General features: G+C 43.7%; 1 long non-coding RNA gene across 1 annotated transcript; it reads left to right on the top strand.

The window, feature by feature from the left end:
• The first annotated feature begins 81,486 nt into the window (after nucleotides 1-81,486).
• On the top strand, nucleotides 81,487-137,375 carry LOC311245877. The gene is made up of 4 exons (XR_014620766.1): nucleotides 81,487-81,639; nucleotides 86,028-86,125; nucleotides 86,304-86,390; nucleotides 134,359-137,375. It is a non-coding gene; the product is annotated as an uncharacterized lncRNA (long non-coding RNA).
• The last annotated feature ends 6,804 nt before the right edge of the window (nucleotides 137,376-144,179 follow it).

Below are 144,179 nucleotides of genomic sequence, written 5' to 3'. Positions count from 1 at the left end.
CTAAAAAATTTAAATGTCAAATGATATTTACGTTTTCCTTTTTTTAGTTGATCTAAATGTGACTGATTGTGTTAAATGGGCACATAATATCACCTCATATCGATCGCAGGCACCTGAATAGAATCGTATCGTATCGTGGCAGACTTTGTGATATCGGCAAATATTGCATCGTTGTCCAAAGAATCTATATCGTATCGTATCGTGATGAAACTGGTGATTCCCACCCCTATTAACTACCAGCTAGCGGTTAAAGCGGCGAGAATCACATATTTTTCTGATCTCATCAACAACTCCCACAACCCCAGGACCCTGTTCACTACCATCAACTCTCTCACCTAACCTTGACCCCACCCAGCACAGTAATTACAGGCCCATTTCCAAGCTTCCTTTTCTGTCAAAGATACTCGAAAAGGTCGTTCTGTGCCAATTGTCTCCCTACTTGCACCAGAACAGCATCCTGGAGACATTTCAGTCAGGGTTTAGGACTGGCCATAGCACAGAATCAGCCCTCCTTAAATTACCTACTCCTCGCCGCTGACAACTGTGACTGCTCTCTTTTAATGCTGCTTGACCTCAGTGCAGCTTTCGACACTGTTGATTACACCATTCTATTAGATTGTCTCCAACATGGGGTTGGTGTCAGTGGCACTGCACTAGCATGGTTCTCCTCCTATCTCACAAATAGAAGCTTTGCTGTCAATATCGCCAACTGCTCCTCCCCCTCAACCTCCCTCTCCTGTGGGGTCCCGCAAGGGTCCATCCTTGGCCCGATCCTGTTCTCTCTTTACATGCTACCCCTTGGTCCAATCATTCAGAAGCACATCTCTTTTCACTGTTATGCTGATTACACACAGCTTTACGTTTCCCTGAAACCTAACAACCAGTCTCTACTTAAGTCTCATGTCCTGCCTGGATGACGTTAAATGTTGGATGGCACAAAACATTCTACAACTAAATCAAAACAAATGCGAAATAATCCTCTTTGGTCCCCCAGACGCTGTCACCACCCTTACCAACAGGCTTGGCAACCTGTCCTCCCTGGTCAAGCCTTATGTCAAGAACCTAGGTGTAATTTTTTATCCACAATTTTAATTCGACAGACAAGTGAACTCCAACTACGCACCATTGCCAAACTCAAAGCCCTTCTCTCCCCTGCAGACCTTCAGAGAGTCATCTACGCCTTCATTTAATCTAGATTAGACTACTACAACTCCCTCATTAACCAGTCTTCCCTGTCCCGCTTACAACTGGTACAAAATGCAGCTGCCAGACTGTTGACCGGAACCCGCAAGAGAGACCACATCACCCTGTCCATGCCTCCCTTCATTGGCTTCTAGTACGCTACACTACAGCATAGATTTTAAGGTTCTCCTATTTGTTTTTAAAGCCCTTAATGGTCACCCCCCCCCCCCCCCCCCCCCTCCTACATCTCAGACCTCCTATCCCCCTATTCCAACACCAGGTCCCTCAGGTCAGCCGATCAGAGGCTCCTGACAGTCCGGAGGTCTAACCTCAAGCTCAGGGGGGGCCGTGCCTTTGCTGTCGCAGCCCCTGAACTGTGGAACAGCATCCCCACCCCTCGATGGATGCCTTCAAATCTAGGCTCAAAACCCACTTCTACCTACTAGCCTTTCCCGTTCACTGACTCATGCCCTGTTTTCCTGTGTGTTTGCCTGTGTGCCCTCCCATAAAACGGAGTGTGATTGTTGTCAATATGTTTCTATGTGTATCTACCCTCTGTACAGCACTTTGGTTGACACGTGTCATGTTAAATGTGCTATATAAATAAATCTGATTGATTGATTGAATGAAATGTTACCGTAGCTAGAAGAGGATAAAATGGGAGTCTGAGGCGGGGTGTCGAAAGACAATGACGTTTATTCAACATCCAAGAAGGCTAACATTGTGTTTACTAATTCCAACCGGGACTATTGCCGCTTTCCCACTGCATGGTATCAACTCGACTCCACTCAACTTCCACTGTAGGTAGAGTCGAGAACGAAGGTACCACACGCTAAATGTCCGTGCGGACCCCAAACCCATAGACTGTTCTGTGTGTGAATTACGTTAACCCACCACCGTTTCACAATTACTGTGTTACACTCAATATTTTAATAATGTTAGTCTAAATGTAGACAGACAATGTACGTATTTTAAAAATAGAATGAGTAGTGTTGTTTTGAAACAGTAGACCTACAGTGTGTGTGTGTTAGTTTGCTTTATGCTGCATTCTATATTGATGGCCTTCTAATTAGTTTGTTTATTTATTTTAAATAACACAGTGACACTTTTCCTTTTGATAAGAAATCCAGCCATATTCCTTTCATTGTATTTCAAATACTGCACTAATTTCAAGCGGAAAACTAATCTTTCCATTAAGAACTGACAATTATTTTGTTTGTTTGCACTAAGTTAATACTTTGACAAATGTAGCCTATATTTTTCAGTCGGTTCGGTCTTTGTGTGCCAAACATTATTTAAGGCAAACCGCTGTACATTTTTTTTTTTTCAAATAAATGAGAAGCATGTTTACATTTTTGGAGTGTTAAATAAAAATAAAAAACAATGTATATCGAACCGAACCGAAAACCGTCACCACAAAACCGTGATACGAACCGAACCGTGTATTTTGTGAACCGTTCCACCCCTAACTATTACTACCACTACTACTAATACTACCACCACCACTAATACTACTATTACTACTACTGCTAGTACTACTATTACTATTATTACTATACTACTATAACAGCTGCCAGGGTAGTAAAATAGAACAAATGTAATAGAACAATATAACCTTAATTAATGCACACCTTTCATGGATGACAGTTGTAAACCTTCTCTTATTTTTCAGAAATGAAACCTATATTTCCAGCTGATCAATTAGATTATATTGAAAACAGTCACTCATTTCAATTTCTTTAAAAACCCTCCTCTTCCTTTCTAGACTCCCTTGCCTTTTTGTAGCTGTAGTTGTGTGTACATGTACAGTCATGGAGGTGTACTTGTACACTTGTTACTTTATAGTCTTATGTAATAAGAATTCCAATATTTTCCAATATCTCAAGTGGAATCAGATTAATTCTGGAGGGAAAGCTGGGAACATGTTCCTTCTTCTCAACCATGCGTTGCTCTGATGGTAGTGGAGGAGGACGCTTTATGACTTGGTAATCTGACCACCTGTAGTTGATATGATCCATCAAATGTAGTTAGCGATAGTGGGTATAGGATCTGTGAATCCCTATATGGTTCAACATGTTACTTTCCTAGTAAGAGTGTAGTATGAAATAGTGATCTGCCCCTTTGTTACTTTCAAAAGCAATGGTTATAACAAATGACATTATGTTATGCCTTCTTTCTAGACTCCCTTGCTTTACAGTTGCTTATCTGTGAAGAGGAGGTTCCCGCTGAGCAGCAGGAGAGGAGCCCCAGTCTGGGCCAGGAGGAGCCAGAGCCCCTACAGATGAAAGAGGAACAGGAGGAACTCTGGAGCAGTCAGGAGGGAGAGCAGCTTCAAGGTCTGGAGGAGGCTGATATCATAAAGTTCACATTCAACCCTGTCCCTGTGAAGAGTGAACATGATGAAGAGAAACCGCAGTCCTCATGGTTTAACCAAACCCATGACCCAGAGTCCCTACAGATGAAAGAGGAACAGGAGGAACCATTTCAAGATCTAGAGGCGGCTGATGTCATAAAGTCCACATTCAACCCTGTCCCTGTGAAGAGTGAACATGATGAAGAGAAACCTCAGTCCTCATGGTTTAACCAAACCCAGGACCCAGAGTCCCTACAGATGAAAGAGGAACAGGAGGAACCATTTCAATATCTAGAGGAGGCTGATGTCATAAAGTTCACATTCAATCCTGTCCCTGTGAAGAGTGAACATGAAGAGAAACCTCAGTCCTCGTGGTTTAACCAAACCCAGGACCCAGAGTCCCTACATATTAAAGAGGAACAGGAGGAACCATTTCAAGATCTAGAGGAGGCCGATATAATAAAGTTGACATATAGTCCTGTCCCTGTGAAGAGTGAACATGATGAAGAGAAACCTCAGTCCTCGTGGTTTAACCAAACCCAGGACCCAGAGTCCCTACAGATGAAAGAGGAACAGGAGGAACCATTTCAAGATCTAGAGGCAGATGGCTCCAAAATGACCTCACACCCTGTGAAATATGGTGAAAATTCTCTGTTCTCACAGCTCAGCCAAACCGGAGAGAAAACATTTAGTTGTTCAGTTTGTGGGAAAGGGTTCAGTCTGAAAGCAAATCTGAACACACACACAAGAACTCATACAGGGGAGAAACCATTTAGTTGTTCAGTTTGTGGTAAAGGGTTCAGTCAGAATGGAAGTCTGAATACACACACAAGAACTCATACAGGGGAGAAACCATTTAGTTGTTCAATTTGTGGTAAAGGGTTCAGTCAGAATCGATGTCTGAAGACACACACAATAACTCATACAGGAGAGAATCCATTTAGTTGTTCAGTATGTGGAAAAGGGTTCACTACGGAGGCACTTCTGAATATACACACAAGAACTCATACAGGAGAGAAACCATTTAGTTGTTCAGTTTGTGGTAAAGGGTTCAGTCAGAATGGAAGTCTGAAGGCACACACAAGAATTCACACAGGAGAGAAACCATTTAGTTGTTTAGTTTGTGGGAAAGGGTTCCGTCATAAAATGAATCTGAAGGCACACACAGGAACTCACACAGGAGAGAAAACATTTAGTTGTTCAGTTTGTGGAAAAGGGTTCACTACGGAGGCACATCTGAATACACACACAAGAACTCATACAGGAGAGAAACCATTTAGTTGTTCAGTTTGTGGGAAAGGGTTCAGTCAGAATGGAAGTCTGAAGACGCACACAAGAATTCATACTGGAGAGAAACCATTTAGTTGTTCAGTTTGTGGGAAAGGGTTCAGTCTGAACGATAGTTTGAAGAGGCACACAAGAACTCATACAGGAGAGAAAACATCTAGTTGTTCAGTTTGTGGTAAAGGTTACAGTCAAAAGGCAGATCTGAAGACACACATGATAACTCATACAGGAGAGAAACCATTTAGTTGTTCAGTTTGTGGGAAAGGGTTCAGTCATAAAAGAAATCTGAAGGCACACACAAGAACTCATACAGGAGAGAAAACATATAGTTGTTCAGTTTGTGGTAAAGGGTTCAGTCAAAAAGGAGATCTGAAGACACACATGAGAACTCATACAGGAGAGAAACCATTTAGTTGTTCAGTTTGTGGTAAAGGGTTCAGTCAGAAATCTAGTTTGAAGAATCACACAAGCACACATACAGGAGAGAAACCATTTAGTTGTTCAGTTTGTGGTAAAGGTTTCATTAGGGAGTCATATCTGAATACACACACAAGAATGCATACAGGAGAGAAACATTAAGTTGTTCCGTTTGCGGTATAGGGTTTGGTCACACATCTAGTTTGAAGAGTCACACAAGCACACATACAGGAGAGCAACCATTTAGTTGTTAAATCTTTGGGAAAGGATTCAGTTACGATGGAAGTTTGAAGAGACATGAGAATTCATACAGGACAGCAACCCTATTCGTTTGGTAAGTCGTGACGTATAGACCTTCCAATAAACAGTTTCCGGGGACAAGCTTCCTGCGTCGGCTGAGGCTCTGGTCTTTTCAACACGCCTCGGCGCTGAGTCCCTTGTTCTTTTAATAGATCTGAGTCATAATAAACTGGGGTATGTGCTCCTAGTATCTCCCACTGTCTGAGGCTGAGCGTTTGGCCCCAGACATGAATATACATGGCACCAGACTTAACAACCAAATAGTTATGTTTGTGGGAAAAGGTTCAGTGATGAAGGAAATCTGAACACAGGAAAACTCATACAGGAGAGGAACCATGTAGTTGTTCAGTTCAGAGAGTGGGCTTGAAAAGAAGTGAGAACGGGTCCTAAAATACAGTTTGCCGTATATTTAATAGTAACCCCATGTACTTATACTAAGCAGTATACTCAACAGGAACCCCATGGACTTATACTAAGCAGTATGATTACCAGTACCAGCATCATTATGAGATAGCTATCACCCTCTCCTGGTACTTGTGGCATCAAAACAAAGGATTTATGAACATGGGGCCCAAAGCCCAATGAGAGAATAGTTTATACTGATTATCCTGATCATAGGTTTCACCTTCTACTGTTATCTCAGCTACAGAATCCGGGACTAGATCACATCCAACTACAAAAGTCTTCAGAGATGGGTGGACCCAGACACAAACTCTAATCAAATTGGGGTCCAAAGCCTAATTTCTATCAGTTTGGGGGTCCTTGACATAAAAAAGGTCTAAGCCATTGTTTCCTATTTGAGGTTTGCCTGGTTTAATTGTGTAATAATCAGTGATTATGCTGCTGGTCTTGGGTTGCCTGACAAGGTTGCACCTTTATTATCATGCTTTGTGTATGTGCCAATACCATTCTACATAACAAAAGAATTTAAATAAATAATAATGTAAATATATATATATTCAATTATTTGTACACATGAACTGTAAAAGAAAACATATAATTACATGGTACAAATGGAATAACAACTATATATCCATGTTATATATCATGCTACAAAAATATCCAAATGAGTCTGTGAGCCAGGACTCAAAAGAGGGTCACCAGTACCATCTGGGGGGAATCATTCTCAGTGATTTCTGGGAAGGTATAACCTCCTAGTGCTAGAAGATGTGTGATAGCCTTGCAGTGGTGGTAGCTGTCTGTGTTATCGTCCATGTACTGTATAACTCCAGGCCAAAACACACTTTTCAACAGAATAAAGAGAACAAATGCCGGGTCATCAAAATTTGGACCACAGACATTTATGAACGTGACGGGCAGCTGAGTGTCCCTGATACAATTATAAATCTGCTGTTTGGATCCCAGATTGTACACCCAGGGGCGGAGCTTCCTACAGGCATAGAACATTGTTACTCAGCTGTATAAGAGTTGTACCCTTCCTGCTGACTTGTCGTACAGAACTTGTAAGTCTTTTTGGAAAAATGTGTCTGCTAAATGACTAAATGTAAATAGGTGACATAGGCGGTTGCCTAGAGCGCCACCCACAGAGGGTCGCTAAAAACTACCCATCAAAAATAAATAAATATCCTGTGGAAGTGGATCAATGAGACGAGCAGACGGAGTATCGAGTCTCTGAACTTTACTTCCAAACAAATCCAACAGAACCAAGGTACAGCCACACCCTTAAGTCAACTCCCTCCTGTCACTCAATCAGTGTCCATTCTGAAGTGAGACACCTCCCTCTAGTGTCCACCACACAGGCCCCCCCCGAACATTCAGAATTGACATTCAGTGCAACACCAAACAAACGGAACTGAACACAACAAACCCCCAAAAACAGTGCACCCAGTGTCTTCAGTCTCTTTTAGGAGGTCTGACCACGCGGCCATAACGACTGTATTTAACAGTCACAGGGAACGTGGAAGGGGAAAGGGTAAGGGTAGGGGCAGGGGGCCGTCCCCGCCGCCGCCGAGGCCTCGCCGGTGGAAAGGTAGGGGTAACAACGGCCGGAGGGCATGGGACAGGGGAAGACTTGGGTGGCCGGCCCCGGCGCCGGGGCTGAGCCAGCTCCACCGGCCCATTTGGGACCACATGAGCAGGCTTAAGACGATCGACTGAGATCTGCTCCTTATTCCCCCCCATGTCCACCACAAAGTACTTGGGGCCCGGCTCGAGGACGCGGAAGGGCCCGTCATAGGGAGCCTGCAGTGGAGAACGGTGGGCATCATGACGGATGAACACATACCTCGCAGTCATCAGGTCCTTAGGAATGTAGGACTGGGGAAGGCAGTGATGTGTGGGAACTGGGGCAAACACCCTCGCTGCGTCCTGGAAGGCAGATCGGTGAGCTGTAGTGGACCAAGGGGCAGAGGAACCAGGAAGGAACTCCCCTGGGACCCTCAGCGGTTGACCAAAAACCAATTCGGCTGAAGAGGCCTGCAGGTCTTCTTTAGGGGCAGTACGCAGGCCCAACATGACCCACGGAAGACGGTCGACCCAGTTGCCATCTGTGAGCGTGGCCCGGAGAGCGGCCTTCATGGATCTGTGAAAACGCTCACACATGCCGTTGGCCTTTGGGTTGTATGCTGTGGTACGATGGAGTTTCACCCCAAGTCTCTCAGCCACGGTGCTCCACAGCTCAGAAGTGAACTGGGATCCCCTGTCCGAAGTCAAGTCCAATGGCGTGCCAAACCGAGTGACCCAGCCGAAGATAAACGCCCGAGCCACCTCCGCAGCCGTTGTTGATGACAGGGGAACAACCTCCGGCCACCTGGTGGTCCTGTCCACCATAGTGAGGAGGTGTGTGAAACCCTGAGACGGGGGAAGTGGGCCCACCAGGTCCACGTGGACATGGTCAAACCGCCTCTCTGGAATGAGAAACGGCTCCAGGGGGGCCTTAGTGTGACGATGTACCTTGGCACGCTGGCACGCCACACAGGAGGCCGCCCATACTTTGACGTCCTTCCTAAGGCCCGGCCAGACGAACTTGGCCGCTACCAGCTTGACCGACGCCTTTACCCCAGGGTGTGAAAGGGCATGAATGGTGTCAAATACCCGGTGGCGCCAGTCAGTTGGAACCATGGGGCGGGGCTGGCCAGTGGAGACGTCACAGAGGAGCGTGGCGCCGCAGTCGTGAAACACCACATCCTCAAGTCGAAGTCCTGTCACAGCCGTCCTGAACGCCTGAAGGTCTGAGTCGGTGAGCTGGTCAGCAGCCATGGCAACATAGTCGATGCCCAGGTGCACAGGACTGACGCGCGCCCGGGAGAGGCAGTCCGCCACCTGGTTGTCTTTACCGGCTACATGCTGGATGTCGGTAGTGAACTCCGATATGGCAGAAAGTTGGCGCTGCTGCCGCCCCGACCATGGCTCCGTGGTCTTGGCCATGGCGAACGTTAGGGGCTTGTGGTCGACAAAAACTGTGAACTTGCGGCTCTCCAGCAAGAACCTGAAGTGACGTATGGCGAGGAAGAGGGCCAGGAGCTCCCTGTCGAATGTACTATACTTCCTCTCGTTGTCGCGCAGCTTCCTACTGAAGAAGGCCAGAGGCTGCCAGGCGCCAGCCACCCACTGCTCGCACACCGCACCTACTGCATAATCGGAGGCATCGGTGGTGAGGGCTATAGGAGCAGCAGGAGATGGGTGTGCCAGCATGGCAGCGTTGGCAAGGGCAGCCTTAGAGCCCTCAAATGCCTGGACCCGCTCCGGGGACCAGCCCACGTCATCGTTGGCTCTCTTCCCCTTCAACGCCTCGTACAGAGGTCTCATCAGGTGAGCCGCATGGGCTATAAACCTATTGTAAAAATTAACCATCCCCAGGAACTCCTGGAGAGGTTTGATGGTGAGGGGGCGGGGGAAAGCAGCAATTGCCTCCACCTTGGCGGGTAGAGGAACAGCCCCCTGGGAAGAGACATGGTGGCCCAGGAAATCCATGGCCGGCAGGCCAAACTGACATTTGGCCGGGTTCACGATCAGCCCATGCTCGTTGAGCCGCTCGAACAGTTGACGGAGATGTCCCCGATGCTCCTCCACCGATGCACTGGCTACCAGGATGTCGTCCAGATAAATAAACAAAAATGACAGGCCTCGCAGCACAGAGTCCATCAGCCGCTGGAATGTTTGCGCTGCCCCTTTAAGGCCGAATGGCATGCGCAGGAATTCAAACAGTCCAAACGGGGTGATAATGGCAGTCTTGGGCACGTCGAGCGGATGGACCGGTACCTGGTGGTAGCCACGCACCAAATCTATTTTAGAAAAAATGGTGGCGCCCGCCAGGTGGGCAGAGAAATCCTGGATATGTGGCACTGGGTACCGGTCATGAGTGGTGATGTTATTTAGGCGACGGAAATCACCACACGGACGCCACTTCCCGTCCGCCTTGGGGACCATGTGTAGTGGGGAAGCCCAAGGACTGTTGGACCGGCGCACAATGCCGAGCCGTTCCATTGTGGCAAACTCCTCCCTGGCTATTGCCAGTTTAGCAGCATCCAGGCGGCGCGCCCGTGCATAAACTGGCGGGCCCACCGTTGGGATGTAATGTTCCACCCCATGCTTGGCGACAGAGGCAGAGAAAGTGGGGACAGTCAGAGCAGGAAACTCAGCGAGGAGGCGCTGGTACATATCGCCTGTGGCGAGCATATTGGCCAGGGCAGGCGGCCCCGGCCCCCCTAGTGTGCAGGGGTATGTGTCAAAGGACACAGAGCCAATCAGCCTACGGTTCGCAACGTCCACTAACAGTCTGTGAGCACACAAAAAATCCGCGCCCAGTATAGGCACCGACACTGAAGCAATAATAAATTCCCAGCTAAACTGCTGTCCATGTAAACACATAGTCACGTACCTGGTACCAAACGTACGGATGGAAGTCCCATTAGCCGCGTCCAGGGGTGGTCCATGACCGTTTCCCAAGGCGTCCGTGGCCGACGCAGGCAGGATGCTCCTCTGGGCGCCAGAATCCACCAACAGACGCCTTCCAGACAACGTGTCCTCGATAAACAACAGCTCGTTGATATTGACGCCAGCGCTCATAGCCGCTAACGAGCGCCGGCTCTCGCGTTTCCCTGGTTACCAAAGGTGCATGGTGGAACACAGCTCTTCGCTTTGTTGCCAAAACGGCGATGATAATAACAAAGCCCTCTATCATCCCTCTGTGTCTGATCCCTGCGATCAGCCACCCGATCAGACACAGCAGCCACACAGTACTGACGGGAGGCCAGTAGTATTCTATCCGCCTCCTCTGCCAATCCCCGGTAATCCTTGGTGCGCACGAGAGGCGAGCTGGCCAGAGCCGTGCGCACCGGAGTCGGGAGTTGACGCAGGAACAGCTGCACAAAAATAAACGTAGCGTCACCTGAACCAAGCAGTGCTAGCATGTTCTCCATCAGTTCTGTTGGTTTACTGTCCCCCAATCCGTTGAGGGACAATAGGCGCTCCGCGCGCTCTGCATCTGACAGCTGGAAAATGCGCAACAGCTGTTCTCTGAGCGCGTCGTATTTGCCGGCTGCTGGCGGCTCTCTCAGGCATCCCATCAGCCGGCGTGTAGTGGAGGAATCCAATGCCGCCACAACATGGTAATATTTCGTCTCATCCGACGTTATTCCGCGGAGGTGAAATTGTGCCTCGATGTGCTGAAACCACGGGTCCGGGACTGCGGTCAAGTGAGCCGTCTTTTGCTTTTGCGTGGTCAAGTGAGCCGCTCTTGTTTTTCGAGTGCGCGATTAGTTCCAGGTTTACGGTAATGCATTAAAACAAGCCTGGGACGCTGTTGTAATGAACCGACGTGACTTTTGAACACAGTCTCACAAGTAGATCTTACAGAAATACTTAATATGACATTGAATGCGCATCGAATCAATAGGACGTTTAGTCTAATCAATAGGACGTTTCGTATGTGCAGTATTATTGAACATCGAATCAATAGGACGCGCAGTATATTCGATCACTAAACTAAAGCTACAGACAATTCCACAGAGGAACACTTCCGGTGAGGATTTCAAAGTAAAGGATGGCATGTGGTTCATTTCTATTATTTCATAAGTAGTTTATTACACTGCCATGTTTGTACTTAATACTTCTCAAGACTACTTGCACAAATAATATTAACTACTTTTACTGTGTACTTTGAGTAATTTGAGTTTCAAAGTCCTTTTTATAGAACAATGAGTATTTTCGACTAACTTTGATGTGGGATAAAAAAAGATTTTCCCATAAGCACTTTATGAAACTGCCATGGTTGTACTTAGTACCTCTTAGACTACTTGTACAAATTATATGAAATATTTTTACTGTGTACTTTTTGAGTAATTTGAGTTTCAAAGTCCTCAGAATCAGCATTTTCGACTAACTTTGATGTGGTATAAAAAAAGATTTTCCCATAAGCACTTTATGAAACTTCCATGGTTGTACTTAGTACCTCTTAGACTACTTGTACAAATTATATGAAATATTTTTACTGTGTACTTTTTGAGTAATTTCAGTTTTAAAGTCCTCAGAATCAGCATTTTCGACTAACTTTGATGTTGGATAAAAACAATTCTTCCCATAAGCACTTTATGAAACTGCCATGGTTGTACTTAGTACCTCTTAGACTACCTGTACAAATTATATGAAATATTTTTACTGTGTACTTTTTGAGTAATTTCAGTTTTAAAGTCCCCAGAATCAGCATTTTCGACTAACTTTGATGTGGGATAAAAAAAGATTTTCCCATAAGCACCTTATGAAACTGCCATGGTTGTACTTAGTACCTCTTAGACTACCTGTACAAATTATATTAAATATTTTTACTGTGTACTTTTTGAGTAATTTCAGTTTCAAAGTCCCCAGAATCAGCATTTTCGACTAACTTTGATGTGGGATAAAAAAAGATTTTCCCATAAGCACCTTATGAAACTGCCATGGTTGTACTTAGTACCTCTTAGACTACGTGTACAAATTATATGAAATATTTTTACTGTGTACTTTTTTAGTAATTTGAGTTTCAAAGTCCCCAGAATCAGCATTTTCGACTAACTTTGATGTGGGATAAAAAAAGATTTTCCCATAAGCACCTTATGAAACTGCCATGGTTGTACTTAGTACCTCTTAGACTACCTGTACAAATTATATGAAATATTTTTACTGTGTACTTTTTGAGTAATTTCAGTTTCAAAGTCCCCAGAATCAGCATTTTCGACTAACTTTGATGTGGGATAAAAAAAGATTTTCCCATAAGCACCTTATGAAACTGCCATGGTTGTACTTAGTACCTCTTAGACTACCTGTACAAATTATATGAAATATTTTTACTGTGTACTTTTTGAGTAATTTCAGTTTCAAAGTCCCCAGAATCAGCATTTTCGACTAACTTTGATGTGGGATAAAAAAAGATTTTCCCATAAGCACCTTATGAAACTGCCATGGTTGTACTTAGTACCTCTTAGACTACCTGTACAAATTATATGAAATATTTTTACTGTGTACTTTTTGAGTAATTTCAGTTTCAAAGTCCCCAGAATCAGCATTTTCGACTAACTTTGATGTGGGATAAAAAAAGATTTTCCCATAAGCACCTTATGAAACTGCCATGGTTGTACTTAGTACCTCTTAGACTACGTGTACAAATTATATGAAATATTTTTACTGTGTACTTTTTGAGTAATTTGAGTTTCAAAGTCCCCAGAATCAGCATTTTCGACTAACTTTGATGTGGGATAAAAAAAGATTTTCCCATAAGCACCTTATGAAACTGCCATGGTTGTACTTAGTACCTCTTAGACTACCTGTACAAATTATATGAAATATTTTTACTGTGTACTTTTTGAGTAATTTGAGTTTCAAAGTCCTCAGAATCAGCATTTTCGACTAACTTTGATGTTGGATAAAAACAATTCTTCCCATAAGCACTTTATGAAACTGCCATGGTTGTACTTAGTACCTCTTAGACTACCTGTACAAATTATATGAAATATTTTTACTGTGTACTTTTTGAGTAATTTCAGTTTCAAAGTCCCCAGAATCAGCATTTTCGACTAACTTTGATGTGGGATAAAAAAAGATTTTCCCATAAGCACTTGATGAAACTGCCATGGTTGTACTTAGTACCTCTTAGACTACCTGTACAAATTATATGAAATATTTTTACTGTGTACTTTTTGAGTAATTTCAGTTTCAAAGTCCACAGAATCAGCATTTTCGACTAACTTTGATGTGGGATAAAAAAAGATTTTCCCATAAGCACCTTATGAAACTGCCATGGTTGTACTTAGTACCTCTTAGACTACGTGTACAAATTATATGAAATATTTTTACTGTGTACTTTTTGAGTAATTTGAGTTTCAAAGTCCCCAGAATCAGCATTTTCGACTAACTTTGATGTGGGATAAAAAAAGATTTTCCCATAAGCACCTTATGAAACTGCCATGGTTGTACTTAGTACCTCTTAGACTACCTGTACAAATTATATGAAATATTTTTACTGTGTACTTTTTGAGTAATTTCAGTTTCAAAGTCCCCAGAATCAGCATTTTCGACTAACTTTGATGTGGGATAAAAAAAGATTTTCCCATAAGCACCTTATGAAACTGCCATGGTTGTACTTAGTACCTCTTAGACTACTTGTACAAATTATATGAAATATTTTTACTGTGTACTTTTTGAGTAATTTCAGTTTTAAAGTCCCCAGAATCAGCATTTTCGACTAACTTTGATGTGGGATAAAAAAAGATTTTCCCATAAGCACCTTATGAACCTGCCATGGTTGTACTTAGTACCTCTTAGACTACTTGTACAAATTATATGAAATATTTTTACTGTGTACTTTTTGAGTAATTTCAGTTTTAAAGTCCCCAGAATCAGCATTTTCGACTAACTTTGATGTGGGATAAAAAAAGATTTTCCCATAAGCACTTGATGAAACTGCCATGGTTGTACTTAGTACCTCTTAGACTACCTGTACAAATTATATGAAATATTTTTACTGTGTACTTTTTGAGTAATTTGAGTTTCAAAGTCCCCAGAATCAGCATTTTCGACTAACTTTGATGTGGGATAAAAAAAGATTTTCCCATAAGCACCTTATGAAACTGCCATGGTTGTACTTAGTACCTCTTAGACTACCTGTACAAATTATATGAAATATTTTTACTGTGTACTTTTTGAGTAATTTCAGTTTCAAAGTCCCCAGAATCAGCATTTTCGACTAACTTTGATGTGGGATAAAAAAAGATTTTCCCATAAGCACCTTATGAAACTGCCATGGTTGTACTTAGTACCTCTTAGACTACCTGTACAAATTATATGAAATATTTTTACTGTGTACTTTTTGAGTAATTTCAGTTTCAAAGTCCCCAGAATCAGCATTTTCGACTAACTTTGATGTGGGATAAAAAAAGATTTTCCCATAAGCACCTTATGAAACTGCCATGGTTGTACTTAGTACCTCTTAGACTACGTGTACAAATTATATGAAATATTTTTACTGTGTACTTTTTGAGTAATTTGAGTTTCAAAGTCCCCAGAATCAGCATTTTCGACTAACTTTGATGTGGGATAAAAAAAGATTTTCCCATAAGCACCTTATGAAACTGCCATGGTTGTACTTAGTACCTCTTAGACTACCTGTACAAATTATATGAAATATTTTTACTGTGTACTTTTTGAGTAATTTGAGTTTCAAAGTCCTCAGAATCAGCATTTTCGACTAACTTTGATGTTGGATAAAAACAATTCTTCCCATAAGCACTTTATGAAACTGCCATGGTTGTACTTAGTACCTCTTAGACTACCTGTACAAATTATATGAAATATTTTTACTGTGTACTTTTTGAGTAATTTCAGTTTCAAAGTCCCCAGAATCAGCATTTTCGACTAACTTTGATGTGGGATAAAAAAAGATTTTCCCATAAGCACCTTATGAAACTGCCATGGTTGTACTTAGTACCTCTTAGACTACCTGTACAAATTATATGAAATATTTTTACTGTGTACTTTTTGAGTAATTTGAGATTCAAAGTCCCCAGAATCAGCATTTTCGACTAACTTTGATGTGGGATAAAAAAAGATTTTCACATAAGCACCTTATGAAACTGCCATGGTTGTACTTAGTACCTCTTAGACTACGTGTACAAATTATATGAAATATTTTTACTGTGTACTTTTTGAGTAATTTGAGTTTCAAAGTCCCCAGAATCAGCATTTTCGACTAACTTTGATGTGGGATAAAAAAAGATTTTCCCATAAGCACCTTATGAAACTGCCATGGTTGTACTTAGTACCTCTAGTACCTGATTCTGGGGACTTTGAAACTCAAATTACTCAAAAAGTACACAGTAAAAATATTTCATATAATTTGTACACGTAGTCTAAGAGGTACTAAGTACAACCATGGCAGTTTCATAAGGTGCTTATGGGAAAATCTTTTTTTATCCCACATCAAAGTTAGTCGAAAATGCTGATTCTGGGGACTTTGAAACTGAAATTACTCAAAAAGTACACAGTAAAAATATTTCATATAATTTGTACAGGTAGTCTAAGAGGTACTAAGTACAACCATGGCAGTTTCATAAGGTGCTTATGGGAAAATCTTTTTTTTATCCCACATCAAAGTTAGTCGAAAATGCTGATTCTGGGGACTTTGAAACTGAAATTACTCAAAAAGTACACAGTAAAAATATTTCATATAATTTGTACAGGTAGTCTAAGAGGTACTAAGTACAACCATGGCAGTTTCATAAAGTGCTTATGGGAAGAATTGTTTTTATCCAACATCAAAGTTAGTCGAAAATGCTGATTCTGAGGACTTTGAAACTCAAATTACTCAAAAAGTACACAGTAAAAATATTTCATATAATTTGTACAGGTAGTCTAAGAGGTACTAAGTACAACCATGGCAGTTTCATAAGGTGCTTATGGGAAAATCTTTTTTTATCCCACATCAAAGTTAGTCGAAAATGCTGATTCTGGGGACTTTGAAACTGAAATTACTCAAAAAGTACACAGTAAAAATATTTCATATAATTTGTACAGGTAGTCTAAGAGGTACTAAGTACAACCATGGCAGTTTCATAAGGTGCTTATGGGGAAATCTTTTTTTATCCCACATCAAAGTTAGTCGAAAATGCTGATTCTGGGGACTTTGAAACTCAAATTACTCAAAAAGTACACAGTAAAAATATTTCATATAATTTGTACACGTAGTCTAAGAGGTACTAAGTACAACCATGGCAGTTTCATAAGGTGCTTATGGGAAAATCTTTTTTTATCCCACATCAAAGTTAGTCGAAAATGCTGATTCTGGGGACTTTGAAACTGAAATTACTCAAAAAGTACACAGTAAAAATATTTCATATAATTTGTACAGGTAGTCTAAGAGGTACTAAGTACAACCATGGCAGTTTCATAAGGTGCTTATGGGAAAATCTTTTTTTTATCCCACATCAAAGTTAGTCGAAAATGCTGATTCTGGGGACTTTGAAACTGAAATTACTCAAAAAGTACACAGTAAAAATATTTCATATAATTTGTACAGGTAGTCTAAGAGGTACTAAGTACAACCATGGCAGTTTCATAAAGTGCTTATGGGAAGAATTGTTTTTATCCAACATCAAAGTTAGTCGAAAATGCTGATTCTGAGGACTTTGAAACTCAAATTACTCAAAAAGTACACAGTAAAAATATTTCATATAATTTGTACAGGTAGTCTAAGAGGTACTAAGTACAACCATGGCAGTTTCATAAGGTGCTTATGGGAAATTCTTTTTTTATCCCACATCAAAGTTAGTCGAAAATGCTGATTCTGGGGACTTTGAAACTGAAATTACTCAAAAAGTACACAGTAAAAATATTTCATATAATTTGTACAGGTAGTCTAAGAGGTACTAAGTACAACCATGGCAGTTTCATAAGGTGCTTATGGGGAAATCTTTTTTTATCCCACATCAAAGTTAGTCGAAAATGCTGATTCTGGGGACTTTGAAACTGAAATTACTCAAAAAGTACACAGTAAAAATATTTCATATAATTTGTACAGGTAGTCTAAGAGGTACTAAGTACAACCATGGCAGTTTCATAAGGTGCTTATGGGAAAATCTTTTTTTATCCCACATCAAAGTTAGTCGAAAATGCTGATTCTGGGGACTTTGAAACTCAAATTACTCAAAAAGTACACAGTAAAAATATTTCATATAATTTGTACACGTAGTCTAAGAGGTACTAAGTACAACCATGGCAGTTTCATAAGGTGCTTATGGGAAAATCTTTTTTTATCCCACATCAAAGTTAGTCGAAAATGCTGATTCTGGGGACTTTGAAACTGAAATTACTCAAAAAGTACACAGTAAAAATATTTCATATAATTTGTACAGGTAGTCTAAGAGGTACTAAGTACAACCATGGCAGTTTCATAAGGTGCTTATGGGGAAATCTTTTTTTATCCCACATCAAAGTTAGTCGAAAATGCTGATTCTGGGGACTTTGAAACTGAAATTACTCAAAAAGTACACAGTAAAAATATTTCATATAATTTGTACAGGTAGTCTAAGAGGTACTAAGTACAACCATGGCAGTTTCATAAGGTGCTTATGGGGAAATCTTTTTTTATCCCACATCAAAGTTAGTCGAAAATGCTGATTCTGGGGACTTTGAAACTGAAATTACTCAAAAAGTACACAGTAAAAATATTTCATATAATTTGTACAAGTAGTCTAAGAGGTACTAAGTACAACCATGGCAGTTTCATAAAGTGCTTATGGGAAGAATTGTTTTTATCCAACATCAAAGTTAGTCGAAAATGCTGATTCTGAGGACTTTGAAACTCAAATTACTCAAAAAGTACACAGTAAAAATATTTCATATAATTTGTACAGGTAGTCTAAGAGGTACTAAGTACAACCATGGCAGTTTCATAGGGTGCTTATGGGGAAATCTTTTTTTATCCCACATCAAAGTTAGTCGAAAATGCTGATTCTGGGGACTTTGAAACTCAAATTACTCAAAAAGTACACAGTAAAAATATTTCATATAATTTGTACAAGTAGTCTAAGAGGTACTAAGTACAACCATGGCAGTTTCATAAGGTGCTTATGGGAAAATCTTTTTTTATCCCACATCAAAGTTAGTCGAAAATGCTGATTCTGGGGACTTTAAAACTGAAATTACTCAAAAAGTACACAGTAAAAATATTTCATATAATTTGTACAAGTAGTCTAAGAGGTACTAAGTACAACCATGGCAGTTTCATAAGGTGCTTATGGGAAAATCTTTTTTTATCCCACATCAAAGTTAGTCGAAAATGCTGATTCTGGGGACTTTAAAACTGAAATTACTCAAAAAGTACACAGTAAAAATATTTCATATAATTTGTACAAGTAGTCTAAGAGGTACTAAGTACAACCATGGCAGTTTCATAAGGTGCTTATGGGAAAATCTTTTTTTATCCCACATCAAAGTTAGTCGAAAATGCTGATTCTGGGGACTTTAAAACTGAAATTACTCAAAAAGTACACAGTAAAAATATTTCATATAATTTGTACAAGTAGTCTAAGAGGTACTAAGTACAACCATGGCAGTTTCATAAGGTGCTTATGGGAAAATCTTTTTTTATCCCACATCAAAGTTAGTCGAAAATGCTGATTCTGGGGACTTTGAAACTGAAATTACTCAAAAAGTACACAGTAAAAATATTTCATATAATTTGTACAGGTAGTCTAAGAGGTACTAAGTACAACCATGGCAGTTTCATAAGGTGCTTATGGGAAAATCTTTTTTTATCCCACATCAAAGTTAGTCGAAAATGCTGATTCTGGGGACTTTGAAACTCAAATTACTCAAAAAGTACACAGTAAAAATATTTCATATAATTTGTACACGTAGTCTAAGAGGTACTAAGTACAACCATGGCAGTTTCATAAGGTGCTTATGGGAAAATCTTTTTTTTATCCCACATCAAAGTTAGTCGAAAATGCTGATTCTGGGGACTTTGAAACTGAAATTACTCAAAAAGTACACAGTAAAAATATTTCATATAATTTGTACAGGTAGTCTAAGAGGTACTAAGTACAACCATGGCAGTTTCATAGGGTGCTTATGGGGAAATCTTTTTTTATCCCACATCAAAGTTAGTCGAAAATGCTGATTCTGGGGACTTTGAAACTCAAATTACTCAAAAAGTACACAGTAAAAATATTTCATATAATTTGTACAAGTAGTCTAAGAGGTACTAAGTACAACCATGGCAGTTTCATAAGGTGCTTATGGGAAAATCTTTTTTTATCCCACATCAAAGTTAGTCGAAAATGCTGATTCTGGGGACTTTAAAACTGAAATTACTCAAAAAGTACACAGTAAAAATATTTCATATAATTTGTACAAGTAGTCTAAGAGGTACTAAGTACAACCATGGCAGTTTCATAAGGTGCTTATGGGAAAATCTTTTTTTATCCCACATCAAAGTTAGTCGAAAATGCTGATTCTGGGGACTTTAAAACTGAAATTACTCAAAAAGTACACAGTAAAAATATTTCATATAATTTGTACAAGTAGTCTAAGAGGTACTAAGTACAACCATGGCAGTTTCATAAGGTGCTTATGGGAAAATCTTTTTTTATCCCACATCAAAGTTAGTCGAAAATGCTGATTCTGGGGACTTTAAAACTGAAATTACTCAAAAAGTACACAGTAAAAATATTTCATATAATTTGTACAAGTAGTCTAAGAGGTACTAAGTACAACCATGGCAGTTTCATAAGGTGCTTATGGGAAAATCTTTTTTTATCCCACATCAAAGTTAGTCGAAAATGCTGATTCTGGGGACTTTGAAACTGAAATTACTCAAAAAGTACACAGTAAAAATATTTCATATAATTTGTACAGGTAGTCTAAGAGGTACTAAGTACAACCATGGCAGTTTCATAAGGTGCTTATGGGAAAATCTTTTTTTATCCCACATCAAAGTTAGTCGAAAATGCTGATTCTGGGGACTTTGAAACTCAAATTACTCAAAAAGTACACAGTAAAAATATTTCATATAATTTGTACACGTAGTCTAAGAGGTACTAAGTACAACCATGGCAGTTTCATAAGGTGCTTATGGGAAAATCTTTTTTTATCCCACATCAAAGTTAGTCGAAAATGCTGATTCTGTGGACTTTGAAACTGAAATTACTCAAAAAGTACACAGTAAAAATATTTCATATAATTTGTACAGGTAGTCTAAGAGGTACTAAGTACAACCATGGCAGTTTCATCAAGTGCTTATGGGAAAATCTTTTTTTATCCCACATCAAAGTTAGTCGAAAATGCTGATTCTGGGGACTTTGAAACTGAAATTACTCAAAAAGTACACAGTAAAAATATTTCATATAATTTGTACAGGTAGTCTAAGAGGTACTAAGTACAACCATGGCAGTTTCATAAAGTGCTTATGGGAAGAATTGTTTTTATCCAACATCAAAGTTAGTCGAAAATGCTGATTCTGAGGACTTTGAAACTCAAATTACTCAAAAAGTACACAGTAAAAATATTTCATATAATTTGTACAGGTAGTCTAAGAGGTACTAAGTACAACCATGGCAGTTTCATAAGGTGCTTATGGGAAAATCTTTTTTTATCCCACATCAAAGTTAGTCGAAAATGCTGATTCTGGGGACTTTGAAACTCAAATTACTCAAAAAGTACACAGTAAAAATATTTCATATAATTTGTACACGTAGTCTAAGAGGTACTAAGTACAACCATGGCAGTTTCATAAGGTACTTATGGGAAAATCTTTTTTTATCCCACATCAAAGTTAGTCGAAAATGCTGATTCTGGGGACTTTGAAACTGAAATTACTCAAAAAGTACACAGTAAAAATATTTCATATAATTTGTACACGTAGTCTAAGCGGTACTAAGTACAACCATGGCAGTTTCATAAGGTGCTTATGGGAAAATCTTTTTTTATCCCACATCAAAGTTAGTCGAAAATGCTGATTCTGGGGACTTTGAAACTGAAATTACTCAAAAAGTACACAGTAAAAATATTTCATATAATTTGTACAGGTAGTCTAAGAGGTACTAAGTACAACCATGGCAGTTTCATCAAGTGCTTATGGGAAAATCTTTTTTTATCCCACATCAAAGTTAGTCGAAAATGCTGATTCTGGGGACTTTAAAACTGAAATTACTCAAAAAGTACACAGTAAAAATATTTCATATAATTTGTACAAGTAGTCTAAGAGGTACTAAGTACAACCATGGCAGTTTCATAAGGTGCTTATGGGAAAATCTTTTTTTATCCCACATCAAAGTTAGTCGAAAATGCTGATTCTGAGGACTTTGAAACTCAAATTACTCAAAAAGTACACAGTAAAAATATTTCATATAATTTGTACAGGTAGTCTAAGAGGTACTAAGTACAACCATGGCAGTTTCATAAGGTGCTTATGGGAAAATCTTTTTTTATCCCACATCAAAGTTAGTCGAAAATGCTGATTCTGGGGACTTTGAAACTGAAATTACTCAAAAAGTACACAGTAAAAATATTTCATATAATTTGTACAGGTAGTCTAAGAGGTACTAAGTACAACCATGGCAGTTTCATAAGGTGCTTATGGGAAAATCTTTTTTTATCCCACATCAAAGTTAGTCGAAAATGCTGATTCTGGGGACTTTGAAACTGAAATTACTCAAAAAGTACACAGTAAAAATATTTCATATAATTTGTACACGTATTCTAAGAGGTACTAAGTACAACCATGGCAGTTTCATAAGGTGCTTATGGGAAAATCTTTTTTTATCCCACATCAAAGTTAGTCGAAAATGCTGATTCTGGGGACTTTGAAACTGAAATTACTCAAAAAGTACACAGTAAAAATATTTCATATAATTTGTACAGGTAGTCTAAGAGGTACTAAGTACAACCATGGCAGTTTCATCAAGTGCTTATGGGAAAATCTTTTTTTATCCCACATCAAAGTTAGTCGAAAATGCTGATTCTGGGGACTTTAAAACTGAAATTACTCAAAAAGTACACAGTAAAAATATTTCATATAATTTGTACAAGTAGTCTAAGAGGTACTAAGTACAACCATGGCAGTTTCATAAGGTGCTTATGGGAAAATCTTTTTTTATCCCACATCAAAGTTAGTCGAAAATGCTGATTCTGAGGACTTTGAAACTCAAATTACTCAAAAAGTACACAGTAAAAATATTTCATATAATTTGTACACGTATTCTAAGAGGTACTAAGTACAACCATGGCAGTTTCATAAGGTGCTTATGGGAAAATCTTTTTTTATCCCACATCAAAGTTAGTCGAAAATGCTGATTCTGGGGACTTTGAAACTGAAATTACTCAAAAAGTACACAGTAAAAATATTTCATATAATTTGTACAGGTAGTCTAAGAGGTACTAAGTACAACCATGGCAGTTTCATAAGGTGCTTATGGGAAAATCTTTTTTTATCCCACATCAAAGTTAGTTGAAAATGCTGATTCTGAGGACTTTAAAACTGAAATTACTCAAAAAGTACACAGTAAAAATATTTCATATAATTTGTACAAGTAGTCTAAGGGGTACTAAGTACAACCATGGCAGTTTCATAAAGTGCTTATGGGAAAATCTTTTTTTTTATCCCACATCAAAGTTAGTCGAAAATACTCATTGTTCTATAAAAAGGACTTTGAAACTCAAATTACTCAAAGTACACAGTAAAAGTAGTTAATATTATTTGTGCAAGTAGTCTTGAGAAGTATTAAGTACAAACATGGCAGTGTAATAAACTACTTATGAAATAATAGAAATGAACCACATGCCATCCTTTACTTTGAAATCCTCACCGGAAGTGTTCCTCTGTGGAATTGTCTGTAGCTTTAGTTTAGTGATCGAATATACTGCGCGTCCTATTGATTCGATGTTCAATAATACTGCACATACGAAACGTCCTATTGATTAGACTAAACGTCCTATTGATTCGATGCGCATTCAATGTCATATTAAGTATTTCTGTAAGATCTACTTGCGAGACTGTGTTCAAAAGTCACGTCGGTTCATTACAACAGCCTCCCAGGGTTGTTTGAATGCATTACCGTAAACCTGGAACTAATCGCGCACTCGAAAAACAAGAGCGGCTCACTTGACCACGCAAAAGCAAAAGACGGCTCACTTGACCGCAGTGGGCCGGGTCATGCTGCCAAAACTCTGGCAACTTGACTGTAGCTGCATACACTGCGGGAACCACAGCCGGTGGATTCTCGTTATTGCTCATATTTCACACGTTTAGGGTCACCACTGTGGAAGTGGATCAATGAGACGAGCAGACGGAGTATCGAGTCTCTGAACTTTACTTCCAAACAAATCCAACAGAACCAAGGTACAGCCACACCCTTAAGTCAACTCCCTCCTGTCACTCAATCAGTGTCCATTCTGAAGTGAGACACCTCCCTCTAGTGTCCACCACAATCCTTCTATATCTGCAACTAATATTTTGACATTTCAAAATAAATAAATCTAACAAGGGCAAGATGCACCATTATTTACTTTGGGGGGGGGGGGGGTGAAGCTTGCCTAGGGCACCGCATGTGCTAGGTCCGGCCTTGTGTCACCTATGATCAAATGAAACATTTCTCTTAATAATGATGGCTCTGGCGCCAAAGTTCTACTGATATATTTGTGATCCTCATCCCATACGTAGTTTGTCTCTAGCTGTGTTCTTAATGTGTGTCTCCTGGAGTTATATCACTTCTGCTTTCAGGCTTTTCAAATGTGCCATTATCTTCTCCCTTTTAACTGGGTGAGTTAATCGTAAATGGTGCATTTATATAGTTATTTTATCCAAAGCGCTTTACAATTTGTTCCTCACATTTTACACATTCACTCACACATTCACACACTGACGGTGGAGGCAACCATGCAAGGTGTCAACCTGCTCATCGGGAGCAGTTGGGGGTTACATGTAAGTGTTTTGCTCATGGACACTTCGACACGCTGCCCGGGAGGAGCAGGGACTCTAACCGGGAACCCCCGGATTACCAGACAACTGCTCTACCTCCTGAGCCACCGTCGCCCCCAGGTCCTAACAGTGTTAAAGTGATTTTTCCCTTCAGTAGTAGAACATGTCAAGTTTCAGCAGTCTTACCTCTATCTGAAGTAATCTACTACCAGTTGTCTGCTGTCAACACCACCATTCCTCCCAGGTGACAGGCTCCTCATTCACTTCCATTCATTTTTGGGAGCTAGTCTAAATATCATACTTCTGAAGTCAAAGAAAGATACGTTGGGGAGTGGGTACCATGGTTACCTGCTGCCTTGATGGAAGAAAGATTCTAAACATTCTGTGAAAAGTTGACAGATGGTCAAACTACACTGTGATGGACCAAGCAGCCAGAAGACGAGGACACAGTGGTGCAGGCAAAAATAAGAGTTTTTATTTACCCAAACAAAGGGTTGACAAATACATAATTTTAAAACAGAATATAAATGGGCCGAAAAAATAGAAGGCAGAACAAAACAGACCTGAACTGAAAGGAAGCCAACTCACAAATGTTAACTCAAGCTATAGGTCCTGGCCTGGCACATTAACATGAAGGGTAATTAAGGCAAGACACCCCAGGTGAATAGGCAAATATAATTGTTTTGGTTGATTTTGAGATTTTGTTATATTTTGCTTCCTAAACATGTCTTCTATGAAACTAGTGACAATAAAACGTCAATAACACACATTTAGTTGTTTATTTTACTTCATTTTGCCTGATTGCATCCATAAATGTGCACATTTAATGGGGAAGTGCCTCATTTGCATATATAAACATACAATTCAGAAAACTTGCAATATATTTTTTCTTAGTTTATATGTACATAACAAACTGGGAAAGTTTCATAGTGATATCTATTCAAATATTTGTTTAGCCTATTAGGGGGTACTACACTGTGTAGTTCTGTTCAGTTCAATAACATCATTATTATTATTCAGTTATCAGGCATGTGTTTAGGTTGTCTATTACTAATGGTTTGATTAGGTATTGTGTTTATAAATGATTAAAAAAGATTTATGGCATTTTTCAATACAGAACTTTGAAGGCGTTTTCCCAAAAAGGAGTTTTTATGCGTTTTTCTTACACGTTTGGGTATAAATCTACCATAGCACCTACACACACCATTGTTTCCACATTTCTTCCTATATATACCCTCCATCTTTCTCCAGAGGGGTTTGTTGATATATCATTCATAGCCTGATTTATAGTACATTTAGACAAAAAAAAAGCGAAAATAGATTTTCTTATGACCGTAGACAGCATTTCCTGATTTATGGGGTGATAAAAAGACATGTCCACAATCCCCCTTGGACTAAGTTCACTGTGTTATGTGTCAACATAATGAAATTTTTTTTTGATCTGGCATCATCCAATGTTGGTATTTATACCCAAACGTCATATGCAAATTAGTGCATATTTAATTAGGTAACACCTATTTTGCATATATAAACATAAGATCTCAGAAAACTTGCAATACATTTTTTCTTAGTTGTTATGTACATAACAAACTGGGAAAGTTTCATAGTAATATCTATTCAAATATTCTTTTTGCCTATTCACCTGGGGTGTCTCACCTTAATACAATTCATATTTTACTAAATAATATCTTAAATTCAGATTAATCTAATAAACAATAAACATACAACATCTCTACTAAACTGAACAACCAATAATCTTAAGTAATAAAGAAATACATACAGTATAACAAACTAAATCACAAGACAATGAACCCCCCCCTGACATCTCCTGCGACTTGGTTCAATCCACCACCCCCATCCGGCTATTTAGGATGGACCGGTTGCAGCTGCTCTGTTTGCCCGGAGGACGGAGTGGCTGCAGACTCGAAGAAACAAACAAATAATTCATGTGAGAACTAAAGCAAACAATAAGGGTGAGGGAACAACTTAACTATGTGAGGCGCGCAGACGCAGCCATCACATACACCTAGTAAAAAATATTAGCTTAGAAAAACAAGTACCTTTGAGTCAGAAAAATATATTACACGGAATAATGTATAGTTGTTTATATTTCAGAAGTATTATAATATAATATTTGAACTTGGTCCTCAAAATGAATGGAAGTGAATGAGGAGCCTGACACCTGGGAGAAATGGTGGTGTTGACAGCAGATGACAGGGACAGCAGTGGTCACTAGTAGATAACTATAGACAGAGGTAAGACTGCTGATTTCTACTAAAGTGAAATATCCCTTTGAAACTGTTCCCAGGTCAGTGGGTCATTGTAAGTGACCGTATCGTGATTACAGTAATGACCATACTCTCACATGCAAACTGATTAAATAATCTGGTGTAATCAAAAATAACACGAGGCCTTTAAAAAAGGTCCAAGTAGTTCTCAAGAATGTATGTGAATATACTACCAAAATAACACAGATTATTTTGGTAGTATATTCACATACATTCTTCAGAACTACTTGGACCTTTTTTAAAGGCCTCGTGTTATTTACCAAAATAACACAGATTAGATTCCCTATATGGGAAGAGCAAGGCATACACTCATTAGGGGATGTTTTTAACAAACAGGGTTTTTGTAGTTTTACATACAGTTACGGCTATGTTTGAAGTCTCACGGTGTTCCATTAGACATACCAATTGAACACCACAGATACCACAAATTCTTCTATGAAAGAGAGACATCGAGAGGTTTTGTTTCAGATTTTTATCATCAATTACTAACGTCCTCGTATGAAACCCTCCAACTAGACTCTGTCTGGAGGAGGGATATACCAGACCTGGAAAGTGACTTTGATTGGCAAGAAGCCTGGGCAAATGTCCGACTTACATCAAGGAACCCGGACCATCAACAAATCAATCTTAACTATATTCACAGGACATACTTGACTCCTATAAGACTGAACAGAATGGGTCTTAAACAAGACTCCAAATGCTCCCAATGTACAAATGGGGATGAAGGGACATTTATGCACATGTACTGGGACTGCCCACCAGTTAAGATATTCTGGAAAGATGTGACCCAACAATTATCAAAACTCGTATCTTGGAATATACCTGTACACTCCTCTGTATTACTATTGAATGATGTTTTTGAGTTTGCAGTACATCCACAGCTAAAGAGATTGGTTTTATCAGGTATCACAGTAGCTAAAAAGCTGATCGCATCACGCTGGTTTCAACCGGAAAAAATGTGCCGGAAAGTTTGGTTTCTTACATATCTCGATGTGATTTATCAAGAAATATCTACAGCAAGAATTCTGGGTCTCAATGAATCCAAAATGACAATGTGGTTAGAAGTGGTGGAGAGAATAAAAGCTAGCTTATAATGGTAGTGTCTGGTTAGGAGCGAGGGATAATGGAGGTACTATCCAAAGAGGGGTCCGGGAGGGGGGGGGTTCGAGCTGGAGCATATGTGTGTAGGTTTTTAGATAACAGGTATTAGGGGTATATCCTGTATAAGACATTGGTATAAATGGTAATTTCGTTGGATATACACTGTGTATTAATGCTTGTGTATCTTATCATGTGTTGTCATGTTTGTTTATATGTGTGTTTAAAAAATAATAAAAAAATAAAATACAAAATAACACAGATTAGCCTTTAAACTCTAAAGATCTAATTTAACAACACCCAAAAACCAGAGCACAGCAGCAGTAGGCTAGGTGTGATGGATAAGGAGGAGGAAGGAGTCTTGTTGGAGACATTGTGAGGCAGAAATACATCATACTCCGTCCAGGACTGGTTATAATCTTCACCATACTGTATCAGGTCATAATAATACATTTTATTTGGTGGCACCTGTTGTGTTCTCTCACATTACACGTTGAAGATGTACTCCCAAGAGTCTCCACTATGGGGCGCAGTTAATACAATGCCCTGTTATGCCTACAGCTGAAGTGTGCAGAAGAAGAGTACACGCAGAATCATAATAGAACAGAATGTACCCTGCTGTAACCTACCATGCTAACCTGCTTAACTAAAAGGCTAAAGAGTAATCCTGTATCCTGAGTCTTATTACTACACCTCTACATACATAATAAATACTACGGACGTACAACATAACAGCGCCTTTCACGACACCCAAGGTCACCTTACAGATCATAAAAACAAAGCAATTAAGGCAGGTAAAAGTCGAGGTTAAAAACAAAACAAACAACAGGAAGTATAAAACAGGTGAAGTTAAAATAACAAAACAAACAAACAGCAGAGGGTATAGAACAGTGACACACGCTATAGTGAATATGCAAGTTTAAACAGATGGGTTTTCAGTTGTGATTTAAATGATGATAGGGAGTCGGACATGTGGGGGCAGGGAGTTCCAGAGTCTGGGAGCCGAGCAGCTGAAAGCTTGGGCACCCATGGTGCTGAGGCGTGAGCTGGGGATGGATAGGAGTCCAGTAGAGGATGAGCGGAGGGTGCACCCATGGTGCTGAAGCGTGAGCTGGGGATGGATAGGAGTCCAGTAGAGGATGAGCGGAGGGTGCACCCATGGTGCTGAGGCGTGAGCTGAGGATGGATAGGAGTCCAGTAGAGGATGAGCGGAGGGTGTGGGAGGCGGTGTATTCCTGGAGGAGGTCAGTGATGTAGATGGCGGCTAGATTGTGGAGGGCTTTGAAGGTGAGTAGGAGGTTTTTGAAGTCGATCCGGTAGTGCAGTGGTTCTCAAACGGTGGTACGCGTACCACTAGTGGTACTTGGTGGTACTTGAAAACATTTCCAAAAAAGCACAAAAAAAAACAGGCCAGTGTTTCTGGTTGCGGCGGCGCGATAGTTAGATAACCTAAGTGGGGAACAACCAGGAGATCACTGTGACAGAGAGTAATGCAGTCTAAACAGTCATACATCTTTAATTCAACTTCAGCCCTGATCATAACCATTTATTTTTAGATTTTTTGTAATGTCAGATAAAAAATGAAGTACTCCCACTTTTCTGAAAAGAGTTGGTGTTAAATCTGACATTACAAAAAATCCATCAAAATCTGTGTTGCTGCTAATCATTGACACATGCCTAGCCTGTAATAATCCCCCCCAGAAAAATGTACTTTGCATTTGATATATTGAAAATATTTTACTTTTTTGTGTTTTTTTAACAATAATTTGTGATGCCATCACTGGCATTTAAAGGGTAAACATTCAAAAATGTATTGAATATGTGTTTTCTTTTCTTTTTTACAATAATTTGTGATGCCCATCACAAACACTGGCAGTTAAAGGGTAAAAATTCAAAAATTCCTGCACCAGAATGCAGGAAATAAAGTTTTTGTAACAAAATAAATAATGTGTGTGTGTGTGTGTGTGTGTGTGTGTGTGTGTGTGTGTGTGTGTGTGTGTGTGTGTGTGTGTGTGTGTGTGTGTGTGTGTGTGTGTGTGTGTGTGTGTGTGTGTGTGTGTGTGTGTGTGTGTGTGTGTGTGTGTGTGTGTGTGTGTGTGTGTGTGTGTGTGTGTGTGTGTGTGTGTGTGTGTGTGTGTGTGTGTGTGTGTGTGTGTGTGTGTGTGTGTGTGTGTGTGTGTGTGTGTGTGTGTGTGTGTGTGTGTGTGTGTGTGTGTGAGAATGACGGACAATTGCTTGCTGTGTGTGAGAGAGAGAGAGAGATAGAGATAGAGAGAGGATTAAGTACATTTGCTGAAATACAGTTGTTCTTAATTTTTTTATTATGTTCTCAATGCCCCTTGCATTGTATGAGTTGTGTGGAAGCGTTTGCTAGTTCTAGTGCTATCCCTTTGTACATTGTGGCTGTGTCTGACAAAAGTTACCAATAAATAATGGTATTAGGAATACATTTGCCTCCTGCGTGAACTGTGCATAGCTGAATAGACTGTATTTTAACGCCGGTCATATGGTGGTACCTGGAGAGCCAGCTACGTTCTCAGGTGGTACTTGGTGTAAAAAGTTTGAGAACCACTGCGGTAGTGCACAGGAAGCCAGTGTAATTGAATGAGGATGGGGTGATGTGGTCGGATGAGTCTGTGCCGGTGATGATCCTGGCAGCAGAGTTTTGGATAATTTGGAGTCTGTTGAGGAGTTTGGTGGGAAGGCCGGTGAGGAGAGCGTTGCAGTAGTTGATCCGGGATGTGACGAATGAGTGGACCAGGGTTTCAGTGTTTGATTGGGACAGAGGTGAGTCTGGAGATATTACGGAGGTGAAAGAAAGCAGACCGGGTGATGTTTTTGATGTGTGGTGCAAAGGAGAGGGAGCCGTCCAGAATGACACTGAGGGCGGAATCCACAAAGAATGGATTGCGCGAAGCTAATTGCATCCGCGGAGTCTGCTCTGTGTTTGGGAGCTATCCATGAAAGCACATTGCGCAATGAGATACGAGCGCAGACACGCCCAATATGTGTGGCTCGCGAGCAGTCTGCACTCTGCACCCCTGACAGCGCTCTTGGCAGAAATGTGTGTGTCAAAATGTAGAGCGCTGTCAAGTTTAGCGCGCTGTCCAAAAAAAGAAAAGAAACATTACAAGCAAACTAGAAATCAAGATGGAAAGCAGTAAAAAGAAACCTGCAGTTAAAACCAAGAACGGCAAACGACACATGCCGTTCCTTCTCAAACCCCAAAATGATAGCCAGACGGACAAAGCCACTGCCGCTAAGATAACAAGCGTAACACGCTGGCTGCCAGTGCCAAGACGAATGTGGAGAGATCTAATTCTGTATTTTAATCTGTATTTAATCTTTATATGAAGACCAGTTATTCTAATTAAATAATTTACATTATCTATCTGTCCCACTTTGTCCCACCAAGATCTTACTGTTGCCCCCCCCCCCTCCATCCATTAACTCAACTGGACTGTCACTGTACTATTTATTTGCACTAGCACTATTGCACTATTGCACTTGGGAAATTGATATTATTATAATTTTTTTTTTATTCTCTTTTTCCTCCTTCTTTTTTCCGTTTTTCTCCCATCCCAATGTTAGTCGTTATGCCAATTCCCAATCCCCTTCCTGGTCGTTGCGCACTCTACCCCCTACCGTCGGTCCGGGAGGGCGGAGACTATCACATGCTTCCTCCGACACATGTGTACCCACTACCCAGCCCACCACTTCTTTTCACCTGGCAGCGCGGACTCTCACTGGGAGAGTGTAACGTGTGGAAGGTCACACTACCTCTCTTAGATCCTTCCCTTGCTGTGCAGGCGCCCCGACCGAACTGTAGGAGTCGCTGTTTACAACGACCAGGATCCACCCTCGCCGAGTTTCCCACCCTCTAACACTGCCAATTGTGTTAGTAATAATAATAATAATAATGGATTGGATTTATATAGCGCTCTTCTCTGACTCAGAGCGCTTCACAGAGTCCATTATTCGTTCATACACAGTCATACCGGTGGTGGTAAGCTACAATTGCAGCCAGAGCTGCCCTGAGGCAGACTCACGGAAGCGTGGCGAATAATCATCGCCTACGGCCCCTCCGACCACCACCAACATTCATTCACATGCATACACATTCATACGAGGCAAGTAGGTTAAGTGTCTTGCCCAAGGACACAACGGCAATGGGATGGAAATGGGCTTGAGCGGGATTCGAACCACCAACCCTTCGATCATTGGACGCCCCGCTCTACCCCTGAGCCATAGCCGCCCTATGGACGGTCTGCCAACCTGGAAGCACCACAGCTGGATTTGATCCCACTGTCTCTGTGGTGGTGGGCAGACGCTTAGTCCGCTGCGCCACCTGGCCGATATTATTATTTTGTACATGCTATATTCAGTATGTTTGTATGCCAGTGGTGATGCTCTAAACTTAATTCTGTTCTACCAACAATGACAATAAAGATTATATTCTTTTGCACTCCTCTATACATTACAAAGTAAACGAAATACAATACAAAATGAACGGAATACTAAAGAAAATAGATCTTATGAGTTATGAACAGTATCTAACTTGTTCGAGAACGCAACGCGTGATTTAGAAAAAGCCAGCACTGACATTCCAAATGCTTGGTTCTGAGATGATCAATACAGTAAACATTTATTTCTGATATAGGTGCTGATCAGCAGTAATGCAATGTCATGATTATTATTATTCTGACGTTATTATTATTATTATTAAATTTAAAATGTATTAATAATTAATTAATAAGAACTCCTCTCCTTCACTATAATCTAATTATGAAATCAGATATAGGCCAGGGCTTTACACCTTAATAAAGAGATTGAATATATATTAAATGGGATAGAAACCAAATAAAATGTATACCATATACAATAGAATATAGTGCTATAATTATATTGTGCTATATTTAATTTAGTTTATATCCCATTTAATTGTTAAAAAGGGGAACAGATAAAAATAACAGACACAACTTTCAAACTTAAGTAACAGATTAGATCTATTTTCTGGTGTTCCACAAAATGTCAATGAACGAAATCCGTCCATAGATTCTGGCTGTGGGGGTGCCATCATGCCACTATAGCGATATATGGCATGTGGCTTTATATTTGTCGAACAAATTAGATTCTGTTTATATACGAGCATAACGCCAAGGCCCACAACGTTATATAACGATATTTAAATAATAAGTACGATTGCATGGGATCGCTGCTCAATATCCTTGATTTGATAATGTCCTTCGAGATATTCTTTTTTTTTGTCTACTTTTTCTCCCCATTTTTCAATTTTTCTCCCGTCCCCAATTTCGTATTGTCCAACTTCTACCCTCCCCTGTCTCGAACGCTGTTAGGCCATGCCTCCCACAAGCCGGCTGCAATGTGGACGAAGCCTTGCATCACGTGTCGATACTCGAGGAGGCAGCCGTCGCATCTTTTCACCTGCACAGCGTGATCTCTCAGTGGCGAGGGTCTGCGTGGAAGGGACACGCCGCCCTCGTCGCTTCCTGATTCTACTGCGCAGGCGCACCAACCAACCTGTAGGAGTCGCTGTCCACAACGTCCGATCCCCACCCACCAGCTTCCCACCCCCTAATACTGCCAATTGTATTAGTATGAACGTAGGCGGCGGGTAATGAAGGCTAGGCTAGGCCTACCCAAATCAAATATTATGCTGGGAATTTTGAAATGTATATATAATATATGTGCGCAGGCTGCAGCGCAGCATTATATAGGCTACTATATTGTGTGTGTCTTGTGCTGCAGCCCGCTGGCCGGCCAATGTGTCAACGGCGAAGGTGTCAATCGGCTAGGTGGCGGCGTTTAACATTCCAAGTACAGGCAGTAACCAATCACGCGTAGGGTTAAATAATGTAGCCAATCACATGATCAGCCTGATCCCGCAGGCCGCAGCAAAGCAAACATCTGCGTTCCGAATTTCCGCCCGCCAATCGCTTTGTAGCGAACACCAGCGCGCTAATTTGAGTAAAATTTCAAAAAGCAAAATGGATATACGGTATTTTTCATATAAACAAAGTAATTTAGAAGCTGCACCGGGCTGCCCCTGGGCATAACTACGGATCACCTGAGGGTGAGGCTGTATGTTGCTTTATCTTGGCATACAAGGGCTTGCTCTAAGAGGACATGATGAGAGTCAGAGTTCATAAAATCGTGGAAACTTTTTAGAGCTACTGTATGTAAAAAAATTTCAAAGCATGAGATCCAAATGACAAAAAAATTTCCCTTCATTGCTGTCAGCACCGCAACTTGTGATTCAAGTTGTGAACAGTCTTTCTCAGCAATGAGGCACATCACATCCGAAACTGGCTAAGAACAACAATGCGCCAGGAGAGACCGACAAAGCAGAAAAGATCATTGATGCCAAGACGAAACGTCGCATTTTGCTGCATTAAGGTAAGACAATGGTTAATCTATTATTGGATGCCTTCATTTGAACACTTAATTTGCACTATATATTAAATGAGTGGGGCTCGCCTCGCATAGCCTAGTGGGTGTGTGTATTGACAAAAAAGGAAAAAATTTGCACGCAATATAGCCTCCGCTAATGTTCGGCTTGCGTGCCGCCTATTGGGGGAGAAGGGTACAGGCCGTCGATGGTGATGTTCGGAACTGGGGTGTTTTGTGATTTGGTGGGGGTGAATTTGGAGCCGATGAGCAGGGCCTCAATTTTGCTGGCATTTAACTTCAAGAAGTTTCTGCTCATCCAGCTCCTGATGTCCTCAAGGCAGGTGGTGAGGGAGGTGGGGGGAAGGGGCAGTGGTGGGTTTGGAGGAGATGTAGACCTGTGTATCGTCTGCATAGCAGTGGAAATGGACCCCATGGTGAAGGAGGATTGTGCCCAGGGGAAGGAGATAGATGGTGAATAGGAGGGGACCCAATATTGACCCCTGGGGGACACCCAGTGAAACAGCTGAACACCCTGACTTGTGAGTCCTGAGTTGTACAAACTGTTGTCTGTCATAGCCCTTTCACACGCCAGGGTTCCGGTTCAAGCTCCAGCTCCGTTCTGGAGCCTCTGAACCTTGGTGCTCTCTGGCGAACCAGCCCGCGTTTACGCAAGCGCACACACAAAAGCACACACACACACACACACGCACTGTATACGTTGTACGTAAATTAATCGTTCCAGCAAAGTAGGCTTCTATTATTCGAATTACTTGTTTTAATGGGTATCATAGTAGTAACTCCTACTGTAGAACATGACATATTAGCATGACATCTGATTTATTAATGCCAATACTGGACAACAAGTGCAATTGCCAAGTGTAAATTATGGATTAGTCAGTAACAGTTCACATCGGACTGATTAGCTCATCCTGTCGTCCCAGGTTAAAATCTCTCGGTTACATTTTCTTTTTTTTTGTAACGTTAATTCATTTATCCATTCAATACATTTTAATCTGATCTCGTTTTGAGATCAGTCACAAATCGCTTCCTGTTGAATGGATCGACAATGCAATGCCGACTTTCTACTTTCCCCCGTTCTCGTCTTCACAGCCTAGAATATGACACGCCCACTGATGATGTCACGGTTTGCGAGGAGGAACCAGCTATTTTTCTGTGCCAGTTGAGCACTGATTTGTCACGTTCTCAACCAATTAATCTCGGTGTGAACGCGCCGGCCGGTGCGAGATTACGTTCGGGAACCGGCTCCAGCATGGAGCCTGGCCAGTGTGAAAGCCCTATCAGTAAGGAAAGATGTGAACCAGGAGAGTGTGACACCAGTGATCCCAATGCCAGCCAGGCGGTCCAGGAGTAGTGGCTGGGAGATGGTGTCAAATGCCGCGCTGAGGTCAAGGAGGATGAGGATGGTAAGAAGCCCATAGTCAGCTGCACAGAGGAGGTTGTTGGTTATTTTGACAAGGGCTGTTTCGGTACTGTGTTGTGGGCGGAAACCGGATTGAAAGCGTTCATGGAGGTTGTTTGTGTCGAGGTGGGATTGAAGCTGTGCAGCAACCACCCTCTCAAGGGTTTCTGATATGAAGGGAAGGTTGGAGATGGGCCTATAGTGGTTAAGTCAGCTGGGTCAGCACCAGGTTTTTTGTATGGGAGTGATTGCAGCCAGTTTGAGAGTGGGGGGTACAGTTTCAGAGGCGAGGGAGGAATTAATTATGTCCGTGATCATGGGTGAAATTGATGGCAGACAGGAGTGAGAGAGAATAGGATTAAGGCATGGAGAGAGAGATTCTCCATTTAAAAATGCAATTTAGTCCAGGACTAGGCTGTGAGATAGCCTCCTATGGCTGTTTTCATGGACACAATTAAGACCCTGTCCACACGAACGCGGGGTGTTATATAACCGAGCCTTAACTCTTCTAAAGCACCCAACGCGGTACCGTCCAATGGCGCACTGTCTTTTCTTTTCGGCACTATTTTCTAATTTTTTGGCGGAGGGACACCATTTTTTGTGGCCATATTACGAACACCGGCCCCCACACACACAGCAAGTATCACTCCGCAGATCTCACCAGAAGTCTATAAAAAAAAAACGTCAACCGCAGCTCCCGTTTTCCAGACTTTCCCCCAGAGCGAGCGGTCGCACAATGAATTTTCTCCGGGGAATCCGCGCCTGCCTGTACATTTCGAAACGACCGTGTAAGTACTGTGTTTACTAATCTGTTGGACTTCTTATAGCATTCGTTAACTTTTATGACCGTCTATAGTGTTTGTGAGATGTTTTTACAGAGATTCTGGTCATATTTTCCATCAAAAATCTTGTTTTGAAATCTACCGTGTGCGACTAGCAATTTCCCCCCAGGGAGAGTTACCTGTGAGTTGGCTAACATTCAGCGCTAGTTGCAGGATAGCTGCAGGCTAACGGCAACACAGTTGTCGTATTTATTTCGCAAATGCAGTGTTTTCAAATAAGCCACATTGCTGTATTTAGTGTATTCATTAGTGGGTCATATTCCTATATGTAACATATCTCATTTTATCAACTTAGAATTGACGGCAGTGTCTAGATGCTGGAACTAGCTCCCATGCTAACAGCACCGGCTGAGATCCAGGAACAGCGCCGTCATTCCCCTACCCAGGACAAAACGTTCAAGAAGGGCGAGGTTCTAGAAGGAAGACAAGGCTCTATGAAGATAATGGGGTAAGTTTGAAGAAAAATTTTAACACACACATGAACGTTTTATAATTATCATCACAATATGTAAATAAAAAAAATATATAATTTTTTTTATCAAATCTAGTTTCATTAATTAATTAATAACTTTTGAACAATAGATGCTATTTCTAATCTGTCAGCTGTTCTATATTGCCAACAAGATTGTCTACATTCCATTCAATATACATAAATCTGATTTAAGCAAGGAAAGTGTAATTTAATACATTTCTATCTTCCAAGTTTAATTTCAACAAGTTCAAGTGCAACTACATATGATATGAACCATAATAATAAAAATTATGATGATAATCATACACTTATTTTATATCATTGGAAAGCCCTAGTTGTTAGCTTTAAAATGGCACCAAATATGAGGTACTTTGAAATACCCAGTAACTAATAATCTATCACAAACCAATGCAATATCATGTTCAGGGATTTCCTAAATACAAGAAAGCCCTGGAAGAGTTTGTGCGCGGTTGCACTGTTCGTCCACACGCAACCGGGTTTTTGGAACACTGCAACCGTGTTCTTTTACAACCGGAGTACAGGGTGAAGTTTTGCGCGCATCCCGGTTGCAGTGGTTGCGTGTGGACATAGTAACCGAGATTATTTCCTGTGTTTTTTGGTCTGTGTGATATATGGTACTCGGGTTCGATTAAGAGTACTGTGTTGAAGAGTGTTGTGATTGACTGATGATGTCTGTTGTCGCATTCCTGACCTGATGTTCAGAGTAAACCTGAAGCTGCGGCTACCAACTAAGCTCATGTGTGTTGTCAAGTTATTGTTATAAGGAACTCAGTCCAAACTACAACAGTCTGCATCCCCTTAACAATTGTTTGTATTGAGCCGTATTGTATTGTACCCATTCTGCAATCTGTTAAATAACGTTTTCATCCATTTATTCTACTAGCGTTAACGTTACTACGTTAATGCGCTAGTCTCAATGCTAACTATATAAATGTAAAATGCCAATCACATTAGCATGTAGCTAACGACATCAGAGATCTTTTTGTGAGACTAAACTCTCCGCTCTTGGTGGTAAATTGTGTTGATGTTGGTTTTGTTTCATCAACAAATGAGGCAGAACACACAGGGAATGTATCCTTTTTTGTTTATTGCACTTTTATTGCAAGTGGAGTGACTCGTTCAACCCTTCTGATTGGTTGAAAATGGCCTTCCTGTTTGAGCTACATCGCCACCTACTGCTTTGGCATTGTACTACATGTATATACATCACTCGGTGGGGAGTTTAAACCAGTCATGTAGACAGATTTTTTTTTTATAATAAAAAAAATAACCAGTGTCAAAAATACCCATGATCGTGTGGACTGGGCCTAAGTCTATTGACTTTGAATGGAGAATCGCCATCCCTGTCTATGAGACCGGCCCCTAGCGCTGTATTCAGTTCGGTTTTTTTTCTCCCTGCAACAATGAGGACTCCATTTAATGAATCTTGCATTTGACACTTTTACCTGCACTTTACATTTCTGATGTTGGAATGTTACACACCATGTTGATTCAATTGTGTCAAACCCACAGGATTGTCCAGAATGTTGTCCCTAAAAGTACCTGTGCACTAGATTTTACACTGTTAGGGAAAACCATCATTCCACCACGAATTTCTTGAAATCTTCCATGGGAAGTTAAGCTTGGGAATTTTGAATTTTTTTACAATAAAGAACTTTACTTATAATTTTTTTTGGGTGAAATACACTACACATAATAAGACAATATTAGGTTTTGTTTTAGTTAAAATATTCCCATTTAATGGAAATTCAGTTGAATTGCAATTCACCTCAAGTCCTGTGTGTTATGGTTTGACACCGACCCCAAACGCACGACACAAGAGAGTAGGAATTCAGAGTTGCCAAATACAAGGGCTTGTTTATTTGAATACTAAATATAAAGAGTACAGGATAGGCAAGTCAACAAGACAGGTACATAGGCCAGGGGGCAAAAGTTCTGCTGCTCTGCAGCTTCTCCCGTGGTGGTAGTTTGGGAATAGCAGATGTTGACGTCAGAACCGCTCTGCAGAATTATCTCGGCAGAATCTCCGATGTGTTGCGAGACCGAGAGAGGGAGAGAGGGAACGAGTCAACAACAGTGCAGGTTGAACGAGCAGGAGAACAGGGTGAACTAATCTTCGTGTAATTAAACACAGTGAGCACAATTCCAAAACAAATCCCAAGTGAATCTCTTCGTGTAATACACACAGTGAGCAAAATTCCAAACACAGTCCCAAGTGAATATCTTCGTGTAATATACACACAGTAGTGAAGTCCAAAAACAATCCAAATGTGAAATAATATCTTCGGTGTGAGCAACACACAGAGGGAGATGAAAAGTCCCAAAAATATTATCCCAGAGGGAACAAACAAAAGGGAACGCTGGGTGAGTGACTGTCTGACAAAAAGGTGGTAATCTTCAGTGTAATAGTAACACACGAAAAACGGAATAGATCAAGACAGTCAATAAAAACTCACCCAGACGTAATGCGTAAAGGTGCTGGAACAACAGCGGAGCGAGCGCGCGCCACGGGAACAGGTGTCCAAGAGGAAGGCTTTTTGGAAAATCCTGGAGATAGCACAGAGAGCAAAAGCAGCAGCAGAAGCAAAACGGAGAATGCAACCAGAGAAAAATCAAGACGATCCAACAAACTTAGAGTGGAGAAACGGGGTATAAATAATAAGGGATTGATTGATTGACAAGCAGTGACAGCTGGGGAATGTGATTGAAAAGCGTGCGGACCTGAGAGAACCAATCAGCGACGTCTCTGATGACGTCACTGGGGAGAAGCGTGTGAATGAGGGAAATGAAATAATTAACAGAAAAAACAAATGAAAACAGAGCGAGGTGGTTAAAGGAACAGAACGAGTGAGAGAGCAAGGACAGAAACCTCACAGTACCCCCCCCTCCACGGGAGCCACCCGGCGACCAGGCCGACCCGGCTCGTCAGGATGGGCTCGATGGAAGTCGGTGATCAAGCCGGGATCCACGATGAGCTGCCGGGAGACCCAGCTACGCTCCTCAGGGCCGTAACCCTCCCAGTCCACCAGGTATTGGAACCCCCGGCCCCGCCGACGAACGCCCATCAACCGGCAGACCTGCCACTGGGGGTGACCATCCACCAACACGGGAGGCGGCGGATCAGGAGCTGGAGGCATAAGGGGACTGAGGGAGACGGGCTTAACCCGGGAGACATGGAACACGGGGTGGATGTGCATGGATGCAGGAAGCTTCAGGCGCAGGGCCGCCGGACTGAGTACCTTCAAGACCTCGAAAGGCCCGACGAAACGGGGGTTGAGCTTCTTGGCCGAGGACCGTAGCGGGAGGTCCTTCGCGGAGAGCCACACCCTCTGCCCAGGGCGGTAAGTCGGCGCAGGAACCCGGCGCCGGTCGGCACCACGACAGGCGCGCTCAGATGTCCGGAGCAGCGCGGTCCTGGTGATCTCCCAAACTCGTCGGCAGCGGTCGAGGTGGACCTGCACGGAGGGAACTGCCACTTCCGTCTCCTGTGCGGGGAAAAGAGGGGGCTGGTAGCCCAGGGAGACCTCAAAAGGGGAGAGGCTGGTGGCGGAACTGACCATTGAATTGATGGAGTATTCAACCCAGGGAAGGAAACGGCTCCAGGATGCTGGTCTCTCGGCTGCCACACACCGAAGAGCAGACTCTACGCTCTGGTTCATCCTCTCCGTCTGCCCGTTAGTCTGGGGATGATAACCAGAGGAGAGACTGACCGTTGCCCCCAATCCCTTGCAAAAGGCCCGCCATACCTGGGAGGTGAACTGGGGCCCCCGGTCAGAGACGATATCCTGGGGAAAGCCATGAAGGCGGAACACGTGGTGCGTCAGGAGGTCCGCCGTCTCGGCCGCCGAGGGAAGCTTGGAGAGGGCCACGAGGTGGACCCCCTTGCTGAATCGATCCACCACGGTCAGAAGGCAGGTGTTCCCCTGGGAGGAGGGCAGACCAGTGACGAAGTCGAGCGCCACATGTGACCACGGACGGCTCGGAATGGGAAGTGGCTGCAAGAGCCCGGAGGGTGCCTGGTGAGAGGCCTTGCTGCGGGCACAGACCGCGCAGGCCAATACGAACTCCTTGACGTCGTTCCGCATGGTGGGCCACCAGAAACGACGAGCCAGGAAGGAGAACGTGCGATGGACGCCAGGGTGGCAGGCGAACCGGCTGGTATGGCCCCACAGCAGTACCTGGGACCGGACAGAGTCGGGGACGAAGAGACGACTCCTAGGGACGTTGCTTGGAGCACGTTGGAAGCGTAGGGCACGCCTCACCACACCCTCGATGCCCAAGGTGATGGCTCCAACCACTCGGGCCTCCGGGAGGATGGGAGAAGGGTCCTCAGAGGGTGGAGCCCCCTTGGAGTGCATCCGGGACAGGGAGTCGGCCTTCGTGTTGCGGGAACCGGGGCGGAAGGTCAGCGAGAAGTCGAACCGGCTGAGGAAACTGGCCCATCTCGCCTGCCGACCGTTGAGGCGCCTGGAAGCGCGGATGAACGTCAGGTTCTTGTGGTCCGTCCAGATGGTAAAAGGCTCCTCGGCACCCTCTAGCCAATGACGCCACTCTTCCAGCGCAGCCACGACCGCCAGCAGCTCCCGATTGCCGGTGTCGTAGTTCCTCTCGGCGGGGAGAAAGCGACGCGAGTAGAAGGCGCAAGGATGCACCTTCTGGTCTGAAAGAGATCGCTGGGATAGGACAGCGCCCAGGCCAGAATCCGAGGCGTCCACCTCCACGATGAACTGTCTCTTGGGGTCAGGGTGGAGCAGGATAGGGGCAGAAGTGAACCTTCTCTTAAGGGAGCGGAACGCAGCGCATGCCGCTGGGGACCAGTCGAACGGCAGAGCGGGGGAGGTTAGCTTGGTAAGTGGCTCCGCCACTTGACTGTAGTTCCGGATGAACCTTCGGTAGAAGTTGGCGAACCCGAGGAAACTCTGTAACTCCTTCCGAGTGGTGGGTTCTGGCCAATCCTCCACAGCCTGGATCTTGCGAGGATCCGCTCGGGTCAAGCCCTTCTCAACGATGAAGCCCAGGTAGTCGACGGAGTTGGAGTGAAAACGGCACTTCTCCGCCTTGACGAAGAGCCGATTGTGGAGGAGGCGCTCCAGCACACGGCGGACATGCAGGATGTGTTCCTCGAGGGTCCTGGAAAAGATGAGAATGTCGTCCAGGTACACCACCACGAACACCTCCAGCATGTCACGAAGGACGTCGTTCATGAGTGCCTGGAATACCGCCGGGGCGTTGGTGAGGCCGAACGGCATTACAAGGTACTCGTAGTGGCCCCTGGGGGTCTTGAAGGCGGTCTTCCATTCATCGCCCTCACGGATACGGACAAGATGGTAGGCACTTCGGAGGTCCAGCTTGGTGAAGAACGAGGCCTGGGTCAGTGGCTCGAAGGTGGAGCTCATGAGAGGTAGGGGGTATTTGTTCTTGATGGTGATCTCGTTGAGCTGACGATAGTCGATGCAGGGTCGCAGGTCCCCATCCTTCTTACCAACAAAGAAGAACCCGGCCGCCACCGGGGAGGAGGAAGGCCGAATGAGTCCTGCTTCCAATGACTCAGAGATGTAGAGATCCATCGCCTTCTTCTCCGGGACAGTCAGACTGTAGAGGCGGCTGCCGGGAAGGGGAGCCCCTTGATGGAGGTCGATGGCGCAGTCATAGGGGCGGTGAGGTGGAAGGGCCTGAGCCCTGGTCTTACTGAATACCTCCATGAGGTCGTGGTACTCGGGAGGTATGGACGAGGGGTCCGGGGGCAACTCACCAGCGGGCCTCCGGGGCGGGGGACAGGACGCCGCCTGCAGACAGCGGGCGTGACAGGAGGAGCTCCAGCCCCTGATGGTACCGGAGGACCAGGCGATGTGGGGCTCGTGCAGCGCGAGCCAGGGCCTACCCAGGACCACCGGGACAAGGGGGGATTGGGTAATGAGTAGGGATGGGTATCGTTAGGATTTTATCGATACTACTACTCTTATCGATACTGCTTAACGGTTCGGTACTTTATCGATACTCTTATCGGTTCTTTTTGGTTCTTTTTTTGCAAGAAAAAAAGACAATTAATTAAGAACAGAATCAACATTGCTTTATTATTTATAAATACAACTTTATAAATAAGTATTATAAATAAATATAATTTCTTCAGCAACAGCAGCAGCAATGTTCTTTTATATAACTTTATAAATAAATATAATAAATTAATATAATTTCTTCAGCAACAGCAGCAACAATGTTTTAAATGTGTCTGACTCTGAATTATAGACTTTTTATAATAAACAACAAATGCAAAAGGCTAACAGAACTGTGACACTCGTTCACCCTATCCTCTGTCATCCTTCCTCTAGCTGCTAGGGAGAAAGGACTTTGGGTGGTGGAGGGAGGTAGAGGGAGGATGGGCTCACTGGGCTGGGACATAGTGGCTGACGCCTCAGCTAGACGATCTATAAAAAGTTTAGATTGTAGTATTTGTAGCTAAACAATTGTTTTGTTTATTAGCCTATTTGTAATAATTCGTTATTAGCCTAGGCAACTCCGTATCTTGGCTTACGGTTACGGCTGCAGTGGATGCAGATGGAACACTGCGCGCAAGGCAGTCGAATACGCGCATTTCTGCACACTAATATCATGTTTTGCCAACAGATGTTTTGATAAATTGATTTGCTCGTATTGCCACCCTTACTGGCAAATGTTTTGTTGCACTTGTGGCAACGTGCATTGTCGGCATTGACCCTTGTAAAGTATATCCATACTTTAGAACGCTTCGCTCTATCCGCCATGATCACGACTCAGTGCATGCAGAGCTGCTGTCTGTGTGCAGAGCGCTATAGCACGGGGCGTCGGACAGAACTTTCATTAAGGAGTACCCGTATGTAGTACCCGGATGTCTATGTGTAGCACTAGCGAGCGACTCGCGAGGAGTGTGTGTAATAATTGACTCGCTGGCTGCGGCTCGCTTCTCGTGCAGAGACAGAGAGGATCGTTCGCAACTTTTAAATAATAATAATAATAATAATAATTTCTCTAGAGTATCGATAGCAGTACCGAGGACGTCAGAGCTTATAAATACTCCGGTATTTTCTAATATAGTACCGGTTCCCGTTTAAAACCGGGGTCCGGGGGGCATCCCTAGTAATGAGGAACTGGATTCTCTCGACGTGGTTCCCAGCGATGGTCAGCACGACTGGGCCGGTGCGTTGAGAGATGTCGGCCAGGCGGTGTTGGTCCAACGAAAAGATCTCCAAGGGCCTCACAAGGTCCTCAAGAGGTATGTTGGCTCGGGTGGCAAACTCGAAGTCGAGGAAGTTCTCGTCTGCCCCAGAGTCGATGAGGGCCTCCACCGTGGCACGTTGGTCCCCCCAGGCCAGGGTGACGCTCATCAGATGGTCAGGTGGTGCGCGGCGCTGGGAATGGGAAAAACGGCTCACCAGGATCTCCCGGGGTCTCGGTGAGCCTGATCTTTTGGCCGGGTGGGGCAGTCGGCGATACGGTGTCCCGCACCTCCGCAGTAGAGGCAGAGACCGGACCTGAGCCTTGCCTCACGCTCCGCCTGGCTCAGATGAGAGCGTCCCAGCTGCATGGGTTCCTCCTCGCGAACCGAACGGGGAGGCCTGTTACCACCAGTAGTGTTGGGGACGGGGCGTCCAGGAGTCCGGGGTGCTTCAGGAGGTAACAGTCGGGTCCTCTTGCGCCTTCTCTCCAGGAGGCGTCCGTCAATACGGATGACGAGGCTAAACAGATCCTCGAGGGAGTCGGGCAACTCCCGGGTAGCGAGCTGGTCCCGGACTGCGTCACTGAGCCCCCTTAAGAAGTTTAGGCGAAGAGCAGGTTCGTTCCATCCACTCTCCACCGCCGCCAGTCGAAACTCCATGACATAGTCCGTCACCCTGCCGCTCCCCTGTCGGAAGGTCCCCAACCGGGCTCCAGGGTCCAGACCTCGGGCTGGATGGTGGAACACTCTGCGGAGCTCCGCCACGAAGTCTGGATAGGAAAACAAAAAATCTGCTTCCATTGCCCAGGAGGAAGTGACCCACTGGGCAGCATGGCCTGAAAGTAAGTTCGTTATATAAGCCACTTGGGACCCACGAGCAGAAAAACGGCTTGGTTGATGACGGAAAACCAACTCACATTGCATGATGAATGTGGCACATTCCTCGGGATTACCGTCGAACAGCCGTGGGACGGAGAGACGGGGTTCCCGAGATGCGAGATCTGCTGGGGCTGCGGGGAATGCTCCTGAAGGGTGTGAGAGATGAAAGGTATTAACGGTGTCGCCCAGCGAGTGAAGCTGAGCGAGAATGTCGGACTGTTGTCCCGCCATAGCGGCCATTGAACCCTGCATAGGCAGGACCTGATCCCTGAGATTCTGCAGCGCAGCCGCAGCCCGCTCTAATTGGAGACTGTGATCCCTGGTCAACTCGACTTGATTTGCAAGTGCGGTTCTGACCCTCTCTGTGTCGGCTGGGGTCGTCATTTTGGTTGGATCGTAATGTTATGGTTTGACACCGACCCCAAACGCACGACACAAGAGAGTAGGAATTCAGAGTTGCCAAATACAAGGGCTTGTTTATTTGAATACTAAATATAAAGAGTACAGGATAGGCAAGTCAACAAGACAGGTACATAGGCCAGGGGGCAAAAGTTCTGCTGCTCTGCAGCTTCTCCCGTGGTGGTAGTTTGGGAATAGCAGATGTTGACGTCAGAACCGCTCTGCAGAATTCTCTCGGCAGAATCTCCGATGTGTTGCGAGACCGAGAGAGGGAGAGAGGGAACGAGTCAACAACAGTGCAGGTTGAACGAGCAGGAGAACAGGGTGAACTAATCTTTGTGTAATTAAACACAGTGAGCACAATTCCAAAACAAATCCCAAGTGAATCTCTTCGTGTAATACACACAGTGAGCAAAATTCCAAACACAGTCCCAAGTGAATATCTTCGTGTAATATACACACAGTAGTGAAGTCCAAAAACAATCCAAATGTGAAATAATATCTTCGGTGTGAGCAACACACAGAGGGAGATGAAAAGTCCCAAAAATATTATCCCAGAGGGAACAAACAAAAGGGAACGCTGGGTGAGTGACTGTCTGACAAAAAGGTGGTAATCTTCAGTGTAATAGTAACACACGAAAAACGGAATAGATCAAGACAGTCAATAAAAACTCACCCAGACGTAATGCGTAAAGGTGCTGGAACAACAGCGGAGCGAGCGCGCGCTAAGGGAACAGGTGTCCAAGAGGAAGGCTTCTTGGAAAATCCTGGAGATAGCACAGAGAGCAAAAGCAGCAGCAGAAGCAAAACGGAGAATGCAACCAGAGAAAAATCAAGACGATCCAACAAACTTAGAGTGGAGAAACAGGGTATAAATAATAAGGGATTGATTGATTGACAAGCAGTGACAGCTGGGGAATGTGATTGAAAAGCGTGCGGACCTGAGAGAACCAATCAGCGACGTCTCTGATGACGTCACTGGGGAGAAGCGTGTGAATGAGGGAAATGAAATAATTAACAGAAAAAACAAATGAAAACAGAGCGAGGTGGTTAAAGGAACAGAACGAGTGAGAGAGCAAGGACAGAAACCTCACACTGTGCTTAGTGTAACTGAGGGGTACAATTCCCTGACTGTATTACTAGATATGATACTTACTACCACTACCTTTGTACTTAATATTCGGCCACCCAGTACACGGCATAAATATATTATCATAAACACTCTCACGTAGATGAAACGGATCCAACACAAATGTACGAAGTCGAAGTATGCGTTTATTACTACACAGCAATGGTGTGTAGAGCAAGCACTTAATCACTTAATTACATTTATGAATTGAAATAGTATGCACTTTTATGGCAAAGAGTATTCGTCGGTATATCAATAGAGAATGTCCAATCTCTGATGGCGCAGGTGGTAAATATACGACCTGGAATAGTTAAGGAATAACAGCAATGATACTTTAATGACTATAAGACTGGATACACTAAGGGGGGGGTTAATCCGGTCGCTTGTAAGCCGACAGGAGTAGGAGGGGGGGGGGGTAGAATCCGGCTGCCTCGTCCGGCCAAGGGTATCCCAGGTGAACCCACTGTAGTGCCGTTCAATGCGCCGGCGATCCTTGGACCACAGATGAAAGCAGGTGGACTCTTTGTGGGCCGGCTCTCTCCGGTCCACGGGGGAGAGACGTGAAGCGACCTCGTCTTGCAGAGCGTCTCCTCACCTTGCGTCCTCTCCAGGGGGGGGGGTTCCAACACACGGCAGTGTCGGGGGTCTTTATCCATGGAATAATCAAAGTATACAAAGCATAATCCGTGCCTGGGAAGGCGGGCTGTCGTCGGTAGAATAATCCGGTATACAGGTCCACTCGCTCGTCGGCTCTGGGGCTCCTCGGATGCAGCTTCACATGGGGTCAACCACCCTGGGTAAGCAGCCAGTTCTCTGCCCGAAACGATGGGGTACTGACTACGGTAGTATTCTCACCGCACGAAGCACTATATATTAACAGACTATTATTAGCTTAATAGACTACGTCCAACTCGACGATATAGTGCCAAATATGACTATTCAAATATTAATATACACGATGTCTCAATACCGATGGTAGGCGAACTTGGCCTTACTCCCACACGTGGCGTTGCGGGGAGGCTTTACGTCTGTGACTCTATTGGAGGGTAAGAAACTGGACTGAAAAGGAAGTCCTACTTTAGTAGCGCAGTATATATACGCACTATGAACAAATAGTCCCATTAGTGGTGCGGTAGCCAGATTCCTACGCGGAACTAGGACTTGTTCGTACATGTGGAGCGGTACGTTTGAACTGGGTCTGAGGGGTATGGCAGCCTGGCACCAAGGTCTCGACCAATAGTAGAATGGAGACTATTATGGGATGTTCAGTAGGCTAGAATGGATATTCAATGCATATTGTACAAGGAATATACAAGGGATATCAGGGAATATTAGAGAATATACAAATACAATTAAATATATATATATAAATAAATATATATATTCGGTTTAATCTGGCCCTTCACAACAGCCACCCCCTGAATAGGTCCCAGACCTAATCAGTTAAACAGAGACAGATTAATCGCGTTGTCTATTTACACATAAGGGTTTGCTGTAGGGGTCAGTCAACTTCACAAAGTCATAGGGTTGTAGGGTCATGGTCATCATCGATTGTGTCTGGGAGTCGAGGCAGTTCTATGAGCCTCGCCACGGGACGGGTGTAAGTGCGACCCTGGACGAGCACTTCAGCTGCTCGGACCTTGCCGTCGGCACCGGTGATCACTTTGCTTACGCGGCCGGCCGGCCACATAGCTCTGGGCAGTGATTGATCAATAATCATGACGACTGTTCCTTCTGTCAAATTGTCTCTCTCCTTTACCCACTTCTGGCGGGTCTGTAGAGACGGTAGGTAGTGCAGTAGGAAACTGTTCCAAAACTTGTCGGCTAATACTTGGCTGTACCTCCACATTCGTCGGCCGTTCGCTTCTTCAGGCCGGTACATTGTCTGGGGTAATGCAGGATCTAGCCGCCCCATCAGGAGTGTGTTGGGGGTAACCGGGTCGATATCCGCCACATCACTGGAGACATATCCGAGGGGCTTCGAGTTAAGTACTCCCTCAATCTCCGTGAGGACTGTCATTAGGACTTCTTCCGCCACAGTCTGGGCCCCAAGTACTGCGTACAGGGCTGTCTTTATGGAGCGCACTTCTCGTTCCCAAGTGCCACCGAAGTGGGGTGCGTTTGGGGGGTTGAATTGGAAATCAACCTGTGCTGGAGCGAGGTGGGTCTTAAGTTCTGGGCCCATAGCTTGGAAGCTCTCTCTCAGCTCTCTTTCGCCGCCTTTGAAGTTTGTCCCATGATCGGACAATAGGGTAGACGGTCTTCCTTTCCGTGATGTGAATCTACGGAAGGCCATAAGGAATGAGTCTGTGCTCATGGTCGGGAGAAGCTCGATGTGTATCGCTCTGGTGGTCATGCATTTGAATACAATACCCCACCGCTTCTCGGTTCCTCTTCCTTTCTTTATGTGCAGCGGGCCAAAGCAGTCCATACCCGTTGAGTGGAATGGCTTGTCACCGATTCGGAGGCGACATGGAGGAAGGTCAGCCATCCTTGGTATGCTGGGCTGCGCGCGCCACTTGCGGCAGTCTAGACATGTTCGCTGGAAGCGTCGTACCGCCTCTCTTCCTTGTAGGATCCAGTAACGACGTCTGATTTCCGCGAAGACTCTTTCTGCTCCTGCGTGATGTACATCCTCATCGTATTTCTTTATAATCAGCTCTGTGACCTTGTGTCGGCTGTTCAATACGATCGGGTATTTAATGTCATCCGGTAGATTGGGGGCTCTGCGTAGGCGACCACCCACTCTGATGAGGGTATGAGCGTCGCTCTCGGGGGCCAGATGAATTAATCTGCTGTCGGATGGGACGGGCTTTCCTCCCTGTAGACAGGCCAATTCATCGGGGAACGAGTCTCTCTGGGCTCGCTGCAGTAGAAGCAATTCTGCTTCCTCGTAGTTAGCTGCTGACATATCAGCGGGGGACTTGCACTCCGGGTGGTACCGCAGGAATGTTCTTTGTTGTGCACTCTCTATGGACGTGCAATCGTCTATGTTAGGGTCGGTGGAGGCTACGGTGCTCAATCCACAGAACACAGACTTCTTATTTTCCACCTCCTCTGGACTTGCTTCCCTCGGGATAGGCATGGGCCACTGTCCTTCCGGGAGTCTTAGGAATGCGGGGCCGTCACTGTAGACATTGCGACGGGTGAGGTCATCCAGGGGCATCCCCCGGGTGATGACGTCAGCTGGGTTCTGTTTTGTATCAACGTAGCGCCACTCTGTTTCTCCGGTTAACTCTTCGGTTAAGTCTTGAATCTCGGTGACTCTGACTCCCACGAAGACTTTGTACTTGCATGAGTCCGATTTGATCCAGGCGAGTACCGTCGTGGAATCTGACCACAGGATTGTTCTAGACACCGGTATGGTGAGCTCACGTTGGATGAGCGTGGCTAGGTGCGCTCCGGCTAGGGCTGCGCAGAGCTCTAGACGTGGGATAGATTGTTGCTTGCGTGGGGCTATTCTCGAGCGGGCGAGGACAAATGCTGTGTAGATCTCTCCCCCCTTCTCTTGGGCCCGTAAGTAGGCTACTGATCCGTATGCGACCTCTGAGGCGTCACTGAAGACGTGTAAGTCTATTTTACATGTCTCTGGCCTCACCGTGGGTGGGAAGTAGCTTCGGCGCATATTAACGCCTGGGAGTGAGTGGAGCTCCATCTCCCACTCTCTCCAGGTGGATGCAAGGTGTGCGGGAATGGGGTCGTCCCAGCCCTGGTCCTTGTCCCACAATGCTCGTACAATCATTTTTGCCCTGGTGGTGTACGGTAGAATACATCCTAGCGGGTCATATTGTCGGGCGAGTGTTGTGTACACACTCCGTCTGGTGGTCGGCGCCGCCGCCGGCCTTCCCTGCTCCGTAGTCAGGGGCTTGTGTCTGTAGTGAAGCGAATCTGTTTTGAATCGCCACACCAATCCCAGGGTCATCTCCTGGGCTTCTCCCGGGATTGTAGCCATCCAGGTCTCGCTGCTGGCTGCCTTGTCCTCGGAGGAGAGGCTGCGCAGTACTTGCGGATCGCTGCTGGCCCACTGCCTGAGATCAAAGCCGCCTTTGATCAATGAGGCGCGGAGTTTAATCAGGAGAGCCTCGGCTTCTTCCTGGGTTGAAAGGCTTTGTAGACAGTTGTCTACGTAGAAGCTGTTCTTTACGCTGTGTCGGACCTCTTCGTCCGCTGCTGGGTCCTCTGCTACATGTTTCTGTAGTGCAAATGTAGCACAGCAGGGGCTGCACGTCGTTCCGAAGGGGAGGACTTCCCATTGGTAGATGGCTGGGTGCTCATCTCCTGGCTTCTCTCTCCATAGGAACCGTAACAGGGGCTTGTCCGCCTCTACTAATCTCACCTGCAGGAACATTCCTTTAATGTCCCCGCTGATGGCCACCTTTTCCTGACGGAAGCGGAGTAGAACGCCGAGTAGGGAGGGGCCGAGTGTGGGACCGGGCAGTAACTCTTTATTTAGATTTTGGGATCCGATCTGGTAGCTGCAGTTAAATACTATGCGGTCTTTACCGTTGTGATGGACCTTGTGGTGGGGCACGTACCACGATTCAGTGGTCTGGTCAGCCTCTTTAATGTCCATCTTTGTGACGTGTCCCGCTGTGATGAGCTTCTCAATCTCAGCGCGGTATACACTCTCTTGGGCGGGGTTCTTGGCTAAGCGCCGCTCCGTGTTCAGCAGGTACCGTTCTGTGGCGTCTGTCTTGGCGTGGAAAGTAGGCATTCCTTCTCGCCGCAGGAGTGGCGTGGCGTATCTCAACACGCCGTTGACCGGGACTCTCTTGGTCCCTGTCTCGAGGAGGTGAATGGCGTAAATGTCATCTTTAGAGCGAATGTCTTTCTTTCCGTTCTTAAAGGGCATTTGTTCCAAGGTCCATAGCCGCTCTACGTGTTGCAGGAGTGCGGTTTCTCCCTCTGTGACTCGGGAGTGGAGACATCTAGTGGCTGTACTTCGGTTGAGAGATTTGGCGAGCGGGCCTTGGAGAGTCCATCCCAAACGGGTCTCGACTGCTGCAGGACAGCCTCGGGGTCCGGTATGAACCCGGTCTATCGGGACAATGAGGTCTGCATGGTCGGAGCCTATCAACAGGGTCGGCATAGCATTGTCTATGAGCGGGATCGGTAACTTGCGCAGATGTGCATATTTCTCCATCAGCTTGGCGACGGGGTATGTGTACCGCGACAGTCCTATTTCTTGGCTGGTGAAAGCGTCTGTAATCTGGTACCGTCGCTCAGGCTGGCCGCTTGCTGCGATAGAGAATGAGACATTCTCGCCCTTTATCGTCTTCAAATCTCGTCTTATTGTCCGAATTGTCATTTGGGTTTCGCTTCCCCGCAGCCCTAGCTGGGCCGCAGCGGAGGCGAGCAGCAGGGTCTTCTCTGACCCGTCATCGAGGACGGCGTAAGTGTCCAGGACTTTATTCTGGTAGCTTAGTGTCACACGCACTACCTTTAGGAGTACTCGGGCTCCACTGCTGCTGGCGGGATCGATGTACATGACGCTCGCTTTGCGGCTGGATGGTGCGGGTGAAGGGCGCCGTCTGTTACTGTCGTGAAGTATGTCCAGATGGGCTCCATCGCACTTGGTGCACCTTTTCTTTAAGCGGCATTCGGCTGCCATGTGTGAGCGCGCACAGCGAAAACAGCGCTTGTTGGACTTTATCCATTGACCTGCTTCCTCCGCGTTCAGCTTGGGGAAGGAGTCACATTGCGCTAGCCAGTGTTCTTTCTCACAGTAGGGGCACACTATCTTCCACTTCTCCGTTCTGGAGGGGGTACTGTGGCTCCTGCTGCTCGGTACTGACTCCGATTGGTGCATCACAGTCACCGATCTTCTTCCATCATTTAGTCGTCTGGTTCCTTCTCTGGAGCCAGGGGTGCTCCGTCCGAATGTATCTAGCCGTAGGCTGCTGACTTCTCTCGCCAGGAAGTCTGCTAGATCGAGGAGGTTCGGTTCGGGGCCATTCGGGTCTCTGTGGTCCCTCTGCCGCCTAAAGCGCTCCTGACGAGCGGGCGGCAGCTTCTCCAGAATCCTTTCCACATTTGAGTTGGCGTAAAGTTCATGCCTCCCCTTCTCTCTTTGCGCTCCCAACATCCCTACCAGGGACTGCACTCTGATGGACAGGTCGTCCAGTGCTCGATTGTCTATTGCTGGGGGTAAGCGGTCGATGTGTCGGATCTCCTGGATCACGTAATCCCATATGCGCCCATACCTCTGGTCCAGTGCTACCAGCGCTGCTGTGTATGGGGTGGTGGAAGTCGCGTAGGCGAGCGCTATATTATGTGCGCGGGGTACCTTTAAGTGCTTCAGTAGGATGGCGTATTTGTGGCGTTCATCCAATACATCCACCAACATGGTCTCCAGACACATGCGGAGTTCTGTATACTGGGCCCGGTTCTCTTGGGTGAAGTCGGGTACCATAGGCGTGCCAATGTATGACGCTGACTGTGGATACATCGGCGAGCGTTGGGGGAGAGGCCTCCTAGGCGAGTCTCCTCCCGCTCCTTGGTATGGGCTGGTACCGGCAGTGTACCATGGCCCGCTTGTCCAGGTGCTGTTCCTCGGTGCGGGTCGTGCGTCGTGCTCACCCGTGTATAGAGTCGGGGGTCTGTAGCGCAGCTCCGCGGGAGTATAGCCTGGGCTGTACCGGACCTCCTGGTCCGGTAGAGTACTGTGCTGTCTTCGGGCGTGGTTCTCCTCCTCTTCCTCTTCGTCTTCAGTTAGGTCATCCAGTGCTTGTAGTCTCTGGTTTAGCCTCTCCACAGGATATGCTGCTCCTTCCCGGTTGCTAGGTCTCGCTTGGACCGGTGGGGGGAGGTGGTCTGTGGGGGGTATAGACCTCGTCTGTTGGTCAAGTTCAGGGTTGTTTACTCGGCTAGGGGATGCCGCCCTGGAGGTGTGTCTAGACGAGTTCCTGGAGCCTCTGGCGGAGGGAGAGGGTGTTGTCCGTCTGATCAGCTGTTCTATTAGTTGCGACTGCTGTCTGTCGCGCGCTGCGTCCCGTTGAGCACCGGCTCGTTCTCGGGCCACATTCTCTTCCATCTGAATGCGTCTTATTTCTAGACGTATCTGCTCGTGTTCGCTTCGCTGCTGGATCTGCAGTCGGTCGCGTTCAGCAGCGGCGTTCAGGCTGATGAGGAAGGCCTGCTGTAGGGTCCTCTCTGCCTCGCTGGGAGAAGGCGGTTGTATAGGGGAGCCTTCCCTCGGGGTACTCCTTGCGGAGCCTTGGAGCTCTATCTCCACGGTGCTCTCCCCGTCTTCTTCCGTGCCGAGTTCTCTCTCGGTAGCGTTGTATTCCTCCCGGGACTCATCGGGGACTACTTCTTCAGTACTGGCGGGGTGTGAAGTCATGTCTGGTTCCCACTGGTCCCCACCGTGAACTTGGTCAGTTACATTAGAGCCCGTAGGGGCCTCTATGGTCGGGGTAGTCTGGGCGTTGGGGTTAGACATACTTTTACTTTCTAGTTTTACCGCGTTTACTGTTAGTAGAAGACTAGGTTGTTGACTGACAGCGTAAGCCTCTAAGTACTGAGGGAGCCGTCGTTCGCGCTGCGGGCGTTGGTTAGGAGGATCGTTTCGTGGAGTGTTCATCATAGGCCATTTCAATATTAATAACACTATATTAATATTACACTAATTACCCTCCGGCTCGAAGGACCAATTGTAACTGAGGGGTACAATTCCCTGACTGTATTACTAGATATGATAGTTACTACCACTACCTTTGTACTTAATATTCGGCCACCCAGTACACGGCATAAATATATTATCATAAACACTCTCACGTAGATGAAACGGATCCAACACAAATGTACGAAGTCGAAGTATGCGTTTATTACTACACAGCAATGGTGTGTAGAGCAAGCACTTAATCACTTAATTACATTTATGAATTGAAATAGTATGCACTTTTATGGCAAAGAGTATTCGTCGGTATATCAATAGAGAATGTCCAATCTCTGATGGCGCAGGTGGTAAATATACGACCTGGAATAGTTAAGGAATAACAGCAATGATACTTTAATGACTATAAGACTGGATACACTAAGGGGGGGGTTAATCCGGTCGCTTGTAAGCCGACAGGAGTAGGAGGGGGGGGGGGTAGAATCCGGCTGCCTCGTCCGGCCAAGGGTATCCCAGGTGAACCCACTGTAGTGCCGTTCAATGCGCCGGCGATCCTTGGACCACAGATGAAAGCAGGTGGACTCTTTGTGGGCCGGCTCTCTCCGGTCCACGGGGGAGAGACGTGAAGCGACCTCGTCTTGCAGAGCGTCTCCTCACCTTGCGTCCTCTCCAGGGGGGGGGGTTCCAACACACGGCAGTGTCGGGGGTCTTTATCCATGGAATAATCAAAGTATACAAAGCATAATCCGTGCCTGGGAAGGCGGGCTGTCGTCGGTAGAATAATCCGGTATACAGGTCCACTCGCTCGTCGGCTCTGGGGCTCCTCGGATGCAGCTTCACATGGGGTCAACCACCCTGGGTAAGCAGCCAGTTCTCTGCCCGAAACGATGGGGTACTGACTACGGTAGTATTCTCACCGCACGAAGCACTATATATTAACAGACTATTATTAGCTTAATAGACTACGTCCAACTCGACGATATAGTGCCAAATATGACTATTCAAATATTAATATACACGATGTCTCAATACCGATGGTAGGCGAACTTGGCCTTACTCCCACACGTGGCGTCGCGGGGAGGCTTTACGTCTGTGACTCTATTGGAGGGTAAGAAACTGGACTGAAAAGGAAGTCCTACTTTAGTAGCGCAGTATATATACGCACTATGAACAAATAGTCCCATTAGTGGTGCGGTAGCCAGATTCCTACGCGGAACTAGGACTTGTTTGTACATGTGGAGCGGTACGTTTGAACTGGGTCTGAGGGGTATGGCAGCCTGGCACCAAGGTCTCGACCAATAGTAGAATGGAGACTATTATGGGATGTTCAGTAGGCTAGAATGGATATTCAATGCATATTGTACAAGGAATATACAAGGGATATCAGGGAATATTAGAGAATATACAAATACAATTAAATATATATATATAAATAAATATATATATTCGGTTTAATCTGGCCCTTCACAACACTTAGGATGTATTAAAGTAATTCCTTCGGGTTAGGTGTTGTTGCACAGTCACCCTTAGCACTTGTAAATGTCTGTAAATTAGCATGAACGATGATTAGAAAGCTTGTCTGTTCACCTGGAGTCACCTCTCCAAAGCACCTCCTACAGTATATTCCTTCTTAAAGCCTGGACCAGAAGCACTGAAGCAGCTTCTCTCTCTGCCTCCACAGTCTATCTCCAAACATTCATGGAGTTCACGCTCATGAACCCACCACACAAGCACACTTATTACACACACACTGCTGCAAACTATTGTATAGTTTGCATAGATAGAATATACGTTGTGTATTATGTCTAGTTTATAGTTTTAGTTTATAGTTAGTTATAGCTTATTTAGTTCATAGTTATAGTTTATATTTATAGTTATAGCTTATAGTTCATAGATATAGCTTATAGAATATACGTTGTGTAATATGTTTACAAATCTACTACAGTTGAGGAGCCGGGAAAAACAAATCTCACGTTTTTCTGAATGTATGTACATTTAAAAAAGCTGTGACAATAAAATAATCTGAATCATTATTGTTTTACTATTTTCAAAATGCATTCCCTCACTGCTATTCTTGTGTGTGTGTGTGTGTGTGTGTGTGTGTGTGTGTGTGTGTGTGTGTGTGTGTGTGTGTGTGTGTGTGTGTGTGTGTGTGTGTGTGTGTGTGTGTGTGTGTGTGTGTGTGTGTGTGTGTGTGTGTGTGTGTGTGTGTGTGTGTGTGTGTGTGTGTGTGTGTGTGTGTGTGTGTGTGTGTGTGTGTGTGTGTGTGTGTGTGTGTGTGTGTGTGTGTGTGTGTGTGTGTGTGTGCATAGCCGCCTATTTATAGTTGAAAGTGGGGGTGCAAGATTAAATTTTTTTTATTATAATTTTTTTTGTAAATATTTTCGGACATGCAAGGGGTGGTTTGGAGGGGGTCCGCCACAACCCCCTCCACGGCAGATTTTTTTTTTTATTTAATTAACCTGTACGTGCAATTTCCTGCAATATAGAACCTTCAATCTTGACCAATAAAGCTGCTCTTTTCACTATAAAACTCAGTTTATATTGCAGTATGATAGCCAATTACTACACACACACACATGTGCACGCACAGTGGCGTTTTTATATGTAAAACATTGGTGGGGCAGCCGCTAACCAAGGCTACATACCAGGCAAACTACAGTAATCAAAATGACAGTAATCGTTTCGCACCACATATCAGGCATAGGCAATTAATCAGGAAAAGCAAATTAATCTGTCCACTTTGTCCCTCTATTTTCCTCAGACTTTCCTTTTTTTGGATTTATCCATGGTTAGCTTACTGAGGGGTCGGAAACTCAAGATTAGCCACTTGCAGACGGCAGGGAGAGGCACAGGGTGTGACGTACTGTATATTTTAGTTGATGAAATATTTTTGTTGACTAAATATTTTAGTTGATGAAATATTTTTTCATTTCAGTGTCACAGTATAACATCGATCTCCAAAACAAATAAATTAATAAAAAGAAAATAGTAAAAAAAAATTTTTTGGAGGACCCTCGTCACTAGAGGCCCACGGGCCGCGGCCGTCGTTAATCCGGCCCTGCTCGTCTGCCATATAGATAGTGAACGTTAACGTTTGCAAACGAAGTCAACGTCATCCAGCTGACAGCACATATCTAGATAATATGACAACGTTAGCTAGCTTCTAGCACTAAAGCTAACGCCAACCAGAGGGAAACGTTGTTATTATTATTATTATTATTAGAGGATTTACGGTATGACCAGATGGCATTTCGGGACCGTGAAACACTTTTATTGTATTGCGTGGTAGAAGTTCTACCACTCAATAGTAAAGACATGTCTAACATAATCCTTTGTTTGAACAACTTACTGGAAAATCCTGCCTGCCACCAATGACACACTCGGTGGCCTTTGATATTTACACTGACTCAGCCTACCTGCAGGCTGCAGCGCACGACGGTCTGCTGGGGGTGGGGAGGCACTGGATCAAACCATATGGGGCAGGGGGGGTCGCAATCTTTGGAAACTTAAAAACTTGCTATTAAGTGTCATTGCGTATTATTAATTTGATTGAAATTACGTAGTTATGGTTAGATTTATATATTGGGGGGGGGGGGGGGATATATCATATGGGGGAGCAAAAGCACAAGATTCGCCCCCCCTCCTGGTGCCCCCACGGTTGAAAAATGCGCACTAAAGTGCCCTTTTGAGTGGCGAAAAATTTGAGGGTGTGCCCTATTAGTGCTTTTCCAATGGTCTAAACTTGACCATGTGCCCCACGGTTAAATAATGTCATGCAAAAGTGCCCTTTTGAGTGGAAAGAATTAGAGGATGTGCCCTATTGGTGCCCCTCTAATGGTTAAATGTGACCATGTGCCCCCACATTTGAAAAACATCACGCAAAAGTGCCCCTTTGAGTGAAAAAACTAGAGGATGTGCCCCTCCAATGGTCTAAATTTGACCATGTGCCCCCACAGTTGAAAACATCACGCTAAACCTAAAGTGCCCTTTTGAGTGGAAAAAACAAGAGGACGTGCCCATTGGTGCCCTTCCAATGGTCTAAACTTGACCATGTGCCCCGACGGTTAAATAATGTCATGCAAAAGTGTTAGCTACAACCTACAACTCTGAGCAGCCCCATCTACAATATTCCATCCATTTAAGTTTTCAGTTTAGACACATCCCCTCTTGAATGTTCAGATGCCAGAGGGCTTAATGCAGTCTTAATGAGCTGTAACCCTGCATCCTACTGCTGTGTGTGAGGTAGGTAATACATCAAGCTTTCTTTGAAGTTGCAAAGATTGAGTTTGTTTTACCAATTATGCATTACTAAATACTAGTGATGTCAGGCGATTAAAAAAATGTATCTAATTAATTACAGGGTTTGTAATGAATTAATCTAATTAATCACATTTTAATTGCATAACCATTTTAGGCCTGATATTCTATATTCTATAATCATATTTCAAATGGCATGTGTCTGGATGGCAGAATTCAGTACTGTATCTACAAAACCTTCTGTTTAATCATCTTCCATTTATTAATTTGCTTAGATTTTTCAGGTCTGGTCAATTTTAGCATGGTGTTATTCACAGTCAAAGATAAAAAACATTTAATTGATATTCTCATTTGGTTCATTACAATTTACTCAAGCCTATAACAGACACAGTATTTCTGACACTGGGAATACATTCCCTGAGATCCTAGAATCAGATACCAAGAACATGCAAATGGACCATATTAAAAAAAATTTCTGTAAATGTGTATTCTACGTTCTTATGGAATGAATGAGATTTAAAAAAAGATAAAAAATATTTAATATTATAATTTCTTAAATTTTGAGTTCATTTTCATAACGCGATAATTTGCTGTGTAATTAATTAATCTAATTAACGCGATAAACTGACAGCCCTACTAAATACTAATGTATGTACACTGCAAGTGCTTTTATTGATGGCAGTGTGTTTTAGCCTAGGCTAATGTAGGCTAGCTGTATTACTACTGTAGCTATCTAACTAAACAGGTACCTTGCTTAGCTGATTCTATGCTAACCTGTGTTCTCAATTTAGAAATAAAGTGTACAAATTATTTTAGGACTATTTGCACGAAATATACCCATAGCTTTCACACTTTAAAGTTCAGTGTGAATTGCTTTTTAAAGCTAACTTAACTCAATCAGCGCCAGAGGGATATGTGTAATGTGTGGTTAAAAGGCCAGTGTTCTAAAGTATAGGAATACGTGGTGGTGTTTGCAGGGCTATAACTATATCTATGGATACAATACTATGGCCCATTTGACATAGAGTATCTATCGTTCAATATGTGAAAAATAAAAAAAGATTTCATCCATACATTCCCGTTTTATACCGTGGTGAATATAAGTATGGTTATATATTCGTACTTGGCTTATCGCGTCCCGCTCTTAAGCCCTATCGAGATACCCCTTATCTCATGTACCTATTGTACTCCATCACGAACAAAAAACGTACACCCACACCTGACCGGGTCCCGCCTCTATGGAGGCGTAGCCTATAAGACCGTAACCATGGTCACCAATACACCCTTCCTCTATTTTCGTTCCATCATGTCGGATGCAGTGCACCTTATGTAACTAGCGGTATGAAAAGATTGGAGGAATTGCGTAATGTTGAAAGTTACCGGAGGTTTGCTTACCCCTGGCATCTTCGAGGCATGTTTTCAGCGACACGTCGGGCCTGTGTTGATGTTCCTCGTCTGATGGCAGCAGACCAAGGATCAGCTGTGCAAGGTTGGCTATCGGGCCAGCTTGTACAACAGGTAGGCCCTGTGTCATCAGGCATGGGTATTAGTGTTAGTAATGCTGGTTTGTTTTTGTTACACAACCATGTTGTGTGTCGGCGCCGGGGGCGGGATGGTTTGGTGAACGTTTCACTGCAGTGAACGGGTTCCAAGCGGTCCTGGGCGTGCTGTTAAACAACTAATGCTAATGCTACATGCTAATGCTAATGCTACATGCTAACACTACTGCTACATGCTAACACTACTGCTACGCTGTTCTAATATCTCCGCCGTGAGATGTTGTCACTTCTCCCTCCTCTTGCCCGGTTCATCAATGAAGGTCAGTCGGTAGCTGTTGTAGGGGTTTTGCTGAGTCCTATTTACCTTTTTACGGGTAAATGGGTTGACAACAGGGTAGGCCGTGGCTAGGTAGCCTAGCCAGGTACGTTACCTCTGTGTTCCGGCGGGGTCTGTTGAACGGTGTCCCCATCTGGGAGCCGATGCTTGAGCTCGGCGGTGTAGCAGTAGAGCTATACTACTGCAGGATGGGACTTAACGGCGGCCAGTGTTATGGCTCAGCTGGCTAGTTCCTATCCACATTGGCGTCGGGTAGTGGGGCTATGGGTCCAGCCGACATTGTAAATGTTGCGTGTTTGTGCGCAGGCGGTTGTTGATCTGGGTCCCACATCGCCTCACGCTAGGCTATAGTAGTGTAGTGGGCTACTGTTTTGTTCTGTCACTCTGCTATGAGAAGGTCTGTCTATGCTACAGCTTTCTCTCCTCTTAACCATTCATGCTGACGGTCAATCGGTGTCTATTGAGGGAGTAGTGCGGGGGGGGGCTTTGTTTACCTTTTGGGTAAATGGGCTAAGCTGGGGCTGGTGTGCTGTTGTGAATATTTTGAATGACTGCGGGACTGGTTCGCTCTGGTCCGCCTCCCCTTAACATTGTGTATATGGGCTTGCTCATTCTACAGTATTTTGTGGTTTAGTTCTTTTATTCATTTAACCCCTTCATGGTGCACACCACAGTAGAGGTTGCTGTTTGCAACCACCAATGGTGCTCCGTGTTAACATCAGTCCTTTGCTTTTGACATATTGAAACAGTGCCCCGCCCGGCCGACGCCATGGGTGGGTCGGCCTGGCGAGTGGCTGGTGGGCTGCTAAAGCCTGTACCGCCACGGTATGGAATTGGCAGCGATTAGAACTGTTCGAATTGCTGTTTTTTCTATAAAAAAAATTGTGTTTGGTGGCGGGGCCTTGAGGGCCAGCCGACGTTGACACATCGCGCGAGGTTGTTGACGTTATTAGCTTTGACCTAGCCGCAAGCTATAACCGCTCAGGGTTCCCCTCTCCGCAGGGGATTTTGATCTTCTGCTGGAGCGCGGGCGGTATTGTCCTAGGCCCCACACCGCTTCACACCGCGCAGCCAGAAGAAGAGAGAGCACGGCCTCGTCAGCGGCGATGACGAGGCCCTCGACAGGCGGCCATGTTTTTCCCCCGCCAGAGGTATCCTGGGCGTTAAATCGACAGGTGTCCACAAGGCCGACAGCCTTGGCGGCCGAGGGATCGGCCATGTTGGATGGGTTCGGCTTGAACAACAAGCCGCCACCGTTCTGCCGCGAGCAGCCCGCTCTCCGATCACTCCCTCCCCCAACACCAGCGGAAAAAGTGGGCTCTGATTGTTTCCTTTGGCTGCGGGCCGCGTGCCTTCGCTTCTCATGGGGACAGGGGCTGACACCCAGTTGATGGCTGAGCCTGGGTCTGTCCGTGAGAATGTTGTGCTGTCAAGCGGCTCCCACACCATAAGCTGTGTTGGTTGAGCCTGGTGTTACGTCTGTCAACTATAAGTGTTGTCAGCAGGGGGGCTCGAAACCTTTTGAGGCACACAGTGCGGGCTTCCCCGGCCTCGCCTTCGCCAGGCCAGGTATCATGTTGGTGCCTCCCACTCCTGAAAGATTGGCAGTGGTCTCGCAGGCACGCGTGATTTGGGTGGTAGTAATATCACTGCAGGGCTACGGTGTGTAGGAACCCATGGGGTCCTCACACCTTGCATGTCCGGCTGCAGAACAACTCCTCAGCATGTTCTGGAGGGGTGTTCAGTGGGGGGGCTTTTTTCACCTAGAAAGCCCCCCGTATCAAACCGGCCCTTTCTGTCGTGGTCCCCCCTTGGGTGCGTTTGCCTCGTGGGTAGTGTCAGGGTCAGATGTCCCGACACGGAACGCTCTGCTTGCACGGGTCCAGGGTTGGCTACGCACAGCGGGTGGGACCGGGCCAACTATCTACAGTTCCTGGCGGACCTGCGCCACATGGCGGCGGGTGCGTTGGGTGTGTCATCACATATGACTACGGCAGTACCATATGTCGAGGTGGATGGAGAGAACGCTGAGGCGGGGACTTGTGTTTACACAACCCCACCCGTTTTCGGGTTTGGTACAGACCCTATTGTCAGGGTCTCCAGCAGTGACAGCTCTGTTCAACGAGATCCAATCTCTGTGGACGAAGCAAGCCATCGTCGTGGTGTTCTCCTCCCGGTGTTCTCTGGTGCCTGAGAAATCGGGAGGGGGGGTGTCAGACCCAGGCTGGACCTGTCCCATGGGAAGGTTCAGAATTTTTTGGATCGTCTCCTACCTGTTGAACACTGTCAGGTGGGGGTCTGGTTCTCCTCCATAGACCTGTAGGATGCGTATGCGCATCTCCGATCTTCCATCCTAGGGCTTACCTATGCTTCCTTTGCAGGGTTAGCGTATGAGTACCAGAGGCTGCCGTTCGGTTTTTCTCTGGCTCCCCGCATCTTCACCAAGTGCGTGGAGGCCGCACTGGGGCCTCTGCGTCGTCAGGGGTTACGGGGTGTATTCTGCCCTGACGACGTTCTGGTCCTTCGTGGTCAAGGTGGATCGTCAGGTCTCGTACCAGGCAGGTCCCTACCAGCCTGGGGTTTGCTGTAGACTGGAAGTAGAGTACTCCTCTTCCCAGTCAACGGTTGGAGGGCTATGGGCATCCCTCTCAGAGCGTGTTGTCAACACGCTCGGGAGGTTCCGTCCTAGGACGGTTACGACTGTCTCACGTCACGTTTTTCACCGACGCCTCCCTCGCTGGTGACGCGTCGGGCCAACCCCGTAGGGGGCAGCTGGCAAACCATGCTGCCCGGTCTGCGCTACGTTCAATGTGTTGGTATTGAAAGCGGTCCTTCTGGTCCTCACACGGTGTTGATCAGGACGGACAATGCGACGTCAGTGTCGTATATCGACAGACAGGGAGGAGTACGCTCCCCCTGTCTGCACCAGGCGGCGGGCGGCAGGCTATGGGCGTCCTCCATCTGCGCGGCCTGAGGGCTCCCCACATCCCCGGCAGGGTGACTGTGGGTACAGGTGTACTGTCGCAGGGCGGTCCTCATCCTGACGGGTGGGGATTACGTCCGGACATAGCCAGGCAGGTCTGGGACCAATGCCATGCCGCCTGGGATTCTTCCCCATACATCTGTTAGGTCAGTTGTTGGGACGGGTACGTTGAGGGGCGCAGGTTCTTGATCCTGATGGTGATACCATCCGGAATGCGCATGCTCCCTCCACTGTCGTGCTTTACGCGGGCAGAATGACGTATGTTCCAAGTGTGGTGTAAGGCGGGGGGCCGAGACCCAGTCTCCTGCCCCCTGGATGCTGTCCTTAGTTACCTCCAGTCTCTCCTTGATAGACTGTCGGCTTCGACGGTGAGGGTATATGCAGCAGCTATATCCTCCTATCATGAGGGATTTGAGGGGATGTCTTGTTCAGCCACCCTCTTGTGAAGCGTTTCCTGATTGTCGCTCGACGCGTTAAGCCGGTGCAACGCTCCTTGGCTCCGACTTGGGATCTTCAATTGGTCCTCGGTCGGTTGTCCTTGGCCCCGTTTGAGCCGCTCGAGCAGGCGCCGTTGGACCAGCTGTCTTTCAAGAGCGCGTTCCTGCTGGCTGTCACTTCCGCTAAACGCGTGAGTGAGCTCTGTGCTCTTTCGGTACGTCCAGAGTGCCTGTCTTTTCGGGCCGATTGCGGTGCCGCTCTGCAACCTAATCTTAGGCTTTCATGCCTAAGAATATCCAGAGTTCCTTCCGCTCCCGGGATATTGTGGTTCAGGCGTTTCGTCCTCCTCCTCACGCTAGTGAGTTAGATGCGGGCCTTCACCTGTCATGTCCGGTCCGTGCTTGGGAATTTACCCCAGCCGTACTCAGGACCTCAGGGTCACCGATCAGCCTTTTGTCTGTCACGGTGGTTCTCGTGCCGGTAAGGCACTGTCGAAACAGCGCCTGTCCCATTGGTTGTGCGAGGGCATTGCCCTCTGCTACACGTTGGCTGGGCAGGATCCCCCTGGGGGCATCAGGGCGCACTCCACTCGTGGGGTGGTGCCTCTGCCGCTCTCCTGGGTGGGGCCTCGGTGGAGGCCATCTGTGCTGCAGCTTCATGGTCCTCCCCGGGCCCCTGTGTAAGGTTTTACCTCATGGACATGACCGGGGGTTCTGTCTCCCAGGCGGTTCTGGGGTCTGTGGCCTTTCCTGCTTCCCGTCCTTTGGTAGGGTAGCAGGAGTGTGTGGGTATGGGCCACAGTGTGTTAGGTCACACTTGGTTCCGCCTGTGCTGTGTGTTCAAGGGGTTCTAGTTCCCTCTTGCTCGCACTCAGGTGGAGTTGACTGCGCCCCCCCTTCATTAGGAAGGATGGGGTGACGGGGCTCCCCAAACCCCTTGATGTGGGCTTACGGGTCCTCAGGGGGTACATCTGTCGGGCCTCGCGTCCGCTCTAACCCATATCTCGATAGGGCTTAAGAGCGGGACGCGATAAGCCAAGTACGAATATATAACGATGGGTTATGTATATAACCTAGTTATATGAGTACTGGCTGAGCGTACCGCTCTTAAGCGGCCCTGAGTCCCCTTGTGGGGTCTTTTACTGGAACGGGATGTTGGCGAGGAAGGGTGTATTGGTGACCATGGTTACGGTCTTATAGGCTACGCCTCCATAGAGGCGGGACCCGGTCAAGTGTGGGTGTACGTTTTTTGTTCGTGATGGAGTACAATAGGTACATGAGATAAGGGGTATCTCGATAGGGCTTAAGAGCGGGACGCTCAGCCAGTACTCATATAACTAGGTTATATACATAACCTATCGTTTTAGAGCAGTCTAGGGTCATTCCTGGGAAGCTGGTAATAGCCCGCAACATGTATTATACTAAATGCATTGGTGTTCCGTCCCTACACACGCTACAATAAAAAAATCAAATGCATATGATAGGTATTATGTTCCATCATGAATGCGTGAAAGGGTGGGGTTGTTTTTTGATGCTTTGATCGTCACCAATGGAATACGTTATGGATTAGCGTTACACACATACGCTCGGATCGCAATGAAGACATTCTTCGATCAACGCAAGATTGATATCATATAGCCCTTACCTTGACTAGGATGTACCCCAAAAAGAATATTCCAATTATCTGATCGCCATTCCAAGTATTGATGTCCATCGTATCGCCAACATAATCTACCACAGAACATGGATCGGGAGTACTCGATTATTCTCAATCCGAGCGTTATAACCGCTTCCCTTGCCCAGAGAAAAATAGCCGACCCGGGCCCATATAATCGACGCACAGACCAAGACAAAATGTTTCAAAGGGTGCTCGATACTGCCACCTGGTAGGATGCGGCCGGTATTGCACTTTTGCGATCTTAGACTCATTCCTTATGATAACACCAGGCTCCCTGGATGGATAATGAATGGAAGTCGGCGAATTAACCCGACTTATGAGTTAAGAGTGGTAGTAAACTTAAAAGTGGGTTTAGCATTGGCCTATATTCTATGATTAAGCAGCTGAAAAATGCTGCGAGAGGCAGCTTCTCTTAAAAAAATTGGGTCCAAAGCAACAATAGTAAGGGAGGAGATAAGGATACAGCAGTGGCGGCTGCTGACCAAATTTTTTGGTGAAGCACAAATTATTATATTATATTATATGTTAAATTATATTTTAAAAACATCACCCAATGTGTGTGTCAGTGGTGGCTGTGAGTAAAAAATATTGGGGAGGACAGGAGAGATTAAAAAAAAATTAATAAAGAAGTATAGACACACAGTGTGGTTATGAAGACAGCAGACAGACACTACAGTTAAAGACAACAGGCACTAGTAATAAATACCTTGGAGTAACTCTTGACACACACGCCTCACTTACAAACATCACATCAATAGCTTAGTCAAGAAGGCAAATCAAAAACTATTTGTTTACAGCCAGATCAGACCATTTCTCACCCTCACTGTTTCAAACTCATATCTACCTGCAATTTTTCTTTCACCAATATCTTACTGTCTCCCAATCTGGTCCCTCACAACAAAGGAAATTATAGGAAATTATATGGGTAGGCGGGGTGGGGGAAACTGTACAACTGTACAAGCAAAACTGTACATTGGAATATCGACGAAACCATACTTGGTAGAAGAGGGTCTCGTGTATTCTTGGGTTAGGTAATTTACTGTACATTGGAGGGGGTTGGGTTAGGACATTTACATTCACTCAGCACTATAGGAAATGAACGACACACACGCGCGTGCACACACACACACAAAAGGACGAGATAGGTTAGGCGCAGAGACTCAATCGCATTGGCGACTGAGAAAAAGACAATGCATGTGTGTGTGCATGGCCGCCTAGTTATAGTTGAAAGTGGGGGTGCAAGATTAAGTGACAGGCCAGGGGTGGTTTAGAGGGGGTCCGGCACAACCCCCTCCACGGCAGATTTTTTTATTTATTTAATGAACACCTGTATGTGCAATTTCCTGCAATATAGAGCCTTCAATCTTGACCAATAAAGCTGCTCTTTTCACTATAAAACTCAGTGCACAGGTTGCTAACCTAGTAGCTAGAATAGCTAATAGCTAACGTTAGCTACAACAAGTTAGCTTACAGTCAGTCCAATGCGGCACGTTCACGCCAACTACACTACTTCAACTGAGATAAAAATATATATATATATATCATCAAACTGTGGCGGACTACGCGATCGACTTCCGCATTGTAGCTTGAGAGGCGGCTTGGCAGGAAGTGCCCTGTTGTGTGTTGTTTGTACAGGGCCTCTCTGGGCGGATGCAGGATGAGCTGGCTTCACGGGAGCTGCCCGAACAACTGGATAATGTCATCAACTTGGCAATACGGATGGACAACCAACATCGGGAGAGGGAACGCGAGAGGGAGGCTTTGTCACAGGCAGAGCATGTGAGCGGAGCGGAGCGGTGGATTTTGAAGTGAGCGCGGAGTGGGCTTTAAAATGGGTCAGAGTGACTCCGGAGCGAGAGCTCTCCTCCGCTCCCAGCCGCTCCGAGCCGCTCAGTGCACATGATCACACAGTGGTTTAAACTGACGTAATATACATGTAGTACAATGCGAAAGCAATATGTAGTTCAAACATGAAGGCCATTTTCAACCAATCAGAAGGGTGAACGCGCTTACTACACATCCTGAACAGAAATGAAATCCGCCATCTTTAAATCACCTCGGGACTCGGGTGAACTAGTATTTAGCAACATTTATTTTCAGCAAGAAACAAACAAAGTGCAATAAAAAAAAGGATACATTCACTGTGTTCTGCCTCATTTATTGATGAAACGAAACCAACATCAACACAATGTACCACCAAGAGCGGAGAGTTTAGTCTCACAAAAAGAGCGCTGACGTTGTTAGCTTACATGCTAACGTGAATGGGATCTGCCGGTATAAAAGCTTAGCATTGCGGCTAGGCTAGCTACATTAGCATAGTGAAGCTAGTAGAATGGTTGCAAACGTTATTTAACAGATTTCAGAATGGGTACAATACAATACGGCTCGATACAAACAATTGTTAAGGGGATGCAGACTGTTGTAGTTTGGTCAAATCAAGCTAGAGCGGAGAGTTTAGTCTCACAAAAAGAGCGCTGACGTTGTTAGCTTACATGCTAACGTGAATGGGATCTGCCAGTATAAAAGCTTAGCATTGCGACTAGGCTAGCCACATTAGCATAGTGAAGCTAGTAGAATGGTTGCAAACGTTATTTAACAGATTTCAGAATGGGTACAATATAATACGGCTCAATACAAACAATTGTTAAGGGGCCCAGGGGGTGCTGACTGTTCTAGTTTGGTCAAATCAAGCTAATTTACATCATGCTCCAAAAAAAAAAAATTTTTCTGCTCAGCGGGGCAGAGCGCTGAACGCTTGATGCGCAAATGAAGATGAGCGGTGAGCGAGCGTGGAGCGGCTTGGGGGGGGGACAACATGAGCGAATGAGAGTGGAACTAAGCCATCCATAGCGAAGAGCGGATTTCTCGGCCGCTCCGCGCCGCTCACATGCTCTGGTCACAGGTACTCTTCCGCCCTTCTCTCGGTGTCGAGACAGCTGTGCAATATACAAGAGAGAGCTTGGGTGATGAACCAATACAAACTGGGGGCCTTGCGACTTTCGGATGCAGAAAGGCAGAACAGAAGCATTGTTTTCGTTGTGGTCGCACCGGACATCGCTTCGGTAATTGACCTGGCTTGTCGGGAAACGGGGGGGCTCGCTAAACTTGGGGGGAGTTATAGCGGGTGGGCATTCTACCTCTGTCACTAATGAGTCACGCACCTTTTTTAATGTCACTGTTGGGTGGGGGGATTCTCTCAAACAGACCAGGGCATTAATTGATTCGGGGGTGGCGGGTAATTTAATTCATGTAGGGTTAGCACACGAGTAAGGGGTTCCTCTAGAGACGCTGGAGGTGCCTATCCCGGTGCAGTCATTAGACGGTCGACCACTGGGTAGTGGGCTCATTACCCAGCGCACGGCGCAGCTGCGTCTCCAGGTGGCCGGGGGTGAGTGGGAATGGTTACAATTTTATGTTGTCATGTCTCCTCATTCATACATTGTGTTAGGCCATCCGTGGCTAGCAGAGCATAATCCTTGTATTAATTGAGCTACGGGTGAACTTTCAATGGAGAGCGGCGTTAAGTCGGTTTCCGGCAAGGGTTCACCCACCCATTTTTCTTCTTCTCTTTTGTCTCCCTCCAGGATGGTGGTAAGCGTTGCAGACTCTATTCCATCTCCTAATCCCGTTTTAGCAGGTGTACCTTTGATGTATTGGGACCTGGCGGAGGTCTTTAGTAAGACTCGTGCTAAACCACTACCGCCTCATAGATCTTACGACTGCCCCATTAATCTTCTACCTGGTACCTCTCCACCCTGTGGTTGTATGTTTTCTCTCTCTCGCCCTGAGACAGTGTCCATGAATACCTATATTCAGGAGGCACTGGCCGCGGGGGACATACGTCCGTCGTTATTTTTTGTAGCAAAAAAGGATGGTAGCCAGCGGCCGTGCATTGATTATAGGGGGTTGAACGACGTTTCCATCAAAAACCGTTACCCCCTGCCTCTCATGGACACCGCCTTTGAGCGTCTACAGCGGGCGCAGGTCTTCTCTAAGCTTGATTTACGTAATGCCTACAACTTAATCAGGATTAGAGAGGGAGACGAGTGGAAAACTGCATTTAATACACCTAACAGGCATTATGAATATTTGGTTATGCCTTTTGGCTTAGCTAATGCGCCTGCAGTCTGGAGGGGGCGGCACACCCTTTCATTGTTTGGACCGATCATAAGAACTTGGCTTACATCCAGGGGGCTAAACGCCTTAACGCTTGCCAGGCCGTGTCTATTTGAAGCCTAACCGGTTCATGCTTCCGCGTTCGCGTTTTGCGCTCTGATTGGCCACTGACGTACGCTAGTTACGCCCCCCCCCCCCCCGGTATGAGCATTGAAATAATGCGTCGACACTTTGAAATGGGTATCACAGTAGTAAGTACTACTGTAGAACATGACATATTAGCAATTGGCAAGTGTAAATAATGGATTAGTCACGCGGTTTTAACATCCAACTTAGCTCACCTTGTTTGTCTGCTGCCTGTAGATCCTATGGTCACAAGTTCACATCACTCTTGGTTAATTTTTTTTTTTTTTATGTTTAATTAATTTATCCCCTCTGGTTGGATGGTGTGTATGTGTATATGTATGTATTGTGCTGTATAATGACAATACATTTGAATCGAATCTCATTTTGAAATCAGTTGAACCCCCTGCCAGTTGAACCCCCTGCGCCGTCAGCGCCGTCCGGATTCCATCTGCTGGATCCATGTTGGTCAGTTCTTCTGTTACAGTTCAGGTAGGTGTGTTGGACCCAAACAGTGGTCTATGTTGTCGCCCGCGGAGCCCGATACGATCTGTCACACAGCCAGGTACCAATTAGCAATCAGGACAACCTAGAAGAAGGAACAGGGTGAAATACTCCAGGGTGGCGCTAGGACTTTTCCTCCTAAGGGAGAGAAAAAAGCCCAAACGTTACACTATATGACATATTATTTTATAATACAATTATAACATTGTAGGCTACAGTACGAATATTATATACAGTACAATTATTAAACTATTATAAAACAAATATTATTTGCTCCACCTTAGATAAAGACAGTACAGACAATGAAGATGGAGATATTCAAGAGGTGCACCACGCCTGTGGAACAGCCTCCCCATCCAGCTGAGGGCACCACAGAGCCTGGACTCTTTTAAAACTGGCCTGAAAACCTACCTATTCAAAAAGGCCTTTGACTGTTAGCTTTTTATTTTAATTTTATTGCGCTGTTGTTTTTAAATTGTCTGTTTATACTATGTTTTTAACTATGTTTTTAATTAACTATGTTCTATTTTTATCTTACTTTTATTCCGTATTTTATTTTATTTGTTTGACTAATAACTATTTTATTTCTATTTTTTTTTACTATGTTTTAACCCTGTAGTGTAGCACTTTGGGATCCCAGCGAACAAAAAGTGCATTACAAATCCAATCTATTATTATTATTTATTATTATTAAGAGGGAAATGATGATATCAGGAAGAGAGATGGTGAAGAAGTGAAGGAAAGAGAAAATGCAGATGATTCTATTGAGATAAATTATGAAGAAGTGGAGGAAAGAGAAAATGCAGATGATTCTATTGAGAGAAATTATGAAGAAGTGGAGGAAAGAGAAAATGCAGATGATTCTATTGAGAGAAATTATGAAGAAGTTGAGGAAAGAGATAATGTAGATGATGCTATGGAGAGAAATGATGATGAAGATGGTCATGGAGATGCTAAAGAAAGCGAGGATGAAAATTATGATAGGGAGAGAAATTATTCAAACGACACAACAAATAACTTGAATGCTCTCCTGTTGCCATTAAAATATCCCACTGATCCAGCCAGTATCTAGGTACAATATATTAAGTTTGTTATGTGTGTCATGTGCCCTGATCAGGCGTTCCTAGTGTGATGTGTCATGTCTAGATGTAGTCCTCTGTCCTAGTGTGTAGTCCCCATTGTTTTTCCCCAGGTGTATCCAATTACCATTAACCCAGGTGTGTGTCGTCTCGTCATCCCCTTGTGTATAAGTAGTCTGTCATCCCTTCCGTCTGGTGCTGATCCTGTCTGTATAGTCCTGTGTTTGTCTGTCTATTATTTGATGTTCATTTCAGTTACGAAAAACCATGGTAACTATTAATTAAAATATTCTTTATTTAGATACTTTGGCTGCCGTCTCCTTATTGTGTAACATTGACAAGTTAACGAGCCTTCCTGTAGTCAATGGTTACGTAATAAGTTTAATGGACAGAATGGGGAAGATAGAGAGGGGGAGGGAGAGAGAGAATAGAATAGAATAGAATAGAATAGAATAGAATAGAATAGAAATACTTTTATTATCCCGTGGGAAATTTTACACTGCAAATCGCTCAACATTTAAACATTTAGACAGAACAGGTCACGAATTAGAATAATAAAACGAATCAAATCAAGTTGCCTAGGATAAGAGTAGAGTAAAATAGAACAAAAGTGGAATAAAATATACAGTAAATAAATACAGTAGGTGTAATATTGCACAGTGCTGTTTCAAACTAAGTCCAGGAAGATGGTAACTGCCACTCTGTGCTCAGTGATGCAGTGAGGCACAGTGATGCATTGTATAGTCTGATGGCTGTTGGAATGAAGGACTTCCTGTGCTGTTCAGTGCTGCATTTGGGTAGTGTGAGCCTAGCACTGAACATGCTCCTCCTGTCAGCCAAGTCTGTGTATAGTGGGTGGGAGGGGTTTTCCCTGATGGCCTGGAGCTTAGCAAGGCTCCTCCTCTCCGCCACCCTCGCTAGGGAGTCCAGCTCCACCCCAACCACGCTACTGGCCTTCCTGACCAGCTTATCCAGCCTGTTTGTGTCCCCTGCTCTCAGTCCGCTGCCCCAGAAGGTCACAGCGTACAAGAAGGCGCCCGCCACCACCGACTCATAGAACATCCTCAACATCCTTGTACAGACATTGAAGGATCTCAGCCTTCTGAGGAAGTAGAGTTGGCTCTAGCCCTTCTTGTATATTGCCTCTGCGTGTTTTGACCCGTTCAGTTTGTTGTCGATGTGCACACCGAGATATTTGTACACCTCAACCATGTCCACATCAACTCCCCTGATGGAAACGGGGGTCACAGGTGCACTCCTCCTCCTCCCCAGCTCCACAACCAGTTCCTTGGTCTTCGCCACATTTAGCTGCAGGTGGTTTTTATCGCACCATGTGACGAAGTCCACTACCAGTTCCCGGTATTCCCTCTTGTCACCGTCCTTTATACATCCCACTATCGCAGAGTCATCAGAAAACTTCTGAAGGTGGCAGGACTCTGACCGATAGTGGAAGTCGTTGGTGTAGATGTCACCAGACCCCCACGGGAAGTATCCAGGTCTAAGGCTAAGGTGTGCAAATGCACGGATACTCTTCCCGAAGGGGTCAGCCGACCTACCACCACGAATTTCCCCAAGACCACAAACAGACACGGGAGAATGCGCCGAGAATCAGTAAGAAAAATAGTAGGAAATTGTAGGAAAAATAGATATCTAATACAATGGTTATACTTTACATAAATAATTAGTAGTTAGCCTATTTAAAAGACCCACACCTCCTAGGCCTAGGGTAGTTAAAAGGAGGAAGCGCTCAATGCCCTGTAAACCCACCCCCAGACTGTTGCTCCCACCCACGCTACCTATCCCCGCCCCTGAGGCACTACACACGTGAATAAAAAGGGTTTGCCCTGCACACGGGTCTATGACTATCATCACACACTAGTCTAGAATCACACCACACCTCAAAACACGGTTCACTGCAAATAGCCTAAAATAGGTATCGATATCACACCATCTCTCGGGGAGCCACGGCAAATGATTATAGGGAACATAGGTTATGTAAATACACCCTAAGTGTCACACAGCAACTAAGGGGGCTGGGATAAAATAGTGGGGGCTGCTCACCGCTAGGGGTAGTGTCTAGGCCTAGAATACTCCTCCTCTCATATCCTAACCTCGATGGTACACTGGTTGAAGAAACCTGGCTTGGCTTCAAAACCAAATTCTCAACAATACTAAACAACATGGCCCCCCTAAGAACCACCAGGGTAAAAAACCGCGCTGAGCCGTGGATGCACACTGAAATACTGACCGCTATGAAAGCCAGAGACAAAAAATTCTCTGAATTTCATAAAAGTCAGTCAAAGCTTACCAAAAGCACGAGCAGTGAACTCCAAGCCCACGTGACTGAACTCAAACTAGAAAGAAACAGACTAAGAAATGACGTAAACTCCATGATAAAAACCGGAAAAAAAATTTCATCAGTGACAAAACTGAGGAAAACAAAAATAAACCACGTGAACTTTGGAAATTACTCAATAATCAACTAGGCTGCAGTAAAAAACTTAAAACCAGGTTCTCAAACATAAACATAAAGACGGACAACACGCTCATCACAGACAAACTGGATGTAGCCAATTACTTAAACACTTTCTTCACAAACATAGCCAAAACACTGGTAAACAAACTACCCTCCCACTCAGGGCAGTATGGGGTAGAACACATAGTAGCATACTACAAGAACCTAGGCGTCCACAAAGACGATTTCAAACTGGAAATGGTAACTACAGATGAGGTACTCAATAAACTGAGCGCCCTCCAACCGAACAAGGCCACTGGCCATGACAACATCCCCTCCAAATTCCTCAGAGACTCAGCAGCCGCCATCACCCCAGTCATCACACACATAATAAACCTCTCCATAAAACAGGGACACGTCCCCAAGGACTTCAAAATAGCGAGAGTAACACCCCTGCACAAAAAGGGCAGCAAATTAGACCCAGGCAACTACCGCCCTGTTTCTATCCTTACATCCATCTCGAAAGTCATGGAAAAAATAGTATACGAACAGGTCGAAAAGTACCTTACGGATAAAAATCGAATCTACGAATTCCAATTTGGCTTCAGAACATCCCACTCCACTGACACATGCCTTCTCTATTTGAACGACCACATCAAGCAAGAGGTGGACGCGGGCAAATACTGCGGCATGGTCATGCTAGACCTACAAAAGGCCTTCGACTCTGTCAATCACACCATTCTGATTGACAAGCTAAAAGCAATTGGTTTTGATAGTTTATCAGTGAGCTGGATACAATCCTACCTGGAGGGGAGAGAACAGATGGTGGAGGTAAACGGTACCCTATCCCCCCCCCTCACAGTGAACTGTGGTGTTCCACAAGGAAGCATACTAGGACCACTACTGTTCCTAATTTATGCAAATGACATGTCGTCAGCTTGTGACTGCAACTTGTTCCTGTTTGCGGACGACTCAGCCCTGCTGGTCTCTGACAAGAACAAGTTACAGGTTGAAAAAACCCTCAGCTCGGAACTAGGCAAAATCTGCATATGGCTCGCCGACAACAAACTATCATTACACATGGGCAAAACAGAGTCCATTCTCTTCGGTTCAAATAACAAACTCAGCAAAACAGACGGCTTCTCAGTTACAGTGGGTGACAATATTGTCACAAGGAAAGATGAAATTACCTACCTGGGTTCCATCCTAGAGGCTAATCTTTCCTGTGACAAAATGGCATCCAATGTAATAAAAAAAGTCAATCAACGAACTCGATTCTTGTACCGGATCTCCTCCCTGGTAAACAAGAATACCCTGAAGACTCTGGCAGGAGCACTCATTCAAGGGTACTACGACTATGCTTGCACCTCATGGTACCAAAGCACCTCAAAGGCACTAAAAACCAAATTACAAACATCTCAAAACAAACTAGTCAGACTACTGCTTGACCTGACTCCTAGAACCCACCTCACCCCTGCACACTTTGCCAACCTAGGATGGCTTAGAGTAGATGACAGAGTACAGCAACTTGCAATGGGCCTGGTCTACAAGATACACTACACGACCAAGGTACCCATGTACATGTCAAAATACTTCCCAAAGGTCAGTGAATACCACGATCACAACACCAGAGGGAGCTCCACAAATCATGTAAAACCCAGATTCGGCTCAAACAAGGGACTAAACACGTTTCGCAATTATGCCACAACAATGTGGAACGCCCTACCCAAAGCTGTAAAGGAATGTAAATCACTACCCACCTTCAAAAACACTCTCAAAGAACACCTATGGGAGACTGCAATTCAAAACTGGCCCCTACAAATGTCCTAACCCAGTTGTACAATAAAGACCAAGCATGGCTATTCCAATGTACAGCCCCACCCCACCTACCCAACCTCCTCCAATGTACAGTTTCCATGTCAAATGTATGTCAGTATTCCAATGTACAGTGTGTCCCCCCCCTACCCCCCCCCCCCCCCCCCCCCCACCTCCAATGTACAGCCCCACCCCACCTACCCAACCTCCCCCAATGCACAGTTTCTATGTCAAATGTATATACTCTTCTTCTGGATTTTTTTAGTATCACAAACAGTACTGTATTTGAAAATCTGGTATGTCATAAATGTATAGATGTAGCAGTACTGTCTATCTGTATGTCATGTGTGTCATATGATGAATTGAAAATGGGGGACCCTGATGGAAACAAGACGAAAGCCTTTCTCAGGTCTGCATCCTCTTAACAATTGTATGTATTGAGCTGTACTGTACTGTACCCATTCTGCAATCTGTTAATAAACTTTTCAATCAATCAATCAATTCAACCTAGGTTTGGGCAGTGGAAGCGCTGAGTTTACAAACACCACAAAAAAAGGTTTAGTTATGACCGGGGCCCGAAGGTGAGGGCCGGAAGGACGCCACCCCCTTCCGCTCTCGTAGCCCCTCACGCCTTCGGGCTAAAACCGTTCTGTCCGTACTGGGGTGTTTTAGTATACTCCAAGCACCAGGCGTATAATAATGTCCTCCCGCCTGTAATGGAAGGTAAAGTCAGTAATAGCAAGGTCCCCCCGTTCCCGGGTTCGTCACAATGCACAAATTAGATATTCTCCATATGATACAACAAAGAGAGAGAGGTAGTTCACAGAGGATGGAGTGTCCAAAATACTGGGTTCAAATCTTCTACAGTTTTACTGGCTTACTGCATGCCGTTCTTATAATCTTCAGCTCCACGCTACTAATAATATTCCTACTTCCAATGCAGTCACTGTTCTTCTATTTCTTCATTTACCACTCGGGAAACAGTTCGCTTGTCAGGCGCGTATTCTGATATCTTGTATCCATTTACTCACGGCGTGCAGTGCGGCGACAATGTCTCTCCTGTCTGAGGCTCCACCCGTTCCACAGCGGGGGGAACACCGCAGTTGGCAATAGGAAACTGTTCCACTGGAGAAAAGCACAAGACAAAAAGAGTTGCGTGTCCTCGTACTCTTGCAGCTCCGCGTCCTCTGTTGTCGTCCTCTCGACTCCCGTTTCGTTCTGCTACTGTCCACCATTGATCCTCCTTTCAACAGCGCCAGTACTTCCGGGCACCGCCACGCCAGCCAGCCAATCCACTTCTCGCTCCCTCCAACGACGCTCCCCAGCTGCGTAAGAAAGAGGGCACACATGTGTAGACTGCATGACGTTAAGTAAGCTACCCCCCCCTGGTGGTCCTGCACTCGCCTGCTGTAGCTGTCTTCTGCACAAAATCACCATCCTCCCAAGACGGCTCTCCCCTCTCCCACCGGGACTTCCTGGACTCCGTCTAGACAAGAAAGCAGGGACAGCATGGTGCAGTACAGTGACGGTGATTCGAATACCCATCATAGGCCGATATACACTTGCCTGTTATATCAGCCAGGTAAGCCTTTAGGTCCTCTTCCAGACCATCCCGGGACACGTCCTCCTCTTGGGATCCCGCAGGTACATCCACACCCCCATACAGACACCCATATACCCCCACCCGCGACATAGACAGTGAAGAGGAAGGGAGAGAGGACTGTCCCCTGCGCGGCCCCGGTGTTGCTGACCAGTCTGTCTGACACACAGCTCCGTAGGCGCACATACTGTGGTCTGCCCATCAGATAGTCAAGAACCCAGGACACCAGGGGGGCCTCTACCTGCATCGCCTCCAACTTCTCACCCAGAGAGGGAGAGATAGAGGAAAGAAGGAGAGGACGGGGTGAGAGAAAGAGAGGAGGACATGAGGCGAGAAGGAGAGGACAGGAAGAGAGAAGGAGAGTACAGAAGGAGAGAAGGGGAGTACAGGAGGAGAGAAGGGGAGTACAGGAGGAGAGAAGGGGAGTACAGGGGGAGAGAATGGGAGTATAGGAGGACAGAAGGAGAGGGCAGGAGGAGAGGACATGAGGAGAGAAGGAGAGTTAGGAGAGAGAAAGGAAGAAGCTCAATAGCACTCGAATTAACTTTAACTGTTAAACTGTTTTATATCCTGTCGAATATATGTTGTAAATAGCTTTTAAAGAATAGGTTCACTATTTTTCAACCCAGACCATATTAAAATGCTTTTCCCCAAATATTTCTATTCCTCACTGATATCTTTAAGCATTGAGAAATGTACCACTGCAGCAATGGTTTAGGCCTTCAAACACCATGATAATCTACTTTTCAAACACCATGATAAATCTAAGTTTCAAACACTATGATAAATCCACTTTTCAAACACCATGATAATTTACTTTTCAAACACCATGATAATTTACTTTTCAAACACCATGATAAATCTACTTTTCAAACACCATGACAATGAGGTCAAATAAACATTTGAAAGGTGTATTGTTCCCTGTGTGTTTTTATCATAGAGGTGTGGTTATACTATTAATCTGGATTGTCTATGTTATTCTAATGTTAATCTTAATCAAGGATGAAGATTATTTCACCATACATGACGCATCATAGCTTTTTGCTCACTGATGGGGTCCCATGTTGTGCAGTAGGTGACCTTTTTCTTTTCGCCCCTGCCCTTCAAACAGCCTGAGTCCGCCACTGCCTGCCAGTGTATAAATTAATTACTTTGATATCACCATGATTATAGTTATGTATCACCATGGTACCGCTTTTGCACTTCCAATTCAAACCATGATACTGATGGTACCGTAGTGGTGTTTCACCACCATCGTCGTAGTGACCACAGAATGATGGAAATGCCATTATACTAGGGAGTAGAAGTTTGAAGTGAGCCGAACAGAGCAGCACAGTCATGAATCAATCCGCCAATCACTTTTTGGGGGGTGGCGACAATTTTCTCTTTCTCCTCTGGTCAGATTTATGCCCAATCAACTGGTCCCACTAGGGTTGGGCTGACAGCCATTGACGTCTGAGCCCAACATCGTGATTAAAAACAAAACAGACTAAAAACTCAATGTTATTCACTGGTATATTCTTCAGTTACATCACTATGACTAGTAGTGGCACGGTGGTGTAGTGGCTCACCAGAGGGGAGGGGGCAGGGGCTGACCTGCATGGGAAGACTATAAGAGGGTGTGGCACCTAGGGTGTGGCCTCTTGAGGCATGGGAAGTGGTAGCGATAAGGCAATGGAACCGAAGCTGTATCTGAGACCTGTGAATAAAGGACCAAAGTGAGAACTAACTTCTGCCTCGAGAGTCGTCAATAACGTAAAACGTTACAATACTTATACAATACAATACTACAATTTTATTTTATTTTTGAACAAATTAATTGAAAACTTTAATTTTACTTTAAAATGTTTACTTTAATTAACAGATTGCAGAATGGGTACAGTGAGTACAGTACAGCTCAATACACACAATTGTTAAGGGGATGCAGACCAGAGAAAGACTTTCGTCTTGTTTACATCAGGGTCCCCCATTTTCAATTCATAATGACATTTATGACATACACAACATAGGCCTACAGATGTACAGATATAAAAATCGAATCTAATCATCTAATCTAATCATGACATACATGACATACAGATATACAGTACTGTTGCATTTGTGACATACAAAATATGCAAATATACAGTACTGTTAAACAGAGATCATAACAGCAGATATATACATACGAGGGGGAGGGAAATGTACATTAGGAGGGGGTGGGTGGGTGGGAGGGTGTTCAGACATTTACGGGGGCCAGTTTCGAATTGCAGCCTCCCGTAGGTGCTCTTTGAGAGCGGTTTTGAAGGTGGGTAGGGATTCAAATTTTTTTTACGGCTGTGGCGTTCCACATTGTTGTGGCATAATTGCGAAACATGTTTAGTCCCTTGTTTGAGCCAAATCTGGGTTGCACATGATTTGTGGAACTCCCTCTGGTATTGTGGTTGTGGTATTCACTGACCTTTGGGAAGTACCTCGACATGTACATGGGTACCTTAGTGGTGTAGTGTATCTTGTAGACCAGGCCCATTGCAAGTTGCTGTACTCTGTCGTCTACTCTAAGCCATCCTAGGTTGTCAAAGTGGGCAGGGGTGAGGTGTGTTTTAGGAGTAAGGTCAAGCAGTAGTCTGATCAGTTTGTTTTGTGATGTTTCTGATCTTGTTTTTAGTGCCTTTGAGGTGCTTTGGTACCATGACGCCCCGAGCTCACTGCTAACGAATGAATTTCACGCGCGGCTCCCTCGTGGGATCGCGCGTCTGGTCAGGCACACTGGACCTACGACTTGAGCGCGCGGAAGCGCACCGAGGAAGGCACATTTACATTGGGACAGCTGTAAATGCCTAGTCTAAGTCAGTCATTTTAGAATGATGATCAGTGTGTGACTGTACTCGAAAGAGCAGCGTGGAGCCCCAGCAGCATCAAGAGCTCTCTCTCTCTCCCTCTCTCTCTCCCCCCTCTCTCTCTCTCCCCCCCTCTCTCTCTCTCTCCCTCTCGCTCTCTCTCTATCCCCCCCCCCTCTTCCCCCCCCCCTCTCTCTCTGTCTCTGTCGGGACAGACAGGCAACCAGATATAGACAGATAGACAAACAAACAAACAAACAAACAAACAAACAGACAGACAGACAGCCAGACAGACAGGCAACCAGATATGACAGATAGACAAACAAACAGACAGACAGGGCGGAGTACTAACTATAGTAATATTGTTTATTTGCATTGGGAAAGATAGACACATTAGCTGGCTGAACAACATCTATTGAAAGATAGAGAGAAAACGAGAGAGAAAGAGAGAAAGAAAGAGCTGTACTGTATTGTATACCCATTCTGCAATCTGTTAATAAAATATACACTGATATAAGCCTACTGGTTGCTGTTCAATCATAATAATAATAATCATAATTAGCTGTCAGGAAACAAATAAAACGTTTGTCATTATAGGTGACAAGGTGGATTGACTTAATGACTGCTATATCCTGCTATTATTATTATTATTATTATTATTATTATTATTATTATTATTATTATTATTATTATTATTATTATTAATTATTATTATTATTATTATTATTATTATTATTATTATTATTATTATTATTATGCAACATTGTAATAGTTATAGGTATAAACAAACATACAGACAGGGGGGTGGGAGTTTATTTGCAGATACAGACACAGCTGGTTGAACAACATCTATATCTGTGGTAATAATGCAGATATTCAATTGTATTTCTGTGACTATAATGCGCGTGGCGCACCGCCTCAAATAGGATCGAGGCGAAAAAATAGCTTGCCGCTCGCGAGCCGTTCGCGAGGCGCGCTCCCGCTCGCGGCCAGTGTGCATGCCTACTATCGTCCGTTAACATGGGAGCGGAAGTGAAGAGGCAGCCGCCCGTCCGTCCGTCCGTGTTCATTCGTCAGCAGTGAGCTCGGGGCGTGAAGCATAGTCGTAGTACCCTTACAAACACGGTACGTTTGTAAACAGCGAACAGGACTGTTAGCAGATGCTAAAGTTTAGAAGGTTTTCAAATGTAAACATTCTCACACAGTTGGACAACATTCCACTTGCTTTCCACTGTCAAACATTGTGTTTAGTGGTGGACCAATTAAAACATACTATATAGCCTGCTAAGATTAATATTATTATTATTAAGCACTTCGTGCTTGAAACCCTAATAATAATTGAAAATAAATACAAATAAAAACATTGAAACCATTCTGCACGCAGCGCCCCCATAGCCGCTCCCCGTCCCGGCGGATATGACGTCAGTGTCCGCGCTCTTTGTGTACTGAACCGACTGCGCTGCAGCGCTGAGGAGAAGCGTCCATTGGACTAAACGAGGCTAATGGTAGCAAGCTACGTGTTGTTAATCTGAAAGTGTCAGAAGTTGTTGTGCAGTCGGCTGTGATAAACGCAGTGAGCAAGGATTTGAATTATTTAGTATTCCAAGTTGATCTCATCCATTCAAAATAAACAGAAGAGGCTTCAATCCATAAAGAGAGCGGATTGGGGCAGTGATAGACCGAAGGGTTACGAGAGTTTGTGTGGAGTCCATTTCATATCCGGTAAGTAACATTAATCTTGCACGCTGTTTTGCTAACGTTAGCTGTGATTCGAGCTATGTTACAACTAAAGTTAACATCGGGCATGTGTTCAGTGTTCACTGATTGATTGATTGATTGAAAACGTTAACAGATTGCAGAATGGGTACAGTACAGCCCAACACAAATAATTTCGTCTTGTTTACATCAGGGTCCCCCATTTTCAATTCATAATGACATTTATGACACAATATATAGATCTAATAATCTAATAAGATAAGATATTCCTTTATTGATCCCCTTGGGGAAATTCAGGCATCATAGCAGCATGGGGGGAGGGGGGGAGGGGTACAGGTAGTAAACAACACAGTATACAGGTAGTAAAAGACAACACAGGCAGTGTAAACAATTTGATCAATATGGTCAATATAATTTACTATCTGACTAGCTGAGGAATATTCACATTATTCACAGTGTCACATGAGGTGCAGTATGCAAGAGGTAGTGTTATAATTTACTATCTACTGAGTATACATTAATCAAAGTACCAGGGTAGTCTACTTTGTCCCCCTTGGGTTCCTATAAGTCCCAGGTCAATGTCTGGTAGCAGTCGCTGTCGCTGCCCCCTGTTGTGGGGCCTGGAGGCTGCTAGTCGCTGCCCACTGTTGTGGAGCCTGATGGCCGCTGGTATGAAGGACTGTCCGAGGCGGTTAGTTGAGTGTCGGGGGGGGATGAGTCTGTGGCTGAACGAGCTTCTCATCTTGACTAGCTCGTCGTAGAGGGGGTGGTAGGGGTTCTCCATGATGGCATCCAGCTTCCTTATCATCCCCCTCTCTACCATCACCTCAAGTCTAGGTAGCTCGACTCCCACCACGGAGCTAGCCTTCCTCACCAGCTTGTTGAGCTTGTTGGTGTCCCTTGAGTTGATGTAGCCTCCCCAGCATGCCACAGCATAGAAGAGGATGCTGGCCACAACAGACTGGTAAAAAGACTGCAGCAGTTTGTTGCACACATTGAAGGACCTGAGTCTCCTCAGGAAGAACAGCCTGCTCTGTCCCTTCCTGTAGAGGGCCTCTGTGTTGTCCGACCAGTCCAGTTTATTGTTCAGGTGTACCCCAAGGAACTTGTATGAGTCCACCATCTCCACATCCACCCCTCGGATGGAGATGGGAATCGGGGGGGGCCTCTTCTTGCCCCTCCGGAAGTCCACCACCAGCTCCTTGGTCTTACTGGTGTTGAGTTGGAGGTGGTTGCTGTCGCTCCACCCCACGAAGCTCTCCACCAGGGCTCTGTACTCCTCCTCATCATCGTCGGTGATGTAGCTTACGATGGAGGAGTCGTCTGAGAACTTCTGCAGGTGGCACCCGCTGGAGTTGCGGCAGAAGTCTGAGGTGTAGAGGGTGAAGAGGAAGGGTGACAGCACAGTTCCCTGGGGGGCGCCGGTGTTGCTCACCAGTACGTCAGACTGACTGTCCTTTAGTCTGACGTACTGTGGCCTCTCAGTGAGGTAGTCCTTGATCCAGGCCACCAAGCCGTGCTCCAGCTGCATCGCAGAGAGCTTCTCCGCTAGCAGTGACGGCTGGATGGTGTTGAAGGCGCTGGAGAAATCAAAGAACATAATCCTCACTGAGCTGCGTGGCTTCTCCAGGTGCGTGTACGCTCTGTGGAGCATGTAGATGATGGCATCCTCCACCCCGATGTTTGCCTGGTATGCAAACTGCAGGGGGTCGAGGGAGTCACGCACCAGGGGCTTGAGGTGTTGCAGGACCAGTCTCTCAAACGTCTTCATGACGTGTGACGTCAGAGCGACTGGCCTGTAGTCGTTGGGGGTGCTGGGACGTCCCTTCTTGGGCACCGGGACAATGCAGGAGGTCTTCCAGAGCTGGGGCACCCTCTCCAGCCTCAGGGAGAGGTTGAAAAGATGCTGGAGCGGTGCTGCCAGCTGCTCTGCACATACCTTGAGCACCCTGGGATTGGTGTTGTCCGGTCCTCTGGCCTTGTTTACATTAATTTTGGAGAGCTGCCTACTGACCTGACTGGTTGTGATCGTCAGGGTTGGGGGTGGTGGGCAGTCTGCTGGTGTTGGGGGTGGGGTGCCGTTGCTGATGGGTGTGGGGGGTGGGGGGGCTGCTTTGTAGGTGTGATCTGGTGCTGGTGTCGATGGGTGGGGGGAGGGGTGTGGGGAGGCCACTCTGGTCAAAGCGGTTGAAAAACGAGTTGAACTCGTTTGCACGCTCTGGAGGGCCCTCCACAGCTGTGCCCTGCTGTTTGAAACCAGTGATCTTCCTGACCCCCGCCCACACCTCCCTGGTGTTGTTGGCCTGTAGTCTGCCCTCCAGCCTGTCCTTGTAGCTGACCTTGTCTGCCCTTAGCTCTTTTTTGAGCTCCCTTTGGACAGCCCTGGCCTGCTCAGTGTCCCCTGCCATGAAGGCCCTCTTTTTCCTGTTTAGCAGGTGTTTAATGTCCTTGCTAATCCAGGGTTTATTGTTTGAGAAGCAGCGTACCCTCTTTGTGGGTACGATGCTCTCCTCACAGAACCTGATGTAGTCTGTGATGCAGTGGGATAGTCCATCAATGTCATCACCGTAAGCCCTCTCAAACATATCCCAGTCTGTCGACCTGAAACACTCCTGTAGCTCCTCCTCGACGTCGTCAGACCACTGTGGGACAGACATGGTGGTCGGAGGCTGTCTCTTAATGAGAGGCGTGTATGTGGATACAAGCCTCACAAGGTTGTGGTCTGACTGGCCGAGGGGGGGCAGGGAAGTCGCACTGAAAGCCTCCTTCACGTTAGCATACAGGAGGTCCAGAGTTTTGTCTCCCCTGGTTTTGCAGGTGACATACTGGGTGAAGTTTGTCAGGGTCTTGTTCAGTCTGACATGGTTGAAGTCCCCATTGATAAAAATAAATGCATCCGGGTGTTTTGTCTGAAGCGCCGCGACGGTGGAGTGTATGACGTCACTCGCCTGCGCCGCCGCCGCGCTGGGTGGGATGTAAACAGTGAGAGCCAGGACGTGTGTTATTTCTCTCGGTAAATAGTATGGCCGCAGACTCAGTGCCAATAGTTCAATGTCGGGGGAACAGATACGTTCCTTAATGGTGATGTGCCCCGGGTGGCACCATTTGGAGTTTACAAAGACAACAAGCCCTCCGCCTCTCCGCTTGCCGCTCTGTTTACTCCGGTCGGCGCGCACCGCCGTGAAGCCCTCCTGTTCTATTGCACTGTCCGGGATGTTCTCGTTCAGCCAGGATTCGGTGAAGCACAGTAGGCTTGCCTCCTTGTACTCACGCTGGTTGATCATCAGGGCTGAGAGCTCGTCGGTCTTGTTGACCAGCGATCGCACGTTCCCCATGACGACAGCGGGCATTGAAGGCTTGAATCTCCTGCTGTCCTCTCTCCTGTCCTTCACGCTCGTGCCAGCTCGATTTCCCCGTCTGCGAATCCTTATTTCGGCTGGTAGATTCCTCGGTGGTTCTGCAACTCTGTTTCGAAAGCAGAGGAGAGCCTCCCTCGGGTAAACCAGCCCGCCGTTGTTGCTGTTGTTGTTGTTGTTGTTGTCCTGCCGCGGGTAAACCAGCCCGCCGCCGGTGTTGTTGTCCATTGTTCAGAGCTGTGCTCGACCGAACTTGCCTAACTCAGCTAACTTCACAGAAGTTTTTACAAATGCCTTAACTTGGTCTAAAGCAACGCACAGTCACTTATACACCTATTATGTAAGTATAATCACAAAAAGAATAATTAAGAAAGTAGTAAACGCGATAAGAAGTAAAGGGGGTGGGAGCTGCTATGAAAAGGCTGCCACTCTCCTCGGCGCCAACACACATCATGACATTTATGACATACATGACATACATGCAGTACTGTTACATTTGTGACATACAGGATATGCAAATATACAATACTTACTGTTAAACAGAGATCCTAACAGTAAATATATACATACGAGGGGGAGGGAACTGTACATTAGGTGGGGGTGGGAGGGGGGTTCAGACATTTACAGGGGCCAGTTTCTAATTGCAGCCTCCCGTACTGTGCTCTTTGAGAGTGGTTTTGAAGGTTGGTAGGGATTCACATTTTTTTTTACGGCTGTGGGTAGTGCGTTCCACATTGATGTGGCATAATTGCGAAACATGTTTAGTCGCTTGTTTGAGCCGAATCTGGGTTGAACATGATTTGTGGAGTGGAACTCCCTCTGGTGTCGTGGTATTCTTGTAGACCAGGCCCATTGCAAATTGCTGTACTCTGTCGTCTAAGCCATCCTAGGTTGTCAAGTTACACTCAATGCATAATGAATAGTCAATCGTTTCATAATTCCTTGCGTACGGTCACACCGACATTATCATTCTAGAATGCAGCTCCTCCTACTAGTTATGATGTCCAGTCAAATCAAAGTAATATTTTGTCTTTTCAGGAAAACCGTCAATAGACTGTGACAGCCCTGATTTCGTCCCCTCAAATATTTCCCCATGATCGAGGCACAGTCGAGAAACGTGAAAGCCTACAAGCAAGGTAACATTATGTAACTAGCTAAGTATTATATGTTTGGTTTGGTTAATCGTGTAGCTAAATGCATTAGCTAGCAACACAGTCAGCTGTCTGACTGGATACTCTTGTAACGTTAACTTGCAATAACTATTTATTGTGTACAGATCATTGAAATCTCAATTGACCTCTACTGTGGTTTCAGATATGCAAGAAGGAGACGCAGTGAAGCAAAGTTCTGTCACCAATGCAAGTTGTGGCACCGAGGTTGATGTCCCCCCTGAAGCCTCTGGTACACAAACCCTTTCTTGATCTATAACTTTGAAACATCATCCTTCCTTTTGGTGTGCGATATTGTGTGCTTGTGCAAGCATGCAGTATGTCACCTATAATCCATACATAATGTCACCTTTTTACCCCTTACTGCATGAATAGGTGGAGGGTCACATCCTTTTACAAGTATGTAAAGTCCTATTTGTGCCCAGTTGTTCCCCTGAACCCACAGGCATAGGCGGTGGGTGAGATTAAGATTTGGGTAGGCAATATCACGCAGACCGTGCAACATTTTTCCTTTTTTGTCAATACACACACACTAGGCTATGCGAGGCGAGCCTCACTCATTTAATATATAGTGCAAATTAAGTGTTCAAATGAAGGCATCCAATAATAGATTAACCATTGTCTTACCTTAATGCAGCAAAATTTGATGAACTCTGACTCTCTTCATGTCCTCTTGTTTGCCAAGATAAAGCAACATATAGCCCGGTGCGGCTTCTAAATTACTTTGTTTATATGCCTTGGAAAAATACCGTATATCCATTTAGCTTTTTGAAATTTGACTCAAAATAGCTCGCTGGTTCGCTACAAATGATTGGCGGGCGGAGATTCGGAACGCAGATGTTTGCTTTACTCGGCCTGCGGGATCAGGATGATCATGTGAATGATGTGATTGGCTACATTATTTAATCTGAGCCTATGCGTGATTGGCTACTGCCTGTACCTGGAATGTTAAACACCGCCACCTAGCCGATTGACACCTTCGTCGTTGACACCTTGGCCAGCGGGCTGCAGCACAAGACACACACAATAGCCAGCAGCCTGCGCACATATATTATATATACATTTCAAGATTCCCAGCATAACGATTTGGGTAGGCCTAGCCCTTTTAATTATTTGTTTTGCATCTACAAGCCCTGGAGGACCTTATAAAATAGACGGCATCATGAACACCCGTACTTACCAAGACATTAAAAAATTATGATAATCCGCCCCCTACCATGGACCTTCTAGCACAATGATCGACAAAATACATCCAAATCAACAAAGAAGTGGTTACTGACAACAAAACCAATGTTCTAAACTGGCCATCTCAATATCCAGACCTAATTCCATTTTTTATGATGACTGCCTAATAAGATAAGATATTCCTTTATTAATATAATTTCAGGCATCATAGCAGCATGGGGGAGGTACAGGTAGTAAACAACAGTGTAAACAATATAACAAATCAATATGCATAACATAACATAATTAACTCTGGACATGTGCATATTGGTCAACAAGGTGCGTGATGAGGGTATGTCTGCCCTCTGTTATATTTGCCCTACAACAGGGTTAGAAATAAAAAAAAAATTCAGGGCTATTTTTGCCCCCCTTAATTGATTTTCGGGTCTTTTTTGTATTTCGGGGGCACTGAATTTTTATGATGAAAATGTACATAAAAATGATAAAACATTGACCATATGCCATTTTGTGGCTGCGGCTGTCTTGGTGGCGCAAAGCGCTGTATTTTATTTTTACAGTCTTCGTCCCTATGTTTGATAACATAATGTTAATGTCTCCATAATATAGGGCTCTACGCTAACCTTTTTCCCAAGGAGCACATGTGCTCCTAAATAAAATTTTTTTTTTTTTTTAATTTTTTTTATTATTGCAAAACAAAACTTATTAAAAGTCAGTACTCAACACACAATGTATAATGAAACTTTCAGTAAAGGTGGTTAAAATATATGAAAGTACAGAAACAGGATAAAACAAAAATAGTCAATAATAACATTTTAACCGTATACCGTGTATATCCAGCGAAGTTACAATTATATAAATGTTAGTATATAATATACCCCGAATACCTATTTTCTAAAACCCTACACACATATGCTCCAGCTCAAATCCCCCCCTCCCGGACCCCCTCTTGGATAGTACCTCCATTATCCCTCACTCCTAACCAGACATCACCATTATAGGCTAGCTTTTATTCTCTCCACCACTTCTAACCACATTAACATTTTGGATTCATTGAGCCCTAGAATTCTTGCTGTTGATATTTCTTGATATATCACATCAAGATATGTAAGAAACCACACTTTCCGGCACATTTTTTCCGGTTGAAACCAACGTGATGCAATCAGTTTTTTAGCTACTGTGATACCCGATAAAACCAATCTTTTTAGTTGTGGGTTCACTGCAAACTCAAAAACATCATTCAATAGCAATACAGCGGGGTGTACAGGTATATTCCAAAATACGAGTATTGATAATTGTTGGGACACATCTTCCCAGAATGTCTTAACTGGTGGGCAGTCCCAATACATGTGCATAAATGTTCCTTCGTCCCCATTTGTACATTGGGAGCATTTGGAGTTTTGTATAAGCCCCATTTTGCACAGCCTTATAGGAGTCAAGTATGTACTGTGGCCTCTCAGTGAGGTAGTCCTTGATCCAGGCCACCAAGCCGTGCTCCAGCTGCATCGCAGAGAGCTTCTCCGCTAGCAGTGACGGCTGGATGGTGTTGAAGGCGCTGGAGAAATCAAAGAACATAATCCTCACTGAGCTGCGCGGCTTCTCCAGGTGCGTGTACGCTCTGTGGAGCATGTAGATGATGGCATCCTCCACCCCGATGTTTGCCTGGTATGCAAACTGCAGGGGGTCGAGGGAGTCACGCACCAGGGGCTTGAGGTGTTGCAGAACCTAGTCACCTTTTAGCCATGCGACTAAGAATTAATGCAAAATTTGCAGATATAACTGCCATTAGGAAACAACAAGCTCTAGTAACAGAACCCAAAATAATAAACGATACATTCAAAGAATTCTACTCCGATTTATATAACTCAGAAACGACCTTTGATCAAGACAAATTAGACACATATCTTAATCAAATTACTCTCCCTAAACTTACAGATGAAGACGCTAAACAGTTAGAAGTACCGATCACATTAGAAGAACTCAAGAAGGCCATATCCGGAATGAAAAACGGCAAAGCTCCGGGAATTGACGGTATCCCATCAGAAATGTACATTTCTTGCTGGGACATATTTGGACCCTTATTACTAAATATGATCTTATACTCAGTCAAAGAGGGAAGCTTCATCGAACACCAAAATACCGCACTCATTTCAGTTCTTCACAAAAAAGACAAAGACCCCACTGAATGCGGTAGTTACCGTCCTTTAAGCCTCCTCGGAACCGATGTCAAACTGTACTCTAAGATATTAGCCATCAGATTGCAAAAGCATATGACGTCTTTAGTTCATACGGACCAAACAGGCTTCATAAAAGGTCGCCTGATCAATGATAACATAAGGCGAATACTGCACGTACTAGATACAGACAAAGAGGACATCACACCTAAGGCGATACTATCCCTGGATGCTATGAAAGCATTTGACAGGTTGGAATGGTCGTTTCTATGGGCAGTATTGGAAAGGATGGGGTTAGGAAAAGGTTTCATTGATATGATTAAAGTACTATACAAGGACCCATCGGCCATGATTACAACAGGCACAATCATCTCCAAAATCTTTCCGGTATCACGCTCTGCCAGACAGGGTTGCCCTCTTAGTCCCGGACTATTCAATTTATCATTAGAGCCTTTAGCACAATATATAAGACAATCCCAATCCATAGAACCAATCGTAATCAAGGGCACACAACAAAAAATTAGTCTATATGCGGACGACGTAATATTGTTCATGCAAAACCCCAACACCACATTGCCTCATCTGCTCAAGTTGATTGAGAACTTTGGTGATTTATCGGGATTTAAGATAAATTGGCCGAAGTCGGCTTTCCTTCCACTTAACACCCCTGCAAAAAAAGATATAACCCTCCCAGGTGCGATACCGATGGTAAAACATTTCAGATGCTTGGGAGTGGAAATATTCCCCACCATAAGACAAACGGTGAAGCACAATTACACAAAAATACAGAACAAAATCAAGGACGACCTGGACAGGTGGGCAAAACTTAAAAACTCAGTACAGGCAAGGGTATCAATAGTTAAGATGGATGTATTACCAAGAATCAATTTCTTCAGCTCAATGCTTCCGTTACCTCCTCCAGAGGGCTACTGGAAAAGATTACAAACCTCCACATACAAATTTATTTGGAATAACAAACCACCTCGCATAAAAAGATCCACCGCACAGAGAAGTAAAGCAGACGGTGGCATGGCAGTCCCAGATTTTTTACAATATTTTAATGCCTTCACATTAAGACCATTGAAGAAGATATGGTTTGACCCCGAGGCTTTGGTATCTTGGAGAAAATTAGAAGAAAACATAGTAGCCCCACAGAGATTGAAAGACATAGCATACACTAAACTTTCAATCAAGCATTGTGAGCGAGAATTTGGCCCAATAATAACCCATGCAATCAGGACATGGCGGGAAACTCAAAGGAAATTTCCTAACAATCAAGTATGGCATAATCACACTCCCATATTCAATAACAATGCTCTCTTAATGGGAAAACGACCTATAAGATTCCCTGTATGGGAAGAAAGAGGCATACACTCATTAGGGGATATTTTTAATAACAAGGGCCTCTGTAGTTATGTCGAAATATGCATAAAGTTTAACCTCACCGAGTCCACATGGCTTTTTTACATACAGTTAAAACTTTGTATGAGATCCCACGGTGTTCCATTACACATACCAATTGAACACCACAGATACCACAAATTTTTCTATGACAGAAATACATTGGGAGGTTTTGTATCAGGTTTTTATTCACAATTACTAACGTCCTCGTACGAAACCCTTCAACTAGACAATGTCTGGAGGAGGGATATACCAGACCTGGAAAATGACTTTGATTGGCAAGGAGCCTGGGCAAATGTCCGACTTACATCAAGGAACCCGGATCATCAACAAATCAATCTGAACTATATTCACAGGACATACTTGACTCCTAAATAAAATTTAAATATATAAAATCTAAATAAAAATGTAGGAGCACACAAATAAATTTAGGAGCACAGTGCAAATTGTTCAAGTAACACAGTTTATTAACAAACTATTTATTACATGCATATTATACTGTGTGTGTGCATAGGGCCAAACATCTGTGCAAATAGCACATACCACCAAAATCACACATTGGCCCATGCCTATAGACACAAAGGATATCGGTTGTCAAGCTGCTTTTGTATGTTGTAGTGTTGTCACAATACCAACATTTTTACTTTGATACAGATAGGAAAGGTAATGGAATATATTATTAGATGACAGAACATGGAACATTCATTTATTAAATACATATTAGTAACTTATACATAATAAAAAAGACTATGTGCCATTTTAAATCGAATTGAGCTGAATTAAATGAATTTTAACCATTTTCATATCCATTACGAGTCGAAATTCTCCGCTCTTTCTAAAGCAATGCATGTCGACTGGAGCGTGTCTGTCTGTGTCTGACTCAGCCTCTGCTTTGGTCCAATCACATTCCCCCACCCACAGTCTGCGAATCAGAAGCAGAGTATAGGGCGGGTCTTCGCAGCAAGCTTGGTTGTCTCTCAGCGACCTACATGCTCTCACCTGGGGCAGTGTAGCGCATAATGTTTATATATATCTATGGTGTAGCGGGGCTCCGTCGTCTCGAGTCTATTACATTAACTTACTCTCATGCTTGCTCGCACACACACGCACGCTCTCTCTCACGCTCGAGTCGCACACACACACACACGCTCTCTCACACACTCGCTCTCCGCTCTCATTCCAACTCCGCTTCTCATGCTCGCTTGCACACACACACACACAGAAGCGAAAAAAGCACTACTGAGTTTGTAATCTTCACTCGTCTCGCACATTACACCCCTTCCTGACAGGGAGCGACGCGAGCGAGCGTGATTGCGAAAATGATCATGAATCAGACTATCCTGACCTGCCGCGAGCGACAGCGAACTGAGCAGCGATGTCGTCCACCCCTCAGATATTCGCTCGCTGGGTCTCTAGTTGAGCGATTACGCGGCCGAGTCCCGCCCCTAAACACTTTTTATTGGTCAAGAATCGCAGGCTGCCCCCACGTGTGCTTCCAGGTAACACACACAGACACACTCGGACACGCGCCGCCTCATATCAGGACAGTGTCGCGCGCGATTTCGTCTCCAGTTCGCTCGCTCGCTCGCTCCCTGTCAGGAACCGGTGTTATGCGAGTAAATTATTTTTCCTGTTCGCACACATATTTTTATGGGCAATGCGAGTGAAATGCTCACACTGTATATACTCTCACTGTAATATACCAATTATATATATAATTGGTAACCTGTCGGGGGCATTTTTTGCCCCCCTTAACTGATTTTCGAGGGCATTTGGTAAATTTTAGGGCATTTTGCCCCAAGCCCCCCTTAATTTCGAACCCTGCCCTACAATAATAGTTAAAATATATAATCTAATCCAATTTATAGTCTGAAAAAAACTAAATGCTAAATATATGCAATATATAATCTAATAATCTAAATCTAATCTAATATATAATAAAAAAAAATGCTAAATATATGATCTGATGAAGTATACAGTATTCACATATGGTGCGGTATGCATAAGGTAGTATATTGTCCTTTTAGGTTCCTAGTAACGCACTGCTCGCTGGCCTCCCGGCCACTGCCACCAAGCCTCTTCAACTCATTCAGAACGCAGCGGCCCGCCTGATCTCAAACCTACCGAAGTCGGCCCATCAGGGCTGTACGCTAAGCTTTTTCACTAGGGGCACACTTGCCCCTAAATGAGACATTTAGGGGCAAAAAAAAAATTTTAGGGGCAAATTTTTAAATAACAATTTTACCATTATTAAAAAAATATGTTCCTCCTGCCTCATTACTGTGGTCCTTTTATTTAACATTTAAGTGCGTTTGTTTTCAGGTTTGTATCTTTTATAATGAACCAACCGAGAAAGTGTGTAAATCACTAATAGAACAAAAACAACAAACTGTGTGTGTGTGTGTGTGTGCGCGCGCTTGTGTAGTGCTCCTTGAATGAGATCACCACAACACACACACACCATTGCATTAATCAGGAGGACAAGAAACTCTGCATACATTTGTTTCACAATGAAAAGTGCTTTAGAAATCAAATGAATTATTATTGTAAATAACCCCATGAAAGGTTTATTATTTGTATGGGTAATTACCTGCTTCATATTTGTGATGTTACTGGTTTCAGGGTGTGCCTAAAGTGATCAATGTGTTGGGCCGTTTATAGAGATCTATGCCAATTAATGTTTATGTATATCCGGGACTTTTTTTAGTAAGAATTGAGAGGTATTTGTATATGTGACCTTTATTTTGAAAACCGTGTTGCGACGCAACCTTATTTACATTTGCGCTTTTGACAGTGAAATGTTCAGTCCAACTTAGCTCGAAGGAAAGACTAATCAAAAAGGTTTAATTGACCCGTATGAGGCTCTTACGGTAGGACTTTGATTGTTTATAGAAGTGGAATGTAATACTATGCTAAACGAGAAATAAACAGTTTGTGACAGCCAGTAAAGTTGCAAGCCACTTTCATTTCATATACGGGGACACCGTGACAATTATTAGTATTATCTTATTTGCATATTGTCTCATTATTAGATAGATAGATAGGTTGATATTTTATAAATTTAAGTAGACAGTATTTCACGTCCTAATAGTGGGCTACTACTACTCACCTAATGCATCTCTGAACCTGAACGTTAGAAGTGTCCGTGTCCCCGTCAATCAATCATCACATCATCACGTCAATCATCATCATCTTATCATCTCTCCACATCGGACGTGGTTGTCATAAGATGGACTGATATCCACTCCGTTGTTCTTGCAGAGCAAAATTTGTATCTTAAATGTATTGAAATGAGGTGCTTCTTTGGCGATGCAATAGTCCATATTGAAAGGAAGAGAGGCCACATTCAGTTTCGTTTTGCTAGGAATTATGGGATTTGGTGTTGGATGTATAGACTACGCAGATAGGGACATGGTCTTTAATCGCACGATAGACTACAAGTACCAAGTATATAGCGTGACCTAGATTCACTCCACACGCAAATCTTTTTTTCACTCAGGCTATCTGTGATCGCAGTAAGTTCATTCATTGCCGACAGATTCTTTCATAGCACCACGACATTGTGTCGCACTGACAGCTCGCGTGAGTGGCGTCATCACACGCCTTGGATAATTTAGGAGTGAAATGCGAATGCAAGGCTTGAAAGCACTACTCGCAAGCCCGCCCCCAGATAATATTTACCAATCGCAACGGCCAATTAAAGGGGCAATTCGCGATCATATCATCGCAGTGTACAGGCCTGCCCATGTCGCCCCACTTCTTAGGGACCTGCACTGGCTCCCCATTGCTGCACGTATCCGCTTCAAGGCCCTCGACCTAGCATACCGTGCGGCAAAGGGAACCGCTCCCGCCTACCTCCGGTCAATGGTCTCTAACTACACACCCTCAAGACCCCTACGCTCTGCATCTTCTGGCCGCCTCAGACCTACTCCTATCCAAGCCCCGGGAGGGTCATCAAAGAGATGCCGCCTATTCTCAGTCCTTGCCCCACAATGGTGGAATGAACTACCCACCCCAGTTAGGACAGCCGAAACCCGTCCAATCTTCCGCCGTCGACTTAAGATGCACTTCTTCAACCATTATCTGAAATAATAATATAATAAAAAAAAAAACTCTAACACTAACTAACCTTACTGTCATGCACTTGTCCTAATAAACTAACCTACACTGTAACAGAGCCCCCTGCTGTACTCACTATACACACACGACTGTGTGGCCAAGTTCAGCTCCAACTCCATAGTGAAGTTTGTGGACGACACAGTGGTGGTGGGGCTGATCTCGGACAACGACGAGAAGGCCTACCGGGAGGAGGTTGAGGTACTGGAACGCTGGTGCCAGGACAACAGCCTGCTCCTGAACATTGGTAAAACCAAGGAGCTGATCGTGGATTTTAGGAGGAGACAGCAGGAGACACACACACCACTGAGGATAAACGGGGCTACCGTGGACAGGGTGAGCAGCTTCAAGTACCTGGGGGTCCACATCTCAGAGGACCTGACATGGACAACCCACATAGACTCAGTCGTAAAAAAGGCGAAGCAGCGCGTCTACCACCTGAGACAGTTAAGGAAGTTCAGAGTATCTGGGAAGATACTCCAGTCCTTCTACTCCGGAGCTGTAGAGAGCATCTTGACTGGAAACATCACTGCCTGGTATGGCAACAGCACGGCACAGGACAAGAAGGCCCTACAGAGAGTGGTGCGCTCAGCCGAGCATACCACGGGTATTGCACTACCAACCCTGCAGGTCCTATACAACAAGAGGTGCAAATCTAGAGCCTGCAGGATAATGAAAGACCCTCACCACCCCAACAACAGCCTGTTCATGCTGCTGCGGTCAGGCAAACGCCTGCGAGCACCAGTAACGAGGACAGAGAGACTTAGGCTCAGCTTCTTCCCCCAGGCCATCAGAGCCTTGAACACTGAACACTCCACGCACAAGCACACATGAGCACACACACAACACTAGCAGCCACTTTAACATGAGCACACACACACTCATGCTGCACACGCTCACACTATGGACACTTTACAGAAGGAAAGATCACTTTAAGAATAGTATAGCTTGAGATCGTATAATAATGGCATTGTATAGCAGTGTACATAAATAGTCCAGTCATTATAGGCCAGAATTAGGCTAAACCTAGGACAAATTGCAACATTAGCAAACTCAACTGATTTTGTATCCTCAATATGTCTTTAGTGAGAGAAAAAAAGTCCCAAGGAATCCCATCATGGGAAATGTGTTTTTTTTTCAATGTTTTGTTACCCCTATAGTCCAGTCATTATAGGCCAGAATTAGGCTAAACCTAGGACAAATTGCAACATTAGCAAACTCAACTGATTTTGTATCCTCAATATGTCTTTAGTGAGAGAAAAAAAGTCCCAAGGAATCCCATCATGGGAAATGTTTTTTTTTTCAATGTACTTGATTGCTGGCAGGATCACTGACGACACTGTCTTTCAGAGATTGTGATGCGTTCAAATTTTGAGGTAGCTCAAAAGTAAAGATATCATTTGATTCTAGACAACCTCGGGTTTCCAATGAGACCAACCATGTCATGTTACCTCATTGGAAAGGGGGCTACATACCTAATTATTCAAAGTTAAGACGATTTTTTGGGGAGGGAAATATGGCCATCACCATTTTTCAAATGGTCCCTTGGCCTTCTACCTCAATATATGTTAATGGAAATGGGTTACATGGGTACCTACAAGCCTCCCCTATACAGACATACCAAATTTATGTTAAGCCCATGTAGTTTTGTGCAAGAATCATGTAGTGTTTTGCATGCTGTACAAATATGTAGTTTCCGCCTATTATAAAAAAACCCATCTCCATGGACCTATCCCCACGGACATAAACCCTTGAGCCCCATCCTCGTGGACTGAGCTCCACAGAGCCTATCTACTAATATTCCAAGAAGAAAAAAAAGTCTTTATCAAATGTTTTGATTAGTTCTGGCGTGTATGCTAATTGGTGCATATCAAATAAGATAATGTGTGATTTGCATGAGTAAACAGAATAATTCAATGAAGTTGTGATTGACTTTTTTTCTTGTCTTTGTGTGTGTAATCAGCTTGTGAGTTTTTATAGTGATATCTAAAAGTAAAATTTTCACCACTGTTATAACAGGCATTTTTCGATATGAATATATATAGGTCGTTTTCAAAACTTTCCCATGATGGGATTCCTTGGGACTTTTTTTCCCTCACTAAGGACATAATGAGGATACAAAATCAGTTGAGTTTGCTACTGTTGCAATTTGTCCTAGGTTTTTTCATATAATGACTGGACTAAAAGACCCAATGCCTCATCCGTAGCTCATGTACATATACCGATATGCCTACTTTGTTTACTTGTTTACTTGTTTATTGCGCTATGTCGCTCTATTGGCTGGACTCTTATTATTATTACTTGTATTATGCACATCGTTGCGGGCGAGACCCCCCGCATTTCACTGTATACCTGTATGCGTGACAAATAAAACTCTTGTATCTTGTATCTCTTGTATCTAACACGCAACACTTTGATGAACATTGTTACTCAGCTGATAGAGTTGTACCCTTCCTGATGACTTGTCGTACAGAACTTGTAAGTCGCTTTGGATAAAAGCGTCAGCTAAATGTAAATGTACTAGTTGGATGTCTGGCAGCAGTCGCTGCCCACTGTTGTGGAGCCTGATGGCCGCTGGTATGAAGGACTGGCCGAGGTGGTTAGTTGAGTGTCGGGGGGGGGGGGGGGGGGTATGAGTCTGTGACCGAACGGGCTTCTCATCTTGACTAGCTCGTCGTAGAGGGGGTGGGAGGGATTCTCCAGGATAGCAGCCAGCTTGCTTCTCATCCCCCTCTCTGCCACCACCTCTAGTCTGACCAGCTCTACTCCCACCACAGAGCTAGCCTTCCTCACCAGCTTGCTCAGTGGGATTCTTATGCGTTACCTCCTTTTAAACTCCGGAACGGCTGATTTGATTCTGAAATAGATGGAATAGAATTACTTTATTCATCCAGAGGGAAATTGGCACTACAAATCGCTCACAGTAAACTGTAAACATTTAGGTAGACAGGTTAGGTATTTAGGTTGCTCAGCTGTTTAGTCACCTGGTCTGCAGAAAGCCACAATGTGGGGGGAGGGCCCGGTAGTCAAGCCGTGGGGGCAGACAGGCTGCACCAGAGAGGGAGGGGGTTGCTGGAGTTGGGAGGGGGGGGGGGGCAGAGACTAGCCGGGGCAGCTGTGTCATTAGCTCACATTAGCCCTATCCACGTCTCCATCCACTCCCCTTCCCCCGCCGGTTTAATGCTGGTTATGGTCTGCATTCCAGTCCTGATTTGATGTCATTATTCTCGAGTTTCCTCTCCAACTTCCTCCTGTAGTTGTCTTTTGCCTCTCTGAGGTTGGTTTTCAGAAGCCCCTGAATTATTTTGACCTCCCTGTTACCTGCATTGAAAGCCCTCTTCTTTTCATTGAGTAGGGCTTTGATGTCCCTAGTGACCCATGGCTTGTTGTTAGGGTAACAGTCCTTGAAGGGACATTGGAGTCCACACAAAAATGTATGTAGTCTGTGATGCACTCCCATCAATGTCCTCTCCATGGGGCTCATAGGGTGCCTGACAGCCTGTGACCTCAAAACAGCCCTGTAGTGCCTCTTGGGCTTCCTTCGACCACCTTCCAACAGTTGTCTTTTGACCAGAGGCACACAACAGGGGTTGAGGTGAACCAGGTTGTGATCCGACCGGCCCAGCTGTGGTAGTGGTGAGGACCTCCTTGATGTTGGCATACAGCAGGTCCAGGGTCCTATTTTCCCTGGTGTGGCCGCAGGGAACAAAATAAATACCCGCCAACCGCCAATGGTGGGCAGATTTAAGGTTTGGCGACTAACAATGAGAGGTCTGCCCGCCACCTGGCGTGTAGTTCATATCGATACTTTTATTTTGAAAATCCTGTGCGGGTCTCATTTCCGCCCCAAGCGCAGCTCCAGTCATAATATCTATGGCTCCAGCAGCTAGCAACGTTCGGTTCATATGATACTCTTATTTTGAAAAAACCCGTGGCAACTCCGCAAGTCATATCCGCCCCAGTCCGTGCTTCTGCTCGCATTAAAGCCGAGCAGCGCTACACAGCAGTGCCCCTATTTTGCGACCCGAAATACGTTTTTTTTTTTTTTTTTCACACAACGGGTCAAATGCATCTAACACGCTTTGCATCGTCGCCATTCCTTTATGCCCACATCGCCCGAAATGAACGTTACGTTAGCGTAAGCTAACAAGCTAATCCTGATCAGAGGCAGAGCCATAGAGAACAGCAGCGTTGTTTTTTTCCCGTAGCCGCATTTTGCGGAGACGCTCTCTGATTGGCCACTGACTGACGCTCTCTGATTGGCCACTGACATGTGCGCCCAATCGCGTGACGAGCTGTGTCTTTGCCCATTTCCGGGTCTAACAGCCTGCAAACTACCTAACGCCTAGTTTATCACTGGTTAAGCTTAGGCGACTCTTTCGAAGTTGGTTAAGGTTAGAGTTTGGAATCAGGGCTGGTGTTCTATCGCCCTGCTCTAAGACAAACTCTAACCTTAACCAACTTCGAAAGAGTGCCTACGCTTAACCGGTGTAGAAACAGGCGTCACACGATTGGGCGCACATGTCACATGAAGTGGCCAATCAGAGAGCGTCTCCGCAAAATGCGGCTACGGAAAAAAATAACGCAGAACAGCAGACAGTGTGGACTGGGGAAAGGGAAATGGGGGGGGGGGGGCACTCTCCCTTTCTCTGTGTGTGTGTGTGTGCGTGCGTTTGGAAAGATGATGAAGTCAGTCAGGAGTATATTATAGTAAACTGAGGATTACTGAGGATGGACAGTTAAGGAGTTTCGAGAGGAGTGGAAGTTTGAAGACAGACTAGACTACAATATGATGCGGGGGTGGTGAGTTGAAACAGTGTGTGTGTGTCCCTCCCGACCTCACTTCTATGTTTCAATAAATTATTTGCATTTAAAACTATTAACGCTGACTCATTCCTTCAGTCCACTCAAAATTATGCTAATATTCCTTATGTTGTTTATGATATTAATTGAAAATAGCATATGAGAGTATTATATAGTAATAATAACACATGGCGATATACTAAAAAGCTATTTATAATGTTTCAAGTTTCTTTAATAGTTGTCATACAGAAGTACAGAATACTTTCATACAAAATGCTTCTTATTGTTACGCTCCAGAGACTGTGCTAGACAAGGTAGTATCAAATAACATAGTATAGCATGTAAATTAGAAGTAGAAAATGAGGTCACAGTGTTCAGTATAGACATATGTACAATGTTCGATGCAGAATAGACGTAACTGAGTTACCATATAATATACAATACTATGCAGTGTACTAATGTACAATATTATATAGTGCAAAGCAGAAATGCAGAAATGGGATGAGGTACAATTTAGGTACAATTTACAGTAAGGTGTACGAGTTGTAGTGCAATCCTTCATCAATAAATATAAAGTGTGGGGAGTGGGTGCTACAGTGTGTTTGTTTAAAGTGAGTGTGTGCTATAAGGTGTGGGGAGTGGGTGCTACAGTGTGTTTGTTTAAAGTGAGTGTGTGCGTGTGGATGTGTGTGCTATGTGCGTTTGATGGTTGTTGTTGTGTAGTGTTCATTGTTCGTTAAGCAGCCTGATGGCCTGGGGATAGAAGCTTCTTCTGAGTCTTTCTGTGCTCGCCTTGAGACTCCGGTATCGCTTGCCTGACCGCAGCAGTTCAAAGAGGGAGTTGTTCGGGTGGCTCGAGTCCTTAATAATTATCTTAGCCTTCCCCCTGCACCGCTTGTTGTAAATGTTCTGGAGGGTGGGGAGCCCCCCTCCGATTGTGCGTTCGGCTGAACGTGTCACTCTTTGTAGTCTGCTTCGGTCTTGTGCAGTGCTATTCCCAAACCAGGAGGTGATGTTGCCAGTCAGGATGCTCTCTATTGTACATGAGTAGAAGTTCTTAAGGATCTTCTGACTGACTTGGAACTTCCTTAGGCGCCTGAGGAAGTAGAGGCGTTGTCGTGCCTTCTTCACAACACTGTCAATGTGTGTGGTCCATGTCAAGTCCTCGGATATGTAGGCTCCGAGGTACTTAAAGCTGTTCACTCTCTCAACCGGTGCCCCGTCGATGCTGAGGGGGGTGTAGTCCTTGACCCCCGACCTCCTGAAGTCCACAATCATCTCCTTTGTTTTGCTGACGTTCAGGGAGAGGCTGTTTTCCTGGCACCATCCCGCCAGGACCTTGACCTCTTCCAGGTAGGCCCTCTCGTCGTTGGCAGAGATCAGGCCCACCACCACTGTGTCGTCGGCAAATTTGATGATTGTGTTGCTACTCCGCTGAGCCACACAGTCGTGTGTGTACAGGGAGTAGAGGAGGGGACTCAGAACACAGCCCTGGGGGGCCCCTATGTTGAGGGTGATGGATGAGGAGGTGCAGTTGCCTGCTCTCACCACCTGGGGTCTGCCCGTCAGGAAGTCCAAGACCCACTGGCAGAGGTCATAGTTCAAGCCCAGGTCCCTGAGCTTGGCTATGAGTTTGGAGGGGACTATGGTATTGAATGCCGAGCTGTAGTCGATGAATAGCATTCTCACATAGTTCCCCTTCCTCTTGTCCAGGTGTGATGCTGCTGTGTGCAGCACATGGGCTATGGCGTCCTCCATGGACCTGTTGGGGCGGTATGCAAATTGCAGGGGGTCCATGTTGATGGGGAGGGAGGAGCAGTCAAGTCAAGAGTTTTAATTGTCACGGCATACAGGTATACAATGAAATGCGGGTGGTCTTGCCCGCAACGATGTGCAATACAGTGGTACAACATATAATAGAATCAAAAAATGAAAAAACAACATTGTGCAGTAAACAGGTAACTGGTAACATGGAGTGACATCTCGGTATCTGTACATAGTTATTTACAGAGCATATGGGACATGCTAGTTAGCTTTGGTAGTGCATACACTGTTCCTGTTATTCTAATTTAAAGTGTCCTTTCCTTTTGGCCATAAGTGTGCGTGTGTGCGACATGAGTGTGTGCCCGCTCATGTTAAAGTGTTAAGTGGCTGCTCGTGTGTGAGCGTGCACAGCGTGCGTGTCGTGTGTGTGTTCATGTGTGCTTGTGTGTGGATAGTTCAATGTTCTGAGCACTCAATGTTCATTGTTCAGGGCTCTGATGGCCTGGGGGAAGAAGCTGAGCCTAAGCCGCTCTGTCCTAGTAGCTGGGGTTCGCAGGCGTCTGCCTGACCTCAGCAGCTGAAACAGGCTGTTATTGGGGTGGTGAGGGTCTTTCATTATCCTGCAGGCTCTGGATTTGCACCTCTTGTTGTATAGAACCTGCAGGGCGGGTAGTGCAATACCCGTGGTACGCTCGGCTGAGCGCACCACTCTCTGTAGGGCCTTCTTGTCCTGTGCCGTGCTGTTTCCATACCAGGCAGTGATGTTTCCGGTCAGGATGCTCTCTACCGCTCCTGAGTAGAAGGACTGGAGTATCTTCCCCGATACTCTGAACTTCCTTAACTGTCTCAGGTGGTAGAGGCGCTGTTTCGCCTTCTTTACTACTGTGTCTATGTGTGTTGACCATGTCAGGTCCTCTGAGATGTGGACCCCCAGGTACTTAAAGCTGCTCACCCTGTCCACGGTAGCCCCGTTAATCATCAGTGGTGTGTGCGTCTCCTGCTGTCCTCTCCTATAATCCACGATCAGCTCCTTGGTTTTACCAATGTTCAGGAGCAGGCTGTTGTCCTGGCACCAGCGTTCCAGTACCTCAACCTCCTCCCGGTAGGCCTTCTCGTCGTTGTCCGAGATCAGCCCCACCACCACCGTGTCGTCTGCGAACTTCACTATGGAGTTGGAGCTGAACTTGGCCACACAATCGTGTGTGTAGAGTGAGTACAGCAGGGGGCTCAGAACACAGCCCTGGGGGGACCCGATGCTCAGGGTGATGGTGTTGGAGGTCTGACCCCCCACCCTGACCGCCTGGGGTCTTTCGCTCAGAAAGTCCAGTACCCAGGCGCTCAGGGCGGAGCTCAGACCTAGCTCGATCAGCTTGTCCACCAGTCTGGTGGGGACTATGGTGTTGAACGCTGAGCTGTAGTCAATGAACAACAGTCTCACATAGCCCCCCTTCTGACGGTCAAGGTGCGAGAGGGTGCTGTGCAGTACCTGGGAGACCGCGTCGTCGGTGGACCTGTTTGTCCTGTATGCAAATTGCATAGGGTCCATATCACTGGGGAGGGAGGCACAAATGTGGTCCTTGACCAGCCTCTCGAAACATTTCATGACCACAGAGGTGAGTGCCACCGGTCTGTAGTCATTTGGACATGTTGGGGAGGGTTTCTTCGGTACAGGGATGATGGTAGACATCTTGAAGCAGGCAGGGACCACTGACTCCGCCAGGGATTGATTAAATATGGCGGTGAACACTGGGGCCAGCTGGTTGGCACAGGACTTGAGTATGCGTCCTGTTATGCCATCTGGGCCAGCAGCCTTCCTGGTGTTCACTTGCATAAATGCTCTTCTCACACTGTGTTCCGACAACGAGAGAGCGTCCCCGCCCCCCCGCGGTTGCCCCCCCCCTCCACAACAGCCGGCGCGCCAGTGACGTCACTAGCCGGAGAGCCAGCAGCGCCACTGTCTACACCAAACCGAGTGTAGAAGATGTTGAGCTTGTCCGCGAGGGAGGCGTCGTCGCTCCCCATTGAGGGGGCGCTGACTTTAGTCAGTTATTGTCTTCAGTCCCTGCCATAATCCTCTTGTGTCGTTTTGTGCCATTTGTGTCTCCAGTTTGTCAGCATATGTCCTCTTAGCAAGTTTAACAGCCTTGCGTAGAGTATAGACTGAAGCCTTATACTCCTCCATGTTTCCTGACTCTACCCAGGTTGTAGGCGGTGGTACGAGAGTTCAGAGCTGCTCTAATGGTGCTGTCCACCCACGGTTTCTGGTTTGGGAAAACCCGCACCGTTTTTCTGGGGACAATACCATCAGCTATTGTTGTAATGTAGCTCACCACTGTGTCTGCGAGCTCGCTGACGTCACTGGCGCTTCCTTTGAACATATCCCAATCCGTATCTGTAAACACGTCCTGGAGCGTGGCCTCTGATTCGTCGGTCCACTTCTTTGTCTCACGTGACACGACGGCGTCACGTGATCTCTGTTGATATGCCGGAAATAGCAAGATGGAGTCGTGGTCGCTCGAGCTTGAGGACCCCGTTAATGGCGGAGCGGCTACTGCCTTGTAGCCGGCTCTGAACGGGGAATAACAGTGGTCGAGTGTGTTCTTCCCTCTGGTGGAGCAAGCGATGTGCTGAAAAAAGGACGGCATCACTTTCTTCAGGTTTGCCTGGTTGAAATCGCCGGCCACTACCATCGCTGCGTCTGGACGTTTGATCTGGTGTCTGTTGAGGTAATCGTGTAGTTCTCCCAGCGCTTTGCCCGTATTCGCGTGTGGGGGAATATATACGGCGGTCATGATGACCGCGGTGAACTCCCTCGGGAGGTGAAACGGACGACACAGGATAGAAATGTGTTCCATGTCCGGGGAACACGAGTTCGAGAGAACATGCACCCCTTCGGGATTAACCCAGGAATTGTTCGTGAGGAGGCAGACCCCGCCGCCCGCCCATGCTCTTTCCTGAGGCAGCGGTACGATCTGCACTTAATACTGTGAAGGCATCCGAGGGAGTGACGCTTTTGTCCGGAGTCGCCGACGTGAGCCATGTCTCCGTGAGACGCATGATGTTGATGTCTCATCTCCCGTTGGAACCGGACCCTCGCCCTTAGGTCATCCATCCTACCCTCCAACGAACGGGCATTCGCCAGAAAGATGGATGGAATTGCTGGGCGGTAAGCAGCTCTTTTTAGTCTCAGTCTAATACCTCCACGTCTCCCTCTGTGTCTCCTCCTGCCGTAGCCTTTGTAGATGATGTAGCCCTTTACTAGCTTCTCAAAGCACTTCATGGCTATGGAGGTGAGAGCTACAGGGCGGTAGTCGTTGAGGCAAGCAGGCTTGGATTTTTTGGGTACAGGGATAATAGTGGACTTCTTCAGGCAGGTGGGGATGACCGCCTGTTCTAAGGACAGGTTAAATATGTCAGTGAATACCGGGGCCAGTTGGTCGGCACAGACCTTTAGGACTTACCATTTGTGGTAAGTCAAATGGCTGGTAAGTCAAAAAGTTAATTTTGTTGCCTGTGTGGCCGCTGACATTTTGTGAGAAGTTTGGTAGTGATTTATCCAGTTTAACATGGTTGAAATACCCTGAGATGAGGATTAGAACCTTCGGGTGTTTCGTCTGGAGACGTGCAATAGCGCCGTGGATGACGTCACACGAGGCAGTCGGGTTTCCCGAGGGGGGGATGTAAACCGCCATCATGATAACGTGGGAGATCTCTCTTGGAAAATAATATGGTCTGAGTCCTACAGCTAACATCTCTATATCCGGGTCACAGTGTCGCTCTTTGATTGTAATATGACTGGGGTTACAAATAATCAGAATCACTACAGTTTAACACAGGTGGACTCCATTTAAGCTTTAGTGTGATCTCTCAGGGAAATTGGATGCAGCTGACTCTGCGCTTATTTTAAGATGTTACAGCAAAGTGGGTAAAAAGTTGTGTACATTTTTTTGGGGTATTGTGTGTAGATTGATAGCAACATTTTCTTTTAATCCATTTAGTTTGTTTTCATCATTCATAGAAAACAAACAGATTTTGGCAGCGGACTCATATTTTTGTACCCCACACTGTACATGTGTAAAATTGGGTCCAGTCATTATTTCAAGGGGATAGGTTACTGTGTGCTGAGGACAGAAATAACTACCTGATATGTTTTGGTGTGGCAGGGCTTTCTTGTGGTGTGGGGGCAACTCTGTGGTGTCGCTTTGGTCGGTTGAAGTTAATGTCCCCAAGTTTTTGGGGCTCAACTTCTACCCTGGACATGTCTTTCCATTTATTCACCTTTGATGTGCAGCAACCTCCTCCTCGCCAGTGTGACCCTGCCTCACTGACGGTTCAATATGGCACATAATGGCGGCAGCATGACGGCAGCACAAAGCAAGCCTGGAAGGAATGAATGAATGAAAAAAGTTTATTTTTGAAAAAAATTATATTTTTTGAACATGTAATTCTCCATATTCCTCCAAACAAATCACGATCTAGCTCCGTCAAACCAAACAATCATAGCATATATATATATATATATATATATATATATATATATATATATATATATATATATATATATATATATATATATATATATATATATTTTTTTTTAATAAAAAAAAAACATAAAAAATAAAAAACATTAAAAAAATTATTATAAACAAAAGGTCAAGAGCAATGTGTTTGGTTGGCAGACATGTCCAAAAAAGGAGTAGAGGGAAGCTAAGCTTATTGATCCCTACCCCCTTACATTTTTATTTGTTCTTCCATACATTTTACTAGATATAACATAATTTAGTATATTACAGTATAGAATATACTTTTACTTATAATACAATTTTTTTTTACATAAACTTGATTCACTTGACAGCAGTGAATATAGTACAGCACCACATAACACAATATAACATAACTTTGTTTATCCTCATTACTCATTTCTGTATTTCTCTAATGTGTATTTTTTTTGCTGCTTTTTAAATTGTGCCATATGTTTACTCAGTTTGATGTATTCAGGTGAATTATTCCACAACTTCACTCCACACACCGATATGCACATGCTTTTCAGCGTAGTGTGTACCATTGGTTGTTTAAGATTCCCTCTCCCTCTTAAGTTATATTCTCCTTCCCTGTCTCTGAACCATTTTTTAATGTTGCCTGGGATTAGTTTGTATCTGGCTTTGTATACAATGAGGGCAGTGGATGGATGGCCTACTTTAGTAAAGGAGATTGACTTCTAATTATGATTTTAGATTGCTATGATTAGTGCTAGGAGTTTTACACCACCCATCTTGAAGGACTGATTCTGGATCAGCTCTATGAAGCTACTACTAGGGGCAGGTGTTTCTCCTCACCTGAGCACCTGTACCTTTCTGTACAGATGTAAAACTCTTAGCCCAAACTACGATTCCTATTGTCCATATCTGTGGGAGGGCTGCTTGTGAAGGATTACATAATTACAATTCAAATAGGCCTACACTTGAACTTGAACTCACCCAGCCATGTAGGTGCAGTTAGCGGTAAGGATGTATGTACCAGGTCTCTTATGCAGTAAACCTGCATCATAGGGCGTGGTCTTCTGGGCTTGGTAGGACACCTGCTCTCAAGACGCAGAATTCTGACTCAATTGTAGGAACAATTGTAGGAATCTAAAGACTTGTATGCATGTAGATTTTCCTTAGTGTAAACACTAGGCCAGGGGTCGCCAATTAGATTTGCCCACGGGCCAAATTTTCCCCAAGCCATTGTGTGGCGGGCCAATGATAAGTGAAAATTTTTTAACTGTAAAAAAAAAAACGACATATACATGTTTGCACTGTCTTTTTTCTATTATAAAGTGCCTCTCAGACAGTGCATTACACATGAACAGATCAGTAATTTGATTTTAATGCAGGTGCTCGCATTATAAATCGAGATCAGTAGGGTGCATTTGATTTTAAGCACCACAGCGGGTGTATTATACATTGAATGTATTATTATTATTATTATTAAAACACAACACTCACCGGCATAATGCAGGCAGCCCTGCCCTGGACTTGATATTGTTTCTGCTTCGGTCCTCCAAAATCCATGTTAATAACATGTTAAATGTCCACTCGCGTTGAATGCCCACCCAACTTGAACACAGTTGCTTGCTCGTGTTGCCATGTCAACAAGCGAGAGTCACCGGTTGCTTATTGCAAGAGTTACCTGTTGCGATAAACCCGTATTTTAAGAATGACACCTGTTTATTAAAATAAGCTTTATAGGTTGTAGGCTCCTCTTCTGGCTCATCATATTTCCCCGTTGCATTGCAAAGAAGTTATTCAAAGACGTTTGTTTTGTTTTTGCAAACGTTCGCTCGCCGGCAGCCCGGCATCCCAAACGCGGAAGTGAAAGTGAAATTCCATTGGTTCTCCCAGTCCATGTGACCATTTCTAGCATTTCAATTGGCTATAGTGACAGCCATAGATATGATGAATAGATAGATACAGCTTCAAAAGACACTCTGGCGTCACAACGAGTGAATATTTCCTGCGCGTAAAATAAACATCATATTCTCAAAATAACCTGACGGGCCAGAAATTATTGCTGGCGGGCCCATTTCGGCCCGCGGGCCGCCTATTGCCGATCCCTGCACTAGGCTTTTCAATCAAATACGTAGATATGTCTGGCCAATGGATGGCTGTCCATTTCGACATGTCTAGCTTCCATTCAGGGTCCAGAATAGCGTAGGGGTCTGGCAAATGCTCACTGCTGCTGAGTTGTAGTTTATTCAGGTAATCAGCACGGTCTGATACAGTAAGGCTACCAGCATAATTGTTCGCATAGCTAGTCATTGTAGCATCTGACGTGTGTACAGTAATCCGTGTAAATGGAAAAAGGATCTAGCAGATGGAAATCAAATAATTGGAATATTTTTTCTCTAGTCTCATCGGCCACAGGTAAGAGGAATCTAACGTTAATTCCAGCTTGATTGTCCATTTATTTCATTGCAATCCATCTGATCAACGTATGATGTCGTACTAAAGAAAGCCGTTATTGACAATCAAGGAATCATAAACGACCCCCATCCCCCCCTTTCCTTCATGCATGATGGAGCATAATGTATACTGATCATATGCATTTGAATTTTTTATTGTAGCGTGTATAGGGACAAAATGCCAATCGATTAAGTATAATATGCATCAGGGCCTATAACTCGCGTTCTAGGAATGACTGCAGACCACTCTAAAAACATAGTTTATATTCACGACGGTTGTAGCATCCCTGGGAGAGTGATGGATGGACTCCTTTACTGGTGTTTCATGAATGTTTATTTTCATTTCACAACGTAAGAGCTGAAGTGAAAAGACAAAGAAAGACAGAGAAAAGATACTCGGATATATACATTATATATATACAGGTATACATAAGTGCCACATTCACATAACACTTGACACAAATGGCTTCCAATAACGGCGACATCCCAAATACATAAATGAATACAAATATAAAATAAACAGCCCATATCACTAAATAGGACAATTTGACATCCCAGTACCTTGTCCTCTCTCTCCAACAGGGGGCTTAACCATAAACCACATGACAGTCTTCTTTCCGGATCTATAAGCAAACAAAAACTCTTAAAATGCTGGTACTCTGGACCTTATTAAATGTGTAGACATGCTAGCAATTTGCAATGACCAAGTTAGCTAGAAAACAACGTATTTTCACAGTAGCAGGAATAACTTTAGGTTGTCAAAACACAAACAAACAAGTGAATTCAAACCAATATTAAAACCATAGAAAGTGCACAGCAGTTACCTTGTAAACCATTTCCAAATAACAAAAGAATAACGAAGATATTCACGGAGAACTCTCTTTCCTTGTAGCCGTAATCTAAACCTTCATTTGAACCGTCAAGCTGAGCTCATGCTTGCGGTAGCTGCTTCCGGTTTGGCGGTGCTTCAAAATAAAAGTTCCCTATCACACACAAACCGAATGACGCTACCTAGAGGGTCGTTTACAACGGTATTAAACGACAATGTATGAATGGAAAAATATAACGTTCCCACATCCTGAAAGATGGATACCCGATGTTGAATGGGCCATAGTAATGTAGATATAGCTATAATATAAAAAAAGTTATAGCCCTGCAAAGAAGGTGAGCGACTCCATAGGCTTCCATGGTGGCGTCAGAGCTATTCGATGGTCATATTGCGTGGCGTCCATTGTGTTAATGACCGCACATGCGAATGTTTTCAACAAACTTTATTTGTATGAAGTCGGACTGACATGACACAGGGCTGTACGCTAAGCTTTTTCACTAGGGGCACACTAGAAATGAGAAATTTAGGGGCACAGAATATTCTTTAGGGGCACATTTTTAAATAACAATTTTACCATTATAGTGCAAAAAAATATGTTCCTCCTGCCTCATTACTGTGGTCCTTTTATTTAACATTTAAGTGCGTTTGTTTTCAGGTTTGTATCTTTTATAATGAACCAACTGATAAAGTGTGTAAATCACTAATAGAACAAAAACAACAAACTGTGTGTGTGTGTGTGTGCGCGCTTGTGTAGTGCTCCTTGAATGAGATGACCACAAGAACACACACACACACACCATTGCATTAATCAGGAGGACAAGAAACTCTGCATACCTTTGTTTCACAATGAAAAGTTTTTTTTATAAATAAAATGAATTATTATTATTGTAAATAACCCCATGAAAGGTTTATTATTTTTTTGGGTAATTACCTGCTTCATATTTGTGATGTTACTGGTTTCAGGGTGTGCCTAAAGTGATCAATGTGTTGGGCCATTTATAGAGATCTATGCCAATTAATGTTTATGTATATCCGGGACTTTTTTTTATAAGAATTGAGAGGCCTACTACGTACGGTATGTGTATATGTGACCTTTTCTTTTTTAAACCGTGTTGCGACGCAACCTTGTTTACGTTTGTGCTTTTGACAGTGAAATGTTCAGTTCAACTTACCTCGAAGGAAAGACTAATCAAAAAGGTTTAATTGACCCTTATGAGGCTCTTACGGTAGGACTTTGATTGTTTATAGAAGAGGAATGTAATACTATGCAAAACGAGAAATAAACAGTGATTTTACCAGCAGTAAGTTGCAAGCCACTTTCATTTCATATACGGGGAACCGTGACAATTATTAGTATTATCTTATTTGCATATTGTCTCATTATTAGATAGATAGATAGGTTGATACTTTATTGATCCCCGGAGGGAAATTTAAGTAGACAAATAAAGTTAGACGGTATTGAAAAACGTCCTAATAGTGGGCTACTCACCTAACGTTAGAAGTGTCCGTGTCCCCACCAATCATCACTGCCAGATCGGACTTAATTTCACTGGCTATGGTCTCTTATCATCTATCCACATCGGACGTGGTTGTCATAAGATGGACTGATATCCGCTCTGTTCTTCTTGCAGAGCTAAATTAGCGGCTTAAACTTATTGAAATGAAGTTCTTCTTTGCCGATGCAATAGCCCACATTCAGTTTCGTTTAGATGGTTCGCTAGGAATTATGGCATTTGGTGTTTTGGATGTATGAACTCTACCAGACGGGGACATGGTATTTAATTGCACGATAGACTACAACTACCAAGTTGAATAGCGTGACCCAGATTCACTTCACACGCAAATATCTTCTTCACACAGGCTATCGCAGTAAATTCATTCATTGCAGACAGATTTTTTCATAGCACCGTGACATTATGTCTCACTGTACAGCCCTGGTTGTAGGCTAATGTTTTACTTATTTTTTTATCCAATTTGTATGGATTAATTTAGGAGTGAAATGCGAATGAAGGGTTGAAATCACTACTCGCAAGGTTGCCCCCAAATATTATTTTCAACTCTCACGGGCCAAATTAAGGGGCAATTTGCGATAATCTCGTCGCAGTGTACAGCCCTGATGACAGCTGTCAACACTTGGCTTATTAGCTGTTGAGCCAGAATTGTGGCGAGAAAGCTATGCCTATGTGTCTATTGGATGCAAGTCAGAAATAACTTAAGTTAGAAATAACCCAGTTGTAGGTTAGTTGTTATAGCAAGTTGTGTAACGTTGGTTATGGATATGGGACCGATATCGCTCTCAACTTTATTTGTGTCTATTAAAATATTTAAATCTAAGCAGCTTTATTACAACAATTAAATACAAACAAATGCTGCTTGTTTTAACAATATATTTTTATTCATGTATCGACAAACATTTGCAACATTACACGTTGATGAAAATCCACAAGACCCGGTATCATGTTTCTGCTTTCTGCCCCAAGGCTGCGCTCACATCCAGTTTGTTTGTATTCAGCGGACAGGTCTATAGGGCTGATGTAGAGCCATATAAAATCCGTTTTATTTTTTCCCAATTCCGGTTTTAATATTTCTGAATTCTGTATCTTGCTTTATACGCTCATTTTACAATCCGAAATAGTGTCTAATAAGTGGGAATGAATACATTTCCACAATTTAATACGATATAAAGGTCCATTTAATGTTTTTATGTGCTGCAACTCAGAAATACAGTTCAATTTTACACAATATTTTTCAAATATGTTTATTGTCAGTTTTAAGAACACAAGTTGACTTGGTAATACTCACATTTTGAGTAAAGAAAATGGCTTTTAACATGTGCAATGTTCAATGAAATAGAAAAATAAATAATAACATTTGTTGATTAATCCCACTGGTCACAATGGTGACCGTAATAATGTTTTTGTTATAAGGCTCTGCAAATGTTACTGAATGATGTAGCAATGTATTTCCAGCTAAATTGAAATAATAAACAAATGAAGGGTCTCAATTAAATATGTGGTAGTAAAAAGAACCTGTGGGAGGATTTCAACAAGATAAATGCGACAACAGTGCAAAATATTATTGTGTTATTTTTTCCGTGAAAACGATTGATTTTCAAAATGCTAGTAAACGGAAATGAAGCGATAAAAAAACAATCTGCTACGACAATGTTGACTGGAAAATGAGTCTTTGATAAGCGACAGGCAGATTAGACACATAGCCATAATTTAAAACAGAGATTAGGCGATATTAACGTTAACATTGGAGTGGATGGTGGCATTCAAGGGGGTAAAAAGGAAAACACGGCTGGCTCTCAAAGTGTTAATGACCCAATTGGTTTTAACAGAATGAATAGAATTTTTTTTATTTTTTATTATAATTTTTTAATAAAAAATTCGAATGTTGATTTAGAATTCGAATGCCAACGTAATGAACGAAGGTTCGAACGTTTGGGCTCAGCCCTACTAGTGTCACGTTTTAGACTCGGATACGTGAAAGTTGTGATAAGATATTTAAAGATAAAAGAGATTAAACACTTTTGAGGGTATTTATTATAAAAAGTGAATAAGCAAGGTACAATTGAAATCAAGTTGGTACAACCGGCCGGTCGTGTATAAAAGAAAATGCAGTCAAGTCATTGTCCCGTCAGTCCGCCCAGTCAGTGTAGCAGTGTCCAGTAGAAGTCAAAGCAGAGAAGTGCCCTCCTTCCCTGTGAGGGTGTTCTTTATTAGCTGCCCCAATAGTCCAGTGTGTATGTGGTCTCTGTCCTGAGTGCATGTCGTGTGTCTTGTGTATTGGTCAGCCTGTATACTGCTATGCATGATTGCGTGGTACGCACATTTACGTGCACATATGTGCACGTGTGTGTCTATGTGTCTTTATCGATAATGATCTGTGATTGATGGAGAGTGTGGTATTTGACCAGTATCTGACCAGGGTTTTATAATCCCTTGCACAGTTGTATATTTCGCTACTTGTAGCATTTTGTGACAATGAGTTGAATTATTTGATCTGGGCTAATCTGGTGATATCCCTCACAAAAGGTTCTAATGGACTTAAGTGGATACACTGATTGTGCCTCGCCTTTTGATCTGGTCTGGAGCTTTGCCAGATGCAGCAGTGTCCAGCGTGAAGTAGGGCTGGGCGAGTAATTCGAATTAATGATTTAGGATAGGGATGTCCGATATTATCGGCCGACCGATATTATCGGCCGATATCGGCAGTAAAATGTGATATCGGAAAATATCGGTATCGGCTTAAAAAAAGAAAAAAACAATAACAATATTTGTTATATATATATCCAGTGAAATGATTAGTTACCTGAAATTATTCCGTTTTTTGGGGTGGGAAACCCTGCATATATCGGTATCGGTTGATATCGGTATCGGAAATTAAGAGTTGGACAATATCGGAATATCGGTATCGGTAAAAAAGCCAATATCGAGCATCTCTAATTTAGGACGACTTTGAAAAATTTAAATCGATAAAAAAAAATATATATATATATATTATTTTTTCAAGAGTCACCTTTTATTTTACAAAAAGTGATGTTTGGTGAAAGTTAGATTTGCACTTTATTAATCCCAATAGGAAAATTCATTCTTGTTTGATGATCAAGAGGCACCTTTTATTTGTTTTAAGTGAAGTTTGGTGAAAAAGCAAGTTGCACTATTAATCCCAATAGGGACATTCATCTTTGTTTGATCAAGAGTAACCTTTTATATTATATATATATATATATATATATATATATATATATATATATATATATATATATATATATATATATATATATATATATATATATATATATATATATATATTTTAAGTGAAGATTGGTGAAAGTTAGGTTTGCACTTAAATCCCAATAGGGACATTCATCTTGGTTTGATAATATTTTTTTGTCAAATAAAAACAAAGGTTATTTGAATGATTTCCTTGGTGTTTAAAAAAAAAAAAAAAAAAATCTGGGATTTTATTTTTAGGCCATATCGCCCAGCCCTAGTGTGAAGTCAATGTGTGTGTGTGTGTGTGGAGTGAGAGAGAGAGAGTGAAGGGGGAGGACGAGGGAGCGGGAGAGGGAGAGAGGCTTGGGGCCTTGTGTGTGTGAGTGTGTCAGAAGGTCAGAGTGCATCTGTATGGGAGAGGAAGAGAGAGATCCCTTTGTGTGAGGAATGTCTGCTATATCATATTTCATTGTCATATTTCATCATACTAGCTACTACTGACATTATCACAATGTCAGTAGCCTAGCTATATCTATTATATTGTGATGAAATATAATAATGCATAATTTAGGCACCTTTAGTTTATTTCATTTATAAAGGACAGTGTGTACTGACTATCATTTGCATTAAACAAGTAGATGGGTGCACCAGATTTAGCAAGAAGCTATCATTTCCATCTATAGTCCTATGTACTGTAACGTTACATAGCTATTTAATCACAATAGTGTCAGTGATTATTAGCCTCGCCCTCTAGCTGTATCTATTGTGATCACCAGGGATCATCGTTAGAGAGCTGGTGTGTTTTGGGAAGCAGTGTTTTTCCGTGTTCCTGGCATGGCTTTTGAGGAGTGATCTTCGCACGTGTTTTTGCAGGTCCAGTCCACGGTACGTTGACAGAATTAGCAAAACACCTTATCGCCGGAGGCATACAAGTCATTAGGATACTGCTCTGCTCTGAATTTAGGGCTTAGTGCGGAATTTCTTAGCTTCTAGACGACGTTAACACAGAAGCGGCCAGCCGCTTGGACACTGCTGCATGTTGTGTGTAACATGCTGTAGCGTCCCGGTCATGTTTGCTTTGCACCAAACGTTCCATATTCTCCCGAAAATGGAATTTCAGTCCACATTAGGGCAAATTCTGCAATATTCCACGTTTTACAGTTGATTCCATTTTTATTGGTCAATTCCGCGATTCCGTGAACGGCTAGGGTGCATCAAATTGCAATCCAAAAATTCAATCTCAACATGTCTGGGGTTGCATTTTGTTCGGACACACATACAAATGATCTGTGCAAAGTTTGGGAAAGATTTGTTGAGATTTAGAGGTAGCACACAGCATGTGAAAAATATGCAAATGAACCTTTTTGGGCCTTTTACTAGATAACATGACAAGGCAATTTAAAAAACGGCAAGAAATTGTTTTTGAGAACAACATTTATTAACCCTAACATTTAAGAACAAAATGTTTGATAACAACATTGAAATAGTCTTTCAAACATGTCTCAAGCATCCTAGAGTCCTAGACCTGGTCCAGCTTGCGCTTGCAGCAACGAATATTTGGCTGTGTTGAGCGGTCATGCTCAACTGCCTGTAGCACATTCTCGCTCCTGGCTGCTGCCACTAAGTCTGACGTCAGTTTGACGCCACGCTCGGCACAGTCATTCACAACATTGATGGCACGTACATTCACTGCACCCATCTGAAATGCTGTACTGGTAGCTAGGGATGGATATCGTTAGGATTTTACTACTCTTATCGATACTGCTTAACTGTTCGGTACTTTATCGATACTCTTATCGGTTCTTTTAGATTATTATTATAATTTTTTTTTTTTATACATTTATTATTTGAACGGCTTAAGGACATATCTGTACTTGATGTTTGTTTGTTGTGTTGCATATTTGAAATAAACTTCAATCCAATCAAACCCACCCTCTTAACACTTTGGCTGCCAGGAGCCGTGTTAAAGCGTCATTCCCGGCCATGCTCAAGTTGCCGATGACGCTTTACAGCGTCTTTAATATCAATATTTCAAAAATCTGGAATCGGATTCATATTTCCCCTCCGCTGGCCTGAGATCCACCAGGAGGACCCACTGAGCTCTCTGGCGGTTCAGGAGCGCCATCTGGTGGCCGATCGGTGCAATCGCTTAACAGGAAGCGCAGTAGAGGTTTTGCTGGACGGCCGTATTGCTTCCGGGCACTCGGTACATGTCCCGGGACTCTGGCTCGTCACGCTACATAGCGATCGATTGCCAATAACTCGATAAACAACATGATTTGGACGTATATACCATTATACAAGCTGGAGATGGACCGGGTAAATCGCCATCCCATAATGATAAAATTTCTACTCTACGATGATCGCCCAACGGCGCGCAGAGACTGGGGTGAGTTCTAGCGTGTAACGTTACCGTCTTCGATACTAACTGCTATTATCAACATTTGATCCACATTAGATGATTGGTATAACGCTGCCCACGGAATTATAAACGCCCCCTCGCCCATCCGGTCAACATCAGATGACGTGTAGTAACTTCTAGAAGTACGTCTAGTTGGAATTTTTTATATCGCGCTGATTGCCATCAAACTGTATTTCATCATCAATATAATGCATTTGGGGCTATATATCACGTTCTGGAGAAAGCTGCAGAAAGAGATGAAAACATACTTATACATTAGACCATACTTTACTATGAATATGTGAATGAAAAAGTTTAACGTTGCTACACAATGAACAATACATATAGGACTTTGAATGGGCCCTAATAATGGCAATGTAGCAATAGAATTTAAAAAGTTATAGCCCTGCAAAGAAGGGGACTTTCTCCATAGACAAATAGAGCTGGCAATCTATGGTATATCATGAATTTAACCCATGGCAGCCAAAGTGTTAAAAACTAAAACCTGTGTTTAACCTAGCCATCTATAAAACATCATGCTAAAACTGTGAAACAAATGTCCTACTCCCCTAAAGAAAGAAATACATAGCAAACATGACTCAGTTATCCAATAGTGCTGCTGCTTTTTATTTTGTTAAAATATTTTAGTTAATAAGACTAAAAGACTACAATATGACTACAATGATTTCATGAAGGCTTCCTGTCCTCGCGTTTCCGGTGCTATGCACAGAGATTTTTAACGTAACATTTTCAACAACAGATTGCTGCTAATTAAACACTTCATGGAAACGAAGTAACGTTAACGTTATGTTGAGTTCATACGTGTAGTGTAGTATGAACTCGACATAGCGTTAACGTTACTCCGTTTCCAGTGTTGCTGGATGGTACACTTGGTTAGCTCCGTAGCTAATTAGCTCCTAGACTACCAATAGCAGTACCGATAACGTCAGAGCTTAAATATCAATACTCTGTTTCTTTCTAATTTAGTATCGGTTCCCGTTTAGAACCGGGTTTCGGGGGGCATCCCTAGTTAGCAGCTAACGTTAGTTAAGGTTTTTACCGTGATGAAGGGCATACAGGAATGGCGAGGATGTAAAGGATGTTAGACTAATAACAAATTATTAGACCCGTTGCTCGCAGAGTTTACATAGAAACAGCGCGACTCATGAGAGGAGTTGTCACAGGCTGTAGAACGCAGGGCTGAAGAGCCATAGATGTCATAGCTTCTAAAATTGAAGGTGGGGGTATCGGGCTCAGCCCCTCCCTTCCAGCTGGAGTTGACGTGAAACATGGAAGTTATCAAATGCGAGATAATGAGACTAATTAACTATTTTATTAAATAAATATAATTGTGGTTTGTACCAGTTTGTGTTTAGCCATCATTATAAAAGTTTGTTCATTATGCCTCGGAGTTGTGGGATATTTCCAATGTTTTAGCTAATTTTGATTTAAATTGTATAATTCCCATTTTAAAATGTTTTACCATGGTATGTTTGGTATCCTTTTTTTCAGCACAGCCTCACATATATGACCTGACAGTTAGTTTTCATATTGTATAATACTGTATATACTGTATACTGCATAATGTACAACACAAAACACAAAATCGGATTTAGAAAATGTGTTCTTTTTACTATGAACCAATGCAAACATATTCAATCAAGCATATAAAACAGTGGAAATGCCCCCTCAGGTAGCATATTTGCATAAACAAAAGAGAACAGGGCAGAATTCAATTCAAAAACAAGTATTTTCTTCATACACGGGTAATAAACCCAGACGAAATTTAGATTCTCAACTGGAAAATCTCACCATCATGCTTTTTTTAGAAATAGTCAGTAAAAAAGTAAGTAAAAGTAAAAAAAAAAATATAGCATCATTATGGAATGTAACTAAAGTAATGTGCAATAAAAATACTTGTAAAAAGTAAAAGTAAAGAGGAATATTCAATATACATATATACACTACTGTAGACTACTGTACACTGTGTGTGTGTGTGTGTGTGTGTGTGTGCGACATTGTACTGTGCTGTCCTGTGTGCTCAACTGTGCCACAATTCGAAACAGTTTCGGCCAATGACGAGACAGAGGGCTACATCACAGCGCTTGCATTTCCAGGGAGTCAGGGTCCTTTTCCCCCCTTTGTGACACTGCTGGCAGATCCTGCGGCCATGTGTGGCTTTCTGTCTGACGTCCTCTGTAGGTGCTGCGATGGCAACAGGGAGATGCTCTACCTTCCTGTCAAGAGGAGCTAGTGTGATGTCCACGCCACACAACTCACGCGCTATCTCGCACATGAAGTCCTTGTGAGTCATGTGTGCCTCCTGTTTTGCCTTACTGATTTCACAGTGGAGGATGTAGGCGTTGGTGCTCGCAATGTCCACAAAGTGGAAGAACATGGTCCGGTACCAGTGGGAAGTTCTGCGGTGTGTGGAGTAGTACTGGATCAGCTGTGTTGTGTACATTGTGTACAGTATATGTTGTGTACAGTGTATGTTGTGTACATTATGTACAGTATATGTTGTGTACAGTATGTGTTGTGTACAGTATATGTTGTGTACAGTGTATGTTGTGTACATTATGTACATTATATGTTGTGTACAGTATGTGTTGTGTACAGTGTGTACAGTATATGTTGTGTACAGTGTATGTTGTGTACATTATGTACATTATATGGTGTGTACAGTATGTGTTGTGTACAGTGTGTACAGTATATGTTGTGTACAGTGTATGTTGTGTACATTATGTACATTATATGTTGTGTACAGTATGTGTTGTGTACATTGTGTACAGTATATGTTGTGTACAGTGTATCTTGTGTACAGTATATGTTGTGTACAGTATGTACAGTATGTGTTGTGTACAGTGTGTACAGTATATGTTGTGTACAGTGTATGTTGTGTACATTATGTACAGTATATGTTGTGTACAGTATGCGTTGTGTACAGTATATGTTGTGTACAGTGTATGTTGTGTACATTATGTACATTATATGTTGTGTACAGTATGTGTTGTGTACAGTGTGTACAGTATATGTTGTGTACAGTGTATGTTGTGTACATTATGTACATTATATGTTGTGTACAGTATGTGTTGTGTACAGTGTGTACAGTATATGTTGTGTACAGTGTATGTTGTGTACATTATGTACATTATATGTTGTGTACAGTATGTGTTGTGTACATTGTGTACAGTATATGTTGTGTACAGTGTATCTTGTGTACAGTTTATGTTGTGTACAGTATGTACAGTATGTGTTGTGTACAGTGTGTACAGTATATGTTGTGTACAGTGTATGTTGTGTACATTATGTACAGTATATGTTGTGTACAGTATGTGTTGTGTACATTGTGTACAGTATATGTTGTGTACAGTGTATCTTGTGTACAGTATATGGTGTGTACAGTATGTACAGTATGTGTTGTGTACAGTGTGTACAGTATATGTTGTGTACAGTGTATGTTGTGTACATTATGTACAGTATATGTTGTGTACAGTATGTGTTGTGTACATTGTGTACAGTATATGTTGTGTACAGTGTATGTTGTGTACATTATGTACAGTATATGTTGTGTACAGTATGTGTTGTGTACAGTATATGTTGTGTACAGTATGTGTTGTGTACATTATGTACAGTATATGTTGTGTACAGTATGTGTTGTGTACAGTATATGTTGTGTACAGTGTATGTTGTGTACATTATGTACATTATATGTTGTGTACAGTATGTGTTGTGTACAGTGTGTACAGTATATGTTGTGTACAGTGTATGGTGTGTACATTATGTACATTATATGTTGTGTACAGTATGTGTTGTGTACAGTATATGTTGTGTACAGTGTATGTTGTGTACATTATGTACATTATATGTTGTGTACAGTATGTGTTGTGTACATTATGTACAGTATATGTTGTGTACAGTATGTGTTGTGTACATTGTGTACAGTATATGTTGTGTACAGTGTATGTTGTGTACATTATGTACAGTATATGTTGTGTACAGTATGTGTTGTGTACAGTATATGTTGTGTACAGTGTATGTTGTGTACATTATGTACATTATATGTTGTGTACAGTATGTGTTGTGTACAGTGTGTACAGTATATGTTGTGTACAGTATGTGTTGTGTACAGTATATGTTGTGTACAGTATGTGTTGTGTACATTATGTACAGTATATGTTGTGTACAGTATGTGTTGTGTACAGTATATGTTGTGTACAGTGTATGTTGTGTACATTATGTACATTATATGTTGTGTACAGTATGTGTTGTGTACAGTGTGTACAGTATATGTTGTGTACAGTGTATGGTGTGTACATTATGTACATTATATGTTGTGTACAGTATGTGTTGTGTACAGTGTGTACAGTATATGTTGTGTACAGTGTATGTTGTGTACATTATGTACATTATATGTTGTGTACAGTATGTGTTGTGTACATTATGTACAGTATATGTTGTGTACAGTATGTGTTGTGTACATTGTGTACAGTATATGTTGTGTAGTGTATGTTGTGTACATTATGTACAGTATATGTTGTGTACAGTATGTGTTGTGTACAGTATATGTTGTGTACAGTGTATGTTGTGTACATTATGTACATTATATGTTGTGTACAGTATGTGTTGTGTACAGTGTGTACAGTATATGTTGTGTACAGTGTATGTTGTGTACATTATGTACAGTATATGTTGTGTACAGTATGTGGTAATAAACCCAGACGAAATTTAGATTCTCAACTGGAAAATCTCACCATCATGCTTTTTTTTTTAGAAATAGTCAGTAAAAAAGTAAGTAAAAGTAAAAAAAAAATATAGCATCATTATGGAATGTAACTAAAGTAATGTGCAATAAAAATACTTGTAAAAAGTAAAAGTAAAGAGGAATATTCAATATACATATATACACTACTGTAGACTACTGTACACTGTGTGTGTGTGTGTGCGACATTGTACTGTGCTGTCCTGTGTGCTCAACTGTGCCACAATTCGAAACAGTTTCGGCCAATGACGAGACAGAGGGCTACATCACAGCGCTTGCATTTCCAGGGAGTCAGGGTCCTTTTCCCCCCTTTGTGACACTGCTGGCAGATCCTGCGGCCATGTGTGGCTTTCTGTCTGACGTCCTCTGTAGGTGCTGCGATGGCAACAGGGAGATGCTCTACCTTCCTGTCAAGAGGAGCTAGTGTGATGTCCACGCCACACAACTCACGCGCTATCTCGCACATGAAGTCCTTGTGAGTCATGTGTGCCTCCTGTTTTGCCTTACCGATTTCGCAGTGGAGGATGTAGGCGTTGGTGCTCGCAATGTCCACAAAGTGGAAGAACATGGTCCGGTACCAGTGGGAAGTTCTGCGGTGTGTGGAGTAGTACTGGATCAGCTGGTCTGAAAGGTCAACTCCGCCCATGAATTTGTTGTATTGAATCATGGTGGTGGGACAACGAAACAGCTTGCTCGTCCAGACCCCATGCACCTTCAAGATTCAAGAGATTCAAGAGATTCAAGAGTTTTATTCATCACATACATAACAGGCATACAGTGAAATGCGGGTGGCCATGCCCGCTTCGATTGTGCAATAATACAAAATAATAAGACATAATAAACAGGTATAAAAATACATAAAGCATATACCTTTACTCTCCTCTTGACCATTTCTGTAGGTTGAAGGACCGCTGGGTGGACAGTGGAGCACGCAGACACCTAGACAGAATAGAATAGAAATTAATCATCCACAGGGAAATTTTACACTACAAATCGCTCACAGTAGAGGGTACATGGTGTGTACAGTATATATTGTGTACAGTATATGTTGTGTACAGTATGTGTTGTGTACAGTGTGTACAGTATATGTTGTGTACAGTGTATGTTGTGTACATTATGTACAGTATATGTTGTGTACAGTATGTGTTGTGTACATTGTGTACAGTATATGTTGTGTACAGTGTATGTTGTGTACATTATGTACATTATATGTTGTGTACAGTATGTGTTGTGTACATTGTGTACAGTATATGTTGTGTACAGTGTATCTTGTGTACAGTATATGGTGTGTACAGTATGTACAGTATGTGTTGTGTACAGTATATGTTGTGTACAGTGTATCTTGTGTACAGTATATGGTGTGTACAGTATGTACAGTATGTGTTGTGTACAGTATATGTTGTGTACAGTGTATGTTGTGTACATTATGTACATTATATGTTGTGTACAGTATGTGTTGTGTACAGTGTGTACAGTATATGTTGTGTACAGTGTATGTTGTGTACATTATGTACATTATATGTTGTGTACAGTATGTGTTGTGTACAGTGTGTACAGTATATGTTGTGTACAGTGTATGTTGTGTACATTATGTACAGTATATGTTGTGTACAGTATGTGTTGTGTACATTGTGTACAGTATATGTTGTGTACAGTGTATGTTGTGTACATTATGTACATTATATGTTGTGTACAGTATGTGTTGTGTACAGTATATGTTGTGTACAGTGTATGTTGTGTACATTATGTACATTATATGTTGTGTACAGTATGTGTTGTGTACATTGTGTACAGTATATGTTGTGTACAGTGTATCTTGTGTACAGTATATGGTGTGTACAGTATGTACAGTATGTGTTGTGTACAGTATATGTTGTGTACAGTGTATCTTGTGTACAGTATATGGTGTGTACAGTATGTACAGTATGTGTTGTGTACAGTATATGTTGTGTACAGTGTATGTTGTGTACATTATGTACATTATATGTTGTGTACAGTATGTGTTGTGTACAGTGTGTACAGTATATGTTGTGTACAGTGTATGTTGTGTACATTATGTACATTATATGTTGTGTACAGTATGTGTTGTGTACAGTGTGTACAGTATATGTTGTGTACAGTGTATGTTGTGTACATTATGTACAGTATATGTTGTGTACAGTATATGTTGTGTACAGTATGTGTTGTGTACAGTGTGTACAGTATATGTTGTGTACAGTATGTGTTGTGTACAGTATGTACAGTATATGTACAGAATATAATAGAAATTAATCATCCACAGGGACATTTTACACTACAAATCGCTCACAGTAGAGGGTACATGGTGTGTACAGTGTGTGTTGTGTACAGTATGTACATTATATGTTGTGTACAGTGACCGTGGTCAGGTAGAGTACATACCTCCTTTGTATCCATCCACTTGGTGAAGACCAGGGGCCCCTCTCTGATCCATCTAATGGAGCCTCTCTCCGACTTCTGGGTGAGGGCATTTGGTCTGCCCTTGGGACACCCTTTCCGGAGGTCCCTGTATGTACCACAGGCTCCAAACTTCATGGCAAGCAAGTCCAGGAACAGCTTGGGACTGGAGTAGTAGTTGTCGGTGTAGATGTGGTATCCAGTCCCAAGGTACGCTGGCTGAATAATAATAATAACAACAATAATACATCAATTAGGTATAGCACTTTTCCAAATGCTCAAAGACACTTTACAGAGCAAAATAAACAATAGTTTTAGTAGAAAAAATATTATACCTGAATGAGATCGACAACGGCATCATAGGTCAGACCGTGTGCAGTTGTCGGCTTGTGTTTTTTGCCGAGGTAGATGTTGAAATTCAGCGTGTAGCCGTTATCGGAGTCGGCCAGCACAAACAGCTTGATCCCCCGTTTTATTGGCTTGTCCTTCATGTACTGGGTGGGTAGATAGATAGATAGATAGATAGATAGATAGATAGATAGAATAGTTTATTGATTTAGAATGGAATAACAATTATAACATATATACATTTGAACAGGTATACAGGTGGACGTGGTGTTTGTAGTGTCACGATGTGTGGTATAAAAAGAAAAAAATACCTGGGTCATGCCAGTATGCGCCTTTGTTGCCACCATCCGCTCATCCACTGCCAGGTTCCTCTTTGGGTGGTAATGGGCTTTGCAGGAATCAAGAATGTCGTCCATCAGAGGCTTGATCCTGGACAGAACAAAGTCACGAATAAGAATAACAAAACAAATTGCCTAAGAATAAAATAGGCCTAAGAATAAGATAATAATATAGTACGTACCGGCACAGCTTGTCATATTGCGGTGTTCCCTTCTTGGCGTCATTGGCGTCATCATCCACTGGATCGCTCATGTGGAGGTTCCATCGGATCGACCTGAAGTCAAAGTCAGCTTTATTGTCGCTTCTCATAACATAGGACACTATAAACATAAGTAACATATGGGACACGATGTACATACACTATACAAGACTATATATTATACCTGAATCGGTCCCGGACCATGACCAGCCTTGGAAATGGCACAGATAGCATGTGCTGTACTTTCCAGTAGTCCGGGATGGCAGGCAGATGGAGGAGCGCCGTGAACAACTCTAGGCCGATGAATTTGGACATCTCCGCCGCGTCGACATCCACCCACTTGTGCTTCTGGCCCCGAGCTGTCTTTCTCGCAGCATACTTGTTTGTGTTGTCAGCCACGGTCTTCATGGAATCTAGGGAGAAAAACAACAGAAACAGATCTTTCGGTGAGTATGCTGCGTGGGCATCCAGCTGGGGTCCCGGGGGCCTGCGAGGCATGAAACGGCTGACTGGCGGGGCTTGGTCAGGATCGTTTTCAGTGTTCCAGGGTGTCAGATCCGCCTGGGCTGCGGGTCTTTTCCTGGACCGGGACCTGGCAAGGGTGCTTCCGGTCGATGTTCCAGGTTCATCATCATCATCATCATCATCATCATCATCATCGCTGTGTAGACAATGACATGTAAATACTTTATTTTCAACTTTTATGAACAGTTTTATAAACAAAAGCACTAACTTCCATAATAAGTCTGTCTCACCTGTCTGGGTCATTTGACCTGGCCGGGCCCCTCCTGGCCGGGCCTTTTCCCCTTGTCCTTCCGGTCGTTGTTCCCCTCCTGGCCGGGCCTTTTCCCCTTGTCCTTCCGGTCCCAAGATGTTCTGGTATCTCATCGCTGTAGACAATGCCATGTAAATACTTTATTTTCAACTTTTATGAACAGTTTTATAAACAAAAGCACTAACTTCCATAATAAGTCTGTCTCACCTGTCTGGGTCATTTGACCTGGCCGGGCCCCTCCTGGCCGGGCCTTTTCCCCTTGTCCTTCCGGTCGTTGTTCCCCTCCTGGCCGGGCCTTTTCCCCTTGTCCTTCCCTTTTTCTCCCTCCTGGCCTCCTCTCCTCTCCTTCCTCTCCTAGTCCCAGGCTCATCGTCTCTGTGTACAATTCCATGTAGAAATACATTACTTTCAACTATACTAAGTGTTTTATTCAAACGTTGTACATGTGTGAGGTGTTTCCCAGACAGAACAGTGAGATAATATAGCTGTACAGTACCTGTCAGGGACGAACGTTGGGTCGGAGCCAGATTGTACGTCCGAGCCAGATTCTGAGCCAATTACTCCATCAGTTTCCAGGTCATCTTCAAAATACTCTTTGCGCACTACGACTCGCTTCTCCATGATCTCCATGATACCAAAAATTGTTCCTAAAAGTCAAATTTTATACACAAACTTGCTCCGACAATCTTCCGACTGCTAGCTTCCAAAACACGAGGTCTGAGCAATGGAAACGTCTAGAAAGCTATGGGAGGAGTTAGCCCTGGGTCTACAGCTTCCGTTTCCGTTTACAGTGCGACGATACGATAATCCCAGCCAAAGTTATTCAATAAATACAAAATACATGTGGCACATTTTACGCACGCGTAAAAGTTTTATAGCACGAATTTAAATGATCCTGGTTCAGTTATTTATTGTTTTATCATCACCAAATAAAAAGTAGCGTGTAGTTTGAAGGCCACGTCAAAATGCTACGTCGGAAAAAACCCGGAAATAGACTACATTTCCCAGGCAGATCACGTCAAACAATGACGTCATTCTATCGCGCAGGCGATATCAAAAACTTCTAAGAGTTAAAGATCGGTACGCAAGTCGCGGCACTTTGCCGTCTTTCGATCGTCACCCCACACAATCTATTGCGTGATTCCATTCTCGAGTTACAAGACAAAACATCCGGCGAGCGCCATTTGACAAGCCGTTCGGACGAGTGACCATGTCCGGTTGTGAACGGTCATGAACTGTCACCAGTCACCGCTGATGGCGAAAATGATTGACCACCCTTGTAGCCACGGAGCGTCTGTTCCGAGTGGGGGAAGGTGACACAAGAAGACGAAGAAGTCCTTTGTTTTGACTAGAGAGGTGAAATTAATTGACCGCCATTTTGGATAATCACGCTGAATTATTGACGGTACACATATTACAAAAACCTTTGTGAAACACTCATTCTCTGTGGGATTTTTATAAACTTTGGACCTGTATGACTAAGGTTTCAGGCTATGGAACCGTTATGTTTTCCAGCTCCTACCTCTCAGCTGGAACGTAAAAACAGACATCTGGCAACCACTAAACAGAAATCTGAGTACACAGAACTTTTACTTCAGTGCAGTGGTTCTCAAACTACGGGTTGCGACCCAAATTGGGGTCGCGGGTAGGTGACGAGTAGTGGCAATTATATATTTTTTTATGTTCTGGCAACATATCCTGGCTAAATATGCCTAGTTTTATAAATGTGTATTGGTAACATAGTGCTGTAATTACATTTTCTAATAAATATGCATGATCAAGTTCAACAACGTGTGCTTTTATTTTAATATTCCTTAATTCCGTGTTGAAATTACGCGATGTGGGGTACCCAAAAAATTTCCTAAATAAAATGGTGTCACAGTATGAAAAAGTTTGAGAACCCCTGCTTCAGTGTGTTCAAACCTTTGTTACTCTATTTCATTAGCACTCAACGTGATTTTTCAGAATGTTGCCTTTCAAAAGAGACCAGACTTGTGCATGTGCTATAAGTATAAAGTATAATAAATCGCAAATTACTTGCCAATTATGATATGGACCGATCATATCCCAAACGTGGCGTAATGTACAGAAGAAGTCTTGTGCTCAGGGAGCGAAATTAACTTTTTGACTCACCGGCCAGTGGCGGGTAGATGGGAAGAGTCTACCCGCCAAGCATATTTCTTACCCGCCAATATATATTTTATATATACAATTTTTTTTTAAATAAAATATATATTATATAATCATACTTGTAGTTGTATTATCTGCGAGACATCGCCACCACGCAATAAGTCAAAATGCTTGCTATCTGCAAACAGCTCCACTGTCTGTTTTGGCTGTGTTGCTCTTCTATTGAAATACTGTACACTTTCCTACTGTACACTTTCCTGATTAATTGAAATGGGGGACCCTGATGTAAACAAGACGAAAGTCTTTCTCTGGTCTGCATCCCCTTAACAATTGTGTGTATTGAGCTGTACTGTATTGTACCCATTCTGCAATCTGTTAATAAAGTTTTCAATCAATCAATCAATCACACCTCCAGTACAGAAACATTGTTTGAGTTTGCGTGTCAGGTAGACCATTGATTGACAGTCGAGTCTGCCAATTACATCACATCGCTTGCACTCCGGTGCTGCAGCTGGACCCATTGCCCACCTCTGCTGTTGATAACGCTAGCCAAGTTATTATACACACAGATACACAGTGGGCCAGTGACTTTGGTGTAGGGGTGTAACAATGCATCGATCCTAAGGGGGAAATTCAACTGCATCGATTTGAAAATGTTAGAATAGATTATCGCAATTTTAATGTGTACACGTTATGTTATTGTCATGTCCGTTACAGCCAACACACCGACATACGCTACTGCATCAACGTTATGATTAACAAAGCAAGGCATTCGTTTGGTTGCATTAACGTTATATTACTATTGCTATCGATAAATCTAGGTGTTCTAAAATCTATTGCTATTGGTAAGAGAGACTATAATAAGTTGGTGTCTCGGAAAACGAGAGCCCTGATCGCGGAGTTTCAGGAAATAAACAAGAAAAATGAGAGCTTCCGATTGGTCATTTGCTTTATTTCCCATGAAACCAGTCACTTCACTCTACTGTGATTGGACCGTTGGCTTGAGTGCAATGTGGGACTTGTAGTTTTTTAACGATCTCGCAGCGGAGGAAAAAAAAGACGAGAGAGGCTATAATCTGTATTCGCACAGCGTGCGCGTAATTGATTTTTACCGTTCGCATACAAATATTTTTAGGGGCCTGCTTATGAACTACACGTCTACACGCCACACGGCGGGCAGCCCTCTAAGTGTCATGCGCCAAAGGTAAAAACAGACCGCCCCTGGCGGGCGGCGGGCTTTAGTTTGGGTCCCTGCTTGTGCTGTTAAATGCCCATGGCACCTCGACTCTCCAATTTTTCATAAACAACAACTACTTGTTGGGCACAAACCTTTTAATATTCCTCAATGGGAGAGGAGGAGAGTTCATACTCTGGAGGATATATATGATAAAAACGGCCTTTCCAGCATTTCAGGACCTAAAAGAGTTTTATGATCTACCTGGCGAATCGTTCTTCCTCTATTTGCAACTAACCTCTTCTACCTGTGCGGTCCATCGGTGGACCGCAAATGACATCACGTCATAAATCAATCTCTCCAGACTGCTTGACAAAAGTATCGTTTTATTTTTCAAATGTAATCAAGTATAAACATAACCATGTCACAACAGCATTTATAATTTATATTATCATCAATACGTTAGTTTACCAATAGGTCAAAGTGTTATTACCGGTACATAGATTTTTGGTTTTGGGCTTGTTTAGTTCACGAAAGTCTACCATTTTGTAAAATTTGAACGTTGGGAATTGTAGTTTTTTTGCGGCTGTTTTGTAGAGGCCACAGGCAGCTTTCGATGAGCGTTGGAATTTTTCCGAACTACACTTCCCAAAAGCCCCTATGGGGTTTCAAGCTTCATACTTCTGTATGCATTTTTTTAATATCTCTTATTATTCGGGATAATAAACCACAACACTTAAGGTTAGTTTATCTTCCCTATTTTTAGCATGTACCAACAATTAGATTTGAAATTAGTTTCAAAACGGTTGCACCCTGATAAAAATTTAAAAGCTACTGTACATACAGTAGATTTCATTATCTGTTCTCATTCACGCCTGGTGATACTGAATCCAAATTGAACTCGGGCATTTGAAATATAAGATTTGGCACAATCCATAAATGTGCGAATTGGCTATAATAAGGTAATTTATAAGCCTGCTATTCTATATTCTATAATAATATTTCAAATTGCATTGGTCCGGATGGGAGAATTCAGTACTGTATCTACAAAACCTTCTGTTTAATCATCTTCCCTTTATTCATGTGCTTAGATTTTTTGTACACATGATCTCAAGAAGGTACAGAACGAGATCAGTGGCAGTTTTTCATGTCTGGTCATTATTAGCATGGTGTTAAGATGCAAAGAAAAATCATAATTCATATTCTCCTTTGTTTCATCACAATTTAAGCAAGCCTAGTAATACACAATATTTCTGACACTGGGAATATATTCACTGAGGTCCATAGATGTCCCTAGATACCAAGAATATGCAAATAGACCTTGTAGAAGTGGAGCAATATTCCATTTTCCGAAAATTTTCCGAAAATAGGGCTCCGGGCTTAAGAGGCTAAGGTCGGCGTTCAGGGCTCACGGCATGCCCTGGGCTCAAGCGTTGCACCCACACCCTTTTGTCGGGCTTATCGGAGACAGGACAACCACAAGAGGGTTTGTCTCAGATTTGTATACACTTTTAATCAAATCCACATATAAAAAAAGAACATTAAATACAATCTGGCGAGGGGACATCCCTGAGTTAGACCCTGAGTTTGACTGGGATGATGTTTGGACAAATGTTATATTAGCCTCTCGCAACCCACCAGCAAATACATTTGAATTATATTCATAGGACGTATCTCACATCTAGGAAGCTGTTTGCTATGGGACTGGTGACCGACTCTCTCTGCACTTTATGCTCTCTGAGGGCCACCGGCACTTATATGCACATGTTTTGGGATTTCCCACCAGTAGCCCGTTTTTGGAAATCCATAACAACTAAACGTTCAAACATACAGTATGTAACCTAATAATTCCACTCACGCCAGCAACACTACTTCTAATTGATATATCATTACTACCAGCATCCATACAACAAAAAATAATCATTCTGGCAGGCGTTACAGCAGCCAAGAAGCTGATAGCCATGAGGTGGAAAGAACCTGAGAAACTCGCAATGATTAATTGGTCTCTGACATTGCTGGATGTTATTTATTTGGAAATCTCTACTGCTCGTATAGTTGGAGTGGGGCAGGCCAGCATTGAGCTGTGGGTCGCAGCGGCCAAGAACACCATGCATCGGCAGAGTGGGGGTGGGGTGTTGATCCTGGGGGGTCCGGTGGTTTAAAAATTAAAATATCACAAATTACTTTCGGTATGCAATCGTAAAAAGAAAAAGCCCCATTAAGCCCAATCCTTAACACATTGGTCGCCAAGAACGACTACGCCGTTTTTGCCCGCCATGCGTTGAACGCCAATAACGACTTACGCCGTTTTTTGGGATCAATATTTAATTTCTTTGCCATGGCATTCATAATTCATCCAGCCAACCTCCGGACTGCAGCGGGACCCTGTATGAGATTGCAACGCCTCAATACCGCCACCTGGTGGATGGTCGGGCGAGTTACACTCTCGCCAAAACCGGAAGTGGCGCTGGTGCATCGAGGAAATCCCTCCGGCAGTAATATCTACGTGGATCCAGACAAACACTATAGTGCATTTGGATCGCTTTCTAAACGTAATAATCGATATGATTTCGGCGTTTATTGCGCCATACAAACCAGAAATGGATCTAGGAGATCGGCGTCAAATAATTGGGATCTTTTTCCTCCAGTCTCATCGGCGAACGGTAAGAGGACAGTAACGTTATTTTCAGCCCGATTGTTTATTAATTTCACTGCAAACCATCTGATCAATATATCAACCCATACTAAATAAAGCCGTTACTGACGATCAAGGAATTATAAACGACCCCCCCTTTCCTTCACGCATAATGTATACCGATCATATACATTTGAATTTGTTAATATAGCGTGTATAGGAAATAAACGCCAATCGATAATCTATCATATGCGTCAGGGCCTATAACTCTAGTTTTTGGAATTACAGCAGAAAACCTTAACATACTTATATTCTAAAAACAACAATGTATGAATGAAAAAATATAACGTTCCCACATCCTGAACGATAGATAATCGATGTTGAATGGGCCATAGTAATGTCAATATAGCAATAACATTTAAAAAGTTATAGCCCTGCAAAGAAGGTAAACATCTCCATAGGCTTTCAACGGTGGCAGACTGGGTACAATGATGGGCACAACCCCCGACGCCCAATGTGTTAAGTGGTCTTTAAACTACCTATTTATTTGTATTATTCATAATCCACTAATTGCACTAGAAAGCGCTCTTCTCAACTGTTTCCACAAGTAATTTGTTCCCCTCAGGTCAAAATGTTGCCCCCCTTCTCACAGAGGCTAAAATCACCTATGACTACTATTACCACTACCACTACTATTACTACTACTACTGTACTAATACTATCACCACTACTACTACTACTACTACTATCACTACTACTACTACTACCTGTGGTGTTCCACAAGGAAGCATACTAGGACCGCTACTGTTCCTAATTTATGCAAATGACATGTCGTCAGCTTGTGACTGCAACTTGTTCCTGTTTGCGGACGACTCAGCCCTGCTGGTCTCTGACAAGAACAAGTTACAGGTTGAAAAAACCCTCAGCTCGGAACTAGGCAGAATCTGCATATGGCTCGCTGATAACAAACTATCATTACACATGGGCAAAACAGAGTCCATTCTCTTCGGTTCAAATAACAAACTCAGCAAGACCGACGGCTTCTCAGTTACAGTGGGGGACAATATTGTCACAAGGAAAGATGAAATTACCTACCTGGGTTCCATCCTAGAGGCTAATCTCTCCTGTGACAAAATGGCATCCAATGTAATAAAAAAAAGTCAACCAACGAACTCGATTCTTGTACCGGATCTCCTCTCTGGTAAACAAGAATACCCTGAAGACTCTGGCAGGAGCACTCATTCAGGGGTACTACGACTATGCTTGCACCTCATGGTACCAAAGCACCTCAAAGGCGCTAAAAACAAAATGACAAACATCTCAAAACAAACTGGTCAGACTACTGCTTGACCTTACTCCTAGAACCCACCTCACCCCTGCCCACTTTGACAACCTAGGATGGCTTAGAGTAGACGACAGAGTACAGCAACTTGCAATGGGCCTGGTCTACAAGATACACTACACGACCAAGGTACCCATGTACATGTCAAAATACTTCCCAAAGGTCAGTGAATACCACGATCACAACACCAGAGGGAGCTCCACAAATCATGTTAAACCCAGATTCGGCTCAAATAAGGGACTAAACACGTTTCGCAATTATGCCACATCAATGTGGAACGCCCTACCCAAAGCTGTAAAGGAATGTGGATCACTACCCACTTTCAAAACCTCTCTCAAGGGACACCTACGGGAGACTGCAATTCAACACTGGCCCCTGTAAATATCCTAACCCAACCCCCTCCAATGTACAGTCATTTACCTAGTATGGTTTTGTCAATAGTCCAATGTACAATTTTGTTTGTTTGTACAGTGTCTCCTCCCCCCCCCCCCCCCCCCTCAATGTACAGTTTTACTCGTTTATACAGTGTGCCCCCCCCCCCCCCCCCCCAACCACCTCCAATGTAAATTACCCAGTATGGTTGTCAATATCCCAATGTACCCAACCCCCCCCCCACCCAACCTCCTCCAATGTACAGTTTCTACGTCAAATGTATATACTCCCTTTTCTTGACTCCTTCTGTATCACAAACAGTACTGTATTTGCAAATCTGGTATGTCATAAATGTATAGATGTAGCAGTACTGACTATCTGTATGTCATATATGTCCTGATGAATTGAAAATGGGGGACCCTGATGTAAACAAGACGAAAGTCTTTCTCTGGTCTGCATCCCCTTAACAATTGTGTGTATTGAGCTGTACTGTATTGTACCCATTCTGCAATCTGTTAATAAAGTTTTCAATCAATCAATCAATCAATCAATCAATCAATCAATCAAACCACTACTAATACTACTACTACTACTACCAATACTACTACCACTACTACTAATATTACTATCACTACTATTACCACTACCACCACTACTACTACTACTACTACTACTACTACTACTACTACTACTACTACCACCACTACTATTACTACTAGTACTATTACGACTATTACTATTACTACTACTATAACAGAGCTGCCATGGTAGTAAAATAGAACTAATGTAATAGAACAATAGAACCTTAATGAATGCACACCTCTAATGGCTGACAGTTTAATGTCCTTGTAACCCCATCTCTTATTTTTCAGAAATTAATCCTATATTTCCAGCTGATCAATTAGATTATATTGAAAACAGTCACTCATTTCAATAGGACAAATATCTCCTTATCTCCTTTCTATCAAAACCCTCCTCTTCCTTTCTAGACTCCCTTATAGAGGTGTACTTGTACACTTGTTACTGTATAGTCTTATGTAATAAGAATTCCAATATTTTCCAATATTTCCAAGTGGAATCGGATTCATTCTGGAGGGAAAGCTGGAAACATGTTCCTTCTTCTCAACCATGCGTTGCTCTGATGGTAGTGGAGGAGGACGCTTTATGACTTGGTAATGAATCAAACCACCTGTAGTCGATATGATCCATCAAATGTAGTTAGCGATAGTAAGTGGGTATAGGATCTGTCAATCCCTATATGGTTCAACATGTTACTTTCCTGGTAAGAGTGTAGTGTGAAATAGTGATCTGTCTGTTACTTTCAAAAACAATGGTTATAACAAATTACATTATGTTATGCCCTTCTTTCTAGACTCCCTTGCTTTACAGTGTATCTGTGAAGAGGAGGTTCCCCCTCAGCAGCAGGAGAGGAGCCCCAGTCTGGGCCAGGAGGACCCACAGCCCCTACAGATGAAAGAGGAACAGGAGGAACTCTTGAGCAGTCAGGAGGGAGAGCAGCTTCAAGGTCTGGAGGAGGCTGATGTCATAAAGTTCACATTCAGTCCTGTCCCTGTGAAGAGTGAACCTGATGAAGAGAAACCTCAGTCCTCATGGTTTAACCAAACCCAGGACTCAGAGTCCCTACAGATGAAAGAGGAACAGGAGGAACCATTTCAAGATCTAGAGGAGGCTGATGTCATAAAGTTCACATTCAATCCTGTCCCTGTGAAGAGTGAACCTGATGAAGCGAAACCTCAGTCCTCATGGTTTAACCAAACCCAGGACCCAGAGTCCCTACATATTAAAGAGGAACAGGAGGAACCATTTCAAGATCTAGAGGAGGCTGATGGCTCCAAGATGACCTCACACCCTGTGAAATATGAACATGATGGTGAAAATACTCTGTGCTCACAGCTCAGCCAAAACCAGGACCCAGAACTCCTACGGATTAAAGATGAACTCCATCAAGTACTGGAAGAAGCTGATGGCTCTAAGATCACAGTAGACCCAGTGAAATGTGAAGATGGTCAACAGAACACTCTGCCCTTCCAGCCTCTTCAAACCCTGAGGGAGAAAAACGGAGGAGCTCACTCTTTACCCAGCACCTCAACTGAACACATGAAAACAGAACCTGACGGAGAGGGCTGTGGAGTATCAGAACCAGCCAGTAACATAGATCCAGCTGAACTCACTAGAGATGGCCGGTTCCTCTCTTCGGACTGTTTTCTAAACGAGACTGAAGACGGTGATGATGACGGTTCTGGAAATGAGACTGATGATAGTGATGGATGGAAGAAAACATTTTGTTGTTCAGTTTGTGGTAAAGGGTTCAGTCAAAAACGATATCTGAAGAGACACACAAGAACTCATACAAGGGAGAAACCATTCAGTTGTTCATTTTGTGGGAAAGGGTTCAGTCTGAACGATCATTTGAAGAGGCACACAAGAACTCATACAAGAGAGAAGCCATTTAGTTGTTCAGTTTGTGGTAAAGGGTTCAGTCAAAAAGGAGAACTGAAGAGGCACACGAGAACTCATACAGGAGAGAAACCATTTAGTTGTTCAGTTTGTGGTAAAGGGTTTAGTCAGACTGGAACTCTGAAGGCACACACAAGAATTCATACCGGAGAGAAACCATTTAGTTGTTCAGTTTGTGGGAAAGGGTTCCGTCATAAAAAAAATCTGAAGACACACACAGGAACTCACACAGGAGAGAACACATTTAGTTGTTCAGTTTGTGGAAAAGGGTTCACTACGGAGGCACATCTGAATACACACACAAGAACTCATACAGGAGAGAAACCATTTAGTTGTTCAGTTTGTGGTAAAGGGTTCAGTCAGAATGGAGGTCTGAAGACGCACACAAGAATTCATACAGGGGAGAAACCATTTAGTTGTTCCGTTTGTGGGAAAGGGTTCAGTATGAAAGCAAATCTGAAGGCACACACAAGAACTCATACAGTAGAGAAAACATTTAGTTGTTCAATTTGTGGTATAGGTTTCAGTCAAATGGGAGATCTGAAGACACACATGATAACTCATACAGGAGAGAAACCATTTAGTTGTTCAGTTTGTGGGAAAGAGTTCAGTCATAAAAGAAATCTGAAGGCACACACAAGAACTCATACAGGAGAGAAAACATCTAGTTGTTCAGTTTGTGGTAAAGGGTTCAGTCAGAATGGAAGTCTGAAGAAACACATGAGAACTCATACAGGAGAGAAACCATTTAGTTGTTCAGTTTGTGGGAAATGGTTCACTGATGAGGAACATCTGAAGACGCACACAAGAACTCATACAGGAGAGAAACCATTTAGTTGTTCAGTTTGTGGTAAAGGGTTCAGTCAGAATGGAAGTCTGAAGAAACACACAAGAACTCATACAGGAGAGAAACCATTTAGTTGTTCAGTTTGTGGGAAAGGGTTCAGTCTGAACGATCATTTGAAGAGGCACACAATAACTCATACAGGAGAGAAACCATTTAGTTGTTCAGTTTGTGGTAAAGGATTCAGTCTCGATGGAAGTTTGAAGAGACATATGAGAACTCATACAGGAGAGCAACCCTATTCGGTTGTTAAGTCGTGACGTATCGACCTTCCAATAAACCGTTTCCGGGGACAAGCTTCCTGTGTCGGCTGAGGCTCTGGTATTTTCAACACGCCTCAGCGCTGAGTCCCTTGTTCTTTTTAATAGATCTGAGCCATAATAAACAGTTGGGGGTATGTGCTCCTAGTATCTCCCACTGTCTGAGGCAGAGCGTTTGGCCCCAGACATGAATACGTGGTACCAGACTTAACAACCAAATAGTTATGTTTGTGTGAAAAGGTTCAGTGATGAAGGAAATCTGAACACAGGAAAACTCATACAGGAGAGGAATCATGCAGTTGTTGAGTTCAGAGAGTGGGCTTGAAAAGAAGCGAGAACGGGGCCTAAAATACAAAACACTAAAATTCAAAACACTACTCCTCACCTTCAAAGCCCTCCATAGCCTGGCCCCCCCCTACCTGACTGATCTCCTTCTTCCCTACCGCCCCACCCGTTCCCTCCGGTCCTCCTCCACTGCCTCCCTCACTGTCCCGACATCCAAACTCTTTGGTGATCGGGCCTTCTCTCGCACTGCACCCCGACTCTGGAACTCCCTCCCTCAGTCCATTAGACTCGCCTACACTCTCCACCGTCAAAGCTCGCCTCAAAACCCACCTGTTCTCCCTTGCCTTCCACCCCCCCACCCATAACCCCCCCCCCTCCAACCCGATTGATGTCTGTTCCTGTCGCTCTGTCTTTTTGTGTTACCTCATGCTGTTTTCCCCCTGTTTCCCCCATGGTCTCATGTTCCTTTTTTGTTTCTTTGTTTTTACTATAACTACTGTCAGCGACTTCGGGTCATTGTAGAAGCGCTATATAAATAAATGAATTATTATTATTATTATTACAGTTTGCCGTATATTTAATAGTAAGTAATAAGTATAAATGTACTTATACTAAGCAGTATACTCAACAGGAACCCCATGTACTTATACGAAGCAGTATGATTACCAGTACCAGCATCATTATGAGATAGCTATCACCAGAATGAATATGAGGTAGCTATCACCAGTATTAATATGAGGTAGCTATCACCAGAATTAATATGAGGTAGCTATCACCAGAATTAATATGAGGTACCTGTCACCAGTATTAATATGAGGTAGCTATCACCAGAATTAATATGAGGTAGCTATCACCAGAATTAATATAAGGTAGCTATCACCAGAATTAATATGAGGTAGCTATCACCAGAATTAATATGAGGTAGCTATCACCAGTATTAATATGAGGTAGCTATCACCAGAATGAATGAGGTAGCCATCACCAGAATGAATATGAGGTAGCCATCACCAGAATGAATATGAGGTAGCCATCACCAGAATGAATATGAGGTAGCCATCACCAGAATGAATATAAGGTAGCCATCACCAGAGCCAGACCCTCTGCTAGTACCTGGAGCATCAAAACAAAGGATTCATGAACATGGGGCCCAATGAGAGAACAGTTTATACTGATTATCCTGATCATAGGTTTCACTTTCTACTGTTCTCTCAGCTACAGAATACTGGACTAGATCACATCCAACAACAAAAGTCTTCAGAGATGGGGGGACCCAGAGACAAACTAATCAAATTGGGGTCCAAAGCCCAGTCTTCAGTTTGGGGGTCCTTGACAAAAAAGGTCTAAGCCATTGTTTCCTATTTGAGGTTTGCCTGGTTTCAAGTTTCTTTATTAGTTGTCATATAGAAATACAGAATACTTTTATATGAAATGCTTCTTTCCGTTTTGCTCCTGAGTGTGCTATATAAAAGGAAAAGTATAATATAAGTATAGAATAGAAAGTCAAGTACATAAACAAGTGTAAACGAAACAAAGATTTTCAAATACATATATACAATGTACAATATACAGTGCAGAGTAAAGAAAGGTACCTGAGTTACCATATTCAGTACAATGCAGGAATGTGATGAGATACAACTTAGCTTAGCTTGTGGTGCCACCTTGTGGTGGTCAGGTGCAATGAGGTATGAAAAATATACCAGTATACCAATAAATATAAAGTGGGTGCTACAGTGAGTTGTTTATTAAAGTGAGTGTGGATGTGTGTGCTGTGAGTGTATTTCATGGTTTGTTACATGGTGTTATTTTCATTGATTGTCATTGAGCATCCTGATGGCCTGGGGATAGAAACTCCTTCTGAGTCTCTCTGTGCTTGCCATGAGACTCCGGTATCGCTTGCCTGACCGCAGCAGTTCACAGAGGCAGTTGTTTGGGTGGCTAGGGTCTTTGATTATTCTCTTAGCCTTACCCATGCAACGCTTGTTGTAAATGTCTTGGAGAGTTGGAAGCCCACCTACAATTGTGCGTTCGGCTGAGCGGGCCACTCTCTGTAGTCTGCTGCGGTCTTGTGCGGTGCTATTCCCAAACTAAGATTATTATTATTATTAAGAACTTCGTCCTTGAAACCCTAATAATAATGTAACGTTTCACAGACTCAGGGGGTTAGTTCTCACGTTATGGTTTATTTGCAGTTCACTCGGCACAGCATGCAATACTGGGTGCATCACCTCTCATTGCCCAAACTAGTCTGCACCTGACCTGCTAACGTCCACCTGTTCTACGTCAGCCCCTGCACTCTAGCCTCTGTAACCCTGCAGCTTGCGCGACCAATCGCTGCCAGCCCGAGATGGCGGAGTGCTGAGTGACAACTCGGCTGACCAATGACCCCCGACTCAGGCTCGTTACATTACCCCCCCACAACTAAGTCCCGCGCGGCACCCGTGTATTATCACCCGTATACTACCATCCACTCCCTGTTTAGGAATATAAAACTGATGGTAGTATAGGGCTTAGACTACCAGATAATTCAAAACCATGTATTATTTTGGCCATATAGTGGCGCTGTTGCGAGTTTGTGGATGCTGCGCTGCTGTATCCACATTTAGGAGAAGAAGAAGAAAAGAAGACCTTGTTTTGCAACTGGAGTCGCGTTTATTTTTCAAATGTAAACTAGTCAATAATATCTTAAACAATGTCACAACAGCAGTCAGTGTATATTTTCAACAATACGTTTGTTTACCAATAGGTTAAACTGTTTTTGGGTCTGTGTTGGCACTCTTTCAACATTTGGATTTAATCATGAATTGAAATTTTGAAACGCGAACGTGGAAGCATTAACCTGTTGCCTTTCGAATAGCAGCAAACTAACGTTTGAAGGTGAGTTTAAACTACTAAATACGATCCTAAACACTGTCACAACAGCAGTTAGTGTATATTTTCAACAATACGTTTGTTTACCAATAGGTTATTGGGTTTGTGTTGCCGCTGTTTAAAGAGACTCCAATTGAATTGATTTACCGAGTGACTGAGTTCGTTTTCTTTTTCAAATGTAAACTACAGTATAAGATCCCAAACAATGTCACAACAGCAGTCAGTGTATATTTTCAACAATACGTTTGTTTACCAATAGGTTAAACTGTCGTGTTTTGTTTCTGCACAGCAGATCTATCATATAATAACGTTAAGATTGGAGTTTGCAACGTTTACATTTGATTAAAGCTGTTACATTAATACATTGTGTCCTATCTATCTCACTATCTGCTATGCTTTTATTTTTTACTCCGTTTATTTGATCAGGGACAGTGCATATCAATCAACAGTTATACATTTATAAATGAATACAAATTAAAAACTGTAAATATGCCAACATTAGCAGGGTTGCTAGTTTTCAGTTTTATTTTTTTGTCCGTAGTGTACATTTAGAATGAATAAAGACACTGTATCTGCTACAGCAGATCTATCATATAACGTTACCATGTAAGATGGGAGTTTGCAAAGTTAAATTGTATTATATTATTAGCTGTTACATCAATACATTGTGTCCTCATATCTATCTATCTCACTATATCTGCTATGCTTTTATTTTTTACTCAGTTTATTTGATCAGGGACAGTGCATATCAATCAACATTTATAAATGAATAAAAATAACTGTAAATATGCCAACATTAGCAGGGTTGCTAGTTTTCAGTTGTAGTACCTGGGCTAGATGTTTAAGCCAGAAAGAAACAGAAAAATAGAAGGACATTAAAGCTAATCTAAAAACAATTTAAAACATATTCTGTACATTCACTTCACTAGGCATTCATGCATCTATATAATATAAAAAATAAAAACAGTGTACAGGGACAAATAAAAGCCCATACATGTATATACGCACTGTATAGGCAGGCACACGCATCATAATCATATCAGGACAGTCAGACTAGTGGGCAAGTGTACAGGGGCTGGACTGAGACGTGACATGATTTTAATTATAATATGTGTAACTGAGGGGTTACAAAACCCTGACTGTATTAAAGATTGTGATAGATTAAACCACTGCTAATTATGTACTTAGTATTACTTGCCAGACAGTACAACTAATTATGGCAGACACTCATAATAACACGGCACGGTGACAAAGAAATATCATTGAGGGTATTTATTATTATGCAGCAAATTTTACAGATATGAGAATTAAGGTTGCGCTTGTATGGCGAAGAATATGCATAAGTCAGTCAGTAGCAAAAGTCAGTGGGAATAGAATAATTCCTACGATGGGGTACTAGGCTAACGCCGCCTGGCGTAGGATGGCAATTATAGGGGGAAACGCTGGTACCGCTGGAGACAGGGGGTTTCCTCCCAGAGATGTAAGCTCTGGAGGAGAGAGGAATGTTCGGATACTCAGTCTGATCAATTGAAGAAGAAGGGGGTTCACGTACAGAATCCAGTCCTTGTAATCCAAATGCCCAGCGACAAAGCAATAACTGTAATCCAATTGCACGATAGCAATGATGATAGCCAGCTAGCCTCGGTCCACGAAGCCAGCCCGAAGTAGATCCTCACGGTGGTTAAATCCAAACGACAGTGGGTATTAACGATGCTCTTCTCCAAGGGTAGTACGTTCCACAATCACTATAATCCAACCAATACTGGTTCTGCAATTGCCGCCATCGGTTCCAATATGCACATGTTCAGTAGGTTCTCCGACTAGGCCTCCTCGTGTACTGGCACCAATGTATTTAGTCCACGCACACTGGCTAAGGTTCCACTAGCTAAACGAACAAACTGCTGGGTAATGCTGCACACGAACAAACTGCTGTTGGCACGATACACAATAATTAACGACTCTTTACTTCACATTAAGCTAAGTCGAACTTGACGTTACTGCATTAAATCTGACACTTTTACTATTCACTTCGCACGTGGTTCTCAATGCTCTGTTAGACGAACTGCTTCTCACTACATTAGAATCACACTGAACTTGATGAACAGCTACTGTTCGCACCTGCCGCCGTATATATACTTAAGTGGCTTTCTAGTGCCGAACCTCAGTTCTTGTCTCGAATCAATACGCCGTCTCCAGGCATGTTGCAACATGCCCGGACTCGCCTTTGAACCTGACTTTAGGGGCTCGCCGTCTGGCGCTGATAGCGTTATCCAATAAGGAAAGCGAATATTACTAGGATTCAAACGCAGGCTTAAAGGGATATAACGTGTATATATAAATAATATACAAGGTATATAAAACAATAAATGTAGATTCTCAGCTTTAATCTGGCCCTTCACAACAATATGCATGATGTTTTGCTTTGTACAGGCAATAATGAAGAAGTTCCCTGGAAGGAAGGAGGTCTCTTTCAGGAAGGGTCCATCTGGACATCTACGGCAGGACCCCGCTGAGGAAGCAAGGAGGATCAAAGATCTTCTCCTCTACTCTTCCTCCTCTGCACCAGCCCAGCCTGCCTCCGCTGCACCGCTACCTGCAGCCTCCTCTGAACAAGCCCTCATGAAGCTACAATGTGAGAGCAGAGTATTTAGCTTCATTATGATAAACAGCAACCTAATTATCTGCACCTCTACCTGTAGCCTCCTCTGAACAAGCCCCCAGGAAGCTACAATGTGAGAGCAGAGTATTTAGCTTCATATGTTTAGTTTATTTTATTTATTTAGCACATTATTTAAAAAAAACAGTGCTAGGAGGGAACGAAGCCCAAAGGGCATGTACAAAGTCCCACTCCCATCTCATTGTCCATAAACAATATGAACGAAATACATGTGTAGCAAGGTCTACACACTATAGCGAAAACATGGAAGATTGACACGAGTCAGTAACAAGAACAATTTTTTTTTTTTGATAAACGGCAATATAATATTATTAACTAATTATATACTTCAGGCTAAGTTTTGCCAATAATATTACTCACAATTCTTTACTAACTACTGTTTCTGAAATGTGCCTGCAGCCTCCTCTGCACCTGCCCAGCCTGCCTCTGCCCCCAGTTCTGACCAGGATGTCAGCCAATGGAACTGCTCTCTCCAACAGCGCATCTGGACAAAGACTGAGCTGGAAGCCTTGGGTCTATGGCCAGGGTCCCGACCGGTCCGGCATCTTATGAATATGGTGTCCTTGTGGCGTCATCCACCTCAGCCTGAACTCATTGATTCCACTTCTGAGCTGCCATCACCCAAATACTTCCAGCTCCATCCCTTCTTCATCTGGAGGCCTGAGCATGCCATAATGGAGCAACTCAGGAACAACTACATCCTGCTGTCTTTCTCCTCAGGTTCTCTCTGCAGGTGTAGGAAGGCCTCGGGTGTAGCACTCAACACTTTGGTCAACATTGTTACTCAGCTGATAGAGTTGAGCCCTTCCTGATGACTTGTCGAACAGAACTTGTAAGTCGCTTTGGATAAAAGTGTCAGCTATTTTCTTTTCTATTTTCTTTTTTATATCCTTTATTTATCCAGGAATGTCCCATTGAGATACAATATATCTTCTTCCAGGGAGTCCTGACCAACACGGCACACAACAAGTTTCAACATAAAAACAAGGGCATTAAACAAAAAACATACAAATCAAATACAAATACAGAAGGCCATTTGTGCAGTGGCAAGAAGCATAATCACATCAGCAATAATGCGTGATCCACAGAGTCAAACGCTTTAGACGGATCAACAAACAATGCTGCACAGTTTTTTCTTGTCTAGTGCTTCAATTATGTCATTTGAGACTAGCATAGTCACTGAAGTACTATGGATCTGAAGCCTGACTGAAACTCGTTAAGAATATTATGGTCAGCTAGAAACTTTTTCAGTTTGTTTACAAGAGATTCAAAGACTTTGGCCATTACAGACAATCTGGAAATAGGGCGATAACATTCTGCACTCGCACATACACAAACGCACTTTAAGAAAAGAACTTGTTGTGATTGTCCTTGTCTTCCGTCCGTATAATATGTAATGGGATCCTATTCCAGTATGTTATGGCTCTATACATTGCTATATAAATGAAGATTATTATTATTATTTACAAATATAGAGTAGAGACAACTTCCTTGGGGAATACCACACTGGAGTGTTACCATATTTGACATGGAACCATTAAATATAACACATTGTTGTCTATTAGACAAGTAGCTTCTCATCCATTCCATGGCAGTGTCTTCAAGCCCATATGTGTGTAATTTCAATAATAATAGGCCATGATCTATGATGTCGAAAGCCGCACTGAAATTCAAGAGCACTGTACCCACAACTAACTTCCTATCGATCAGTTGTAGCCAGCTATCTGTAAGAGATGTTAAAGCAGTTCCTGTAGAGTATCCTACTTTGTATGCATGCTGGA

This window comes from Notolepis coatsorum (assembly GCF_963971535.1).
Source record: "Notolepis coatsorum genome assembly, chromosome: 19".
Taxonomy (NCBI): domain Eukaryota; kingdom Metazoa; phylum Chordata; class Actinopteri; order Aulopiformes; family Paralepididae; genus Notolepis; species Notolepis coatsorum.
The sequence above is the reverse complement of the archived record's forward strand: the minus strand, read 5'-3'. Positions and strand labels throughout refer to the sequence as shown.